At 49.5% G+C, this 140,408-nt stretch overlaps 5 protein-coding genes, 1 long non-coding RNA gene and 1 other non-coding gene across 15 annotated transcripts; 4 read left to right on the forward strand and 3 right to left on the reverse strand.

Annotated features, from left to right (window-relative positions):
- The first annotated feature begins 1,579 nt into the window (after positions 1-1,579).
- Positions 1,580-8,992, forward strand: PDRG1 (p53 and DNA damage regulated 1). The gene is made up of 5 exons (XM_032141879.2): positions 1,580-1,754; positions 3,264-3,339; positions 5,077-5,151; positions 7,381-7,461; positions 8,062-8,992. The coding sequence occupies exons 1-5, from the start codon at positions 1,599-1,601 to the stop codon at positions 8,142-8,144; spliced, it is 471 nt and encodes a 156-aa protein (XP_031997770.1). The 5' UTR covers positions 1,580-1,598; the 3' UTR covers positions 8,145-8,992.
- Positions 8,993-10,804: 1,812 nt separating this feature from the next.
- Positions 10,805-86,090, reverse strand: TTLL9 (tubulin tyrosine ligase like 9). 4 transcript variants are annotated; one of them, XM_058432954.1, is made up of 14 exons: positions 85,918-86,090; positions 69,190-69,233; positions 57,859-57,951; positions 47,743-47,854; positions 46,518-46,703; positions 35,673-35,741; positions 32,582-32,672; positions 30,581-30,621; positions 29,674-29,761; positions 20,151-20,209; positions 19,134-19,330; positions 16,523-16,636; positions 14,862-14,986; positions 10,805-11,190 (listed from the first exon to the last, which is right to left on the reverse strand). In XM_058432954.1, exons 3-14 carry the CDS (start codon positions 57,912-57,914, stop codon positions 11,114-11,116), a joined length of 1,215 nt encoding a protein of 404 aa, XP_058288937.1. In that variant the 5' UTR covers positions 57,915-57,951; positions 69,190-69,233; positions 85,918-86,090; the 3' UTR covers positions 10,805-11,113. The 4 variants fall into 4 exon arrangements, with proteins under 4 accessions (XP_058288937.1, XP_058288936.1, XP_058288935.1 ...); XM_058432953.1 differs by lacking the exon at positions 85,918-86,090 and adding an exon at positions 76,967-77,020; XM_058432952.1 differs by lacking the exon at positions 85,918-86,090 and adding an exon at positions 74,584-74,691 and having other exon boundaries at positions 47,743-47,818.
- LOC116461577 (U1 spliceosomal RNA) lies at positions 54,979-55,150 on the reverse strand. Its single transcript, XR_004246113.1, has one exon. It is a non-coding gene; the product is annotated as a U1 spliceosomal RNA (small nuclear RNA).
- LOC131382210 (uncharacterized) lies at positions 77,129-84,276 on the forward strand. Of its 3 annotated transcripts, none has more exons than XR_009211475.1 (4): positions 77,129-77,341; positions 81,116-81,181; positions 81,834-81,990; positions 83,239-84,276. It is a non-coding gene; the product is annotated as an uncharacterized LOC131382210 (long non-coding RNA). The 3 variants fall into 3 exon arrangements; XR_009211476.1 differs by having other exon boundaries at positions 77,129-77,329; XR_009211477.1 differs by lacking the exon at positions 81,116-81,181 and having other exon boundaries at positions 77,132-77,341.
- Positions 86,091-86,159: 69 nt separating the features above from the next.
- Positions 86,160-95,756, forward strand: DUSP15 (dual specificity phosphatase 15). Of its 4 annotated transcripts, none has more exons than XM_058432955.1 (7): positions 86,160-86,295; positions 87,274-87,307; positions 89,689-89,771; positions 91,827-91,876; positions 92,840-92,914; positions 94,075-94,246; positions 95,143-95,756. In XM_058432955.1, the coding sequence occupies exons 1-7, from the start codon at positions 86,284-86,286 to the stop codon at positions 95,413-95,415; spliced, it is 699 nt and encodes a 232-aa protein (XP_058288938.1). In that variant the 5' UTR covers positions 86,160-86,283; the 3' UTR covers positions 95,416-95,756. The 4 variants fall into 4 exon arrangements, with proteins under 4 accessions (XP_058288938.1, XP_031997774.1, XP_058288939.1 ...); XM_032141883.2 differs by lacking the exon at positions 86,160-86,295 and adding an exon at positions 86,330-86,554 and having other exon boundaries at positions 95,143-95,746; XM_058432956.1 differs by lacking the exon at positions 86,160-86,295 and adding an exon at positions 86,830-87,165 and having other exon boundaries at positions 95,143-95,696.
- Positions 95,757-111,322: 15,566 nt separating this feature from the next.
- Positions 111,323-112,625, forward strand: FOXS1 (forkhead box S1). The gene has a single exon (XM_032141886.2). It carries the CDS (start codon positions 111,386-111,388, stop codon positions 112,376-112,378), a length of 993 nt encoding a protein of 330 aa, XP_031997777.1. The 5' UTR covers positions 111,323-111,385; the 3' UTR covers positions 112,379-112,625.
- Positions 112,626-122,252: 9,627 nt separating this feature from the next.
- Positions 122,253-137,878, reverse strand: MYLK2 (myosin light chain kinase 2). The gene is made up of 13 exons (XM_032142304.2): positions 137,806-137,878; positions 137,602-137,701; positions 136,689-137,109; positions 135,498-135,796; positions 133,650-133,755; positions 132,880-132,973; positions 130,525-130,634; positions 130,301-130,442; positions 126,049-126,119; positions 125,797-125,925; positions 125,080-125,232; positions 124,799-124,931; positions 122,253-123,220 (listed from the first exon to the last, which is right to left on the reverse strand). The coding sequence occupies exons 2-13, from the start codon at positions 137,651-137,653 to the stop codon at positions 123,140-123,142; spliced, it is 1,791 nt and encodes a 596-aa protein (XP_031998195.1). The 5' UTR covers positions 137,654-137,701; positions 137,806-137,878; the 3' UTR covers positions 122,253-123,139.
- Between the last annotated feature and the right edge of the window lie 2,530 nt (positions 137,879-140,408).

Genomic DNA, 140,408 nt, shown 5'->3' on the forward strand with positions numbered 1-140,408 from the left:
TGCTGCTGGGGCTTCTGGGGCCACAATTTTTGGGATTGGATTTTTCAGGATCCAGAAATAGCATGGACACCAGGCACTCCTGGCTTGCTGTGTGATGAGGCACTGCCTTTCTCCTGGCCTCAGTCTGCAGCTGTGAAATGGGGCAGTAATAATCCCATCCATACAAAGGTTGCTTTGACACTCAAGTAAGGCAAGGGGTGTGAAGGGGCTTGGTTACAAGAGGTCAAAAGGAGAGAATAAAAAGCTGGAATCAGGGAGGCGAGAGATCAGAGTGATAATATCAGTTCCGCTCTTCAGACTTTCAAAGTCCTTTCTCAGCGCCTTTTACAGCCCTGTGGGTTCAATGCCTCCTTCCCCTCTGACCTCCTGCCTACTTCCCCCCGCCCATTCTGTTCCACATACACTGGCTGTTCCCTCTGCCTGGAACACTCTTCTCCTAGGCATCCACATGGCTCACCCCTCACCTTCTTTTCAAAGCCTTGCCTCTCGCTGAGGTTTGTTTTTTTCCAGCTATCCAATGAGGAGTTTGGGCGTGAAGACCTCGTGGGAACCCTCTGGTTCTGATGGTAACCATTTTCCACCTGCCTGACTTCTCTGGGAAGTCCTCCCAGTCCTACCACCCACATCCACCTGCTTTTCTGAGCTAGCATTTCATTGCTTACCGCCCGTAGTTTTCAAGTCCCTTCCTTATGTATAGGCCAGCTACTCTGGACATTGGGCCCAACACAGGGGCTCAAGTGAACTCTGGTTAAACGGAATTAAAAGTGATTACTGCTTCCTTTTTTTTTTTTTTGAGACAGAGTCTCATTTTGTCACCCAGGCTGGAGTGCAGTGGTGCCATCATAGCTCACTGCAGCCTCGACTCCCCAGGTGCAGGTGCTTCTCCTACCTCAGCCTCCTGAGTAGCTGGGACCAACAGGCGTGCCCCACCGCACCCAGCTAATTTTGTTTTTTTTTGTATTTTTAGTAGAAACGGAGGTTTTACTGTGTTGCCTAAGCTGGTCTCGAACTCCTGGGCTCAAGTGATCCCCCCGCTTTGGCCTTCCAAAGTACTGGGATTACAGGCATGAGCCATTGCACCCAGCCGATTCCTGCTTCCTTCCGATCCTGTGGAGAGACACTGAGGCGGATTTTTATTCACCCCCTTTTTATAAATTAGAAACTGAAAGTGTCAGAGATTAAACATAAGTCACACTGCCACATGGGCCTTCTTGGTGTTTCTTAGCCTGGGGAAGAATAATATTTCCCAGATACTAATCACTACCTGCCACAGTATATAAGTGTTTTGCCATTAATTGTCGATGTTTCCCACTAGGATGAAGTTCCATGAGGGCAGGGATTTTGTTGTGTTCACTGCTGCATTCTAAGCACGTAAAACTGCTTGGCACATAGTAAGTGCTCAAGAAGCATGAACCCAGGGAGTGACGGGTCAGAGGCAGCCCGAGCACTGAGCTCCCTGAGTCTGCAGAGGGCGCTCCAGCCCCGCCCCCAAAGCTAGGCCCCGCCTCTCGCAGCCGGCTGGCGCACGAGCGTTGGAGCCTGCGCACCACCGTTCTTTTAACTGCGCAGGCGCGCCGGAAGCACCTAGAGTGCGGCGCATGCGCAGCGGGAGTCGAAGCGGAGACCCCGGGGTTGTGCGAGAGCCGCAAGCGGAGTTGGTGGGCGCTATGCTATCACCCGAGGCAGAGCGAGTGCTGCGGTACCTTGTAGAGGTGGAGGAGCTCGCCGAGGAGGTGCTGGCGGACAAGCGGCAGGTGAGAGGCCCCCTACGCGGCGCTGGGGCCTGGCGGCCTGCGCCGTCGGAAAGCCCGCGGGGTCGCGGTGAGTTGACCTGGACAGGCGGTTAACGGCTCCGAGGCGACAGACGTGGGCCGATAAATATTCGGCCGCTACTAAGTGAGCGCCTGCGCTGTGCTGGACATTCCTCTCTCTTCATCCTTTCTCTGCCCCTTGCCATGCTCTCTGGATCTCGACCCATCATGCTCTGGGCCGTTTCCCTGAGCACCTGTTTCAAAATGCACTTCCCGGCCCCATGGTTGATCTAGGGGCACCGCCCTGTAAAGGCCCTCAGGGGAGAGCTGGAACCGAAAAGAAGCCTGAGGGGGCCTTGTGACCGGGCAGGGGTGGAGACGTGGGGGAAGGTGGCGCCCTGTTTATGGGGTGCCTTGTTTTAAGTGCCAAGTTTTTGAAGGGAGTTCCTGGGGGAAGGAGGGTGACGTAATTGGATTTAGGTTTTAAAAGGATCTCCCTGGCTGCTGTGTGGAATACAGAATATAGGCGGGCAAGGGTGGAGGCAGGGAGATGCGTGAGGGGCCACTGGTATGGTCCAGATCACAGATGGATTTGGACTAGGTATTGGTGGTGGAGAGAAGTTAAGGGGTCAGAAATGTATTTTGGAGACAGACTCAGTAGGCCGTGATAGTGGCTGTGTAAAGGCGTGAGGGAGCCGGGGGAGTCGTGACTCCCTCTCGTCTCCAGTTAGAAGGGTCAGGTATTTACTGAGAAGGGGAAAACTTGGACAAGATCCTGTCAAATTAAATACTGGATCAGGGTGTGCTGGATGAGAATAATAAGAGCAGTTAAAGTTTATCAGCTACTTACTATGTGCCAGGTACTGTGTTAAGTCATTTAATTGCTGGCTCAATAACCTGTGAGGTAGGTACTGTTCGTAGCTCCATTTTGCGGAGGAGTAAATAGGAAGGTGAAATTACACAGCTTGAGGCAGACAGCAGGATTCGAACCTGGGTATTCCAGCTCCAGAACCAGCACTCGTGCAGCATACTGTACTACTGCCTCACTTCCTTAGTAGCTATTGTGTTGTTACCACTGTCTCAGTGCCCCCAGTCCTGCTGTTCCAATCTAGTATTGTTGGGTTTCTCATATTACTAGTTCAGAATCAGCTGGAGAAGTTTGTCCAAAAATAAACATTAGGCCTGCTTAATCACAGTGTGTAGGGGAAGGGTTTCCACTCCCCTGGTGATTCTGATATGCCCTAAAGTTCGAGTGGATAATGCAGAATTTCCCATTTAGTCAGCACGTTTTCCCAGCATCTTCTCTGGGGAGAGGGCAGCTGCCCAAAAAGCATTGTCTTTAAGACCAGGAAACTGAGTGAGAGAAAAAATACATTCACACATCAATCCATTTTAGGCAGGACGTTGGATGTAACTAGGAATAATGCATTGTCTCTGCAGCCTTTGTCTGTCAAGAGGTGACAGCTTGGGGCAAGAGATAGCTGAGTTCCCTCCTGTCCCTGTGGTTTTCAGATTGTGGACCTGGACACTAGAAGGAATCAGAATCGAGAGGGCCTGAGGGCCCTGCAGAAGGATCTCAGCCTCTCTGGTAAGTTGAAATTTTCTCAGTGCAGCCCTGGAGGCCTGTTCCGTTTTCCTTTAAGGCTTTACCTTGTCCCTGATAGAGATCAGTTAGGAGGTCACAGCTGTATAACTCAGCCTTGTGGGAAATTGAAACAGTCCGAGGAGATGGGGGAGCAAATTTTGCAGTTCTGGCACAGACGGTGGTTCAGGATTTTGCCTGCTCACTTCAGTGACAGGTCGTTAGCTCCTGGCTTATTGACGATGGCAGACACTGAGAGAGTGCTGGGGGTGTATAAAACTGATGGTTCGTGCCCTTGAGCTTTACAGACAAGGAAAACAACGTAAAATGCATAATTGAAAATTGTAAGAAAGCCAAAGATGGAGGCCAGGCGCGGTGGCTCACGCTTGTAATCCCAGCACTTTGGGAGGCCGAGGCGGGCGGATCACGAGGTCAGGAGATCGAGATCATGGTGTAACCCTGTCTCTACTAAAAAATACAAAAAAATTAGCCGGGTGTGGTGGCGGGCGCCTGTAGTCCCAGCTACTCGGAGAGGCTGAGGCAGGAGAATGGCATGAACCCGGGAGGCGGAGCTTGCAGTGAGCCGAGATTGCGCCACTGCACTCCAGCCTGGGTGACAGAGCGAGACTCCAACTCAAAAAAAAAAAAAAAGCCAAAGATGGAATTGGACTTGGGGCGGGTGTTGAGAATATATATCCAAAAGAATGGGACCCTTTAGATGAGGCCAAGTGGCTGTGGCAGTGGAAGCAAATGGGGAGTAAGTGTGGCTGGAGAGAGGGGCAGAGACCAAGCCATAATGAAAGGTCTTGGGAGCTAAGGGAGGAAGTTTACATTTTGTTGAAAGTGCACTAGAATGTGCAGCATCTTCCAGTTGCTTCTCATCTCACCTGAGTAAAATCCAGAGGTCGTACAAGACTGAGTAATCCAGCCCCCATGAATCCATGAGTGTGCCAATATCATCTCTACTCCCCCCACCCCCCACCCCCCACATGACTCCACCTACACTGGTCTCCTTGCTGTTCTTTTATTTATTTATTTATTTATTTATTTGGAGACAGAGCCTTGCTCTGTCACCCAGGCTGGAGTGCAGTGGCATGATCTTGGCTCACTGCAACCTCCATCTCCCAGGTTCAAGTGATTCTCGTGCCTCAGCCTCCTGAGTAGCTGAGATTACAGGCGTGCGCCACCACACCCAGCTAATTTTTGTATTTTTAATAGATACAGGGTTTCGCCACGTTGGCCAGGCCGGTCTCGAGGTCCTGGCCTCAAGTGATCCACCTGCCTCGGCCTCCCAAAGTGCTGGGATTACCGGCGTGAGCCACTGCGCCCGGCCCCTTGCTGTTCCAAACACCCCAAGCACACTACTGATCTTTGCTGTTCCTGTTTCCTCTGTTTGGCTCACTCTTTCCCCAGATGTCTGCAGGGCTCACACTCTCACTTTCCTTAGGTCTCTATGTAGATATCATATAATCAGTAAGGCCTTCTCGGACTACTTGGTAGGAGTAACAAGGTCCTCCTCTGGCATTCCCTAGCCATCTTAGCTTGCTTTATTTTTCTCTACAACTCTTAATCAAGGTCTGACAAATCATATCTTTGTTTATTCTCTCTCCTCCACTATAATATAAGCTCCAAGAGGGCAGGAATTTTGTCTTGTTCTGCTCTGTTGTCTATCTAAAACAGTGCCTGGCAGATAGTAGGTACTCAAAAAAAAACTATTGAAGGAATTACCATTTGCTCTTTCAGAAGATGTGATGGTTTGCTTCGGGAACATGTTTATCAAGATGCCTCACCCTGAGACAAAGGAAATGATTGAAAAAGGTAAGGCCTCCTGGGGATGGGTCAGGGATGCGCTGCCTCTCCCACCAGCTTTGGTCTTAACCCAGAACAGGGAGTCAGGCTTCAGGCAGCTTAAGGAGAGACAGCTCTGTCACAGGGTTCAGACTGCTGTGGGTTTTAATTCTACCTCTGCCACTGTGGGTTATTTCCTCATCTCTAAGAGGGGGTTGCATCTATGTAGCATAGCTGTGAAGTTGAGGTAAAACAATATGTGTGCCTAGCATAGTGCTTTCTTATTAGTGAGGAATCAGTTGGGCTGCAAATAACAAAACCCAACAAATTGAGGCTTAAGGAAATATGCTTCTTTTACTCTTGCATAAGAAATTGTCCAGAGGTGTGTAGTCCAGGCCTGGCATAGCTGCCCAGCAGTGGCACCTTAGCATATTCTCCTGGTTGTTTTTTCATCGTTGCAGGCCTCATGTCAGGCTGAAGGAAAGACAGAAGGTTTCGCCACATAGAGCTTTGCGTTCTATTTTGGAAGTAAGGCCATCTCCTCAGGGACTTCCTGCCAACGTCTCATTGGCCAGAACTAAGTCACATGGTCACCTATAGCTGCAAGAGAGCCTGGGAGAGTGAGCTTTTCTTTTTCACGTGCCCTGCAGTAGAGACTGGGTTGAAAATGGAGGTTTGGGGAAAGTAAACCTCTAGGGTCTGCCATAGCCTAGGCACTCAGTGTACTCAGTTTCCACAACCATAATCTGGAAGCTCTTTGGAAAAGCATCTTAAAGCAACTCAGGCTGCAAATGGATTATTGGCTAGAAAAAGAACAGGCTACACATATTTTTTCTTCCATAACCTTGAAAATGGCCAAAAGGACAAGCAAGGTTTCTTCAGTCCCTGAAGACAGGGTGTCTTCATACCTCATGAAATAAAATTTCTTCTTTTTTTTTTTTTCCTTGAGACAGAGTCTTGCTCTTTCACCCAGGCTGGAGTGCAATGGCACTATCTCGACTCACTGCAACCTTTGCCTCCCAGGTTCAAGCAATTCTCCTCTCTCAGCCTCCTGATTAGCTGGAATTACAGGTACATGCCATCATGCCCGGCTAATTTTTGTATTTTTTTTAGTAAAGACAGGGTTTCACTATGTTGGCCAGGCTGGTCTCGAACTCCTGACCTCAGGTGATCCGCCCACGTCGGCCTCCCAAAGTGCTGGGATTATAGGTGTGAGCCACTGCTACTGGCCAGTGACATAAAACTGCTAACAGAGGAAGCTATATCCAGCCTGGAGAAGTTTCCAGCTGTTGTGTTGAAAAAATACACTAATATTATGGTTATAAAATTAAACTGCACTTGGTGGTGGGCTGGAGGCTAAGCTTTCAGAGGGTCCCTTGCCTGGGTTCAGGATCTTGTTGGCCCTTTTGGTCCCCAAATGTGGTCTTGTCACTGTACCTAGAGGGGTTCTGAGACATCATCAGATTTCTTGGGGATCAATACAGGCTAAACAAGCTCATGGACATTGGGGGGTAGTCATTCACCATGAGAAATAGAACTAGGCTGTAAGGCTTGGCCATTCAGGGTTTCTCCCCATCAGAAAGAATGAGTATGTGGGGAAGACAGACTAGCCAGAATGTCACTCTTGAGCAGGTGGAATTGGCTGGGTGACTTGAGTCGATTGGTCAATCAAGCTTTGATAGCCACCTCTGTCATCACACTGACTCTTCTCAGGGGCAGTCCATGACACTAGGAGACCCTTTTCTGTTCACAGTGGCTAATTAAGCGTGAGCATTAAGCTTGCGTGTTGATTGTTTACGTCACATGTTTACACAGTCATGTTTTTCTAAAACCCCCTCACCTTGATGGACTTGGGTTTGTAAAATTTCTTAGGCATCCATTTCCAGCCATCTAGGGGGGCTGAATCTAGAGATGCTTATTTTGTTTGTGCATTCAAATTTTCCATAATTTCATTGTGGGAGGGTGGCCTAAAGTCCTGATGTTGCCTTCTCCATCCAATGACCACCCCAAGGTACTTTGCATAATGCAAAAAAGGCCAGTGTAATGGGAGTTGGGACTGCTGTGTCCTGGGCTCTCTGAGTGGTCCTGAGCAGGTCATGTCCCTTCTAGCCTTTAATCCTTCCTCAGTTGGCCTCTGATGTCCCCTTTTCCTTCCTGAAAGCTACATGCCCTTGCTGGGGAGAGGCTGGCATCTCCACTCCTGGGGTCAAGTCTGTCTAGTACAATTTCATCCTCTGCCTGCCCCCCTCATTTTTTCAGATCAGGATCATCTGGATAAAGAAATAGAAAAACTCCGGAAGCAACTTAAAGTGAAGGTCAACCGCCTTTTTGAGGCCCAAGGTATTGGCTTAGGGACTGGAGATGAGGAGGGGAGAGAATCATCAGCATGGACTTTGAAGGGCAGGGGTGGGAAGCCTGACCCTCAGAGGTGGGCAGTGGCTGGGGCAGCCCGTGAGTGGCCCTGGAGGTGTGCACAGTGGTTGGTTGTAGCTGCCCAGGGACAGAATGGACAGGGGGATTTATACAGTCCTAGTCCTGTCACAACTTCTTTTCCAGGTCCCACAAACCACTTGGGGTGATCTCACATACGTCAGGGCATGGCATGGGGATCAGATAGCTCCGACTGAGGAAACTCAGAAGGCTTCAGTGAGTGATTGAGGTCAGAGCTGAAATTCTTGATAAATGCAAGCACTCTACGTTGGTCACAGGTCTTGGAAAAACCTGAGGCTCTTTGGGCAGCAGAGTCATGACTTTGCAGGCTCTTGGTGACACAGGAGCGGTGGTGATGCCCCATCCGGTGCATTGCAGAATTGGAGGCCCATCCCTGCCAGACCTCCAGGCCGAGTTTGGCAGCATTAGTGCAGCGTCAGCCCCTTTCCTGGGCCTGGCTCCAGAGCCAGCAGGAGGCCCAACACGCTGATGGATCATCTTCTCTCCTAGGCAAACCGGAGCTGAAGGGTTTTAACTTGAACCCCCTCAACCAGGATGAGCTTAAAGCTCTCAAGGTAATCTTGAAAGGATGAGACTCCAGAACCAAGATGGGGGACCAGCAACTCCCCAGGGTCATGGAGGACCCAGGACCCTCCAACCTTGACACCTGTAAGGACAGGATCTGCCCTGTAAGGGGACAGCCGCCAGGAGTCTGGCCATGAAAACCTCTTTGCAGTGCTTGGCTACTCTGTGATGGCAGGAGGGAACCTTCAGCCTGTCTGGCTGCTAGACCTGGACACCAGGGCTCCGTGGACACAAGATCTATTGACGGGCCCTGGTAGCCACCAGTGGGTGTGTGGGGCAGTGGCTGTGGGGGTGTAAGAATGACTGCAACAGGCACTTCACAACAATGGCCTGCTGTTCATATGGACCCTGAGCAAGGAAGGAAGGAGGGAGGGGCAGAGTGGAGTTTCATTCCAGCATTCCTCTCAGAAGGGAGAGAGGTTTTCAGGCAGGTGCCATGCGATTGGAATAAAGCAGGAGGCTCATGGGTGGTTGCTGAATGAAGAACAGAATCTTGGTGCTTTGTGGCTCACCACAGCCATCTGTGGGGCAGGCATATGCACCTCCTGCCAGCTCCATTTTTGTGCTTTTTCCCTGCTTGATTCCAAGAGTAGGTGCTGCCTAGCAGCCCTTGGTGGCCGCTCTTTACTCAGGAGGGCCTTGCAGAGTCCTGCACCAGGCCTGGGTGAGTGGGTGTGCCTCTTACCATATGACACGTGTCAAGAGTGCCCTTCCGCCCTCTCTGAAAGTGGGGCCTGGCCAGCACTGCTCGTTACTGTCTGCCTTCAGTAGTCTGAGGTCCCAGTATGAACTGCCGTGAAGTCAAAATTCTTAAGTGTTCCTTAAGGGCTCAATAAATGTCAGCTGAATGAATGAATAGCAGCAACTAGTCTTTATTTGCCTCATCTAGTCCTTCAGTGAGGGCACGCCGCTCCATTTAGAATACCACCTGTGAACATGGTTCTTGCCTTGAAATGAACCTGTGATTTGACAGGCAGGTGATAAGAAATGGCAGCATGGCAGGGGCACACCTCTCCTGGTCCCCCCGCTCCTTGGCTCTGGCTCATAGTTACATAGAAACACAGGCTGTCATGGCCAGTTCTTATGTTTTTCAAGAGAAGCTAGACATTTGGGTTGTGAAGTTGAATCTCCTGTCTTTTAGATATTTTTGACTAATGCAGAAACTGTTTTAAAACGTGAGTGTGGGTCACAGGTGTTTTACCCTACCCAAGGCAAACTTGGCCCAGACATACAGTTTTGAATCCTCTTGAGTTTTGCAGAAATTACTATGTGTTTTCCTTGTGATCTTTTAAGAAGTAGGCAGGTGGAATTGGAAACAAACTGTCCATCCACAGGGGACTAGTTAAAGGGATCAATAGCTCCAGATACTGCAATACCATTCAACTATAATCAAGAATAAGGAACAAGCTCCAAGATACATGAAGTAAGAAAAGCAAAGGGAAGGCAGGTGTCTTATAAGCTAATAATTTTTGTGCAAGCACAATGTGATTCCCTCAGAACAGCACCTGCAGGGTTGGGGCACACAGGTGGGAAGGAAGGAGATGTCACCCTATACCCTTTTGTAAACTTTGGATTTTAAATCATATGAATATATTGCTTATTTTAAAATGTAAATAAAGTAGGGAGTTGCAGAATTCACCTTGCTAGATGTTCTCCAGTGTGACTGCCTGATTCACAATTTCACCATTGGAAAATTGCCCCTTCCTCCTTGGCAGGGTGGGTGCTGGGCCAAAAAAAGCCAATCGCATTCCTTCTCCTGGAAATAGGGAACCTGGAGCCCATGCCTGGACCTGTCTGGGTTTGCCTCAGTTACAAGGATGAGTGGGAGAAGTCCTCATATTCTGAAGGCAGGAGGTCCACAGTAGCTTGGCTTCTGGCATTCCTAAAGTCGGCTGGTTCACTTCTTGGATTTGCCAGTATTTTCCTTCCAAAAGTCTTCCCTTCGGGCTTAACCTACGCAGTCAGATTCCACCATTTGCAGCCAAAGAAACTACTCCGAAGCAGGTAGAGTGGTAGAGGGAGTAAATCCCCCCGGAGCGGTTACCCCAGCAGCCCCGAGTCTTGTTGCAACCCCTCTTAAACCAAGAGGAGGCTTAGGAATGTAAGATGTGAAAATGCAGAGATTTTTACTCACACTCAACTCCCCAAGCTGTCCTGCCCATAAGCCCAAGGTTTTCCGGTTTCTGGCTCAGCTCCCAATCTCAAACACAAGGCCTAGAGAAGCACTTAAGTCACCCATCTGACTTAGATAAATGCACCTTTGCAGAGACCCTCATTAAGCTCTGCCTCCCTGGTCTGTCTTGTCCATCTGAGAAATGGGGATGCTCTGTCCCACTGGTTTTCAGATGATGGTCAGGGAGCCCCATGGGTTCCCCCGACATGCAAGGTCAGGGTATTGCAAGGAGAAGAGGATGTGTTTAGGGCTCAGTACTTCCCCAGACCCCCAATAAACACAATCGAATAACTGCTTGCTTCGTAAGCACAGCTTAAAGACGAGTTCCTTAGCCTCCAAACTCTTGCTCCTGAAGGACCTTTTCAGCACTGACTTGGGAGGCATCCAAGTGTCAAAGCCAGGAGGACTTGGCTGCAGCCAACAGTATCCCCGGAACCAGGCCTGGTGCCCAGTGACTCCAAGTAGGGCCTGTGCTCATTTATTAGATATGATCTCTTGGGGGTAGCAGAACTTGCTGTATTTGTTCTCTTTGGGCCTAATTGCCAAGTCAGTTTGTCAAGGTTAACCGCCCCCCACCCCAGTCCCAGGGATTGGCTGTCTCCTGGTGCAAAGATGCCTGGGGATGGGCTGGAGGTATCCAAGGGGCCCAATTCAGGGAGTAAGCTGCAGCTGCTAAGCTAGCAAAGCTGGTGCCAGGCTGGAGGTGGGGAGGCGAATGCTGTGAGGTGCTGTGCTGGGATCTGGGAGTCGGGGAGAGGCCTGGGTAGCACCTGCTAAGGCTGATTTCCTCCTGGCAGCTGGGGATCAACTGGAAGCTTTCTTCTGAAGTTGAAGGGAGCAGAAGAGCTGTCTCAGTTGTTTCTTCCGATCGTTGACGCAGCCTGGAAAGGAAGTGGGGTGTTGGCTGGGATGACCTATGCTTGGGAGGAGTGGAGGGGCCTGTGCCCCCACTCCCTGCTGGGAAGAGGGGACAGCGGGAGTCAGACAACCACACACAGCCTGTGGTTTATATCCTGGCTCCATTCCTAAACTGCCATGGCCCTTAAGCAGGTCAGTTGCCCTTTTCAGCATCAGTCTTCTCATCTGCAAACCAAGATACTACTGCCCACCTTATGGAGTGAACATGAGGACTGGGGGCTTACCTCAAGCCAGGAACTGCTACAGATGCTGAATGTGGATGGATTTGTTTGGCCCTCACAGGAATGATGTGTAGAAGGGAAAACAGGCTCAGAGAGGTCAAATCATTTGAACCTAGACTACCTGGTGCCAGAGCCACACTCTTAACCACTACCCCACACTGCCGCTCCTTCTGGCTTTGCTCAGTGAAAATGCATTTAAAGCAAGCACAGTGCCTGGCACCTCATAGCTGCCCAGTACTGTCAGCTTTCTTCCCTTACCCAACCCATGTGCCAGGCACAACTGGCTAAGAGATGAGTTTTCCGTACATATGGCCCCCAATCCCAGGCAGTTCGTGCTGAGGCTGCTGTGAGCTGCTGAGACATCTCTCCCAGGACGTTCATGGTGCTACATGTTGGCTGTTTGCTCTCAGAGCTGATCCTTGAGGTAACTCTATGGTCATTTAATCTCATGCCAAGCACATTGATGGCACTCAAAAATGCTGCTTGAATGACTGAATCTCTGTGGCCACTAGTTCTGACTTGGGGGTGTCTGCCATCTTCCACATCCCCCCAAACCCTGTCCCTGCTTCCCAGACACTCAGCCATTCACTGAGCTGAAAGCCTACAATGCACATCCTCAGGGTTTTCCAGAGTGAGTTCCATGCAGCCCTAACTTAAACTCTATTTGGCTCATTCATAACTCCCAAGTCTTCTTGTCCAGTGCAAACTTCTTGGAGTTCTAGACTCATCTCTGAGTTACCTGCTGACCCTTTCACCTGGATGCCCCTGAACACTTCCTTAACTCAGTTCATCAGTACTCTTCCTACCCTAACCAGCTACCCTTGTGTTTACCACCATAAACCCAAACACTTGAAACAGGAATAATTCTAGAGACTTCAAAAGCACTGGCTCTCCCAGCCTGGTCAACATAGTGAGATTTTGTCTCTACAGGAAAAACACACACACACACAAAATAAAATTAGCCAGGTGTGGTGTGTGCCTATAGGCCTAGCTACTTGGGAGGCTGAGGCAGGAGGACTGCTTGAGCCTGGGAGTTTGAGGTTAGTTACAGTGAGCTATGATTGCACCACTGCACTCCAGCCTGGGCAACAGAGCGAGACTCCGTCTCAAAAAAATAATAATAAAATAAAACAGTGGCTCTCAGCTTGGGCTGCATATTGAAATCACCTGGGAGCTGTAAACGCTACTGATGCCCACACCAACCATATCTTGATCTGGCAGGCATCAGTAGTCTTTAAAGCTCCCAGGTGATTCCAATGGGCAGCCAAGGTAGAGAACCGCCGCTTTCCATCTTTCCTACTCAAATGGGGGTCCAGAAAGTAACGCATCGATATCTGAGGTGCACTGTTAGCAAAGACGGCTGCAACAATGTTCCTATATGCACACCCCTGTGCAAGGTGACTTTGCTGCTTATCTCATCAAGAGGTGGGGTCTATTTTCTTTCTTTTCTTTTTGAGACGGAGTCTCGCTCTGTCACCCAGGCTGGATGGAGTGCAGTGGCGCAATCTCGGCTCACTGCAAGCTCTGCCTCCCGGGTTCACGCCATTCTCCTGCCTCAGCCTCCCGAGTAGCTGACTACAGGCGCCCGCCACCACGCCCGGCTAATTTTTTTTGTATTTTTTAGTAGAGACAGTGTTTCACCATGTTAGCCAGGATGGTTTCGCTCTCCTGACCTCATGATCCGCCCGCCTCCGCTTCCCAAAGTGTTGGGATTACAGGCGTGAACCACCGCGCCCGGCGAGGTAGAGTCTATTTTCTTACCCAGTGACTGGGCTAGACCAGCAAATGCTTTGATTGTAGCAGGATGACTTTATGGGACTTCTGAGTCTGGGCCGCAAAAGGCTTTGCAGTGTGTTTTCTCACCCTCTTGGAACCCCGAGTCTACCACGTGAAGAAGCCAGGGCCAGACTGTTGGAAGACGAGTGGCCACATGGAAAGAGAGGCCCAACTGACAGCCAGTATCAACCCCCACACCTATGAATGAGGCTGTTGTACGCCATCAAGTCTCCAGTAAATCTGCCAGGTGCCTGCAGCCCTATAAGTGACCCCAGGAGAGACCTGAGGAAGGATGAGCAAATAAAATAGTTGCTTTAAGCTGCTAGGTTTTGGGAGGGCTTGTTACACAGCAATGGTTAATCAATAGAGCATCACCCAGGAGCTTGTTAGAAATACAATCTTAGGCCCCACCCTAGACCTATGGAGTCACAATCTATAGTTTAACAAGATTTCCAGGTGATTGTATGCATATTAAATTAAGCTTGGAGAGTGTTATATAGTCATCTGAAGCCTTATACATTTAGAAAACTAAACAACCCATAGAAAAATGGATAGAGTATGGACAGCTTACAAAAGAAGAAATGCAAATTTAAAAAACGGAAACCTCACCAGTAATCAATGGAATGCACATAAAACAACAATGAGTCAGTATGTTTTACCTCGCCAGCTGGCACAGATTTTTTTTTTTCTAAAAATTCAAATCTGGCAAATTTGTATAAGCTTTCTGGAAAGCAATTTGGTTGTAATAATCCCATCCCTTTGGCCCAATAATTCCGCTTCTAGGAATCTGTCCTCAGGAAATGGCCAGAATTTCAGCCGAGCTTAATGTGCAAGGATGTTCATCATGGTATTATTTATAAAAGTAAAAAAAAAAATAAAATGCAATTGTGCCAAATGTCCAATTATAAGAAATTGGTTTAGTAAATTTTGGCATATGTACAAACTGAAATATTTTGCAGCCATACGGTAATTTTTTAAAACTCTGCCAAGAGGCAGGAGAGTCTAGCAGACAAGCACTCAGGTTTTGGAGCCAGGCAGATGGGAGTGTGAGTCTTGGCTTACCACTTATGGCCAAAACCTTCATTCAGCAAGTTACATAGCACCTGGATATCATTTCCTCATCTGTAAAATGACAATAAAAACTCCTTAAAGATAAAATGAGATAATGTATGTAAAAGATTTCATCCGGACTGGACCAAAAAGTGCATTCAAGAGGGAGGCTCTTAATATGCTTGAATGAAAAATGCCAAGGGGAAAAGTGGGATTCAAAACTCTAGCCCAATGCCAATTTCATAAAAGAAAAAGTATGAATATATGCATTTTTTAAGAACTGGAAGGAAATACACCAGATTGTTAAAGATGGTTATGTCTGGATGTTTTTTATTTTTTTCTCTAATTTTCAAATATTCTACAATGAGTGTGAATCCTTATTTTATAATCAGGGAAAGTTTTCACTTTTTAGAAACCAAGTTTAAAAACGAGGAACAGAGGTTAAGTCCCTTGCCCAAGGTCACACAGCTGGTAAGTTGCAGATTGAATTCCAACAATCTAACCACTATCCCAAGCTGCCTCCTAGACTACCTGGTACCTCCCATGACCCCATCCCTTGTGCCCACTCCCCACCTGGCCCTACATACCGAGGTGTGTGTTGGTCACAAAGTTTCCCATTCCCGACAGGTCAGGAGCCCCCTCTTCTCTGCTAACAGGGCCATCATTCCACATGAGGTCAAAGCCCCCAACTCGCTTCTCCCTTCCTGTGAGCCTGGAAAGGAAGGAGGCCCACAGGGTTAATGAAGGTGCACCTGGCAGGGCCCTAAGACCCAACCAAGGTCCCTGATCCCTCCCTGAGCCTGACTGATGTCCGTCCCTCAGAAGTCCTTTTTCCCAACTATTCATTGGCTGTTTCCCAGGTGCCTATGTAGGTCTCTGAGGGGTTGTTCCCATTTTTCCCCCAAGGCTCCTCCTACTTGCTCTTGGTAACATGCCCCTATTTGGTTTTTTTGTTTGTTTTTGTTCTTGTTTTGAGACAGAGTCTCTCTCTGTCACCCAGGCTGGAGTGCAATGGCACGATCTTGGCTCACTGCAACTTCTGCCTCCTGACGCAGCCTTCCGAGTAGCTGGGACTACAGACGCACACCACCACACCCGGCTAATTTTTGTATTGTTAGTAGACATGGGGTTTCACCGTGTCGGCCAGGATGGTCTCAAACGCCTGACCTCAAGTGATCTGCCTGCCTCGGCCTCCCAAAGTGCTGGGATTACAGGGGTGAGCCACCACCCCGGGGCACTATTTGTGATTTCTGGTTTAAAGTCTCCTTTCCTCCTCAGACCTTAAACTCCATAAAGGCAGGGACTAGTTCTGTTGTGTTCCTTACTGTGTCCGCAGGGTATGGCACAGGGCCTGGTACAGAGCAGGGCTCAGATGTTTGTTGAATGAATAGGTGATGGTAGGAATAGTGGATACCTGAGGTTTCTGCCTGCTCAGCATCCATTTCACCTTTCAGTCCAAGAGTACCTTGGGTTTTCCTTTGAGAACCACTCCTCCCTCCCTCACCCCATGGCTCATGTGGGGTTGACCCCACTCCCTAGGAGGTGGGCACAAGAACTATGCCTGGCCAAGCAGAGTCACAATGAGTGGTTTAGGAATGGGAATATGTCCCAGTTCCCAGCAAGGAGAATCAGCCTTCAAACTTCTGCTGGAATAATTGGGGAAAAGCTAATACAGAGGAAAGAGGAGGGAGGGAGAGAGAGAGACAGAGAGAGAGAGAGAAAGAGAGAGAGAATAGAACAGCCAACATTGAGCACCTGGATTCACCCATTCCTAAAAGTAGCTCTGGGTTTTGTTTTTTTTTTTCTGCGATTGCACATTGTTAAAACAATAGCTTTGTATTGAGCACTTACTGTTAGCTAGGCGCTAGATAGTAAATTATCTTTGTAAATTAATCTAACAACTCTGAGAGGTAGACATGGCATTTCCTATTTTACAGATGAGGAAGCTGAGGCTCAGAAAGGTGATGTGACTAGTCCAGAGCCCCACAGTCTGGAGGTTTTGAGGAAATCCTGCTGGACTGTCTCAGAAAGCTGTAGTTGGCCCTGCTCTGCCCTGGAGAGGTCAAGTCCTTGGGTCAGGACCCCATCCTCTGTGGACATCTCAGCTTCTCCATCTATAAAGTGGTGGGGCAGGCCAGAGCCATCGCTGAGGGCCACTCAGGCCCCAAGGTTCTAAGCTCCCCCCTTCCTTGGTGGGAGCCTCAGTTGTCATGTACGAGGACATGTGATCAAGGCTGCCCTCCCTCACCTCGCTTCCATGTCCACGACATGCAGGGTGTCTTCCAGGAGGCAGGTCTTGAGCTCATAGTCTTCCTGGCTGCTGGCTGTCAGTGATGGGGACGCATTGACCTCCAGGAGCCACCTGGGAATGGAGGGGAGTAGAGAGTCTTAGGGTTACTCGGTCCCTGGGGCCCCTAGGATTTCACTGAGAGTCTAGATGGATGCATGGACCCCACCGTCAATTCAATCCAGGCTACTCCCTCTACCTTTCTATTTTTTAAAATTATTTTTATAGAGATAGGGTCTTGCTAGGTTGCCCAGGCTAGTCTCAAACTCCTGGCCTCAAGTCATCCTCCTGCCTCAGCCTCCCAAAGTCCTGGGATTACAGATGGGAGCCACTGTGCCCAGCCCCCTCCCCCATTTTTTTTTTTTTTTTTTTTGGAGAGGGAGTTTTGCTCTTGTTGCCCAGGCTGGAGTGCAATGGCATAATCTCAGCTCACTGCAACCTCTGCCTCCCAGGTTCAAGCGATTCTCCTGCCTCAGCCTCCTGAATAGCTGGGATTACAGGTGCCTGCCACCACACCCAGCTAATTTCTTTGTATTTTTAGTAGAGTTGGGGTTTCACCATATTGGTCGAGCTGGTCTCAAACTCCTGACCTCAGGTGATCGACCCGCCTCAGCCTCCCAAAGTGCTGGAATTACAGGCGTGAGCCACCTTTCCACTTTGAAGAAAGGTAACTCAAATGTAGAAAGCTGGCATAGGAATGATTATGGTGCTTTCGTGGTGTTACTGTTTTCCCTTCTTCCAATAGAGATGTGAATGCAAGAAAAACTTCCCTTTCTTAGTGAAAATTTGCACACTGTAGGTGGCACCCAACCTGCTGTGTCAGGGGTTGGGAAGCAGTGGGGAGGGGTAGAGACTGTGGTGAGCTGGAGAGGGCATTCCAAGTCTAAAGGGGTGGCTGTGGCCAGCCCCAGGAGAGTGCTGCCCTGTGGGAATGTGAGTCCAGAATTGCGAGATCACCTGATTTTTCCAGAAAAGCCAAAAATTGACATTTTTTTTTTAAAGAGTCAGAATCTGGCTCTGTCACTCAGGCTAGAGAGCAGTGGTGCAATCTTAGCTCTCTGCAGCCTTGAACCCCTGGCCTCAAGTCATCCTCCTGCCTCAGCCTCCTGAGTAGTTGGTATTATTATTATAGGTGCTTGAGTCACTGTACTTGGTAATTCTGATTTTTATGTAAACATCTTCCAAATTTTAGAGCTTGTCAATAAATTAAAATTAAAAACAAAAACAGTCTAAAGGCCAAATTCAAAGTATCTGCAGGCCAAAAGCAGCTCAAAGTCCTCCCACCAGCCAGCTCTTATCTTGTTCAACCCCATCCTTTTACAGAGAGGAAGCTGGGGCCCAGAGAGGGAAGGGCTCACCCAGCAGGTCTTTGGGAGACCAAGCCCCTTTCCACTATACAGCAAAAATTACTCTAACAACTTGGAGAGGTAGACATGGTGTTTCCCATTTTACAAATGAGGAAACTGAAGCTCTGAGGGGTGACATAGCCACCTGGGGTCCTGTGCAGCCAGTCCTCTTGGACCTGCAGAATTTTTGCCCACACAGAGGGCACAGCCGGAGTCATCGTAATCACAACACTCAGGGCTGGACCCCTCTTGTCCAGGCCTAAGGGCAGTGCTGAGGGCAGTTGTTTAGGGGTCTCAGCAGGCTGGGTGGCGATTAACTGAGGTCCCTCCCCCAGCCTGACTACCCAGGCCCCAGGGCTGCAAGTGGATGCTCCAGTGCTTCCTGCAGTAGCTGGTGTCCAAGCACGGGCCAGGGCTTATTCCCCCACCAGGTCCACCTTAATGCCAGCAGTTACATCCTGCTGCAGGGGACAAAGGAGAGAGACCTGCTGGTCCCGGGACCCTGTTTCCCTTGAGCGAGGGCCTGACTTAGGTCTTGCTCTAGGGCTCCTCCTCCTGGCTTAGAAAGCCCCTCAACACTTACATGGTGACCCTGAATAGGGGGTTGGCTCCTGGAGCTGGCAGTGCTGGTGGGGAGCAGCTCAGCCCAGGTCCTTGGGCCCTGGGCCTGGCTTTGCCCTTGACCTGCTACATGACCTCAAGCTCCCTGACACTCATTGGGCTTCTGTGTCCTGTTGCATCATGTGTGGCCATCATGGTGGTCCCTGCCAGGTCCAGCTTGTTCTATTCGTCAGCTCAACCTCATCCACAGGCATCTTGGGAGTGGATTAAAGTCTTGGCAGAGATCGACATTGTAACAATATTCCATTATATGGCGCTTTGCATCTTCAAAGCTCCAAGACTTACAGAGGGGAAGTTTCTTGCTTGGTATAGGGGAGAATTCCTGACTCAGCAGATGATCAGGAAAGGCCTCCCAGTGCCAGGCTCGGTCCTCAGTGCTCTACAGACTATATCTCACTTCTTCCTCATAACCATCCTATAATGACCTATGGATAGATCCTGTCATGACCAACCCCATTTACAAATGGGCAAACTGAGGCACAGAAAATGTAAGTGTGCACAAGGTTATACAATTAGGAATTGGCAGAGCTGGGATTCAAACCTGGGCAGTCTGGGTGCCGAGTATGCAAACTATGACCTCCTGGCTCTCCCACCCACCCACTTACGGCTTGAGGTCCTGGTCGATGAGTATGTCATAGCCGTACAGCTCGAAGCAGTGCTTGTCACTGATGATCACCTTCTGCACACTCTGCAGGCTTTTGACAAAGATGTTGTCGATGTCCCTGAAGAGCGTCTCCACTGCCTCGGGCCCGTGTTTGGATGCCAGGTACTGCCGGAAGTGCTGCAGCATCCACTTGCAGCCCTGGGCCCCGGGCAGCCGGGTCAAGAGAGGAGCCTCAGTTAGTCAAGACCTGGCCTGCTAGGATCCCTACAAAATTGCTCTCAGTGTTTCCCTTAGACCTGGGCAAGAGGGGCCCAGCCCTGAGCCCTATAATTAAGATGACCCCAGGTGTGCCCCTCTTTGAGGGGCAAAAATTCTTCATGTCTAAGAGGACTGGCTATGCAGGACCCCAGAAGTCCCTGCCCACATGGCCTGTGTAGGCCCCTTTCCTGAGGCTGACTTGCTGAGGACAGACCACACTGACCATGTGTGCATCCCAAGGCCAAGGAGTGACCAACAGGCTGCCATTTTCAGGGATGTGTATGCACAAGGGCCCCACTGTGTGGGATGGAGCTGGGGAGGGAAGAGAAGGGAACAGGTGTGAGCTGGGGACCTGCTCTCCTGTGTCCCCTTGATCTGGCCCTTGACTCTGAGAATTCTGTATTTGAACCTGGCCTTGCAGGTTATTTTACATAGATAGAAAGATAAAATATATCTGTATAATACATTACATTAATCGATTAATCCATTGACCAATAGAAGATATCTGTCAAGGTAGGAGGATAGGACATATTTTGTTTAGGTGTGTGTTAGTGTGATTTGCAACTTTTAAATACTGAGACACATGATATGTGGGCCTCCATTTGTGCCCTGAGCCCTGCAAGTGGGATGGGCAGGCCTGCCTCACTGGTGAACACAGGCTCAGACAGGCCTGTCCTGGGCTCCTTGCCACTCCACCCTCCCCACCCCGACCTGGCCCCGGAGGGCTGTACCCGTGCAGAGCCGAGCCCGGCTTCCTCACCTTCTTTGGGTGGTAGTCGGGAGATGTTTTTTGCACAGCCACGTTGGTGAGGTGAACATCTGGGAGAGGGTGGTGGTCAAGGGTCAGTGTGAACAAAAAGGGTGAGCCCTGCACCACGAAGTCCCCAGGACTGAACTGAGACCTTGCTTGGGAATTGATGGGGAAGGCTACGAAATAGCTCCATGGTTGTGTGTGTGTGAGCTTTGGAGTCAGATGGGCCTGGATTCAAATCCTGCCTGCATCTTTCCTGGCTGTGGGCTCCTGAAAAGCCATTTCACTTCCCTGGGCCTATTTCCCCACCTTGTAATGGGGGTACATAGCAGTATATTGACCTCAGAGGATTCTTCAAAAGGTTAAATACTGTGCCTCTTCCAGTGCCTGGCATAGCTGCTATTATACTACGGTTTTTCTTTTCTTTTCTTTTTTAACCTTTGTGTTATATTATGATTTTTTTTTAATTCAAGAGGAGTGGTTCTAACAAGTAAAGAACCAAATACAGAACAACCATCTCAGGACACACTAGGCTGTCCGTCACTAGAGGGGTCCAGGCTGGGCGGCCACTTTGTAGGAATATTGGCAAAGGGATCCAGCACTGGGATAGGGTCAGGGTGGCCTTGGAAGGCCCAGCCCTGAGATTTGGCCTCTCAGTACCATCACCATCACCACCACCAGTGACATCAGCAGCACTTTGCAGCTTACAGAGCATGTTTACACACATTATCTCATTTGTTCCCCAAATTATTCCCATCTCACAGATGAGACCATGGAGGCTCAGAGAAGTCAAGTGACCACCATTCAGAATACCCCTTCCTCAACATCTTCACCCCACAGCTAAGCAGGATGGCTTCCCCAAACCTTGTTGTTTGTTTGTTTGTTTTGAGACATAGTCTTTTGCCCAGACTGGAGTGCAGTGGCGCAATCTCAGCTCACTGCAACCTCTGCCTCCTGAGCTCAAGCAATTCTCCTCCCTCAGCATCCTAAGTAGTGGGGATTACAGGTGCCCGACACCATGCCCAGCTGATTTTTGTATTTTTAGTAGAGATGGGGTTTCACCATGTTGGCCAGGCCAATCTCAAACTCCTGACCTCAAGTAATCCACCCGCCTAGGCCTCCAGAGTGCTGGGAGTACAGGTGTGAGCCACCACACCCAGTACCAAACCTCATGAAATGACCATAAGACCTGACTTTCTCCAGGACTTACTTGGGGCATTTCTCAGATGGGTAGGTAGAGGTTCTAGGTCTCTGACTCCAAGTCTAATTCCCCTAAATGTATGGTTCTTCCAGTTTGTGGTGTATTGAACAGAGTAGGGTGGTTTCAGCCTCTCTGGAGAAGGTGAGTATCCTCTTTAGCATCTTTTTCCTAGATGTCTATCTTTAGAGCTTTTTTTTTTTTTTTTTTTTGAGACAGGGTCTTGCTCTGTCACCCAGGCTGGAGTGCAGTGGTGCCATCTCATCTCACTGCAACCTCTGCCTCCCGGATTCAAACGATTCTCCTGCCTAAGCCTCCCGAGTAGCTGGGACTACAGGCAAGCACCACCACGCCCGGCTAGTTTTTGTATTTTTAGTAGAAACAGGGTCTCACCATGTTGGCCAGGCTGGTCTGGAACTCCTGACCTCAGGTGATCCACCTGCCTCAGCCTCCCAAAGTACTGGGATTACAGGCATAATGCCTGGCCCAAATTTTTTATGTATTTTTCGCAGAGACAGGGTTTCAACATGTTGCCCAGGCTGGTCTCAAACTCCTGACCTCAAGCAATCCACCTGCCTTGGCCTCCCAAAGTGCTGGGATTACAGGCATGAGCCACTGCGCCCAGCCCAAAAATTAATTTTGAATGGACCACAGACCTAAATATAAGAGGCAAAACTATGAAATTCGTAGAGAAAAATAGAGGAATAAGTCACTGTGACCTTGAGTAGGCAAATCTTCTTAGATATAGCACCAAAAGCACAGGTGGCAAAAGAAAAAATAGATAAATTCAACTTTATTGAAATTAAAAACTTCTGTGCTTCAACGGAAATTATCAAAAAGTAAAAGAAAACCCACAGAATGAGAAAAAATATTTGTAAATAATGTATCTAATAATGGACTAGTATCCAGAATACATACAGGATTCTTATAACTCAACAATAAGAAGATAATCCAATTTAAGAATGGGCAAAGGATTTGAAGAGATTTATAAGTGGCCACAAGCACATAAAAGGTGCTCAGTATAATTAGTCATCAGGGAAATGCCAATCAAAACCACTGCACATCCACTAGGATGGCTATAATGAAAAAGACAGATAATAGCAAGTATTGGCCAGGCATGGTGGCCACGCCTGTAATCCTAGCACTTTGGGAGGTCAAGGCAGGCAGGTCACTTGAGTCCAGGAGTTCAAGACCAGCCTGGGCAACAGGGTGAAACCCTGTATGTACACAAAATACGAAAATTAGCCAGGTGAGGAAGCAAGCATCTATAGTCCCAGCTACTTGAGGGACTGAGGTGGGAGGATCATTTGAGCCCGGGGAAGTCGAGGCTGCAGTGAGCCGAGATCACACCACTGCACTCCAGCCTGGGCAACAGAGCAAGAACTTGTCTCAAAAAATACAAAATAACAAGTGTTGACGAGGATATAAAGAAATTGGAACCCTCAAACAATACTAGTGGAAATGTAAAATCATGCAGCACCTTGGAAAACAGTTTACAGGTTCCTCGAAAAGTTAAACATAGAATTATTATGTGACCAGCAAATCCACTCCTAGATATATACTCAAGAGAAATGGAAACAGGCTGGGCACGGTGGCTCATGCCTGTAATCCCAGCACTTTGGGAGGCCGAGGCAGGTGGATCACTTGAGGTCAGGAGTTTGCGACCAGCCTGGCCAACATGGCAAAACCTCATCTCTACTAAAAATACAAAAATTAGGTGTGGTGGCGCATGCCTGTAGTCTCAGCTACTCAGGAGGCTGAGGCATGAGAATCACTTGAACCTGGGAGGCAGAGGTTGCAGTGAGCCAAGACTGCACCACTGCACTCCAGCCTGGGGGACTAAGCGAGACTCTGTCTCAAAAAAGAAAAAGAAAAAGAAATGAAAACATATGTCCACACAAAAACTTGTACATGAAATTATTATAGCAGCATTTTTCATAATAGCCAAAAAGTAGAAACAACTCCAATGCCATCAATGGATAAAATGGTATACCCATTTTACTAAGTGTGATATATCTATACAAGGAATATTATTTGGCAATAAAGAAATATGAAAGGCCAGGCACAGTGGCTCATGCCCGTAATCCCAGCACTTTGGGGGGCTGAGACGGGCGGATCACCCGAGGTCAGGAGTTCAAGACCAGCCTGGCCAACATGATGAAACCCCATCTCTACTAAAAATACAAAAAAATTAGCTGGGCATGGTGGCAGGCACCTGTAATCCCAGCTACTTGGGAGGCTGAGGCAGGAGAATCATTTAAACCCAGGAGGCACAGTTTGCAGTGAGCCAAGATGGTGCCACTGCACTCCAGCCTGGGCAACAAGAGCAAAACTTGGTCTCAAAAAAACAAACAAAAAGAAATATGAAGTACTGATCCATGCTACAACATAGAAGAACCTTAGAAACAAGCCAAGTGAAAGAAGTCAGACGCAAAAGACTGCGTAGTATATGATTCCATTTATATGAAATGTCCAAAATAGGCAAATCCACAGAGACAGTAAGTGGCTGCAAAGGCCTGGGAGAGGAGTCTAGGGAGGAATAGGGGATGACGGGTAATGGGTATGGAATTTCTTTGGGGAGATGACAAAAATGTTCTAAAATAGCTGGGCATGGTGGCTCACGCCTATAGTATCCACTACTCAGGAGGCTGAAGTGGGAGGATCATTTGAGCCCATGAGTTCGAGACCAGCATAAACAACATAGGGAGACCCTGTTTCAAAAAAAAGAAATTTTCTAAAACTGATTGTGGTAATGGTTGTGTGGATACGATAAAAGCCATTTCATTGCATGCTTTAACTGGGTAAATTGTATGATACGTGAATTATATCTCAGTAAAGCTCAACATATATCTCAATATATGAAGATATTATGGCCAAATAAACCTGCTATAAAAAATAGGAGAAGAGAAGGCCAGGTGCAGTGGCTCATGCCTGTAATCCAAGCACTTTGGAAGGGCAAGGCAGGAGGATTGCTTGAGCCCAGGAGTTTGAGACCAGCCTGGGCAACATAGTGAGACCAGTCTCTACAAAAAATTTAAAAATTAGGTGGGCATGGTGGTGCGTGCCTGTGGTCCCAGCTACAAGGGAGGCTGAGGTAGGAAGATCGCTTCAGCCCAGGAGATGGAGGCTGTAGTGAACTGTGACTGTGCCACTGCACTCCAGCCTGGGCAACAGAGCAAGACTCTGTCTCGAAAAAAAAAAAGGAAAAGAGGATGCTGGGGCAAAGTAAGTTACTGGCTGAAGAGGGGGAATAGCTCTCTTCAGATGAAGGAAGCACGGCTCCCAGAACTTCACACTTCACACACTGCTCCTGCCTGCTGTGGAGGAGACAGCAGGCCTCCTTAGGAGCAGAGGAGAAGCAGAGGCTAAAAGAAAGGCGTGAGAGATGGGTCAGCCAACCTCAGAGCCTCCCATCTCTAGAGAGGAACCTAAAACCAGGTCTCAATGGACCAATGGTCAAGTAGCAGAGTAAACATACAATCAAAGTAAATCCACAGAGAAACAGAACTGATTCACTGTGAAATCTTTAGGAGAAAAAGACTTCTTAGTTTAGAAATGATGGTAAAAATCACAGAGGAAACCAATGGACAAGTAAGCCGTCAAGCATCTGAAAATAAAAATGAACAGATGTCAATACAAAAATTAAAAAATCAGTGACCACAGAAAGGATGTGTAGCAAATGCAATAGTCTGTTTCTGTCACATGAAAATCCCACATGAATTAACAATAAAAAGTATGACTGTTTATTTACTAAGTAAAGGATATGGACAAACATAAAAGAGAAAATAAAGCTAGTAGGACCCCATCTGGGAAAAAGCTCAAAGTTCCTAGTAATAGAAGATACATAATTTCAAAGGCATGCAAATGGGAGAAAATGAAAATTGGAAGAAATGCTAATTCTAAGGCAAAACTCTGCTTCCTCATCAAGTCAGTGGCATTTTAAAAATCTTTTCATTTTGAAAACTTCAAAACTCACAGAATATTTGCAAGAATCATATAATGAATGCCCCTATCTGCTTCACCTAGATGTGCCCAGTCATTTCAGAAATGGCTGTTTAAAACAATTGTCCCCAGGACTGGGGAGTTGGGATGAAATGGACCAGTCAATAGGAGCGTAAAAAATTTTATTTTTATTTATTTATTTATTTATTTTTATTTATTTATTTTTGAGACAGAGTCTTGCTCTGTTGCCCAGGCTGGAGTGCAGTGGCACAATCTCGGCTCACTGCAACCTCCACCTCCCGGGTTCAAGCGATTCTCCTGCCTCAGCCTCCCGAGTAGCTGGGATTACAGGTGCCTGCCACCACACCTGGCTAATTTTTGTATTTTTAGTAGAAATCAGGTTTCACCATGTTGGCCAGGCTGGTCTCGAACTCCTGACCTCAAGTGATCTGACTGCCTCAGCCTCCCAAAGTGCTAGGATTACAGGCGTGAGCCACCATGCCCAGCGAGGGTAAAAAGATAAAAGGACTCTTCTGGGAAGCAATCTGGCCAGATGGGCTTGACTCAGTATTTACACCTTTGTGACACCATCCAAAGGAAAAATCTCAAATGCTGTAAAAGGTTTATGAAGAAATATGTTCCTTTGCAGCATTATGTGTCACTATAGCAAGAAATTGAATACTTCCCAAATGCCTGCAGCGTGGGGGATTAGAAAACCAGGAAACCTACTCAGTGGAATATTTTTGTTAATGAAAAAAAAAAAGTCTACAAGGAAAATACTGCTGATAATGTTTAGTGCAAGAAAAGATTATATTTATACAGTGGGATCATTTATATATAAAAGGTGAATGACAACAAAATTCCCTACAAATGAGCCTGGGAGGAAATACACAAAAATAGTAAGAAGTTTTTGCTAGAAAATATGCCTAGAGAAGGTTTCTCTTCCTTTTTGTACTGTTCTGAATTTTCTGATTTGATTTTCATGAGCTATACCACTTTTACTATAAAACTATATCCTTTCAATGTTTTATTATTTTATTATTAAAGGCCTATCCATTGTAGAAACAATTCATAATAGACATGTATAAAGTTTAAAATAAATGTTTCCTGACCTGATTCTAATTCTCTGCAGTTTTCAGAGTTAATAGATTAGTGAGGCTGGGCACGGTGGCTCATGCCTGTAATCCCAGCACCTTGGAAGATCAAGGTGGGAGGATTCAAACTGTTGAATCAAGGTCACACTCTTGAGCCTAGGAGTTTGAGACCAGCCTGGGCAACATAGCGAGAACTCATTGCTACAAGAAACAAGTTAGCCAGGCATAGTGGCATGTGCCTGTGGTCTCAGCTACACAGGAGGCTGAGGTGGGAGGTTCACTTGAGCCCAGGAGTTCAAGGCTGCAAAGAGCTGTGATCCCGCCACTGTACTCAATCGGGGGCAACAGAGAGGGAAACTGTCAATCAATCAATCAGTAAGATAGATTAGTGAATCATGAACATCCTTTCATACTTTTTCTTAAACAGAAACATTCTTCCTTAAAGGCAAAAATGGGAACATGAATATACCAGGTTCTCCATCTTACATTTTGTTTTTCACTTAATCATCTGTTTTAGATACCCTTCTATGTCATGATATTTCGACCTAGCTCATTGCTTTCAACAGATGCACAATATCACATAGATGCTTTATCATTCATTTCACCATCCCTCAAGGGAGATTTAAGGGATCAAGGGTGATGACTGTATACTATTATATACAGTGTTTCAATGAATATTTTTGTATTGTGTATGTATAGATATACTATATGCAAATATATATTTGAATAATTACGTATAAACTATATATATTATATATAATAAAGTCAGGTTAAAAATGTTTATTATTTTGTGATCCAAAATTATTTTAAAAGTTGGTATGTAATATCTGATGCGAATATGATAAAATATTAATCTGTTAAATCTGGATGGTAAATGCATGGGTTGTTATAGTCTTTCCTGAGGTTTTCTATTTATAGAAAATTATTTTCTATTAATATTTCAAGATTAAAAATTTAAAACAATATAAAAGAAGGGGTGGAAAATGTGTATTTACTCACTGTGAAAACAGCAAAGCCTCATTAACTAGAAACTAGCCCCGGGAGAGGGCTTGATTTGTTTAAAAAGTCCCCATGATGCCCAGAGCTGTGCAAACATTTTTAAGTGGGAGAGGAGGACCACTAACATTTACTGAGAGGCCACTCTGGGCCAGCCACTGTTCTAAGTGCTTTACACGTATTATTTAACTTTAGTTAAAAAAAAAAAAAGTAGGTGGCAATTAAACTAAACTCGATGACTCGCATATGATAAATGCTTGTTAGAATTACGAAATAAAATGAACGTACTGGAAGTGCTGACGTTGGCAAAATAGAAAAAAACAAATTGCAAAAAATACTCAGAAAGGTCTAATCGCAGTTTCACACGCAGGCAATGCACATGCATCACCTTGGACACATACTCAACTGAATGGGGGAAATTAACGCAGAGAGATGCAAATGGGCTAAAAGCATTGGCTGGGTTGTCCACACCCGAAGCTGAGGAGCGTCACCCCCATTTCCATCTTTCCCATGTGCAAGTCATCTGGTCCTGCCCATTTGCCTCCTAAATATTGCTGGATTGTCTACCTCTTTTCTTCTGAGGCTCAGGCCTAAAGATCTTTAAAACTTCTTTTGATGTGTCTATTTTGACCAGATAATACATTCACATGGCTCAAAAGTTAAAATGCACAAAATGTATGTAAGGAAACATCTCCTTTCTACCTCTGTATCCACTCACATTTCTCTTCCCAAAGGCAACACTATTTCCAGATTTCCAGCTTCTTTTCTTTTTTTTTTTTTTTTTTGAGACAAGAGTCTTGCTCTGTCACCCAGGCTGGAGTGCAATGGTGTGATCTTGGTTCACTGCAAACTCTGCCTCCCAGGTTCAAGGGATTCTCATGCCTCAGCCTCCCTAGTAGCTAGGATTACAGGCAAGTGCCACAATGCCCAACTAATTTTATATTTTTAGTGGAAATGGGGTTTCACCATGTTGGTCAGGCTGGTCTCCAACTTTTGACCTCAGGTGATCCACCTGCCTTGGCCTCCCAAAGTGCTGGGATTACAGGTGTGAGCCGCTGCACCCAGCTTCTTGTCTGTTCTTCCAGAGATGTCTATGTACAGATAAGCAAACATATATATATAGACAGAGAGAGATATATAATTTTTTTTTGAGATACAGTCTTGCTCTGTCACCCAGACTGGCATACAGGGGCAAAATCACAGCTCACTGCAGCCTGGAACTCCTGGGCTCAAGTGATCCTCCCACCTCAGCCTCCTGAGTAGCTGGGAGTACAGGCATGTGACACCACATCTGGCTAATTTATTTTTATTTTTATTTTTTTCAGAGACAGGCGCTCACTATGTTGCCCAGGCTGGTCTTGAACTCCTGGCCTCAAGTGATCCTTCTGCCTCAGCCTCCAAAGTGCTGGAATTACAGGTGTGAGCCACCACATCTGACCAAGATATAATTTTTAACATGAAGGAGAACATACTTTCAAACACTCTTCTAGATATACTTTGTTTTTTCCCAATTAACAATGTATCTCGGAAATTGTTTCCTATCAGTACCTAAAGCACTTTCCCCATTCCTTTTTAACAGCTTCATAGTATTCCACTGTATAAAGGAGCCATTCATTTCAATGTTCCCTATTTTTTTTCTCTCACAAACAAGGCTGTGCAGTGAATGACCTTGAAGCTTGTCTTGTCCTATACTGCAGATATACTTGTAAGATGATAAAATCCCAGAAGGGGAATTGCTGGGTCACAGGGCATGTGCATTTGTCTTTTAACAGATCTTTGCCAGATTGTCTTCAAAGGAGTCATACCAATCAATTTACAATCCCGCCAGCAACACATGTATTCTCCCAGCCTCGCCAGGACAGTGTGTTATCAAATTTTTGGTTTCTGCCAATCGGATGGGTGAAAATAGCATTGTACTTGAATGAATGAGTGAGCCAATGACTAGGCACTGAAGAAAGAGGCACATAAAAGGATGCAAATGTTCTCCAAAGGGGCTAAAACTGTCCGACCCTAGGAATATAAGTAAATGTGAATGTTAGGCCTAGCACCAAAACTATCGTCAGGAAGAGCAGTTTGCGGTGAGCTGCTCTGAGCAGAGTTGGCCTCTCCCATGGAATCACCCCCACAAAACTGGAAGCTCCCAGAGGGAAGGGACCAGACCTATCTCATACACTGTCTCCCACGCCCAGACCACAGCAGGCATTCAGCAAACACCTGTGGGACAAAGGAGTTCACTTGGGACTGGCCAGAGTGTGGGAAGGGGTAGGTGTGTCGGGGGTGGTTAGGCAGGATCGCAGGATACACTGGTCATCAATGCTGTTCAGCGTGAAGCGGGTGTTGGAGAATCGGGCAAAGCCATCCCGGTAGAGCCAGGCCCGCAGTGGGATGTACTAAGGCAGAGGTGGGAACAGAGAGAGAGAAGGGAAAGGGAATATATATAAGCACTCTCACACCGCCTAGCTCTTGCACCTATCATTTCCTCCACCCGGAGTGCCCTTATGTCTTTCCCAAATAATCCTTCAGGCACCTGCTTTTACACCAGGCTTCTTTGATTCTATCCCCTCCTTTCCCCAGGTGGAGGGGGATACAGAAGGAAATAAAATGAAGGTGAAGTCCAGGAGGACAGGGGTGGAGTCTGTCTTGGACACCCCCGAATCCTGTGCCCAGCAAAAAGATTTGAACATTGGCTGGATGAAGGAATGAATGGGTGGAGGGAATATAGCCACTCCCTGGTTAAGAGAGTCGGCTCTGAGGCCAGGCTGCCTGGATTTGAATGCCAGCTCTGCTGCTCACCAACTGTGTGACCTTGGGCAAGGTTCACAACCTCTGTATCTGTTCTCTCATTGTAAAGGGAGGATAATAATAGAATCTGCCTCTCTGGGTTGTTAGGAGGCCTGAATGAGATAAAACCTGCTAAGTGCCAGGGCTTGGTACTTAGTAGGTGCTCAATAAATGTCTGCTGTGGATGACCGAATGAATAAGGAAGGGCAGAGAGAGGGCAAATCTAGATTTTGGGGCATCTAAGATGGTAAACCTCAGATAAGTCTCCCTGCCCCCACTCTATCCCTAGATGACCCTCGGGGATCTGCCAGGGAGAGATAAAAGCAGACAAGCTCACACAAGCTGCCCCCAGGCCTCTTCCCCCCATCTCCCTAGTCTAGCCACCCTTTAACCCCTGCTGGAGGAGGGCCCCCACCTTCGTTACTCACCGACATCACCAGCACATAGACACGCAGGTCAAACTTGCGGCCTGTCAGGCAAGGAAAGAATTAATTTGTGCAACAAATATTGATCGTCAGACATCGTGCTAGGTTTTCGGAAAATAGCAGTAGATAGAGAGGAAACCCCGCCTTCACGAAGCTCCTGCTGAAACTACACAAGCGGCTAGGCGCAGTGCCTCATGCCTGTGATCCCAACACTTTGGGATGCTGAAGCAGGAGGATCGCTTGAGGCCAGGAATCCAAGACCAGCCTAAGCAACATAGTGAGACTCTGTGCCTACAAAAAAATTAGCCTCGCAGGGTGGTGCACATCTGTAGTCTCGGCTACTCTGGAGATTGAGGCAGGAGGATCGCTTGAGCCCAGGAGATGGAGGCTGCATGAGCTATGATCGTGACACTGCACTCCAGCCTGGGTGACAGAGCAAGACATAGTCTCAAAAAAACATAACAAAAAAACTGCACAAGGTATAAAGAGAGAATAATGGGAGGTGGGGGAGGGGTGCGTGGGGGTCAACTTGGGGGAAAGTCTTGAAACTCAGTGGCCAAAGACCCCCATGGGGAGTGGTGACCTTCATGGAGAGAAGGTGCCTGCCCAGCCCAGAGTGGTGCAGGACCTTGGGCAAAAGGAACTGCAAGAACAGTCTGGAGGGGGAAAGAGCTTGGGCCAAGGGCAGAGTGGAAGGAGATGAGGTCAGTTAGGCTGGCAGAGGTCAGGTCCCATGCAGTTTTGGGGTTTTGTCTCACAATCCATGGGAAGCCACGGAAGGGTGTCTCCTCCCTCTGGCTGCCACATTGGGGTGGAGTGAAGTGGGCAGAGCAGCGGCAGGCACCAGTGAGGGGGCGGGCGTGGTTGTCTCGGAGGAAGAGGATGGTGGCCAGGCCCGGGGTGGAGGTGAGAGGAGTGGCCAGACAGATTAAAGAGCTTGTGGGAGCTTGGTGAGAACCAGATGTGGCGGGGGAAGGGAGACACACCCAGAATGGCTCCTGGCTTCTAGCTGTGTCCTCGATGGAGAAGCTGAGGCATGGTGGAGGGATGGGAGGGCAGAATTTGGGATGTGTTGGGTTTGAGTGGTTGGCAGATGCCCAAGACAGATGTCACAGGCTGCTGGACATAAGGATCTGGGGTTCAGGGGCAAGGTCTCGGCTGGGGACAGAGAGCTGGGAGTCACTGGCCTTTGGGTGGTGTTTAAGCCACAGACAGGATGGGGTCACTATGGGGGAGAGAGAAGAGGCCTGGGGCTGCCCCCTGGGGAAGGTAATTGCCAGAGGACAGTGGGAGGAGACAACTGGCATTAACACTATTGCAGTGATGTCAGGCATGCCTGATGTGCCTGTAGTTCCCAGAGCCCGAGTGAGAAAAGCAGATGTTGGCCCGCCTGGGGAAATGCGCCAAGGTTGCGGGGAGGAGGCTGGGTTCCACCTCAGGGCCTTTTGCCCTTGCGATTCCTCCTCCCTGCATTCCTCTCCCTCCAAATCTACCCACAGTGACTCCCAGTTGTCACTCAGGTCTCAGCTCACACGTCCACCTCCTGGCCCCCATGTCACTCTCTGTCCCATTACCCTGCTTGACTGACTTCATAGCACCCAGCACTGCATGGGACCGTCCTGTGGTTTGTATTCTGGTTTATTGCAGCCTGCTCATCGCGGGTGTAAGCTCCAGGAGAGCAGGGTGGGGGGCAGCCAGTATTCAGGGCAGTACTGCCACCAAGTAGGTGCTTTATAATATTTGTTGGATAAATGCATGAATAAGTTGGTTTTTAAAGGAGGAGAATTTTCCTGAACCAAGAAGGGAGTGGAATGGACATGCCGGGCAGAGGGAACTGTACAGGCAACGGCTAGGAGGTGGGAGACTGCAGAACCCATCTCTTTCCATGCATCCCTTCATGCCTGGTGTCAGGCTGGGCCCTTGGCAGGCTGCTGGTCAAAGCTTGTTGACTGACTGTTTGATGACCATGCAATGGAAGAGCAGGAGCAGAGACAGCCATCTCACCTCCTATCAGGTAGGGATTTTCAATGTAACGCTGAGCCACATAGTTCTCCACGGGAATATCATCTTTCTGGTTGTCAGAGCTTCTTGTGTCCTAGTTGTAATAATAATAATAATTGAACATTTATTTATGGAACATTTCCTGTGTACTAGGTATTGTGTTAGACACTACTTTGGGTAGCTCATTGGATCTTTAAATCAACCCTATCAGGTAAGTACTAATGTTATTCCCATTTCACAGATTAGAAGCTGAAGCACAGAGAGGGAGAGTAACTTGTCCAAGGTCACACAGCCAGTCAGTGGTGTTGCTGGGATGTGAACCTACATGGTCTAGGCCCGGAGCCTGTGTTTAACCTCTAGACTGGTGCTGCCCAGTAGGGCAGTCACTGGCCGCAAGACGCCATTTACATTTACCTTGATGAAAAGTCAATGAAATTACATGCTACAACATGGATGAAATTCGAAGACATAAGCCTAAGTGAAATAAGCCAAACACAAAAGGACAAATATTGTCTGATTCCACTTAGATGAGTACCTGGAGTAGTCAAGTTCCTAGAGATAGAAGGTAGATGGGCTTTGCCAGGGGCTGGGGAGAGGAGGGAATGGGGAGCTTGTGTTTAACAGTTACAGAGTTTCAGTTTGGGAAGATGAAGCATTCTGGAGATGGACGGCGGTGGTGGTGGTGGTTGCACAACAATGTGAAGGCACGTAATGTGACAAAGCCACACACTTAAAAGAGGTTACAATGGTACATTTCATGTTACATATTTTACCACAATTTTTTTTTTGAGAATGAGTCTTGCTCTGTTGTCCAGGCTGGAGTGCAGTGGCATCATCTCGGCTCACTGCAACCTCCACCTCTCGGGTTCAAGCAACTCTTGTGCCTCAGCCTCCTAAGTAGCTGGGATTACAGGTGAGAGCCACCACGGTTAATTTTTGTATTTTTAGTAGAGACGGGGTTTCACCATGCTGGCCAGGCTGGTCTCGAACTACTGACCTCAAATGATCCGCCCACCTCAGCCTCCCAAAGTGCTGGGATTACAGGTGTGAGCCACCATGCCCAGCCCACAATTTTTTGTAAAATTATACTTTAAGTTCTAGGGTACATGTGCACAACATGGAGATTTGTTACATATGTATACATGTGCCATGTGGGTGTGCTGCACCTATTAACGCGTCATTTACATTAGGTATATCACCTAATGCTATCCCTCCCCCCTCCCCCCACCCCACAACAGGCCCCAGTGTGTGATGTTCCCCTTCCTGTGTCCAAATGTTCTCATTGTTCAGTTCCCACCTATGAGTGAGAACATGCAGTGTTTGGTTTTCTGTCCTTGCGATAGTTTGCTGAGAATGATGGTTTTCATCTTCATCCATGTCGCTACAAATGACATGAACTCATCCTTTTTTTATGGCTGCATAGTATTCCATGGTGTATATGTGCCACATTTTCTTAATCCAGTCTATCATTGATGGGCATTTGGGTTGGTTCCATGTCTTTGCTATTGTGAATAGTGCCTCAATAAACATACGTGTGCATGTGTCTTTATAGCAGCATGATTTATAATCCTTTGGGTATATATCCAGTAATGGGATGGCTGGGTCAAATGGTATTTCTAGTTCTAGATCCTTCAGGAATCACCACAATGTCTTCCACAATGGTTGAACTAGTTTACAGTCCCACCAACAGTGTAAAAGCGTTCCTATTTCTCCACATCCTCTCCAGCACCTGCTGTTTCCTGACTTTTTAATGATCGCCATTCTAACTGGTGTGAGATGGTATCTCATTGTGGTTTTGATTTGCATTTCTCTGATGGCCAGTGATGATGAGCATTTTTTCATGTGTCTGTTACCAGCCCACAATTTTTAAAAAGGATATGAAATTATAAATCCAGTCCTCAGTCACACCAGCCACGTGGCAAGTGCTCAACATCCTGCATGTGGCTAGTGGTCACCGCATTGGAGAGCACAGATATCCACCATTTTCATCCCTCTAGGAAGTTCTGTTGGACAGTGCCCCCGAGGACATTGCTCCTTCTTCTCTACCTGCCAGCCCAGCTCTGGAAGACAGCAATGCTCTCATGCATCTGCACAGCACCTCGCAGGCTGCAAACGCCTCTCCCACCTATTGTCCCCTTCACTCAAAGACAAGGGTCACACACTTGATGGGGTGACACAACAGCCCCAATAATGGCAGGCAGCACTGGCTCTCAGGGTAGACCTGCTTCACCCACCATTGTTCCCCATTCAGCTGTGTCAAGACAGAAGCAGCCAGGTCTTGCCTTCCTGGGACCCGGGCCCAGCCCTACCTCCACTCACGTGGCTGCCAGAGGGACTGACAGTGCTCCAGGCAGGCTGGGCCTCCAGGCTGCTTAGCTCTTCCCTGCAGTGCCCTGACAGTTTCATGGGAGGAGTCAAGACATTGAGCACTGCTGTGCGCCTCCTGGTACAGCAGGGGCTGGTCCTATAGGATTTTAGCCATCCTGCTCCTCCCACCCACCCTGCACCATCGTCACCGCTCAGGTTTAGAGGGCTTCGGTCATTTTCCCAAGATCACACAGCTGCTGAGTGGGAGAGGCAGGATTTGAACCAGGATTTCTACTGTACTGTGTCTTGGGACAAGAATGGATTGGGGTTGGGAGGGAGCTGCCCCCGAGGCTCAGTCTAGGCCCTGAGGAAGAATCAGCCAAACTCTCCCCAGCCACATGAGCAGGAGGCCCAGATAAAGAATGTGCATCGAGCGCTGAGTGCCAGGCACTGTACTGGGTGTGTGGGTGTGTGTGTGAATGTGTGTGTGTGTGTGTTTGCTTATTAGCTCACTGCATCCTCAGCAGGTACAATTACCATCCCCATTTACTGGGGCACTGACAGATGAAGTAACTTGCCCAAGGGCACACAGCTATTGAGTGATTGAGTGGCAAAGTCAGGATTTGAACCTGGACAATCTGGCTCTGGAGACCCTGCTCCAATGGGCAGACCTGTGGGCAGAGTTTCTCCACCAGCCCTCTGAGCTTTGATGGCAGGAAGGAGTGGCCCCTCCTGCTGGCAAGGTCAGAGGAGGGTTCAGGGAGGAAGGGGGAAGAGGCAGGCTCACCTTCCTCCAGTCCATGATGTCCTTCAGCCTGCGGAAGAGGAAGATGCCTTTCCCCTGCGACCGGGCTACCTGGGATGGGACGGGGGCAGAAAGCCAGCTCTTAGCTCTGCGTGGTTCCTTGTTGGCCCCTGTGGCTGGGGGCTCTCGCCAGCATATCTGTCTCTTTTTCCTTATGAGCCCCCAGCTCTCCCCAGAGGAAGGCTAGCTGAAGGGGCTGGAACAGAGAAGGTGCTAACCCTGGCAGAGGGAGAGAGGGAAGGGAAGGGAAGACGGAGACTGACTTAGCTCACAAAGATGTACATTTGCATGAATAATGCAAAAGAACAGACAATTAAAAAGCCATTTCTAACAGTCCTGGGAACATATCATCCAAATCTTTTTTTGGAAATCAATTTGCCTTCCTAATTAGGGTTTGCTTCGGCTAATACTGAAATCAGCCAGCCTTTACTGAACCCCAGCATGGATAATTCATAGCTCCACAGAGTCTAGGGGCTGAGAGAATCTTTGATCTCATATGGAGTGGTCCTCAACAAAGGCATTACTCCCCTTCTACCATTGTAGAAGGACAACAGTCCTCCTACCTGGCCTTGCACACTCACGGTGCCTAGCAGCTCATTACCTCCCCCCACCCATGCCAAACACAGCCCATTTTGTTACAGGATAGCCTTGTTAAGTAGTCATCCAAAAGGTATATATGAAGTGCATACTGTATGTCGAGCATTAAGGAATAACCCAGACCTCATGGAACATTCACAGCCTAACCTGTGTTGAGCTAAAACTGGCCAGTCTGGCTTTGGCTTCTAGGACCTCCTAGAACAAAGCTGATTCCTGGGTGCCAGAGGAGTCCTTTAGGTATTTGCAACCACTAAGCAGATCCCCCAAGTCATCCTACCTCCAGCATAACTGCAAACTCTCATTTCCTTCTGTTCTCCTCTGAGCATGGCCCACCTGGCCCACTCGAGGCTCTCTGTACAAGATAGGGGCATGCAGGGCTGTCAGGTGTGGTTGTACAGGTTGTCTACTGCACAAAGGGCCCCTGCTCCACCTGCCATGCTGTGCACCCTGGTTCAGGGTTGTGTGTGCCCAGAAGACTGGGTGCCAAAAACTCTATGGAGCACTGGTGGTGGCTCAGGGGCAGCCAAATGTGCACAGCAATTTTAGAAAGCAACTAATCAGTGTGCATCAGGAGCTTCCAACAGTTCACGGCCTTGCAAAAGACTTGAACAGGCATTTTATGAAAGAAGATTACCAGTGTAAACATACAATAGGTTGGGCACAGTGACTCACATCTGTAATCCCAGCACTCTGGAAGGCCGAAGTAGGAGGATTATTTAAGCTCAGGAGTTCGAGACAAGCCTAGGCAACGCAGTAAGACCTTGAGACCTCATCGCTACTAAAAATAGCTTTAAAAATTAGCTGGGTATGAGAGTGCACCCCTGTAGTACCAGCTATTTGGGAGGCAGAGGTGGAAGGATGACTTGAGCCCAGGAGATCAGGGCTGCAGTGGGCAGGGATTGCACCACTGCACAGCCTGGGCAATAGTGTGAGACCCGTCTTTAAAAAAAAAAAAAAGAAAGAAAAGAACAGGCACTCAACTTCATCAGAGGGTTCACCAACAGAGAAGTGCTAATTGACAGAACAAGAGCACCGTCATCTCGTCATCTTGGACAAATGTGGCCACTTTAAGTTCCAGCTCTCTTTCTAGCCTCATGGAAATCACTTCTCTTCTAACTACAAGCAGACAGAAAGAGCAGACAGTAAAACACAGATAAGAGCTCGGGCACAGAGGGAGGTGGGGGGAAGTCTCTTGGGTAACTGCCAAACTTCACCCTCATACAATGGGCCCCAGTAAAACAATGGATCTTAATAAGCACATTCCTTTCCCTTCAGGTGCACTAAGATAGGAAAGCTAAAAGCAAATCAGGGGATATGCCTGCAGCTGCAGAAAGATGCATGGGAATAGACACACAATTCTCCCTCCCAGATAAGCACAACAAAGAGACACAGAAGCAGTCCAAGCCTCTGATAAATTCTCCCACCCTGAATCCTTAAAAACTCTTAGTATGTAAGAGAGTGTGGCTCTGACCTAACTCAGCCAAAAGGCTCCTCTCAGGTTTGTTTTCTCTAAAATAAACCTGTCTTGACTGGCGAGCCACCTTTTGTGTTTCTCTCCTTTTTCTTTAATTCTTACACTAATGAAAATCACAATATGATACTACTACATACTACCTGAGAATGGTTAAATTAAAGACAGACAATACCAACTATTGTTGAGGATGTGGAGAAACTGGAACTTGCACACACTGCTGGTGCGAGAGTACGTTGTTTGGAAACTGGCAGCATCTGCTAAAGCTGAACATAGGCATCCTCTATCCTATGTCCCAGCAATTCCTCTCCTAGGGACCCACATGACAGAAATGTCTGCACATGTCACCATGGACACGGCCCCAGACACCCACAGCAGCACTATCATAATAGCTCCACCCTGAGACTCCCCAATGGATGAATACTTAATCAATGGAATAGTATACAACAATGACAGTTAATAATGTACAATTACCCACATCAGCAGAATGAACTGCAAAACATGCCAAGGGAGAGAAACCAGACACAAGGTAGTCACCCTATAAGATTCCAATTATATAAAGTCCAAAAGCAGACAAAGCAAACCTATGCTGTTTAGTGCCTTGGGGGGTTGTGAGTGAGTGGAAGGGGGCCTGAGAGGGCTGCTGAGGGGTCGGGAACGCTCTGTTTATGACCTGGGTGCTGGTTATTTGAGTGGATCCACTTTGTGAAAATTCATACTGTGCCCCTATAATTTGGCTACTTTTCTATATTTTATTAAGTTTCAATTAAAAGGTATCTTTTGAGGTTTATATGCTTTGATCTAGGAACCCCTATCCCCAACCCTATTGGCTGCCTTCCCTATGGCCACTTTCCTTCCTCTTCTTCCTTGCTAGCAAAGCCCACCTCTCATGAGGGAGGCTGGAAAGGCCAGATGTAGGTTTTCCCAGCTTTTCTTGCAGTTGGTGGAAACCACATGACCAGTTTTGGCCAATCAGACCTAAGGAGACATTTGCTCAGAGATTCCAGGAAAGATGTTTCTCCTTGTTAAAAATATTAGAGAAGGAGCTGGGGAGAAAGGGGATCAGGAAGAAATGTCCTGGCCTCCTTCCTTCCTTCTTTGAATGCCACAGTCTGTGGAGATGATGCCTGTGACAGCAGCAGCCATGTCACATCCTTGAGGTGACAAGTCTGATGACAAAAAGCCAGCACACAGGATGCAGGGTGGATGGAGAGAAGGAGCCTGGGCCTCTAGTGGCATCATCGAGCACATCCCCAAACCTGGATCTGCCTACCCTCAGCCTTCTTGTTCTGTGAGACAACAAAATGCCTTTATTGTTCAGGCCATTGTCAGTAACTTGACACGACTGTTCCAGGAGGTGCCTTCCTAGGGGACTAGCCCCAAAGAATGAAAGATGAACCGCCTGCATGGTGTTACATCGGGGTTGGTGAGATGGAAATCACCTAATACCTAGCTCCAGCAGATGGAAGTTTCCAAAAACAATCATGACAATATTTCCAGTCCCATATATTCTCCAGAACCCTGTAAAGAGGTAAAGTCAATGTCCCCTCCCTTGAATCTGGAAGCGTCTCTACTAATTGCCTATGGCAGAAGTGATTTGTGAATTCCAATGCCAGGTCATAAAAGGCAATATAGCTTCCGCCTGGCTCTCTCTTTGAGGATGTTCGCCCTCAGAACCCAGCAGCCATCCCGTGAGGAAGCCCAGGTCACAGGGAGAGGCCCACCTGGAAGGCAACTGAGTCTTCCAGCCCTCAAGCCTGGCTGAATTCCCAGCCAACAGCCGGCACCTACTTGCTAGCCCAGCCAGTGAGCCAGCTAGGAAGGGGATCCTCCAGCCCTCAGTGGATGCTAGAGCATAGATGAGCCTTCCTTGTCAAGCGCTGCCCAAGCTGGGGGCTCATGAATTAAATAAGGCATGATTGTTGTTCCAAGTCACTATGTTTGGGAGTGGTTTGCTACTCTGAAATAGATAACCGGAATACGTTCATAACAACGGCAATACCAGCAGCTAATACTTACCAGGTGTTTACTCTGTGCCAGACGCCATGATTTATACACGTTACCTCATTAAAGCTTGAAAAAACACACACACCCTTTGACATAAACGTTAATGTTATCCCCATTTTGCAGCCGAGAGAACCAGTGAACAGAGAGCAAACACATTGCTCAAGGTCACCCAGCTAACAGGTGACAAATCTGAGATAGTTAAATCTGTGCTACACAAACCTGGGGCTCATATACCTCTTGAACAGTGCCGGGGATACACAGAATCACATGATAAAACCCTGCTACTTCTGGGGGCAGCTCTATTACTTGGTGGTTTGGGAGAGAAATATTTTAATATTATGCTTTTTTCTTTGAGACAGGGTCTTGCTTTGTCACCCAGGCTGGAGTGCAGTGGTGCCATCTCAGCCCACCACAACCTCTGCCTTCCGGGCTCAAGCACTCCTCCCACCTCAGCCTCCTGAGTAGCTGGGACTGCAGGTGGGAACCACCACACCTGGCTAATGTTTATATTTTTTGTAGAGACGGGGTTTCTTCATGTTGCCCAGGCTGGTCTCGAACTCATGGCCTCATGTGATCCACCCGCCTCAGCATCCCAAAGTGCTGGGATTACAGGCATGAGCCACGGTGCCCAGCCATATTATGCTTTTTATAAAAAGATATATTTTTTATTGGAAAACACTATTTGAATGGGTTATCAGAATGAGCCATAACTTTTTGTGCCAGCTGTAGCCACCCAAAGTCCTTGTCCCCTTGTCACCCCGTACCCTGTTGCTGGGTGCTGCATTCCTCACGCAGCATTCATCAGGTGTGGAATACAGCCAGTGGTCTCCCATGCAGCCATGCCCTCCTCTCCTCTGCCAAAAGAACCCATTTGGATCAACTCCTCCCGGTGGCCCTGCCCTCTGGGGCGGTCTGAGCCCTCATGGTGATTGCCATGTGATTGGTTCAGGCAGGGGCCAGCAGGATGCTAGGGGAAGCCTGCTGCAGGGACTTCTGGGAAAAATGTGTCTTCTTCAAAAAGGACATGAGGCCAGGGCATTCCTTTATTCCCAAGGCAGGGGAGGTGTGAAGAGGGAACCAGGAGAAGCGGCCAGCCTGCTGGGCTGGGAATTGGTGGGGCTGTTAAGCCACCCAATAAACCATCCCTGGAGTCAGCTTTTCTTCGTTAAAAAAATTCCCTAGCGTCTGTAAACTTAAATGAAAAAAAATTTTTTTTCATCTTTATTTTCACTAACCCCTAACCAGATTTTCACATTTCTTTTCTTTTTTTTTGAGACGGAGTCTCGCTTTGTCACTCAGGCTGGAGTGCAGTGGTGGGATCTTGGCTCACTGCAAGTTTGGCCTCCCGGGTTCACATCATTCTCCTGCCTCAGCCTCCCAAGTAGCTGGGACTACAGGTGACTGCCACCATGCCCGGCCAACTTTTTGTATTTTTAGTAGAGACAGGGTTTCACCGTGTCAGCTAGGACGGTCTCGATCTCCTGACCTCGTGATCTGCCCGCCTCAGCCTCCCAAAGTGCTGGGATTACAGGCGTGCGCCACCGCGCCCAGCCAATTTTCACGTTTCTTTCTATTAGGAATGCAACAAATCATAGGAGTGTTAGCCATGCCCATGACTTTGCCATCAAAAGAGATCACAGTGATTTCGACATCACATTACAATTGTTGCAGATATCTCAAAATATTGTTTATGCTCCTCCTGACTTTGAAATTATGGTAGCTGTGGGGCCTGCTGTTAGATCCTCTTTAATTGTTAATGAAAAGCACACGTATTTCTATAGCACAAATAATTTTGTAATAGCTTGTGTGGTGGCCATGACAATGCACCTTGCAGGACTCCAACAGAGTAACTGACTGAGAGTGCCAGTGGCTTCCAGTTGAGGTCTAGCTGTGTTTGCCAGGGTGTCTTGCTAGGGCTGCCCCCAGTCAGTGCCTGAGCCCCAGGGGATATGAAGACCGGCCATTCCTGAGAGACAGGGGACTCCTGACAGCCAACTTTGGCTGAGGCCTCCCAGGGGCCTTGATGAACTTTCCAAAGGCTGCTCAGCAATAGAAACTTCCAACCTTCCTCCCTCCCTCCCTCCCTCTCTTCTTTCTTTGCTTCCTTGGAGGCCTGACTTCTCTCCCAGCCTCACCTGCTAGCTCCCTCCCCATTTTTTCTCACCAGCCAAACTGTTTACTTTTGTCTTAGCATCCGTTCCTTGGGGAACCCAGACTAACACAGTTTGATAATGGGTTTTCAGTATAGTTGCCTTCTTTTATAATGGAATGTACTGTATTTTATGTTTTTAAAACCACAATTCTTTCATGGGTACATACTTATCTCCAAACTCATTAAGCTGTCTACATTAAATACGCACAGCTTTTTGTATGCCAATTACGTTTCAATGAAGTGGTTAAAAAAATACCACTATTATGTGATAGGTTCCACACATTTCACCAGATGTCAAAGAGGCCCATGGCATAAAAACAGTACAGAAGTCTTACCCTCTTGTTTAAGCTACTGTTATTTGGATTTTCTATTATTTACTGAGCAAAGCACCCCGACTCTTAGAGTTTCAGTGAAAAATTCTGAGAAGCTCTGGTTGGGGTAAACTACTGTGATGGAATGTTAAAATGTGGCTCTTCCTGGCTTGCAGTTTGGAAATAGGCCCCCAAGGCTGAGAACAGCCCCCTGGTTGCCAAGAATGCGTGCTGCCGTGTGTGAAGTGTTAGACCAGCTTGGTGGACACAGGGTGAGCAGATAGATAGGCCCTGTCCCTAAGCAGCTTGGGGGGCACACAGAGAGACTGACAGGCCCTGTCCCTGACAGCCAAGCGGTCGCCTCCCCGCACCACGAGGCGGGCTGGAGCCACAGTGGTCCCATGACCTGTGTCAGTGTCCTGCCCACCTCCCCACCAACCCTGACAGCCTGAACTGCTGGCAGGGGAGAATGCCTCCATAGGAAGAAAGTTAAGAGCGATGCAATGTTTACACTGGACTTTTAAATGCCAGACCCAAGAGCCTGTTCTTATATTCCCCTAAAAGCTCCAAGATGGGCTGGGGCTCTGGCCTGGTGGGAAGAGGGTCCCCACAGGGTGGTGTAGAGGGGATGATGCTGCCTGCTCCCTTCTGAGTCCTGGGCTGCTCTGCTGCCACTGATGAGGAAGATGAAGGCTCGGCAGACACCAGGAAAACAATGCAGAGGAGATGCCCGAGGGCTGCCCTGTAACTGGCTAGGCCACACCAACTATGCAAAAACTTTTGCCTGTGGGTGGGCAAAGATCAACCATGTCACAAAGACAGGCCTTGTGGGAAGAGTGGAGGGATTCAGGGGACTCTTCTCCCTCGATTCTCCAAATTTAGGGCAATGTTCTGTTTTTAACACTCTCTCCTCCTGAAAGGAATCCAAATAACATCCGGGAATTAATACTCAAACCCAGTGGTTCTCAGAAACTGTGGTACTCAGACCAGTAACACCCTCAGAACCTGGCGTGATGGTTAATTTTATGTGTCAACTTGATTAGGCTATGGTGCCCAGTTGCTTGGTCAAATACTAGTCTAGATGTTTCTCTGAAGGTATTCTGTAGACGTGATTAACATCTACAATTATTAATTTTTTTTTTAGATAGGGTCTCACTCTGTCACCCAGGCTGGAGTACAGTAGAATGATCTCGGCTCACTGCAGCCTCAACCTCCTAGGCCCAAGCAGTCCTCCCATCTCAGCCCCCAAAGTAGCTGGCAGTACAGGCACATGCCACCACACTCAGCTAATATTTTTGTATTTTTTGCAGAGACTAAGTCTTGCTATGTTGCCCAGGCTGGTCTCAAGCTCCTGGGATCAAGCGATCCTCCCACCTTGGCCTCCCAAAGTGCTGAGATTACAGGCATGAGAGACTCACCTGGCCTGCAATCATTAATTTTAAGTTATCACCCTTGATAGCATGGGGCGGGGCTTCATTTAATCAGTTGAGGGCTTAAGAGTAAAAACTGAGTTTTCCTGAAAAAGAAGCAATTCTGCCTCAAAACTGTAACATAGAAATCCTGCCTGAAGTTCCATCCTGCTGGCCTGCCCTGCAGATTTCAGACTTGCCAACCCCCACAATATTGTATGAGCCAATTCCTTAAACACACACACACACACACACTCTAATGCTTTCCTTTCTCTGGAGAACCCTGACTGCTATACCTGGGAACTTGCTAGAAATGCAAATTCTCAGGCCCCCACCAGGCTGACTGAATCAGATACTCTGGGGTGGGCGGGATGCTTGAACAAGCTCTTCAGGAGATTCTGCTGCACCCTCAAGTTTGAGAACCGCTGCTCCACAATCTCGATACTCAAAGTGTATGCACAGACCAGCAGCACTGGCATGTCCTGGGAGCTGGTAGAAATGCAGGTTCCCAGGCCCCACCCAGACCTGTGAATCAGGCTCTGCATTGCACCAGGTCCCTGGATGCTGCACGGGCACTGTAGGGTTTGAGAAACACTGATCTAGTGCTTTCCCAGGGACAGAGCAAAGGGATGGTGTTTCCTGGACTCTTGGAAATAACAATGAAAATGGTCAATTATCAGGCACCTAATGCCAAGCCCTTGATATAATTTGTAAATTCATGTGTCGAATGTGTGTAACTTCACTGTATTCTCTCACAACCCTGTAAGGTAGACACACTCATTAATTCCATTTCACAGATGAAGAAATGAGCCCAGAGGGACTTAAGGGGGTCGAGTGACCTGCTCAGGGTCATACAGCTTGTAAGCAGTGGACACAGAATTAGAACCCGCACCAGAAATGACTAGAAGCACAGAAGCACCCACTCTCCACCCCTGAGACAGGGTGCCTCGCAATTTGGGAGAGAGGACACAGACGCACAGACACACAGAGCCAAGATGCCTCCTCTTAATTACAGCTGTAGATGCCGTTGTGTCTGCTGCTAACAAAGGCTGTGGGCTGGGAATGGAATCAATTTAATATGCAAGTGCTGTTCCCAATTAGCACAAATTACCATTTGTCTGAGAGGATAATGCTGGGAGCTGGAATCCGCCCTGGTAGGTCACAGCACTCCATGCTCATCAGCCTAATCCCTACTGCTCCAGCCACGGCCTTCCTCACTGCGCCTTCCCTGGACACCAGAGAGGCAGGATGGGCCAGGGGAAGAACCTGGGAGGCCTGGGTACACCCTGGCTTCGTGCCCATTGGGAGCATCCATTGTTTTTGTCAGCCCCATGTCAGTTCCCCCTCCAAGCACCTGTGTTATTGGCTAAATCTGCATCAGCCAACACCAGACACCAGTCTTCAGCTCCACAGGAAAGGGCTGCTCCCTCCGCCCTCCCACTCCCTCCCGGGGGCCTGGAACATTCCCAGGCCTGGAAAACAGAAGACGGCTTTGATGATGCCATTCAAGGGTACAGTGGCATGTGGCTTTGTGGTGAGTGACAGTTGTGGCACCAGAAAGGGCTGAGTGATTGGTAGGTGGGCCGTTGCCCTCACCTTTCTTCAGTTTCTTTTTCTTTTTTTTTTTTTTTTGAGATGGAGTCTTGCTCTGTCGCCCAGGCTGGAGTGCAGTGGGGCAATCTCGGCTCACTGCAACCTCCACCTCCCAGATTCAAGCAATTCTCCTGCCTCTGCCTCCCAAGGAGCTGGGATTACAGGCACCCACCACCACGCCCAGCTAATTTTTGTATTTTTAGTAAAGATGGGGTTTCACCATGTTGGCCAGGCTGGTCTCGAACTCCTGACCTCAGGTGATCCACCTGCCTCGGCCTCTCAAAAGTGCTGGGATTATAAGCATGAGCCACCATGCTCGGCCCCACTCAGATTTTTGAGCCCCAATAGGCTGCCTCCTCCAAGCCTTTGCACATGCAGTTCCCTCAGCCTAGGATGCTCTTCCTTATCTCTACTTTTTTCCAGGCAGCCTTGTATGCATCCTTCGGGTTGCAGCTCAATACTAATCCTGATTATTATAACAATTCCCATTTATTGAGTACTTACTATGTGCTTTACCTGTGTTAACTCATTTAGTTCCCTAACACTAGGTGATAGGTATTATAGTAATCCCACTTTGCAGATGGGAAAACTGGAGCACAGAGAAGGTGCGTAAGCTGCCTGAGGCCACACAGCTAGTAAGTGTATCAGTAGTATTTGAACAAGGGGGTAGGCCTCAGAGTCCAATCTCCCACTTCTTCAGAGAAGCCTGCCCAGCCAGGAAGAGCCTCCTGTGGATCCCTCTCCCGACACCATTCTCCTTAATAACAGCACAATTCCAACTGCATAGGTCTCCTTTGTTTGCTTATTGTCTGCCTGCAAAAAGGGCACAGACCCAGGCTGACTTGCTGAGGGCTGTGTCTTCAGCACCTAGGTCTGTGCCTGGCACATGGTACATGCTCAGTAAGTATTTGTGGAATGCTTGAATAAGCAAGCCTCAAGTTCTTCATTGCTAAAATGGGGCTGTTGATCCCTCCCCCGAGGGTCACTATGAGGATTGGGGTAACACAGGTAAAGCACTTGGCATGTCAGGAAGACAGGTTCCAAATTCCCTGCCCTGGCATCCTAAACATCACTTGTGCATTCAATAAACACTCATTGAGCACCTACTGTATGCCGGCAGTCATAGCTGCTGGGTCCACACACTGCAGAGAAGAGGAGCTAAAGCAGGCCCTTCGGGAAGGCAGACTGCATCTAAGGCTGAATTCCCAGGCAGTGTCTGCACCTGATCCCTGCCCTGGCCCCTGGGACTCATTCCCTCCCACCCAGCCCCTGGCACTGGGCACTCACAGGCTTCATGATCCAGGTGATTCCTGGGTTTTTGCGAAACTCCTCCACAAACAGGTGGTACTCGCAAGGCATCTCAAAGGTTTTGGGGAAGAAGTCACACTTGGCTGCCTCCAGCTTTCCTGCCTCACGCTCCAGCTGCTTCCGGAACCGCTTCAGGTTCTTCACCATGTAGTTCTTCCGGGTCAGCTGGGTGGTGGGAAGGACAGGCGGCCATTAGCTCCTGCTCACAGCCCCACTCCCCTCCCAGCCCCACACATCCACCAGCCACCCTGCAGCCTCCATGCTTTGGCCCACAAAATAGCAACAGTAAGAGTAACTCTGACCCAGAAAGAGCTTGCTAGTCAAGAATTATCCCTGCTTCACAGATGAGGAAACTGGGACTTAGAAAGATTAAGTCAATTGCTCAGAACTATCCAACGAAGGTGCTGCACTGCCCCAGGATTTGACCAGGGCCTGTCTTGACTCCAAAATTCATGCTTTTGGCCGGGCGCAGTGGCTCACGCCTGTAATCCCAGCACTTTGGGAGGCCGAGGCGGGTGGATCACAAGGTCAGAAGTTCGAGACCATCCTGGCCAACATGATGAAACCCTGTCTCTAACAAAAATACAAAAATTAGCCGGGTGTGGTGGTGAGCACCTGTAATCTCAGCTACTCAGCTACTGGGGAGGCTGAGGCAGAAGAATCGCTTGAACCCAGGAGGCAGAGGTTGTGATGAGCCGAGATTGTGCCATTGCACTCCAGCCTGAGGGACAAGAGCAAGACTCTGTCTCCAAAAAAAAAAAAAAAAATTCATGCTTTCAACCACTTAAGCTACACCTTTAAAAATCTCCCACCACTGCCTCCTCCAGTTCTGTCCCTTCTAAACCTCCTTCCCATGTTTAGACCCCAACTTCTCAACTTGGCTCCACCCTGAAATCACCATAATCATTCATGCATCCTCTCCCTTCAGACCCTGCACCCTCAAACCATCTTGCTCCTCAAATTTTGGTGCTGAAACTCCAACCAGCCTGTGACCTCCAATCCTCAGGCCTTGGATCCCTATACCCCGAAACCATTTGGCTCTCCATAGGGCTAGCCCGCAGACTTCCCACTTGGCATTGCATCCCACTTCTAATACACTTTTCCAATACACTTTCCGTTCTGATCCTTGTACCAGCTCCAGCTCATGGCCACACCCAGTGACATGAGTTGGTTGGCACAGTCCCCTCCCGCCTGCCCAGCTCACCTCATAGTGGTTCCGGAAGTGACTGATCCGCACATGTTCGTCCATGTAGGTGTGGTCGAAGTTCTCCCGGAGCCAGCTGACGTCACACCAGTAGAAATCCCACTCCCCTTCACTGGGGGTGGAGTGGGGGCGGGGACAAAGGTCATGATCTGAGGACCTTGGCACTGCAGGGCCCAGGGAGGTGCTGCCTAGGGGGCTTGAGGAAGGGTACGCAGCAGTTTGTCCCTCTGGAGTCTCTTGGAGGTGGCCATGGGTGCCACTGGCCTACATGTGCTTTGTCAGACCAGAGCAAAAGCCAGGGAAATGATCCCACAAAAATCCAAGTGGCTGGCTTCCCTTGAGCTATCACTGAGCCCAGAGTGCCTCCTGGCACCTATTAGCTGGGCTGGGAGCAGCCACCCCTTCAGACAGGGCACGCCCTCCTCAAACCACAGTCCCCACGACTCTCTGTGGTGTGACAGCCACTCGGCCTCGCTTGTTCTTGCCAGTTGCCATGCCTGCAGCCCGCAGTGGAATGAGCTAACCTTTGCAAGCCCCTCCCAGTTCACAAAACTCTCCACTCACTAAATCCTCAGAGCAGCCCCCAAAGGTGATCTTGGATCATCCCCAGAACTCTAAGGCAAGATGGCCTTGCTCACTGAGGACATGGCAGCAGCAGGACCCACACCCAGCTCTGCTGGCTCCAAATTCTGATCCCATTCTCCACCACCATGCCAGGGAGAGGAAACCGGGCCAATCTACCAAATCTGGGTGCCAGAGCTGGGGTGCGGGGAGGAGGTGTTTGAAAAAGATGCCACAGGAAATAAAACACCATCATGATTGTTCACAATTATTTTTAAGTAAAAAAGTACAGATAAAACTGAAGCCCTCTGTCTATCCCTGCCTGATTGTATCTCCTTCTCTTCTGCCGCAAAGGAAACCATCAGCCTGAGTCTGGTGTGTTATCATTTCCATGCAGTGGTTTTTTTTTTTTTTTTTTTTTTTTTGAGACGGAGTATCACTTTGTTACCCAGGCTGGAGTGCAGTGGCGTGATCTCGGTTCACTGCAACATCCGCCTCCCGGGTTCAAGCGATTCTCCTGCCTCACCTCCTGAGTAGCTGAGATTACAGGTGCCCGCCACCACAACTGGCTAACTTTTTATTTTTAATAGAGATGGGGTTTCACCATGTTGGCCAGGCTGGCCTCGAACTCCTGACCTCAGGTGATCCACCCACCTCGGCCTCCCAAAGTGCTGGGATTACAGGTGTGAGCCACTGTGCTCGGCCTGCAGTGGCTTTATAGTTTCATCATGTATATATGTGTGTATCCATGCATCATGGCACATGGCATTGTTTGTCATGATTTTAAACCTAACGCTAATACTTATTGCTTACCATGTACCAGGCACTGCTCTAAGTACTTCACAAATATTCATTCACAGATCCTCAGTGCAACCTGAAGTGTTAGGTTCTGTTATTATGCCCATTTTACAGATGAGAAAATGGAGGCAGACACACAGAGAAACTCACCTAGTTCATGCAGTTAGTAAGTGGCAGAGCAGGATTTGAACTCAGGCCTCAGGCTCCAGAGTCCAAGCTCTGTGGTTAGAACCCTTCCTGTCTGTTCCTTTTCACAACATGCTTTTTTCCCACCAAACTTTTGTTTTGGAGATCGATCCTTTTGATACATAGGAGTCGAGTCGTTCTAACTGCCATTTCCCATTCCACTGGGTGAACACACCACAGTATATCCATTTTCCTATTAAAAGGTGTTCGGGGCTGGGTGTGCTGGCTCACACCTGTAATCCTAGCATTTTGGGAGGCCAAGGTGGATGGATTGTTTGAGTTTAGGAGTTTGAGACCAGCCTGGCCAACATGGTAAAACCCCATTTCTACCAAAAATACAAAAAATTAGCCAGGAGTGGTGGCATGCACCTGTAGTCCCAGCTACTCAGGAGGCTGAGGTGGGAGAATCACTTGAGCAGGGGGGTGGAGGTTGTGGTGAGCCAAGATCATGCCACTGCACTCCAGCCTGGGTGACAGAGTGAGACCCCATCTCAAAAAAAAAAAAAAAAAAGGTGCTTGGTTTGTCTCCCTTTCCCCCCACCCCTTCTCTCTAATACAGACAAGTAGGCTGAGTTTTAAAGACATCTGGAGGAGGTCTGAGGCAGAAATGGAGGAAAATGAAGAGACATCACCATCACCTTGGGATGATGAATGAAGAGGCCCTGAACAAGACCAATGGGGAGGATGCAGGGGCAGACTGTAGTTCCAAAAGATTCCTACACTATATCCCTCATCCAGAGGCTGCAGGGCCATGAGGCCACAAGGAGAACCCATGAGAACCTTCTTTGACTGTCTGCTCTAATGAGATCCCCACAGACAGCCAGCATCGACTGCTACATGTGTGAGTCAGATGCCCTCAGACAATTCCCGCCACCAAGTGACCTCCAGATCTGGACTCTTCCCAGCTGATGCCCCCAATGTCACAGAGACAAGCTAGTCCCACTGTGTCCTGTAAGAGTCCCTGACTCAGGAGCCCCGCGCCTAATGCAATGCTGTCTTAAGCAGCTAAGTTTTGGGATTTGTTACACAGCCATAGCAACTGGAACAATGGTCAAGCAGTTGGGCCTCGTGTTGTAAATGGAGCTCCCTTTGAAATTTTCTTTCCTTTTTTTTTTTGAGACGAAATTTCGCTCTTGTTGCCCAGGCTGGAGTGCAATGGCACGATCTCGACTCACCGCAACCTCTGCCTCTCGGGTTCAAGCGATTCTCCTCCGTCAGCCTCCAGAGTAGCTGAGATTAGAGGCGTGCACCACCATGCTTGGCTAACTTTGTATTTTCAGCAGAGACGGGGTTTCTTCATGTTGGTCAGACTGGTCTCGAACTCCTGACCTCAGGTGATCCGCCTGCCTTGGCCTCCCAAAGCGCTGGGATTATAGGCGTGAGCCACCGCGCCCAGCCTGAAATTTTCAAAGAACTAAAGATTTAAATTGCTTCTCCTTGTGGCTGCTGGGTTGGTGTTTCTCCTGATTGTCACACCATGTGCAGAGGGGCTTTAAGGCAGGCAGACAGGCCCAGCCTTTCACTGAGCTCAGAGATGTCCAGAGATGGACATCTGTGCACACACCATGCACAGATGTGGTGACGTGAAGCACATGGTAATGGAATGACACTGGAACCAGAAATCTATGGTTTCCAAATTTTGTCCCAAGTTACTCATAAAAATCTGGGGCCTGGTCCTTCTCCAAACCTCCCTTGTGGCTGTGCCCCAGGCACAGTGGTTCAGAAGAACGGTTTCAAGAACTGATGGAAACCCACTGGAGAAGTGGCCATGTGCTGGTTGGGCACGGTGGCTTATGAGTGTAATCCTAGCACTTTGGGAGGCTGAGGCGTGTGGATCACCTGAGGTCAGGAGTTTGAGACCAGCCTGGCCAACATGGTGAAACCCTGTCTCTGCTAAAAAAAAAAAAAATACAAAAACTAGCCCAGCGTGGTGGCAGTTTCCTGTAATCCCAGTTACTCGGGAGGCTGAGGCGGGAGAATCACTTGAACGCAGAAGGCAGAGGCTGTAGTGAGCCGAGATTGCACCATTGCACTCCAGCCTGGGCAACAGAGTGAGACTCCATCTCAAAAAAAAAGAAATTACCGTGTGTTCTATAAACTCTCAGACACCATAGAGCCACAGATTCCCGGCTGGCTGGCTGGGGCTTCATCTAGATGCCCAGTCCTGCCTTTTCTCCACCCTGATGTTTGTACCAAGCCATGTCATGCAGTGCAAGGAGCACTGGACCAGGAGTCAACATAGGCACTGGCACTTACGTGACCTTGCCCTCTTCTCTGGGCCTCAGCTTCCTATTGGGAAAATCTAGGTGTGGTAACCCCTAGGCAAGATGATAGACTGCAATGAGCCAAACTGATACTAAATAATTAAATAAGGGACAGGAAGAGAAAAACTTTCTCCACAGAAGAATGCCACCTAATACATGTAGAAGGAATGACAGAGAGTAACTATTTTGCAATTACTGTAATAGTAATAGATTTAGGCAAGAATCCTCAAAAAAGGCCAGGCATGGTGGCTCAAGCCAGTGATCCCAGCACATTGGGAGGTCAAGGCAGGAGGATCACTTGAGCCCAGGAGTTCAAGATCAGCCTGGTCAACATGGTTAAACCTCATCTCTACAAAAAATACAAAAATTAGCCAAGCATGGTGGCATGGGCTTGTAGTCCCAACTACTCACGGGGCCAAGGTGGCAGGATCACTTGAGCCCAGAGGGTCAAGGCTGCAGTGACCTATGATTGTCCCACTGCACTCCAGCCTAGGTGACACAGTGAGACCATGTCTCAAAAAAAAAAAAAAAGAATTATCAAAAGATGCTAAAACCATTGCGTGAAAGTTTGTTGGGAACAAGATATTTGCATAGTCTCAGAGTATCTGCCCACAAGATACTTATTAATTATTTTTTAAAAAGTTAATTTACACTAGAGAAACCTGGCAGACACCACCTTAATCTAATGGTCAATCAAGGTACTGTCACCAGTGATAAGACACATTGGCATCACAAACCCCCTGATGAGTTCCACTGGAAAGGGCACAGCATCACTTCTGTGGTATTCTTGCCAAAATGCATAACCTCATGATGAGAAAACATCAGACAAATCCAATTCAAGGGACATTCTACAAAATGTACTCTTCAAAAGTGTCAAGGGCATGAAAGACAAATAAAGACCAAGGAACTGAAATATATTTGAGGTAAAAAAGGTCAACTAAATGCAAAGTGGGATCCTGGATTGGATTCTGGAACAGAAAAAGGATGTTAGTGGAAAAAAACTGGTGAAATTCAAATGATGTCTGCAGCTTATTTAACAGTAATATATCAATGTTAATGTCCTGACTTTGACAAATGTACTGTGATTACATAAGCTGCTAACAGGGAAAGGTGGTGAAACTGCTAAAAGAGGAAGCTATGTACAATTTTTGAAACTTTTCTGTAGGTCTAAAGTTATTTCAAAATAAAAAAGTTTAAAAATAAGTATTTTAAAATATTAAAGTTGGACCCCTACCTCACACCATATAAAAAATTAAATTGAAGATCTAGATGTAAGAGCTAAAACTAGAAAACTCTTAGAAGAAGACATAGGAGTAAATCTTTGTGACCTTGGATTAGGCAATGGTTTCTTAGATATGATACCAAAAGCACAAGCAACAAAAGAAAAAATAGATAAATTGGACTTTATCAAAACGAAAAAGTTTTTACCTCAAAAGGCACAGTCAAGAAAGAGGAAAGATAATTCACAAAATGGAAGAAAATATTTGCAAATCATATATAGGAATACTCTTATAAGATAGAATTCTTATAACTCAAATATAAAGAGACAACTAAATTTAAACATGGGCAATAGATATTTCTTCGAGGAAAATTTATAAATTGCTAATAAGCACATGAAAAGATGCTAAAAATCGTTAGCCATCAGGGAAATGCAAATCAAAACCACAATGGTACCACTTCATACCCATTAGGATGGCCATAATAAATGTGAGGGTGGGTACGGTGGCTCACACCTATAATCTCAACACTTTGGGAGGCAGAGGCAGGAGGATCACTCAATTCCAGAAGTTCAAGATGAGCCTAGGTAACATAATGAGACCCCATCTATACAAAAAAAAAACTTAAAACATTTAGCAAGGTATGGTGGTGTGTGCTTGTAGTCCCAGCCATTCAGGAGGCTGAGGTGCGTGGATTACTTGAGCGCAGGAGGTCAAGGTTGTAGTTGGCTGTGATTGTACCACTGCACTCCAGCCTAGGTGACAGAGAGAGACCCTTTCTCTAAATGAATAAATAAATAAATGGATGAATAATAACGAGAGTTGGTGAGGATGTGGAAAAATCACCCTCATACACTCCTGGTGGGAATGTAAAATGGCACAGCCACTTCAGAAAAGTCTAGCAGTTCCTTAAAAAGTTAAACACAGAGTTATCATATCACCCAGTCACTCCACTCCTATGTATACACCCACGAAATGTGAAAACATATGTCCATTCAAACTCATACATGAATGTTCACAGCAGCATCATGTATAACAGCCCAAAGGTGGAAATAACCTAAACACCTATCAATTAATGAGTAGATAAATAAATGTGGTACTCCTACACAGCAGAATACTGTTCAGTCATAAAAGGGAATGAAGTCCCAGCTACTCAGGAGGCTGAGGCAGGAGAATGGCATGAAACTGGGAGGCAGAGCTTGCAGTGAGCCGAGATCAAGCCACTGGACTCCAGCCTGGGTGAAAAAAAAGGAATGAAGTACTGATACATACTGCTACATGGATAAGCCTTGAAAACATTACGTTAAGTGAAAGAAGACAGGCAAAAGGTTACATATTGTATAATTCCACTTACATGATGTCCAGAATAGATAAATAGAGACAAGGCCCAAGACAGAGGCTGGAGGGAGGGAGAAATGGGAATGACTGCTAGTGGGTATGGGGTTTCTTCCTGGGATGATGAGAATGTTCTGGAATTAGATAGTGGTTTTGACACAGCAGGTATGTGGGAAAAAAAAAAGTGGTGATGATTACACAACTTTGTGAATATGCTAAAAGACACAAAATTGTATATATATATATATACATTTTTTGGACTTAATTCAAAATTAAAAAGATTTTATATATTTTTTCTTCCAACATGTATGTGTTGAGGTTATCTCTGTGTCAGAGACCATTTGGATGCCAGTGATACAGGAGGAAACAGAATACCTTGCCAGGTGGTGCACACAGTCTTGTGGGGAAGATTAACAATAAACAAGGAAACAACTCTATAATGAAGAATTGTGAAGTGAGCCGCCACGTGACCCAGTAGAGGCCATGAGGCGGGGTAGTTGAGGGACCTACGCTGGGTGGAGTCACCCTGTGGAAGGGACCTTTCAGCTGAGAGCTGAAGGATAAGGAGGAGCAGCCTAGTCAAAAGCAATGGGGAAGGTTCTAGCAGGGGGAAGAGCAGGGACTGGGGCCCTGAGGTTGGGAAGAGCATGTTCAAGAACACTAAGAAAAGCCAGGGTGGAAGGAAAGAAGTCAGAGATGAAACTGAAGAGTTGGGCAGGGCCCAATCAAGCAGGGCATTGTAGACCACAGTGTGGATTTCGTATTCTATTCTGATACCAAAAGTTCATTCATTTGCACACCATTTTCATGATTGTCACAATCAAGTTGCTCTTAAATCACCCAGGAAGACATCAAATTGCTTCTTAACAAGGTCAGTGGAGATCCAGGTTCTTTCCACTTCCCAGTCTCCGACCATCATAAATTATGCAATCGAGTTTCCCACATTGGAGAAAATCGCAGGGGTCAGCACATCTGGAGAGCAATACATGAGCCTTGCCCTGAGAAAACCTCCTTCCAATCATGGCATTTCTCCTGCCAGGTAAGTATCCATTCTGCCATCCTTAACGTGTCCTCATGCTCATCACGTCGGGGTCACAGGATGGTTGCTGCAGTTCCAAGGCTTCATGTATCTTTCTCAGGGGGAAGCAAGGGAAGGGACAGCTCTGGCTACATCTGTTCTAAACTGACCTGACGGGTTGGCAGTCTGAACTGAGACCTGATTCTGTCTGGAAATTCCAGACCCAGCTTAGGTCCTAAAGGATGAGGCCTTGGATTCACAGAGCTGTGTTGAAGGAAAAGGCCCTGGCCTCTGGGCCCCTCCTGATTTAAGGATTCTTGAGACAATCTGGGACCAGCCATGGAGCATCCTGCTTCCTGGGCTCCCACACTGTTAGCACCAGACAAATCCTCAGACTCTCTTCCTCTGCCCATTGAGCAGAGGCAGGAGAGGGGCTGGGAGTGGACAGAGGTCACACAGCACGTGGGGACATTGCTGTCTCTCCCCTACACCACCCCCACCTGCCAGTCACCTCACTCTCCTCTAACTCTCCTCCCAACTCCCCCCAAGCACCTTTCATGACAACGGTTCCTCTGGATCCAGGGAAGAAAACCCTGTGCAGATATTAGCATGATCACAAGAGAATCAAGAAGGCGAATCCACAGAGGCTGCCGTCACCATGTTTTCAACATCACCGCCATCATTGTAATATTTCCCAAAGCCCTAAAGAGAGGATGCCGGTGTCTTGGGTTACCTGCACCACAGCCAACTCCTAATTTGTCATGGGATGATTTAATAAAGCCTTCCCAAGCAGTGGGAATCACAGATTCATAACATCTGCTCATTTGTTGCTTCAATCCACTGAGAAGCCACTATAAGATGAGGCTGTGGCTCTGCAGACAGCAGACTCGACGCAAATCCCAGCTCAAGCCCTCACAAGCTGAGTGACCTCAAACATGGCATTTTCAATACTTTGTGCCCAGTTTTCTCATTAGTAAAATGGGGATGATGATAACACCTACCTGAAAGATTTGTTGGGATGATTAAAAGATCATGCATGCGAAATGCTACAGAGTGTCCAGCAGGCTTAGCTAATGGTAAGCAGCAAATATTTCCTGAGGACCACGCAGCAGGGCAGCTACCCCTCCTATCCCTTCTCCCCTTTCTCTACAGTAAAAGAATTTTCAGCATTTACTTGGGAAAATGTAGCCTATATTTCCCTGAATAAAAACTACATTTTCCAAATTCAGCCAGGCGCAGTGGCTCACGCCTGTAATCCCAGCACTTTGGGAGGCCGAGGAGGGCGGATCACGAGGTCAGGAGATCGAGACCATCCTGGCTAACACAAGGTGAAACCCCCTCTCTACTAAAAATACAAAAAATTAGCCGGGCGTGGTGGCGGGCACCTGTAGTCCTACTCGGGAGGCTGAGGCAGGAGAATGGCGTGAACCTGGGAGGTGGAGCTTGCAGTGAGCTGAGATTGCGCCACTGCACTCCAGCCTGGGTGACAGAGCAAGACTCCATAATAATAATAAATAAAAAACTACATTTTCCAGATTCCTTTGTAGCTGGGTGTGGCCACATGGTTAAGGTCTGGCCAGTAAGCTGTGAGAGACTCCTGAGTTGTGTCCTTCAAGGGATGGGCTTGCCTTTTCTTTCTCTCTCTCTCTTTTTTTTTTTTTTTTTTTTTGAGACAGGGTCTCACTCTGTCACCCAGGCTGGAGTGCTATGCTGTGATCACAGCTCACTGCAGCCTCGACCTCCCGGGCTCAAGCAATTTTCCCATCTCAGCCTCCCAAGTAGCTGGGACTACAGGAACATACCACCATGTCTGGCTAACTTTTTAAAAAATTTTTTGTAGAGACAGGGTTTTGCCATGTTGCCCAGGTTGGTCTTGAACTCCTGGACTCAAGCGATCCTCCCGCCTTGGCCTCCCAAAGTGCTGGAATTATAGGTGTGAGCCACTGCACCTGGCCTATGCCTTTTATTGCCTCCTGCCTACCTCTTGCTGTTTGGAATGTGAAAGCAAGGCTTGAGCTCCACCTTGGACTATGAAAAACAAGGACCTCACCTAAGGGATAGTAGAGTGGAAAGACAGAAGCAGATGGATTCCACATTTCTGTGGGGGCCCCTTACCATCTCTGAACTTCCTACATATGGACTTCAATGGGACAGATAAACTTCTAGCATGTTGAAGCCTCTTTTACTTTGGGTTCCCATTGCATACATCCAAACCTTAGCCCTAACTAATAGCACCTACTCTGTGCCAGACATCACATGCTGGTTTGTCTCAATCAGTATCCCCAGAGGCCAGCATGAAAGAAGAAAGGTAGGCTTACAGGCCAAAGTCACAGAACTAGCAAGTGGCCAGGGGAGAGCAGTCCTTGATCTGGACCCGTCACTGGAGGATCCAGGCCACAGGTCTGTGGTAGCTGCATTCCTAGTTTCTACCGAAAGCCATAGGACACAAATGTGCCTGGGTTTGAATCCTGCTCTGATGCTTACAATACTGTGTGACCTTAAGCAATTGGTTTCATAATTCTGAACATAATCTTATCTTATGGTTTAGTTGGAAGGCTTCAATAAGACAGAGATGATAGCGATAATGTGCCTGGCACATTGTGGGTGCTAAATAAATGTCACAGCCACTTTGGGACAAGTCCCAGTGGTCACCCAGGGGAACTTGGAGAAAAACAAAGGAAGACAAGTTCCTGTGAGACAAAGGGAAGGAGGGACAAGGCTCGGGGGAGTATCTTACTCCTTCACTTCCACCCATCCTGGCCTGTGGCGAAGGACGTCCATGAGTGTGTTCATGAGGGTGGTCTTGAACCGGATGGATGCTCTCTGCTCTCTGCAAGACAAGGCAATGAACATTTGTTCAGGATCAATGATTTTCCCAGGATGGCGCAAGGAGAGGAAAAAAGTAGGAGGAAGAGAAGTCAAGTTCCATACCTGGAAAGTTCCACACTGTATTTCAGAATTTAGCATTAGAGCATGATAACACTTAGCACAATCAGACTGAGAATTATAGAATCTTCAAATCATTGAAAAATAACGATCATTGTATCCAAGCCTACTATGTGCCAGGCACGGTCTGGTTGCTTTCCATGTGCTATGACTAATCCTTACATGAAATGATAAGTATTTGCAAAGCCCTCTCCTGGCAATCATCTGGGAAGATGAAGCAGATGTACTTTTTCCTATTCCTCCTACTGATACAACTGAAAACTCAAGATACTATCTATAAAACAAATATAAGACCGAAAGATAGAGAAGAAGGCAGACTGGCTGGGGATTTCAGGACCACAGGAACTACATGGTGGTGAATTCTCTGGGTTTCCTTTTTGTCTCATATAGTTCAGATATGGAGATGAAAAGCCACCAACCCAGAAATGCCAATGGGCACAGACAACAAAAGCTTCAACAAAAGCACCCAGTCCTAGCCAAAGGACCAAGAAAGGAGCAGCCTAGCCAGACAGAAGACTTGGGCTATCACTGCTCTACTCCAGCCGGACCCCCAAGAACACATCTGTGGCCCACTCCCAGTGATGCCAGCAAAGGCCGAGTAGGGAGTCTAGACTTCCCCTGAGTTTGCAGCAGGGCACCCAACACCCCTGCTTGGTGCTGTCAGAGAAGGCCACAGACAGAGCCAGGCTTTCATCCCTGCCAGGCGGTAATGAGCCTCCCACCCCCAGTGCAGCAGTGGAGACCACGTGTGGAGCCTGGACTTCCTCCCCAACCTGGCCGTAATGAGGTGCCCCTCCCACTCTGGGGTGATGTTAAAGGGGGCCTAGAGGAGAGCTGGAAATCAATAAAATCGAAAACAGAAAAACATTATAGCAAATCAGTAAAATAAAAGGCAAGTTCTCTGGAAAGATCAATAAAATCTACAAACCTATTTGTCAGCAAGACTGACAAAGGAAAGACCCAACTACCCAGTATGAGGACTGAAACAGAGGCTACCACTATGGAGCCCGCAGGTATCACAGCCACAATAAGGAAATGCTACCAACAGCTCTACACACCTACATTTGACAGCTTAGATGAAATGGAACAATTCCTCAAAAAGCACAATTACAACAACTCATCCAATGTGAAACAGGTAATTTGAATAGCTCTATAGCTATTAAGGAAATTGAATTCATAATTCAAAACTTCCCAAAAAAGAAATCTCCAGGCTCAGTGGTTTCACTGGAGAATTTCCCCAAATATTTGAAGAAGGATTAACACCAATCCTACACAATCTCTTCCAGAAAATAGAAGAGGAGGGAGAATTTCCAAATTCATTTTGCCAAACTAGTATTAACCTGATATCAAAACCAAAGACAGTACACAAGAAGTAAACCACAGACCAATATCCCTTATGAATATAGATGGAAAAAGCCTTAACAAAATGCAATCAAATAGAATTCAGCAATATATAAAAAGGATTATACACCATAACCAAGCGGAGTTTATTCCAGTAGGCAAGGCTGGTTCAGTATTCAAAAATTAATCAATGAGCCAGGCATGGTGTCTCACGCCTGTAATCCCAACCCTTTGGGAGGCTGAGACAGGCAGATTACTTGAGGTCAGTAGTTCAAGACCAGCCTGGCCAACATGGTGAAATCCCATCTCTACTAAAAATACAAAAATTAGTCAGGCATGGTGGTGGGCACCTGTAGTCCCAGCTACTCAGGAGGCTGAGGCAGGAGAATCGCTTGAATTGGGGAGACAGGGGTTGCAGTGGGCCGAGATAGCACCACTGCACTCCAGTGTGGGCGACAGAGAGAGACTGTCTCAAAAAACAAAACAAAACAAAACAAAACAACAACAACAACAAAAAAAAAACCAAGGTAATCAGTCATATTAACAGACTAAAATGGAGAAATCACATGATTATATCAATTGATGCAGAAAAGGCATTTGATCAAAATTAAACACTCATTCATTTAAAAACTCTGAGAGGAACTTCGTCAACTTGATAAAAGCATCTTAAAAAAACTCGAGCTAACATTATAATTAGTGGTGTGTGAAAGTTGTCAAATTCAAAATGGAATCACTTGTGTCAAACCCTGGCAAAATAGGGTCAGGGGGCCCGGCGAGGTGGCTCATGCCTATAATCTCAGCTCTTTGGGAGGCCGAGGCGGGCGGATCATTTGAGGTCAGGAGTTTGAGACCAGCCTGACCAACATGGTGAAACCACGTCTCTACTAAAAATACAAAAAAATTAGGCCGGGCGCAGTGGCTCATGCCTGTAATCATAGCACTCTGGGAGGCTGAGGCAGGCAGATCACCTGAGGTCAGGAGTTCCAGACCAGCCTGGCCAACATGGTGAAACCCCATCTCTACTAAAAATACAAACATCAGCTGGTCACGGTGGCTGGCGCCTGTAATCCCAGCTACTGGGGAGTCTGAGGCAGGAGAATCGCTTGAACCCAGAAGATGGAAGTTGAGGTGTGCCGAGATTGTGCCACTGCACTCCAGCCTAGGCAAGAGAGAGAGACCCTGTCTCAATAAATAAATTAAATAAATAAATAAATAAATAACCTTACTGTTGCAGTGTGCCGAGATTGTGCCACTGCACTCCAGCCTGGGCAAGAGAGAGAGACCCTGTCTCAATAAATAAATAAATAAATAAATAAATAAATAAATAAATAAATAAATAACCTTACTGTTCCAGAAGTCAGAGGGACTGAAATTGGTTGGCAGGGCTGCATTCCTTTTGGAGGCTCTAAGGGAGAATTTGTTTCCTTGTCTTTGCCAGCTTCTAGCCGGGCATGGTGGCATGTGCCTGTAATCCCAGCTACCCGGGAGGCTGAGGCAGGAGAATCACTGGAACCTGGGAGGCAGAGCCTGAAGTGAGCCGAGATCATGCCACTGCTCTCCAGCCTGGGTGATAGAACAAGACTCCATCTCAAAAAAAAAAAAAAAAAAAAAAAATTAGCCGGGCATGGGGGTGTGCACCTGTAGTCCCAGCTACTCAGAAGGCTGAGGCAGGAGAATCACATGAACTTGGGAGGCAAAGGTTGCAGTCAGCCGAGATCCCGCCACTGCACTCCAGCCTGGGCAACAGAGTGAGACTCCATCTCAAAAAATAAAAAGTAAAAAAATAAAAAAACAGAGCCAGGAAAGTTCATGAAGGGAGGATTCTCATGCATGATTTGCCAGATAATAAGAACTTTCACAAGAACATTTTCCAAACCACAGCTTACCACATGAGACAAGAGTACTGCTAACAGCACAAGGGCAGCTAGCAGCTAACACAAGAACACTAGCCTGACACTGTTTCTCAGGCCCAATCCAAAACTGCAAGGGCCTAACAAGATCTCCGAGACTCCAAGTCCTACCTAGCAACTACTGACACTCACCAATCTGCTACTGAACTCACCAGCTCTCATAAAAAACGCTGCTAGCGCCAATGAACTTTCTTTTGAAACAACTTACATAAATCTCCTCTTTCCCCAAGAGAACCCTAACCTTTTCCTTTGTTCTCAGACATGCTGGGGGCCACTCTAGTCTATATGGACATCCTGGACTGCAGTTCTACTTCTTGTATATTATTCCCAAATAAAACCTTTTTACTTGGAGATTTGTCTCTATTTTTTTATGTTGACAGATGAAAAACTGGAGTTGGAGACCAGACTGAGCAACATAGTGGGACATTGTCTCTAAAAATAAAAATAAATTAAACAATAATCAGCACTGCAGCCCGACCTAGCTCAAATACTAACAAGCTCAAAATGGCAGTGAAGGAGATTGGATTGGAGTGCACACAATTTAATTAAAGCTGCAGCCCAACCCATGTTCAACTCAGCTTTAGGAGGAATCTGAATGATCAGCCCCTAAACCTAACTGCTAGTCAGAGGAAGGAGCTCGCATACTCTATAAAGTGTGTGTACGTATGTGTGTGTGTATATATATATACATGTATATATATATAAAGTGTGTGTATGTATGTGTATATATGTATATGAAGACTAAAAAATTATTATATATAATTGTTTTTCATACACAATATCCAGAGTGCAGTTCTAAAAATATAACACATGCAATAGCAAAGCAGGGAAATGTAATACATAATCAAGAGGAAAAACAGCCAATTGAAATAAACCCCATAAATGACCCAATTATCAGAATCATTAGAGAAGGAATTTAAAAATTATTATAAATATGTTACAGGATTTATGGGAAAAGATGGATACAATGTGTGAATAGATGAGTTATTGCAGAAAAGAACCAAATGGCCAAGGGGCTCACACCTGTAATCCCAATACCTTGGGAGGCTGAGGTGGCAGGATCACCCAGGAGTTCAAGACCAGCCAATGCAACACAGTGAGACCCTATTTCTACACAAAGTTTTAAAATTAGCCAGGCATGGTGGCATGTGCCTGTAGTCCCAGCTACCTGGGGAGCTGAGGTGGGAGGATCACTTGAGCCCAGGAGGTTGAAAGCTGCAGTGAGCCATGATCGCACCACTGCACTCCAGCCTATGTGACAGAGCAAGACCCTGTCTCAAAAAAAAAAAAAAAAAAGAACCAAATGGAAAGTCTAGAAGGGAAAACTATAATATCTGAAATTAAAAGTTCAGTGGATGTGCTTAACAAGAGACTAGGCATTGAGAAGGAAAAACCGTACATTTGAAAACAGTCCAATTGAAATTGTTCAAACTGAATTAGATAAACAATTTTTACATGAACAGAACCTCAGTGACTCGTGAGATAATATCAAGCAGTCTAACATACGTATAACTGAAGTTCAAGAAAGAGATGGGGAAGAGATAGGACAGAAAATATTTTTTGAAGAAATGATGGCTAAAAAATTTTCCAAATTTGATTAAATTATCAACTCACAGATTCAAGACGCTTAATTAACCCCAAGCAAGATAGACACAATATAAACTACACCCAGGTAAACCACAGTCAAATTGCTGAAAAACAGAACAGTCTTAAAAAAAAAAGTCTGAGAAAAAAAGACACATCACATAGTGGGGTGAGGGTGGTGGAGAGTGGGAGTGGAAGACAAGAACAGCTGACTTTGGCCAGGCGCAGTGGCTCACACCTGTAATCCCAGCACTTTGGGAGGCTGAGGCAAGCAGATCACCTGAGGCCAGGAATTCGAGACCAGCCTAACCAACATGGAGAAATCTGGTCCTTACTGAAAATACAAAAATTAGCCAGGCGTAGTGGCGGGTACCTGTAATCCCAGCTACTCAGGAGGCTGAGGCAGGAGAATCCCTTGAACCTAGGAGGTGGAGGTTGCAGTGAGCCGAGATTGCACCATTGCACTCCAGCCTAGGCGACAGAGCAAGACTCCGTCTCAAAAAAAAAAAAGAACAGCTGACTTCACATCAGAAACAACATAAGCCTGAAGACAAAGAAATATCATCTTTCAAGTGCTTAAAGAAAAAAGATCAACCTCGAATTCTATATCCAGTAAAACTTTACTTAAAATATGACAGTGAAATAAAGACATTTTCAAATAAATAAAAGCTGAGAGAATTTATTGCCAACAGATCCACACTATAAGAAACACTAAAGAACGTTCCTCGGGCTGAAGGAAAATTATACCAGATGGAAATTCAGAAAGAATGAATAGTGGGGTAAATATGGAATACTTTCTTTCATGTCTTAATTTAAAAAAAATACAAGTAGCTATTTAAAGCAAATATAGTGAGAATGTAATGAAGGGTTTATAACATATTTACAAGTAAATATATGACAAAAATAGCAGCACAAAGGATCAGAGGGGAGCAAACAGAAGTGTGTTGCTATAGGGTTCTTAGTTGTGCATGAAGTGGTGTAATTATGCTTCAAGGTAGACTGTGATAAGGTAAGGATGCATATTGTAATCCCCTAGAGCCATAGGTTGTGAAGTGTGGTCTCAAGTATTCCTCAGGGTCCCCAACTCTTTTTCAGGGGTACACAAAGTCTTCCCTTTTCCAAATACTATCTTTGTGAGGCTAGATTTTCTTCCTATCCTTCGACCAAAACAATCTATCACAACAGATTGAACACAGAAAATCTGGAAAGTCAAATGTTTTCTAATAAGCCAGACGTTAAAGAGATTCACAAAAATTTAAAACGACTACTACTCATCTCAGTACATTTTGGTGGGGAAATTATAACTATAACTCACAAAAATGTTGGGCCGAACACAGTGGCTCACACCTGTAAACCCAGCGCTTTGGGAGGCCAAAGCAGGCGGATCACTTGAGGTCAGGAGTTCGAGACCAGCCTGGCCAACATGGTGGCCGTCTCTACTAAAAATACAGAAATTAGCCAGGCATGATGACCTGTAATCCCAGCTACTTGGGAGGCTGAGGTACGAGAATCACTTGAACCCGGGAGGCAGAGTTTGCAGTGAGCCGAGATCACACCATTGCACTCCAGCCTGGGTGACGACAGAGTGAGACCCTGTGTCAAAAAAAAAAAAAAAAAGTTTATGCTACCATGTAATGAGTTTTTTTTTTTTGCTTTTTAAATGAATTAATAAGTATTTTAAAAATTTATCAGCTTAGGCCAGGCATGGTGGCTCATGCCTGTAATCCCAGCACTTTGGGAGGCCAAGATGCGTGGATCACCTGAGGTCAGGAGTTCAAAACCAGCCTGGCCAACATGGTGAAACCCCATTTTGTACTAAAAATACAAAAATTAGCTAGATGTGGTGGCGCATGCCTGTAATCCCAGCTACTCGGGAGGCTGAGGCAGGAGAATTGCTTGAACCCCGGAGACGGAGATTGCAGTGAGCCAAGATCGCACCACTGCACTCCAGCTTGGGCGACAGAGTGAGACTCCATCTCAAAAATAAAATAAAATAAAATTCATCAGCTTAAATTTTTAATATGGTACACATTGTTAGATGTATGCCACATATACAAAAGTCAGTTGGGCTCACAATTATTTTTAAGTTGTAAAGGGACCCACCCTGAGCTTAAACTTTTAGAACCACTGCTCTAAAGCAACCATTTAAAAGATCAAATAGGCTGGGCACGATGGCTCATGCCTGTAATCCCAGCACTTTGGGAGGCCAAGGTGGGAGGATCACTTGAGCCCTGGAATTTGAGACCAGCCTGAGCAACATGGCAAGACCTCATCTCTACAAATAATATGAAAAAAAAAAAAGATAAAATAAGGAGGTTTAGCTAAAAGTCAGTAGAGGAGACAACATGGACTACTAAAAATACATGCAATAGACCTGAAACGACAGAGATACAATTTCAAAATCCATCAGCTTACAGAAAATATTAAAAATCAGACAAATACCAAATGTTCACAAGAATGTGGAGAAATGACAATTATCTTACAATGCTGATGGGGTGCACGTTGGGCATACCTTTGGAGAGCAATCTGGCATATTACAACGATCAAGGACTATGTCACACACATCAGACTGGCAAGAATCTAAAGGTCCAAGTTTTGGCAACAATGGGATAAAATGGAAACTCCTCCTCTGCTGGTAGAACACACTTTGCAGGGTCACCAGGCAGTTTTTAGTAAAGTCGAATATGCACGTACTCTAAACTCAGCAACCTGTCCTAGCTCTATACCCTGGGTTTGTACTCTGCATTTCTACCAGGAAACACGTGTGCAAGGATGCTTATATGTAATTGTTAATATTTTTTATAGAAATAACCTGTGGCACACACTGTTGGTGGTCCACCCATACACCTTTGGCATTCACCACTCCTGTGCATGCAAACCAAAGAGCTTCCCACTGCCAGCACCTTCGATGCCACCTGAGGGTTTTCCCTGGCCCCCGGAGTCTGCTCAGCCAGCATGTGGAGCAGATTGGAAGCACCAGAGTGAACTGACCCTCTGCCAACAGCATACAACCAGTGATGACTGGAGTTGGTGGATAAATCTGCTAAGTCTCTCATCTCTCACTTAGGATAAGTCTGCAGTGCATTCTACCTTCTCCCAGGAATTCCCCGGGGGATTGAGCCCACTTGTCCACAGCAATTACCTGTCAATGATGCACCTTTTACTAGTTTCTCTCCTTAGCTGTCTTACTTCCCCACTTCCCTGTCAGTGCTCACTGGAATTACCTTCCAAATAAACCACTTGCTCTCACATCCTTCCCTCAGGGTCAGTTTCTAGTGAAACCAATACTTCATAACTGCCTTTCCACAGGCAGATGGGTAAATAATGTGTGATACACAATGAAACAGAGATAGCAGTTACAATGCATTCAGAGCTACATGTGCCAACATGGATAAACACCAAACATATCATTTTGTGTGATAAAAGCAGGGTGCAGAATGGTAATAACAGTACAACGACACTTACATAACTTGTATTCCTAGCTACTCATGCAGTTGGGGTGGCCATGTGACACAATTCTAGTCAATAAGAGAAACATAAGACTGCTAGAAAGGGTAAGTTCCTGGGAAAGTTTTGCTCTTTTGATGAAAGAAAGAAAGAAAGGAAAGAAGGAAGGAAGGAAGAGAGAGAAAGAGAGAGAGAGAGAGAAAGACAGAAAGAAAAGAAAGAAGAAAAAAAGAAAGAAAGAAAGAGAGAGAAGGAAGGAAAGAAAGAAAGAAGGAAAGAAAGAAAGGATAGATGTGGCTTGAGTCTTTCCTCCCCTCTTCTTCCTGTCCTGATCATGACATGAAGGCTGGAGCTGTAGTGGCCATTTGGTCTCCATGAGGAAGAGGTCAAGACAATCATGAAGGCTCATGCCTGTAATCCCAACACTTTGGGAGGCCGAGGTGGGATGATCACTTGAGGCCAGGTGTTGGAGACCAGCCTGGGCAACATAGTGAGACCTCATAACTACAAAAAAAAAAAAATTAAAAAAATTAGCTAGGCCGGGCGCAGTGGCTCACACCTGTAACCCCAGCATTTGGGAGGCCAAGGCGGGTGGATCACAAGGTCAAGAGTTCAAGACCAGTCTGGCCAATATGGTGAAACTCCGTCTCTACTAAAAATACAAGAATTAGCCAGGTGCACTGGCATGAGCCTGTAGTCCCAGCTACTCAGAAGGCTGAGATGGGAGGATTGCATGAGCCTGGGAGGTCAAGGCTGCAGTTAGCCATGATCGCACCACTGCACTCCAGCCAACAGAGTAAGACTCCGTCTCAAAAAAAGAAAAAAAAAGGCAATCATGAAGACGCTGGCTCTGACATTATTGAACCACTGTACCAGCACTCCAGACTCTTTTCTTCACTCTTTGTGAATAAAATAAATACAATTTGTTTAAGCTACTATTATGAGTTTTCTCTCACTGGTAGTGGAACACATATCTATATGTGCCCTCAATAAGGCACATAAATAAAAAATATTTTGTGGTAAATGTGTGTGTGTGTGTGTGTGTGTGTGTGTGTGCCTTTATAAAATAAGTAGATGGGGCCTTGATATGGTTTGGATGTTTGTCCCCTCCAAATCTCAAGTTAAAATGTGATTCTCAATGTTGAAGGTGGGGCCTGGTGGGAGGTGGTTGGATCCTGAAAATGGATCCCTCATGAATGGTTTGGCAACATCCCCTTGGTGATAAGTGAGTTTTCATTCAGTTCATGGGAGATCTGGTTGTTTAAAAGAGCCTGGGACCTCTCCCTTGTTCCCACTCTTGCCATGTGACACGCCTGCTCCCCCTTTGCCTTCCATCATGATTGTAAGCTCCCTGAGGCCTCACCAGAAGCTGAGCAGATGTTGGTGCCATGCTTGTATAGCCTGTAGAAACATGAGCCAATTACACCTCTTTTCTTTATAAATTACTCAGTCTCAATTAGCCAGGTGTGGTGGCGGACACCTGTAATTCCAGGCTGAGGCAGCAGAATCGCTTGAACCCAGGAGGCGGAGGTTGCAGTGAGCCGAGATCAGGCCATTGCACTCCAGCCTGGGCAACAAGAGCGAAACTCTGTCTCAAAATAAATAAATAAATAAAAAACCTCAGGTATTCCTTTATAGCAATGCAAAAACAGCCTAACACAGGTCTGTTAAGTGCTCTTTGTTTTGTTGGGATGGGGGTCAGGTGGACATGTATGTTTAGGGCCAGGATCCGGAACATTGCTGAGTTGCACTACATAAGAGAGTGAGAGATTTGAAGTTGGTGAGATAGTCAGAATGGAGAGAAAGAAGGCAAAGAAGATGGGCATTGCATGAGAGAAGCATCCCAAATCACCCTCCTCAGTGGTAGTATAGCCAGGAGGGACTTTAGAAAGAACAAAAATATCTGGCTGGGCGCGGTGGCTCATTCCTGTAATCCCAGCACTTTGGGAGGCCGAGGCAGGCAGATCACCTGAGGTCAGGAGTTCGAGACCAGCCTGACCAACAAGGAGAAATCCTGTCTCTACTAAAAATACAAAATTAGCTGGTCATGGTGGCGCATGCCTGTAATCCCAGCTACTCGGGAGGCTGAGGCAGGAGAATCGCTTGAACCCAAGAGGCAGGGTTTGCCGTCAGCTGAGATCGTGCCATTGCACTCCAGTCTGGGTAACAAGAGTGAAACTCGAGAAGAGAAGAGAAGAGAAGAGAAGAGAAGAGAAGAGAAGAGAAGAGAAGAGATCTAATGGATCAGAGAATAGACTATCTAAAACATTTGCTATGTAAACTACCTCCTCTAACTCCCCACAAAAATCTTCAATAAAGTCTACGTTGCTCACTCCCGCTTTGTGCAAGTGGATTCTTTTTAGGAGATCCAAAGGGGTGCTGGGTTTGGCATGCAGGTTGTTGATGCAGAGTGAAGCAGAAGATCAGAGCATAGCTGACCTGCAAGTTATCAAGTCATCACAGGGTTGTTGAAGGAGGCAGGAGAGACCAAAGTTAGACAGTGGGCCCTGGAGTCCAACAAGCTCTGCCCCTAACTGATCGTGTGATCTTGAGCAAGTCACTTAGCCTTTTTGAGCTTCAGTTTCTCCATCTGTAAAATGGACACAATAGTAGTATCTACTTCAGATGGTCGTGGTCAGGATTCAATGAGCTAATACAGGTAAAGTGACAGGCCCAGAGCCTGGCACATGGTAAGTGCTCAATAATGGTTTAGCATTACTCCTTCTACTATCATTTTCATTATAATTGTTGAAGTAGAAAAGGGAGAGAGGGATTGAAAAGGGGAGGGAAGGAGAGAGGTTGGTTGCTCTGTGATTGTTGGATTGGATGGGACCACTCACCGCTCTTTTCCCTTTGACAATCCATGGCCCTTGTAATTTTGGTTCTGCAATGAGGAAAGGAAAAGGATGTAACTGGTTTTGTATATCTGCCCTGTTTTTCCAGGTTAACTTACTGCAGATATTAAAATGCCCAAACCATCTGACTCAACAATGCCTAGGTTCTGAGACACGAAGGTCCAGCCTGATCAAGTTCCCACTGGCAACCACGTCCCCAGCAAATGGACCAGAATTTATCTGCTGTGAATGAACTCCCAAGTATCCAAGGTACCACCTTACTGCAGGTTTGCTCCACAGGTATGACCAGTATAGCAAATGCCTGGTTTTCAGTACTCCAAAGGTCAGCCCTGAACCCCAGTTTTGAAAGCTCAGCTCAATACACTCTGTGAGAAGGATCTGAACTTTTTTTGTTTGTTTGTTTGTTTGTTTGTTTGTTTGTTTTGAGATGGAGTCTCGCTCTGTCGCCCAGGCTGGAGTGCAGTGGTATAATCTCAGCTCTCTGCAACTTCCACCTTCCGGGTTCAAGTGATTCTCCTGCCTCAGCCTCCCTAGTATCTGGAATTACAGGCACCCACCACCACACCCAGCCAATTTTGTATTTTTAATAGAGATGGGGTTTCGCCATGTCGGCCAGGCTTGTCTGGAACTCCTGACCTCAGGTGATCCACCCGCCTCGGCCTCCCAAAGTGCTGGAATTACAGGTATGAGCCACCGTACCCAGCCGATCTGGACTTTCTACTCTTAACTTGGAATGTTTGATTAAATTGAGGATCCCAGAAGGGGCTAAGTCAAAGACTCAGAGCAATGTTAATTCCTTTCACCCCAAATGAACCTTTCAAATCCTCAATGGGTGGTGGGTATTATTTCACTTCAACCATGTCCAAAACAGCTTGGCCCTCTGTCCTGGGAAGATTGATTCCTAAAGGCACGTATGAAGAGAGAAATCAAAATTGGTCCTGTGCAGGATGACATTTGCAGCTGGGACAGACCTGCCATCTGCATTCATTTTCTATTGCTGGGTAACAAATTACCACAAAATCAGTGGCTTAAAATGATGGGAATCCATTATCTCAGTTTCCGTGGGCCAGGAGCGTGGGCATGACTTAGCTGCATCATCGGCTCAGCTCTCACAAGGCCACAGTCAAGGTGATGGCTGGGGTTATGGCTCTCATCTAGGGCATGGGATCCCCTTCCAAGCTCATTCAGGTTGTTGGCAGAATTCAGTTGCCTAGGGTTGTAGGACGGAGGTCCCTGTTTACTTGCTAGCTGTCTGCTGGGGACTGCTCTCAGCTCCTAGAGGCTGCCTGCAGCTCCCTGTAGTGTGGCCCCCATAGGCACTTCACAACATGCACATTTGTTTTCTTCCAGGCCACATGGAGCACGTCCCTCTGATTTGCAATCCTCCCCTCTCCAAGTCACCTATGATGGAGTCTTAAGTAATGGAAGGTAATCACCATAGTAACCATACCATCAGATTCACACACTCCTCCATGCTCAAGGAGAGAGAATTGTACAAGGCATGTACACTAGGGGGTGGGTATCTTGGGGCCCATCTTAGAATTCTGCTTAGCATACCAGCCTACCTCTCAAAGAGTGGCGGAGAGGAGTGGAGGAAACTGCTTTACAAAACTGGCAGAAGCAAGCCCCACTGAAACACAGTGAAATCTTGTTTCATTCTTCCATTCAAGCCCTTCCAACTCCCCTAACACTAGTCAAGCTGTCCCCGTCTTTTTGTATTTTATCTTTAATCTTCTCTCATGCTTTCAATTCCATTTTCCATATGTTTATCCAGTTGCTACAGAGCCTTTGGTTAAAAAAATTTTCCTCTCCTCATTGCATTGCATTGGCACGTCTGTCACAATTCAACTGACCATGTGTATGTGGATCTATCTCAAGACTGTGTTTTGTTCTATTTACTTGTCTATCCTTATGTCACTTATCATATTGGCTTAATTACTGCTGTAGCTTTCTAGTAAATCTTGAAGTCAGGTAGAGTAAATTCTGATTTCAAGATTGTCTTTGCAATTAGGGGTCCTTTGCACTTCAACATAAATTTCAGAATTGGCTTGCCAATTTCTACAAAAAAACATGAGATTTTGACTGGGATTGCAATGAATCTACAGATATTTTCAGGAAGTGACACTATAAGGTACTGAGCCTTCCAATCCATGAATAATATGGTCTCTCCATTAATTTAAATCTTTTAAAAAATTGTTTCTATTTTCTAGTTTTCAGTATAGCAGCCTTGTACATTTTTAATTAAATTTATTCATAGGTATTTGATTTAATGATGCTATTGGATACAGTATTTTTAAATTTAATTTTCTAACTGATGATAGTAAATTGTAATAAGCAGAAAAAGGCCACCTTCAAAGATGTCCATGTCCTAATCCCTAGAACGTATCAATGTGTTACATTATATGGCAAGGGGGATTTAAAATTGCAGATGGAATTAAGGTTGCTAATAAAAGAACCTCAAAATAGAAAGATTATTTTGTATTTTTTGGGCAGGCCCAATGTAATCACAAGGATCCTTAAATGTGGAAGAAGGCAGAGTCAATGTCAGAGTGTCAGAGTCACGCAATGTGAGAAGAACTGCCTTTGAACATGAAAGGGGACCATGAGACAGCCTCCAGAAACTAGAAAAGGCAAAAAAACAGGGGTTCTCTCCTAGAGCCTCCAGATATGAAGGCAGCCCTGCTAACACCTTGATTTTAGCCCAGTGAGACCCCTTTCAGACTTCTGATCTCATGAACTGTAAGATAGGGACCAGGTGCAGTGGCTCACACCTGTAATCCCAGCACTTTGGGAGGCCAAAGCAGGCAGATCATTTGAGGTCAGGAGTTCAAGACCAGCCTGGCCAACATGGTGAAACCCCATCTCTACTAAAAATTACAAAAATTAGCCATGCATGGTGGCACACACCTATAGTCCCAGCTAATTAGGAGGCTGAGGCAGGAGAATCGCTTGAACCCAGGAGGCGGAGGTTGCAGTGAGCCAAGATTGCACCACTGCACTCCAGCCTGGGTGACAGAGACTCCATCTCAAAAAATAAATAAATAAATAAATAAATAAATAAATAAATAAATAAATAAATAAAAACTGTAAGGTAATAAGTTAGTGTTTTCAAAAGCCATTGAATTGGTGACAATTTGTTAAAGCAGACATTGGAAATTGATACATATATAGAAGTATAACTGATTTTGTACATTGACCTTGTATTTGATGCCCTTGCTGAATTATTAGTTTTGGTAGTTTGTAAATCCTTTGAGTTTTCTCTGGATACAATGATGTCATCTGTGAATAAAGGCAGACTTACTTACTTCTTTCTTTTCAATATTTATGCTTTTTATTTCCTTTTCTTGCTTTATTGCACTGGTGGAAACTCTAGTATGTACAAAGTTGACTAAAAGTGGTAAGAGTTGACATCTTTATCTTGCTCCTGATCATAAGAGGAATGCATTCTCTATTTCAGCTTTTAAGAATGATACTGGCTGTAGGTTCCTATAGTTTCCTGTACTATATTGAGTAAATTTCCTACTATTCTCTGGTTTTCGGAGGGTTTATCATGAACAGGCTTTTTTTTTTTTAACTTATTTAAAACATCTTTTCTTATGTAATTATGCAATTATATAATTCATTTAAAACATCTCTTATTATGTAATTATTATGTAATTTGACCATTATAGGAGTCAAAGATGTTTGACTCTGAGATGTTTAACATTTACATCTGCCTGGGCCCCCAAGAACAGTAAACTTTTTTATTTAGCATTTCTCAGATTAGCCTGAGGACTCATCTAAGATTAAGAATTCTTGCTGGGAACAGTGGCTCATGCCTGTAATCCCAGCACTTTGGGAGGCTGAGGCAGGTGGATCACGAGGTCAGGAGTTCAAGGCCAGCCTGGCCAACATGGTGAAATCCTGTCTCTACTAAAAATACAAAAATTAGCCAGGCATGGTGGCAAGAAACTGTAATCCCAGCTACTCGGGAGGCTGAGGCAGAAGAATCGCTTGAACCCAGGAGGCGGAGTTGCAGTAAGCTGAGATTGTGCCATTGCACTCTAGCCTGGGTGATGGCAAGACTCCGTCTCAAAAAAAAAAAAAAAAAAAAAAAAAAAAGAAAGAATTCTCAGGAGGAAGGTTTTTTCCCTATATTGAAGCTGACTGGCTTCCTAGTTGTCTCCCACTGCTGAAGGGTAAATTGGTTCTAATTACACCTTTACTAAGCGTGGGGGTCTCTGAAGGGTCCAGCTTTATGGTGCAGTCTCAGTTCCAACTCCTTGCCCAGTGGGCCCCATGACACTCTCCAACTCCTGTTTGTGAGACAATCAATGTCTTCCCCAAGGAAAATGACAAATGAAGAATCAGTTAGTGACAATTCTGTTTTTTTATTTTCCTTCTTTGTGTGTGTGTGTATTAGGGTGGGGGTCCCTTGGGGATTTTTCTTCTACCAATCCTTACCCCTCCACATAAACAGGTCAGCTATACAGTTCAAAGGATGTTTGTTATATATTGCCTAGCAGATTTAAGTGTGTTGTATTAATAAGCTTTTCAAGAAATCTCATCTGTCATATTGCCTGAGATAAAAGTCCTATTACTATCTTGACCCAAAAAACAGCCCAGGGATATAAATACTTTCCCCAAACCACTAAAATAATGCATTTAGAAAAGACAAGGCGGCCGGGCGTGGTGGCTCACGCTTGTAATCCCAGCACTTTGGGAGGCCGAGGCGGGCGGATCACGAGGTCAGGAGATCGAGACCACGGTGAAACCCCGTCTCTACTAAAAATACAAAAAAATTAGCCTGGCATGGTGGCGGGCGCCTGTAGTCCCAGCTACTCAGGAGGCTGAGGCAGGAGAATGGCGTGAACCTGGGAGGCGGAGCTTGCAGTGAGCTGAGATTGCGCCACTGCACTCCAGCCTGGACGACAGAGCAAGACTCCGTCTCAAAAAAAAAAAAAGAAAAAAAGAAAAGACAAGGCTACAAGACTTTTAAAAAAAAATGATCTTATTGAGAAAATGATTCAAAAGTTGCTTATTTGCTTGTATGGGCTACAAACAGAGAACTTTAATTTTATTTCTCGTTGGTGCCATTCATAGAAGGTAGCATGAATGGCGCCAGTTGGTGTTGAGTCAAAAAGAGCATAGGCTCGTGACATTGCCACCTGCCTTCATTCCCGTCTCTATTCCTGGAGTCCTGCTCTGAGCTCCCTGGTACTACCTACCAGGTGGAGACAGCCATGCTGAAACCAGTTTGCCACACCAGCTTACCCAAGACTTTGATTATCTAACCAGAGATCAGCTTCATTGCTTAGCTGGTTCCACTAATCCCAGCTTCATTCCTGCCTTATCCAATTCCTCATTTCCCCTTAGCCCTCTGGAGAGTTCCCAACATACCTCAGAGCTGAGGTCTTGGCGACCATAACCTTGAGGAGATGAGGTCAAAGGTTGGAACACGTGGTATTCTGACCTCTGGCATTCTCTAGGCATATTTTTGTGAGGGTATACAAAGTATATCCTGGCATGTTCTCTTAAGGCTGACATGAACGTTCCTGCTCAAATAAGTTCATACTCCTATTTCCCCTGGGTCATTTGAAAGAAACCGCAAAGTCCTAAGTCAATATACAGGAGATCTTTCTTTCCCTTTCCAACAACAAAAACAAAATTCATAGTGTCACAAAGAACTAGTCCACTATTTTTTTCCTTCATCCAACGTGGTCTGCTACACCCATGTCTATACTATATTCACAGTGTAGACTGCTATGAGTTTGTGCATTCTTCAGCAACCTGCGGTTCATCCTTCCTTTCAAAGGAATCAGTCGGGTTCAAGGGAAGGGACTATTTCAGTAGACGTTTGTTTTCTTTTTTTCTAATACTTTTATAAAGTGATATGCAGAAAGCCAAGGCAGGAGGATCACTCAAGCCCAAGAGGTTGAAGCTTCAGTGAGCCGTGTTCGTGCCACTGCACTCCAGCCTGAGCAACAAAATGAGACACTGTCTCAAAAAAAAAAAAAAAAAGAAGTTATATGTGTCCCAATCTGTGTATTTAAAGAGTATTAATTTTTAAAATTTGAGAGTTTGGTCATGATTAGCATAGTGGTAGTTGAGGTAGAGGAAAAAATAAATTCAAGACATATTTAGAAAGCTAAAGGAAGGAGGCTTTTATTGGATGTGGCATGTGAGGAAGATGGAGGAGTCAACAGTCCCAGTTTTTTAGCTGAGCATCTAGACAGGTAGTTCAACAGTCATTCAACATGTATCAACTGTAGTCAGCTCTGCTGAGGACCGGGAATGCAGGGAAGAACAAGTCAGATTAGATCCAAGAGCAGCAGGGAAGACAGATGTTAAACAAATAGTCACATGAATAATGAATTGTAGTAAAAAGGCAAAGTTCAAGGCACTCCGAGAGCAGATAAACTCATTTTTTGTTGTGAGAGGGAATTAAAGAAATAAGAGGCTACCCAGGTACAGTGGTTCATGCCTGTAATCCCAGCACTTTAAGAGGCCAAGGCGGGAGATGGGTTTGAGGCCAAGTGTTCCAGACAAGCCTGGGCAACATAGCAACGTAACATAGAGACTCCTCTGTCTCTACACAAACTAAAAAAGAATTAGCTGAGCATGGTGGCACACACAAGTAATCCCGGCTACTTGGGAAGCAGAGGCAGGAGAATCGCTTGAGCCCAGGAAGTCAACTGAGCCACGACCACACCACTGCACTCCCTCCTGAGCAACAAAGTGAGACCTTGTCTCAAAAAAAAAAAAAAAAAAAAAGGAAAGAAAGAAATGAAGGTGCCATTCATGAATGAGAGCTGGGATTAAGAAGTAAGATGGAGGCTGGGCGCAGTGGCTCACGCCGGTAATCCTAGTACTTTGGCAGGCCGAGGCGGACAGATCACGAGGTCAAGAGATCGAGACCTGGCCAACATGGTGAAACCCTGTCTCTACTAAAAATACAAAAATTAGCTGGGCGTGGTGGCAGGCGCCTGTAGTCCCAGCTACTCAGGAGGCTGAGGCAGGAGAATCGCTTGAACCCGGGAGGCAGAGGCTGCAGTGAGCTGAGATCGCGCCACTGCACTCCAACCTGGCGACACAGTGAGACTCCGTCTCAAAAAAAAAAAAAAAAAAAGTAGGTTGGGGTGGGGAGAGCTGGATTTTACTGTCACTCATTTTCCCTCTTTGACTTTCATTTTTCCCATTCTTAAAATGGGAAATGCCCTCTTTGGAAATCAGAATAAAAAATGCCCTCTTGGAGGGCAGAGGTTTGTCTGATTCACCTGTGTCCCTTGGCCGGCACTGAGCTTGGCTAGGAAAAGACATTAATTAGCGTCGTTTTGAATGGATGAATAAACGGATGGATGGATGGATGGATGGATGGATGGATGGACGGATGGACGGGCAGGCGGGTTTCGCCAAGTCAGGAAATCTGAAATTCTGAGGTTCAACTTCCCCGGGGGTCACGGAGCTTAGAATCCCACTGTTGTGTAAATTTCCCGCCAGCTGGCCGAGCTCGCGGGACGTGCACAGCAGCTTGGGTGGCGCGGTGCATGCCGGGACTTGTAGTCTTTCCTCTGAGTCCGTTGGATTTTTTTTTTTTTTTTTCTTCCTCTTTCCGGAATTCCTCCGCGAGAACAACCCACCCCGCCCCCCCGCCCCACCCCCCTACCCACCCCCCTACCCATTCCGCGAGGAACACCCATCCCCAACCGATTTTGAATCCCTCTGCGGCTTTCCTCCCTTTTTCTAGGGACGATAAAAGCATCTGGGGCAGGTCGACTCCTACCTTCGGTCGCGACATAACGCGATTCCCCAGGGGCCAGATCCAAACCGCCACAGCGCGCCGCGCGTGCTTATGCGTCCCGTTGCCAAGGCGACGGAGAGGCTCCTGGATCCGCCGCTCTGATTGGATGAGCCAAGGGCATGCTCTCGGCGGAGTGCGCAGGCTCTGGTCCACCAGAACTTCTGGAGGCTCTTGGGCGTCCTGGCAGCCTAGGTCCCCCGACTTCCTCAACCTTTCTTTCCCAGCCCCACGTCTCCGCGACCCTGGGGCAGTTCGTTCAGAGGCTGGCTCCCTCTGCCCCACGCCGCCTCCAGCTGCACTTTCCTTAAACTGAGAGCGCTGCATCTGAAAAGTTGTCAGCTTTCGGTAAATGTAATGGTACTGAGTTTCCTTACTTAACGAAGTTACTCACTAAGTCACCTGGTCAGTTGGTCAGTCGGTAACGCGGCCAGTCTGCTATCCCAGCCGCTTTCTAATCTTAAGGTCTATAGCCTCACCAACATTTGATGTTGTCCATCTTTTTCATTTTAGTGATTACAGTGATAGCTCATTGTAGTTTTTTTGTTCGTTTGAGACGGAGTCTCGCTGTGTCGCCCAGGTTGCAGTGCATTGGCGCGATCTCAGCTCCCTGCAGCCTCTGCCTCCTGGGCTTAAGTGATCCTCCTGCTTCAGCCTCCCGAGTAGCTGGGATTACAGGTGCATGCCACCATGCCAGGCTAATTTTTGTATTTTTAGTAGAGACAGGGTTTCACCATGTTGGCCAGGCTGGTCTCGAACTCCTGACCTCATGATCCACCTGCCTCGACCTCCAAAAGTGCTGGGATTACAGGCGTGAGCCACTGCACCCGGCCAGTTCATTGAAGTTTTAAAAGTACTGAGGTTGGGTTGACTGGGAAGGACATGAAGGAACTTTCTGGAGTGATGGGGATTTCCATCTCTTAATAAAGATGTGGGTTACATGAGTATATGCATTTGTCAAAATTGACTAAATTGAAAACTTAAGATCTATGCATTTCATTATTTGAATGCATAGCTCTTATTAGATCTATAGATAATATATATAAGAAATATATAAGAAAGAGACAAAGTTATCATTTGCAGATAGCATGAGAGTTTAATTGTTCAGAGTTCTTGGTTACAAAAAATTATCTTTGATTAACTGAAATAGAAATGGAATTCATTGGTAGGATATTGAATGAGTCACAGAGTTGTTGGAAATCAGAATAAAAAAATGGGGAAGGAATTCAGGGAGTCTATCTGATCAAAATTATGGTCAAAATCAGAGTTTGCAGAAACTTTGATTGGGGTGCCATTTCTGATTATTACTGGACATCCCACACCACTACTGGCATGACTGCTGCAAATAGTACTGGATGCTGTTGCTGGTACTAGCACCTCTGCTCAATAGATACCACTACTAGTACTGGAATTGGCCAAATGAATACTCAACAGACACCTGCTTTGTTGTACTATTTGCTTCAGATTTAAAGTCCACAAACTACTTTAGTTGCCAGGACTAGAGTACCTGCCTCTTCTAGCTTCATGCAGTAGTAGTGTGGAAGATGCTGCTAGTTGCCTACACAATATCCATTCTTCCCTTCTGAAATAGATGTCCATCAGAACTGTCTGCATTTAAAAATCCAAGATAATCTACAGAGTATTAGAACAAATAAAAGGGTTTTTTAAAAATCAATCCAAAAATGACTCACTATATATTGAATTTCTATATACCAACCATAGCTGATTGGAAACTACAATAAAATATATAGCAACAGAAATACAAGATATGTAGAAACAAATCTAATAAAGTATATGAAAGACATTAAACAACAAATTCTTATTTCATTTTATTTTTTTTTTTATTTTTTTAAGACGGAGTCTCTCTCTGTCGCCCAGGCTGGAGTGCAGTGGCGCAATCTCGGCTCACTGCAAGCTCCGCCTCCCGGGTTCACACCATTCTCCTGCCTCAGCCTCTCCGAGTAGCTGGGACTACAGGCGCCTGCCACCACGCCTGGCTAATTTTTTGCATTTTTAATAGAGACGGGGTTTCACCATGTTAGCCAGGATGGTCTCGAGCTCCTGACCTCGTGATCCGCCTGCCTCGGCCTCCCAAAGTGCTGGGATTACAAGCATGAACCACCGCGCCTGGCCACAACAAATTCTTATGCTTCTACTCTGTGTCCTGCTCTGTTCTTGACTCTGAAAATACAGCAGAGAGGAAAACTGACAAAGCATTTTCCCTAATGGAGTTTATATTCTCATAGAGAAAATTATAAAATATTATTAAAGGACATCAAATAAATGCAATGACATACCATGTTCATGGATGGGAAGGCTCAATATCAGAAAGATGTGTATTTTCCCCAATCCAATCAGGATTTTTGAGAAATCTTGTCAAAATCAAAAGAGCAATGTGTATACATCGGGGCAAGGAGACACTTCTCTGCCTAGCAAGCCAATGAGGAGTAGAGCTTCAAAACAGACACGGGAGAGTGTGTGTGTGTGTGTGTGTGTGTATACTTGATGTATAATAGAGGTGGCATTATAAATCACTGGGGAAGAAATAGAGGACTCAGTAAATGGCACTGAGAATTTACTTTCCATAGGGTTGAAAAATAGATGCCTAATTAAATGGATTAAATAAATACAACAAATATTTAAGACATATACATGTTATATTTATTATCTTGGGGTGGGAAAGGACTTCTTAGATAAACAATAATAAAGCACTACTCATAAAGGAAAAAGATGATCTGTGACTACCTCAAAATTTAAACTGCCAGGCCGGGTGCGGTGTCTTACATCTGTAATCTCAGCTCTTTAGGAGGCCGAGGCAGGCAGATCACGAGGTCAACAGATTGAGACCTGGCCAACATGGTGAAACCCCGTCTCTACTAAGAATACAAAAATTAGCTGGGTATGGTGGCACATGCCTGTAATCCTAGCTACTCGGGAGGCTGAGGCAGGAGAATCACTTGAACCCAGGAGGCAGAGGTTGCAGTGAGCTGAGATCATGCCACTGCACAAAAGACATGGTAAATCTGATTAAAAGATAAGCTACAGACTGGGAGAAAACATCTACAACATATATAACAAAGGATTGGTGCTCAAGGAACTCCTTCAGACCATTAAGGAAAAGATATCCTCACCCTCACCCCTACAAAAGAAAAGAAAAATGGGCAAAGGATATAAATAGGGAATTTTCAGCAGAAGAAACTCAAATGGCCAGTAAGTCAATTGAGAAATGTAAATAAAAATAATCATATGATTTGAAATACATCAACTATACAAAAATAAAATATGTCAATGTTTTTTATGAGGTCAGATGTTAGTGAGGACGTGGGGAAATGGGAGCCTTTACGTGCTATTCACACCTTGGGAGGCAATTTGGCAATATCTCATAAAGTTGAAAATGCACACACCTTACAACCCAGATATTCCACTACTAGACAATATCCTATAGGCCCACATCTCCATGGAATACCTTTCATCTTGTAGTTAATGTGCAAGGTGACAACCTTCCTAAAGAAATTTTTACATCACTACATAGGTCATATGTATAAGGATGTTGTTTGCAATGTTCTTGATAACAGCAGAACATATTAGAAACAATCTAAATGTCCACTAGTAGAGTGATAGATGAATAAAATGGGATATATTCTTTTTTTTTTTTTTTTGAGACAGAGTTTTGCCCTTGTCACCCAGGCTGGAGTGCAATGGTGCGATCTTGGCTCACTGCAACCTCCACATCCCGGGTTCACGTGATTCTCCTGCCTCAGCCTCCCGAGTAGCTGGGATTACAGGGGCCCACCACCATGCCCAGCTAATTTTTGTATTTCTAGTAGAGACGGTTTTGCCATGTTGGCCAGGCTGGTCTCGAACTCCTGACCTCAGTCAATCCACTGGCCTCGGCCTTCCAAAGTGCTGGGATTACAGGTGTGAGCCACCACACCCAGCCAATATATTCTAATAATAAAATACCATACGGTGATAAGAATGATCCAGATTTATATCGGTATGTACATATCCCCAAAACCTATTGTTGAGTAAATAAAAGAAAGTTGTAGAATGAGAAATGTTTTTTTAAGGTTACAATTTGTGTTAATTATAAACACATATAAAAGTATATTTCATATTATTTTGTATGTATAGGTAGTAAGAGTTTAAAAATACAGACTCAAAAGATATGCACCATAGCCAGTCCTCGTGAGTATAGTGGTGAGTATCCCTGCCTGTCAAAAGATATGCACTAAATTTATGATACTAGTTGGGGAGAGAGTGAAGGAAGTGGGGAGAGAAACGGGAACTTAACTACTTCAAGTTTATTTAGAATGTTTTTGTTTTATTTAAACAACAAAATTGAAGCAAATAGGTCAAAATAGCCTTACCTGGATTTAAGATTTTTTCCCCAATGAAAAACACACAGGCCATAGCAATAATATGATAGAAGAAGCCTAGCATGCTTTGGGAATGCATAACAGTGGGATCTAAACAAGTCTAATAGGAGTCAGTAAAGACTTCCAGGAGGAAATGAGAATTAGCTTGGTAAGGAGGATGGGAAGAGCATTCCAGGCAGAAAGAACAGCATATGCTAAGTTGGAAGTCAGAGAGAGCAAAGCATGACACAGATCAGTAACTAGGAAAGAGTGGAGTAGAGGGGAGAGACGAGGTTTCCAAACCTGTTTGGTCTTGTTTCCTTTTTCACAGATGTGGAAACAGCCCTAATGAAGGGAGTAGAGACAAGGGTTCCTACTCTGTCAATTGTTCCATGATAATAGTAATGCCAATGGTAATAATAATAATAATGTACTATGTTCCAGTCTTTCTACTAGGTATTTGAAACATGTCCTCTCATTTATTCTTACTACAGACCTACGGAGGGGTTTTTTCCTCCCTATTTCATAGATGATGAAACTGAGGCCCAGAGAAGTTAAAAAACTTGCTCAAAGTCAGTGGCAGAAACCACATCTCACAAGGCCTCCTTGTGTGCCATGCTAAGCAGGTTGGACATTTTCCTAAAGGTGTTGGTGAGTGTTTGAATTTCCTGTTGCTGCTTGTAATCACAAGAAACATAGTGACTTAAAACAACACAAATGTAGTATCTTACGGTTCTTGAGGTCAGAGATGTGAAATGGGTCTCACTGGGCTAAAATGAAGGTGTCAGCAGGGTTGAGTTCCTTTCGTAAACTCCAGGATAATCTGTTTCCTTGCCTTTTCCACTTGCATCCCTTAGCTGTGGGCCCCCTTCGATCTGCAAACCCAGCAATTACACCACTCCAACTTCTGCTTCTGTCTTCTCATCCCCTCTGATTCCTACTCTCCTGCCTCCCTCTTTCACTAATAATGACCCTTGTGATTTTGTTGGGCCCCTCTGAATAATCCAGCATAATCTCCCCATCTCAAGATCAGCTGGCCAGGCACGGTGGCTCACACCTGTAATCCCAGCATTTTGGGGGGCCAAGGTGGGTGGATCACTTGAGGTCAGGAGTTCAGGACCAGCCTGGCCAACACGATGAAACCCCATCTCTACTAAAAATACAAAAATTAGCCAGGCATGGGTGGGCACCTGTAGCCCCAGCTACTTGTGAGGCTGAGGCAGGAGAATAGCTTGAACCTGGGAGGCTAAGGTTGCAGTGAGCCGAGATTGCACCATTGCACTCCAGCCTGGGCGACAGAGTGAGACTTCATCTCAAAAAAAAAAAAAAAAAAAAAAACGAAGATCAGCTAATTAGCGACTTTAATTCCATCTGCAGCCTTAATTCTACCCTTTGCCATGTAACATAACATTCACAGTTTCAAGGAAATAGAGTGTAAACACCTTTGGGGGGACCATTATTTTGTCTACCACAGTAATCCCCTAAAGGGCTTTAAGCAAGGGAATGACAGGGTGAGACCCACATTTTAGCATCTTCCTATTACTGGTTTTGTAAAATGGTCGTTTCATGATTTAAGACAGATTGGGCTTTGTAATAACTAGTACTTCCAAAGGCTGAACAGTACATAGATATTAAATATGTTAGGTCTAATAACACATATGGGCTTTTAACTTGAAAGAATTCTTTCCTACATGTAATTTGTGTCTTCCCCCTTAACACTCAGTGGGAGTACAAAGGACTGTTATAATTGCCCCTCTATGGGTAAATTAAGGGACATTGGCTCACCTGCCTAGGATCGCAGAGCTGCTAAGGCCAGGGCCATGGTAAGGAGCTAGTATTCAGGCTCGTTTAACAGTGTTTTCTTTCTTTTCTTTTCTTTTCTTTTTTTTTTTTTGACAGGATCTCGCTCTGTCGTCCAAGCTGAAGTACAGTGATGTGATCACAGGTCACTGCTGCCTCAACCTCAAGCAATCCTCCCACCTCGGCCTCCCAAGTAGCTGGGGCTACAGGTTCATGCCACCACACCCGGATAATTTTTTGTTTTAGTTTGCTTGTTTGTAGAGACGAAATTTCGCCATGTTGCCCAGGCTGGTCTCCAACTCCTGGGCTCAAGCGATTTTCCTGCTTCAGCCTCCCAAAGTGCTGGGATTACAGGCATGAGCCACCATACCCAGCTTCAGCATTTCTTTACAGCATCCATGGGTCGGGCATTTGGGGAAACTTAAGTCAGCACATCTTTGGCACAATTTTCTACATATAGCTCAGTGCCCAATAAACATGTGTTGAATTGGCAAACACCCCTGCTTTCATTTCTGTGACACAGATAGTGACTTTCAAGGCAGGAAGCCTGGGGGCCATCCTAAAATTCCTTCCTTCCCCCCACATCCAATCAATCTGCAAGTCCTTTCAGCTGCCCTGCCAAAATATTCATATATGCTGAGTCCATCCCCTTCTTTCCAGCTTCTCGGGTCCCACTCTGTCCCAGGGCACTGTCACCTCTTACCTGAGCTGCTGCAGTGGCCCCCATAAAGGAAAGGGTCAGTGAGGGGTCGAAGTCTTTGACTTAAATAAATCAGATGACCTGGCCTCCCAGGTTAAATTTTCCTGTTGGATTTTTATCAGACATAAGAGAAGAAAAACTTTAACTCCCAATCATGGCCATATGTGCTCCTGCATGCTCCGGCCCCGAACCGTCCTCTTAACACCTCCTGTAGCTCCCTCTACTCCAGTCCCACTGGCTTTTTACAGAGGCCAAGCTATTCCCATCATAGGGCTTTTGCCCATGCTCTTCCTTCTGCTGGAAATACTCTCTCCACTCTTTTTCTTTTTCGTGTGTGTAATTTTTTATTTTTTTGAGACAAGGCCTCACTCTGTCACCCAGGCTTGAGTGCAGTGGTGCGCTCATGACTCACTGCAGCCTCCACCGCCTGGGCTCAAGTGATCCTCCCACTTCAGCTTCATGAGTAGCTGGGACTACAGGTCCCGGCTAATTTTTTTTTTTTTTTTTTTTTTTGTAAAAACAGGGTCTCCCTATGTTTCCCAGGCTGGTCTCAAACTCCTGGGCTCACACAGTCCTCCTGCCTTGGCCTCCCAAAGTTCCGGGATTATGGACCTGAGCCATCATACCCAGCCAAATTTCTTTTAGAGATGGGGTTTTAGTATATTGCTTAAGCTGGTCTCAAACTCCTGGGCTCAATTGATCCTCCCGCCTCAGCATCCCCATGTGTTGGGATTACAGGCATGAGCCACCGCGCCTGGCTTTCCACTCTTTGGGTCCTTCTTATATATCACCTCTCAGCTCAAATGCCACTTATTCAGAGAGGCTCTCCCTGTCTGCTTTGTTTCCTTCATAGAAAATTGGGACCATTTGTAAATAATTTATTTATCTGTTTGCTTATTTTGTTTGCCTTCCCTCCTAGATCTCAGATGTCTAATATGTAGCTACTAGCTGCATATGGCTAGTAAGCATTTGGAATGTGACTTGTCTGAATTGAGATGTGCTGTAAATGTAAAAGACACCAGATTTTGAAGAGTTAATACAATTTAAAAATGATATAAAATATCTCATTTATAGTTTCAAAATACTGACTATATGTTGAAATGATATTTTGGATATATTGGGTCAAATAAAAATATTATCAACAATTAACTTGTTTCTACTTTTTAAATGTGGCTGCACATGTGGCTGGCATTATATTTCATTTGGACAATGCTGGTCTATACCGTTAGCTAATGAAGGTAGGAACAATCTCTACCCACTGCTGTGTCCCTAGTCTCTATCATATACTAGATGCTCAGTAAGTATTTACTGAATAATTTGGTATTTATGAGAACTCTGGGCTTTTATGAGAGCTGAGACAGGCAGCCCCATGTATGCTATGAACTTGAGGGAGGAAGAAACAGGAAAGAAACAGTTTTATTTTTCTCCAATCACTGTATTTCAAAGGGCTTTGTGGATTCTCTCTGTCCTGCTCTCTATCCACAATCCCCAGTCACCTACTACTATAGATTCAGAGGTGGGGATGACGGCTGAAGGAACAAAGCTGGTGCAGCTGCTTCTATTTCAGTCCTATAGGAAGTGTCGTGATTATTTTACATTCTCCAGCTTTGGTCCTAGAAGCCAGGAAGGGCTCACCTCAACATCCTCAGAAACACAGATAGAGTTAGCTGGGGCTCACGAGGACTTTCCCAGGGTCATCTAGCAGGTCAGAGGTGAACAGGGCCTCAAACCTTGGTCTCCAGACCCCTTCCAGTACCCTGACCTCTAGCTATTAATACGTCCTGATGTGGTCTCCTTCAGACTGGAACCCTCCCTCAAACCCCTCTCCCAACATTCACCTATAATTTCTTGGGGCACCTAATGGCAGTTGTGCCTGGTCCCAGCAGAGCTTCCCTGGATGGCACCATCCTTCCTAGGGGCCGAAATGGATGGAAGGAAGGAGCGAGAGGATGGTTGAATGGATGGGAAGATGGATGAGTGAATGAGTGAACAGGAGGGTAGGAGAATGGATGAGAAAGGAGGAAGGCTGGTTGTTAGGGTGCCTGCACGGGTGGAAAGGATGTATCGGAAGGAATTACCCTCTTATCCCGTTCCAAGCAGACTCTGAAGAGCAGAGAGCCCTGGGCGATCAAAGTCCAGCCCCGTCACGTTTCTGCTAGAAGCGGAGGAGGGAGAAGTTGGGTGCTTTGCCCCGGGGCCCACAGGGACGTCCAGGCAGAGCCGGAAGGGGGACGGGAGTTTGTGGGCCGGCCGGGGGGCTCTAGGCGACATCCCCCCATCCACCCGCGCCTGCCGGTGCCAGGGTGGGGTAGCGCCCCCGCCCCCACCTCCGGAGGTGGCGGCCCTACGCAGCCCCAACAAACTGCCGTTGTCCCGCGGGCCGTGGGCCCGGCACACTGGGGCTTTGTCCGGCCCCCCGCCGCGACCCGAGGCGGGGGCCCCACATGACCGAAGGGGTAGGAGGAGCCTGCGGCGGCGGCGGCGGCAGCGGCGGCTCCACCACCATTTCCCTCCCGGGCCGGGGGTCGGCGGGTGGTGGCGGTGGCTGGGCAGGGCTGGGCAGGGCCGCGGACGCCAGGCCCCCCGTTCCCCACCAGGCTGCAGGCGTCGGGCCTGGGCCGTCAGGGCAGCTGTGACCGGATCGCTTCCCGGGCGGCGAGCTGGGGGTGCGCCCGGACCGCCGCCCCCGGGATCATGGGCAATGGCATGACCAAGGTAGGGGGCGGGCCCCGAGCAGCCTCCCCGGCCCCCGCCCCGGCCGCCGCGGCCCGGCGCTGACCAGCTCGGTCCGCCCGCCTCTGACCTTCTGGTCTCGCCGGTCTCTGTGCGGCGGCATCTCCGTGTCCCTGTGACTCGAGACCGCGGCTGTCTGGTCTCCCCATCTCTGACCCTGCGTTTCTGTCCCCGCTGTGTCCGCCCTCTCTCCGTGACTCTGTGTCTCTCGCTGTGTCTTGCTGTGGCTGTCACTCCCAGGCTGTCTCCCAGTGAGTCTTGCTCTCCGTCTGCATGTGTCCCTCTGCCTTGTCGCTGACTCCTCGGCTCTCTCCGGGGCTGTTTCTCCATCCTTTCCCGCCTCTGCCTGTCCCTGCCTTTCTGCCTCCCCAGCCCCAGAATTTCCATCCCTGCACCCTGCAAGTCCACCTCTCTCCTCTCCTCTCCTCCTAAGACCTGCCTTCCTCCTCTCCCCTCTCATACCCAAGCTGGCCTCCCTTGATTCCCTCGATTGGTTAACTGGCCCCCTCGCCCACCCTCCCCAGAGCCCCAGACCCCTCTCACAGAGGACCCAGGGCCCACAAAAAGGAAGACAGTGCTTCCTGAGCCCTGAAGTGCGTACCCTTCACGGGACAGAGAGGGGCTGTGGGCCCCCCAGCTGCCCTGGGGGTGGAAGGGGGTGCAGCCCCTGCCCCACTGACCCTTGCCTGTCCTTCCTCTAGGTACTTCCTGGACTCTACCTCGGAAACTTCATTGGTGAGCACTGCCCACTCTGTCCGGAGGCCATGGCACTCTGCCTGTCTCAGGCCTGTGTCCACCATTCATGCTCTGGCCCACGCATCTCAGGAATGGGGTTGGGGGCAGGGAAGCGGCCCCAGGCTGGGAGGGGAAAAAGGCTGATGGAGGACAAGGGGTGCACGTGCAGGCGAGTGTCCCCAGGCTCGAAGGGACATGGAGGGAGCATGGGGGCCTGACACTGACATCCCTCCCCGCCATTCAGCCTTCCCCAGTGTTCTACCACGAGACCAAAGGGCCAGAGCAAAGGGCTCGGGGCCTGGGCTGTGGACCTGAGCAAGTCTTCACCTGCGCTAAGTCTCAGCCTCCTTCTCAGCACAAAAGGTCCACCAGCTGCTGAGGGCTCTTCTGGCCCTGAGGTTCTGGGTTGAGGTCTGTTTGCAGGTGCTGCTTCTAGTGGGGAAGCTAGGAACTCTTCCCTCCGTAGCTTCCTCCATGTCAGAGGAGAGGTCCCTGGAGATGGGCTGGACCTTCTTGTGAGCAGAGTCATGAGCACCAACCCTGTCACACCCCAGAGCCCTGGAGCAGTTGGGCAGCCTGGAGCTGGAAGTTGTTGGGGGCAGTGAGCTGGCAAGCTTTGCATTCCCCACTCTCTCATCCATTCCTTCCACAATCTTCAGTCAGGAGGAGGGGACACCCACGTATAGATACCTTGTTCTTCAGGGGCTTCCAGGCTGGTGGCAGGCAGGCAGAGCGGAACATAGACCTTGCGTAGAAAACATGCTGGGTAGAAACCATGCTAAGGGGGCTGGGCGCAGTGGCTCATGCCTTTAATCCGAGCACTTTGGGAGGCGGGGGCGGGCAGACCACCTGAGGTCAGGAGTTCAAGACCAGCCTGGCCAACATAGTGAAACCCCGTCTCTACTAAAAATACAAAAATCATCCAGGCACGGTGGCAGGCACCTGTAATCCCAGCTACTCGGGAGGCTCAGGCAGGAGAATCGCTTGAACCCAGGAGGCGAGGGTTAGAGTGAGCCGAGATCGTGCCACTGCACTCCAGCCTGGGCGACAGAGCGAGACTCTGTCTCAAAAAAAAAAAAAAAAAGAAAAGAAAACATGCTAAGGGGTAGACTGATCCAGGGTTGGGTGACCTAAGGTGGGAAAATCATTTCCATCTGCAGAGCCAGAGAAAGCTTCAGAGAGGGAGGGGCTCAGGCACTTCACCCTCGTAAATCCTGGTCCCTTCCTTCCTGGGAGCTCCCTCAGCCGCTCATGCCACCTTGATTTCTGTGAGTATTTGGCCAAGTAAGGTCTGAACCCTCTGTAAGTGTGCAGGCCCCACAAGGGCAGGAGCCACGAAGCTGGCCCCAGACCTCCAGTGCCCAGCCAAAGTATACACGTGGTTAGCACTCGGTAAATGCTCATCGAATGAGGAAGTGGAGATAGAGGGGACATGTGTTATTTATTCTGAATATAAAAGATCTGCATACGCTGGGTATGCAGCCCCTAGAGAGGGCCACTGTAGGGTACATCCTGGTTCATATATCTTTGTAGATAAAGACATAATATTTAAAACAAAAGTAGAAGCTTATTCTGTATCCTTAAAAATACATTGTGGGCATCGGCCGGGTGCGATGGCTCACGCCTGTAATCCCAGCACTTTGGGAGGCCGAGGTGGGCGGATCACCAGGTCAGGAGATCGAGACCATCCTGGCTAACACGGTGAAACCCCGTCTCTACTAAAAATGCAAAAAAATTAGCCGGGCATGGTGGCGGGCACCTGTAATCCCAGCCACTCCGGAGGCTGAGGCAGGAGAACGGCGTGAACCTGGGAGGCGGAGCTTGCAGTGAGCCGAGATTGCACCACTGCACTCCAGCCTGGGCGACAGAGCAAGACTCCATCTCAAAAAAAAAAAAAATTGTGGGCATCATTGCGCATCAGCATATAGAACTCTTTTTAATGGCGGCACACTGTGCCAAAGTATGCCTACACCATTAATCATCCAGTCCCTTTTTAATGAACACTAGGTTGTTCCCATGTTTAAACTATCTGTGATATAAGCAGGACTGCAGAGAACATCATCCTCCACACACCGCTTTCTGTGTGAGCAAGAGCTTCTGTAGACAAGATTCCTAGAAGTAGAATCGCTAGGTCAAAGAATATGCCTGGGAAGGGTGTTTTGGATGGAAAGAACAGCATGAGCAAGGATGGGGATATGCTGGACTGTTACTTGCATGTGCCCTGGAAGCAAGAGGATCAGGGAGCCGGCAGAGCGTGGGCCGAGGTGGAGTGGCGGGGTGAGGGGGAGAGCTGGGCAGGCAGTGAGCTCCCTCTGCCCTTGGCCATCAGGGACAATTAAGTCACACCAGCTAGATTGGCTCAAGCATCCTGTTTCTTTCAGATGCCAAAGACCTGGATCAGCTAGGCCGGAATAAGATCACACACATCATCTCTATCCATGAGTCACCCCAGCCTCTGCTGCAGGTACTTCTTACCCCATCCCAGGGCTATGCGGGGGTGGGAGGGTACAGACCCATTTATCAAATATCTACTATGTGCTAGGTGCTATGCTTCCTTCTTGACTCATGTTAACTCATTTGGTCTCCACCACTGGGCCATTTTACATTATCACCCCTATTTGGCAGCTGAGGCCCAGAGAGGTCACTTAACTCACCTAAGATCACATATCTAGGAAGCTGAGGAGTTGGGGTATGAACACAGGCCATCTAGCACCAGAAGTCTCACACTGAACCTTAAAATGGCCCCCATATGGGCTTCCCATGACCCAACTGGATGGATGAATCCAAACGGATGACTCTGGGCTCTGTATCTTGCTATGCAACCTTGGGCTGTGAATTCACCTCTCTAGGGCTTTGATCCCTCAGCTCTGTCTGCCCCCAGGAGGCTGCTGTGAGGATGCAAAGGGACTGCAGGATGGTGAAGATGCTTTGCACACTGTAAAGCGTGGTCCCCTCTAGAGTGGTTGGTGCTGGTATTATCAAGTCCTGGGAAAGGGGCATGAGGGTGTTAGGACCCAGCAGAGGAAAGTAATAAATCCAGACTACACGTGCTTATGTCAGGAACATCTTCACTGTTTATTCGCTTTATGACCTTGGGGACAGGACTTTGCCCCTTCTGAGCCTCAGTTGCCTGATCTGTAAAATGGGAACTTTATAACAGTACCCACTTCACTGAGTGGTTGGGAACCACATAAATAGATGCCCAACCAATCACAACTGATACTATAACAAAGTTAATCATATTCTTATCCCATAAACAGAGCCTCTTCCCCCTTATCTATTAGAGTCTGTATCATCCACTGGAGAGAAAGAACCATGGGTGGGAAAGGGTCCTGGAGATCTGAAACGAAGACCCGGTTCTGCCATAGACTTGCTGTGTGATCTTGGCCAAGGTCCTTCCCTTCTCTAGGCCTCGGTTTTCCCATATGTCAGATTTGATATTCTCTAACAGCAACCTCCAATAATCTATGATTTTCAATGTCATTCAGAGAAGAAATTTCCAGGCCACTGCAGTCTTATTTTGCCTCATAGGGCAGCCTCGTTTGGGAGTATTTGGAGTAAACAGTCACTAGATTGCACATTAGTATAGTCACTATTTACTAATGAAATGACAGCCTACACAATGAGTCTCTGCTCCTATGGCCCTTCCTGCTTCTCCCAAGCATCTCTCCCTCCCCGCTCCATCAGCGAATTTACCAGGCAGGGTTTGATAGTACCACACAAACCCAAGGCCAAATGTGTTGCAAAGTGAAATTGCAAACCTTGCCAAAGATGCAGGATGTCCTGACCTTGGGGAATGTGAGTGAGAGAAGGGCTGGAATCTCACAAAGCCATGGACAAATGAGAACCTGGCTGGTGGTCCCTTGGTTACTGCTAGTGGTGGGCCTGGCCCCTGAAAAGAGCCATTTGAACATCAAAATGTTAAGACAGTTTCTTGAGAAAAGCAAGGAGGTCCTCAGGGAGGCGGGCAAAAATAATCTTCATGATATTGTGTGGCTAATCAGGAAACAAAGGACATCACAGCAAGTTTGTTGGAAAAAATTCCTGGCAATTTATTCCTTGATTATTCTCATAATTAGCACATCATTTTATAACCATGATTCCTGAAATGTATACTTGTTTTCATGATTTTTGTTTCTTTTCAAGATAATCAAATCTGCTTTACCTTTTTTACGATGTAATTTTGTAATTCCCATTTGGAGTGGAGTCCCTTTAAGTAGCCCTTTCCTGGCTACTTGATAAAGGTTCCTGGGTCCCTGTTGGGAGGGATAGGTGATGTCATGCCCAAGTCGCTGATGGGGTTAGGAGACACCATCTGCTTAGAAGGTTCAGGAATCACAAGTGGTCACAGCTGGGAGGCCTCAGAGATGACAACTACTTTCTTTGGACAGAGAGGACCACGGTAGGCCAGAGAGGGGCAGGAACTGGACTGGGGCTATGCCCTGCCTGGGCAGCTCAGACCAGCATCAGGGAGGGTTGCAGCCAAGGTCCCCTGCCTGAGTGTATTTTGTACTTGTAGGATATCACCTACCTTCGCATCCCGGTGGCTGATACCCCTGAGGTACCCATGTAAGTTCCCCTGGATGGACCCACAGATGGACAGACAGCTGCCTCCTGTGGTGGGGGAGGGGAGGGGGTTTGAAGAAGGACAAAGTACTCAGGCCAGAAAGCCATCACAGGTGGACAACTCAAGCAGTCCTAGGTTTGACTCTGTCTCAACCATGCCCTTGTGATAGGCCCTTGGCCAAGACTCTCGACCTTCCCGAGCCTCAGTCTCATCAGCTATGAAATGGGAAAAGGACACTCTGTACCTTGGGACCAGCTACACCAGCTGATTTGAAAGGGTCACGTTCAGCCTGTTCCTGGCCTTGGGGTTAAGACATCTGGGTTCCAGCCAGGCTTTGCCATTTACTTGCTGTGTGACCTTGAACAAATCACTTCCCCGCTCTGAGCCTCACCTGTAAATCAGGAGAGCATGATCAGAGTCAAGGAGGCTTTCAAAGATCAGATGACACAGGTCAAGGATCTAGGATAGGGCCTGGAGTATAATCGAGCTCAGAAAATGGGATTTTTGTTTGTGGCATCAGCAGTAGTGCCTCCCGGCTTGGGATGGAGCCAAGCAGACAGTCCTGCCCCTTGAGAATCTTGCTCCCAGCCTGCTGCTGCCCATCATTGTGCCCAGGTGCTCTGATCGCAGACCCCAGAGGAGTGGGACCCCTGTATTTCCTCCCACCCATTTCTTTGAAAGGCCACAATAAACCCACCATGAAAACAGGGTCCACAGGAGGAGTGCTCCTGCTTAGATGGTGAGATTTGCCCTGACTGGTCTCTCTCACTGCCTGAAATACCACCATTCTTGCTTCACACACACACACACCTCCAGCTTATGCTAAGTACTGGCCCATATTCACTGCATGTGCTGGCTGACCTGGGGCTCTGTGTCCCTTGCTGTCCTGTAATTGGGGTGGGGGCAAAACAACTCCTGAGAGATCTGCCCCGCAGTGCTCTCTACCCTATTGCTTTCTCCTCTAGCAAAAAGCACTTCAAAGAATGTATCAACTTCATCCACTGCTGCCGCCTTAATGGGGGGAACTGCCTTGTGCACTGGTGAGTTAAGGGGAGGGGATAAGGTGGGGGAGGAAGGAAGTGGCTGTGCCCTCTGCTGAACACACACTCCTCCTATGGGAAGGTTGGACCTGTGAGGGATCTTCTCCAGCCTGTCACAGCGCCTGAGGGCCCACCATTCACTGGAGAGAGACAAACCCGGGACTCTATTCCTTATGAGCTGTGTGGCCATAGCCAAGTAGCTGTTTCTCTCTGAGACTCAATGTCCTCATCTGTAAAATGGGGAAAAGAAAGCTGACCTGACGGGACTGTTGGGAGGGATAGGTGAGGTCATGCAGGTAGCTCGTCACCCTCCAGTAGTTCTGGGCCTCCCTTCTCCCCTCCAGGCCTTGGAGGTGATGGTGCAGGGCAGTGGGGAACCCCGAGCTGGGAGACAGGAATTCTGGGTCTTCCCAGATGCCCCTCGCTCAGTTGATGTCATTCATTCCTTAACTTCTCACTGAGCGCCCATCCTATCCAGGCTCAGGCTGGCTCTGCTGGAGGCCCAGCAATGAGGCCGGTTTCCCAAGCCTCATCTCCCACCCTCTCCCTCGTTCCCCTTTCCAGCTGTACTAACCTCCTCCCCATCCTCCAAATCTACCAGGCTTATGCCTCATGGTCTTTGTACACACTGCCCAGAAGGTTCCTGACTAACCCTTATCCATCTTTCAAACTTCGTTGATGTCTATTCCTTGGGAACCCCTTCCCTAACCCCACCCCACTTATAGATTAATACCTCTTCCTATGTGGATCTCCTAGCCCCCAGACGCATCCTCAAAGCTATTATCACCACCTGGAATTGATTATCTGATCAATGTCTGTCCCCCCCAGCCATACTGTAAGCTCCAGGACAGCAAAGACCATGTCTGTTTTATACCCGCTACAACCCCAGTGCCTGAAAAAGAACAGATGCTCAGGACATATTTGTTGACTGAATGAATGGTGTTTCACTCAGGCCTTTGATGTGGGAGAACCCAGGGGATGCTCTAGACAGAGGGAACAGCATGGCAAAGGCCTGGAGGTGGGATGGCAAGTCCTGACAGGTCCCTTGTAGTTGGAGCTCAGGAGGCAAGGGTGGGAGAGTTGAAGCAGAGTGAGGTGCCTGGGGGGCACGGAGGACATTGGATCTTACTTGAAGCCTGAGGGGTTGTTGGGGATCCCAGCTTTGCAGGCATCTCTCGCAGCACCACGATTGTGACAGCGTATGTGATGACTGTGACGGGGCTAGGCTGGCGGGACGTGCTTGAAGCCATCAAGGCCACCCGGCCCATCGCCAACCCCAACCCAGGCTTTAGGCAGCAGCTTGAAGAGTTTGGCTGGGGCAGTTCCCGGAAGGTAGGGATGGGGTCAAGGGCTGGGTTGGGCCAGGGGTGGGAGATCCTTCTTCCCACTCGAATTGATCACTGATTGGAACATTTTTAGCCTGTGCCTCAGACCTAGATTTTTCTAGGGTCTCAAACTCATGGCCTTTGAGCTAATCCAGCTCCTAGGTCTATTTTGTTAGACAGCCAGGTGTTTTCTTTTTCAATTTAGAATTTGAATGCCTTTAGATCAGTGCAGGCCCTTCCATTTGACCAGGTCTTCCAGCACTCCCCACTGCCTGCCCTACCTGGCTGGAACCTGAAGGATTTGAGTGTTTGACCCCATCCGGGAGAATTGTCCATGTCCTACTCCACCCCTGTGTCCTTGATGAGACCACAGCAGTTTCCCTCTTATACCTCTTGGGCAGATGCTACGTAGAAATGTCAGGAACTAAGCCTCCCTGGGAACAAAGGATGAGAGGGGGAGGGCTCTCAGCAGGTTGAGGGCGGTACCCAGAGGCTCATCTGCAGCACGGCGTTGGGAAAGAGTCGGGCAAGGAAGAAATCTGTGCGAATGGGGTTGTGAGCACAGAGGTGCAAAGTGGGGGGAGTTACCCAGAAGTGCAAAGCGGGAGGAGTGATCCCCGCTGGGCGCCTGGGGGTCACTTTAGCAGGTCTGGAAGCTGGAGTGTCAAAGGGGGAAGAGGGGTCAGGGAGAAGGAAGGGCCTCCTAGAAGGGAAGGGGGACTCAGTGAGGGGATGGAAACCCCGGAGAAGGGAGGTAAAGAAGACGCTCAGGAAGGGAGGGGCTCAGCGAGATGTGGGACGCTCGGAGAAGGGCGAAGGTCGGGAGGGTGGGGGCGGGGCCGGCAGCCTTGACCCCGCCCCGCGGCCGGCCTTGACCCCGCCCACCTTACCCGCCCACCCCAGCTTCGCCGGCAGCTGGAGGAGCGCTTTGGCGAGAGCCCCTTCCGCGACGAGGAGGAGTTGCGCGCGCTGCTGCCGCTGTGCAAGCGCTGCCGGCAGGGCTCCGCAACCTCGGCCTCCTCCGCCGGGCCGCACTCCGCAGCCTCCGAGGGAACCCTGCAGCGCCTGGTGCCGCGCACGCCCCGGGAAGCCCACCGGCCGCTGCCGCTGCTGGCGCGCGTCAAGCAGACTTTCTCTTGCCTCCCGCGGTGTCTGTCCCGCAAGGGCGGCAAGTGAGGATGCAGTCCCGCCGTGGCTCCCCACTTCCTCCCGACTGGCTCCCTTTGGGGGCTGTCTGCGCCTTCCACGCCCCCCAGGACGGGCCCAGAGGCTGGGGGAGCCCCGCGGCGGCCTGAACCCTGCCTCCCGCGCCCACCCTGCTCGTCCGCGTCTGCAGGCAGCGTCCCCAACCCGTGCGTCTCTATGTCCGGGCCGGCCTGCTGCAGCCACCTGGTGCCTTAGTCCTTGGGCTGGGGGAGGGGGCCCACCCTTAAAGGCGGCGGGAGGGGAGGGAGGGTGAGTGGAGGGTTTGACGGGCCTGGAAGGTATTAAAGAGACACAGAAGAAGCTGCCTGTCCGAGTGCCTCCCAGTCATTCAACAAAGGCGGGGCTGCAGGATTCTGCCAGGAGCCAGCAGGACTGCCAGGGGCCAGCAGCCTGCAGAAAAGGGGATGCGAGGGAGCCTGCATCCCCTGGGGGCCTGAGGAGCCCACCACCCTCCCGCAACTGCAGTCTGCGGAGTTGCCTCCTGGGACCCCACCTCCTTTTCTAACATCTCCCCTCCCCCAAAGCCACGGTGTCCCGCCCGACAAGGCCCAAGTCTCTCCTTCTCTCGGAACCCCCTTCCACCTTTTGAACCCCTCTCCTCCACCCTGAGGGGCCCCTCCCCTCCCCTCCCCGACTCTCTTCCCTTCCCTGTGCACAGATAGTAGCTAGGAAGGTGAGGTAGCGCCTCCCTCATCCTGACCTTTTACTGCATGAGTTCACTGAATCCTCAGGGAGGAAACAGAGGCTCAGAGAGATCAGGCAGCTTGCCCGAGCACACACAGCCAGAGCAGGGAAAGCTGGACGCTCGCTTAGTCAGTCTGAGTCCCACGATGGTAGGCAGTTAGGAAGCAGCTCCTCTGGTTTGGGAGGTTCCTGACAAGGAGGCTCCACCCCCAGCTAGTGGGAATGACCCTTCCTGCCAAGACTTTAAAGGCCAGCGCTGCCCATCAAAGCGGCAGCTGGCTCTAAGGATGAGTAGAAGTCACTGCAGCTGATATTTCCAAAACTAAAGTTAATCCAAAGTTGAGAGGAATCGAAAATAGCTATAACCCAATAGCCACTTGTATGGGGTTCTTCATATGCACAAATCACCGTGCTTAGGGCTGTCGGGGAGGCATCGATTCCAGCACTGGAGTTGGAGGATGGACAAAATAACCTTCAGCTGCCACCCCAACTTCCTACTCTTCATTCATTCAACAAATGTCCATTGAGTACCTACTGTGTGCCAGCCATTGTGCTCGGCCCTGGGTATACAGCAATGAGCAAAACCTCTACCTTCATGTAGCTGACATTCTGGTCGGGAAGACAGCAGATTAAAAATATGCCAGATGGTGAGGGGGTGGACCGTTTGGTTATCTGGGGGAAACATTCCAGGCAGACAGAACATTAAGGCCATGAGTTAGTAACCTCCTGGCCAGTAACCTCCAAAATCAGAAGGAGCCGCTTCCTAACTACCTACCATCGTGAGTTAGGGTCTTTCCCTTCACAGCTCATGTGAAGAGCAAAGTGGCTGGACTCACCAGAGTGCAGGGAGCCTGCAGTCCTCCAGGCTGGTTAGTGGTGCTGCCAGACGCCCCATTTAAAACACCTTCTACCTCTCATGGTGTCTTCCCCTATTTAAAAGGCTCCATGGAGGCGGAGGCTGCAGTGAGCCAAGATAGCGCCACTGCACTCCAGCCTGGACGACAGAGCGAGACCCTGTTTGGAAAAAAAAAAAAAAAAAGCCTCCATGGCCCTCATCATCTATAGGACTGATCTGATGTTCCAGATCAATCCTTCAAGATGCTTCAAGAGCCAGGTGGCTACTGGAATATGGGGGCTGGAGGAAAAGAGGAGCAGGAAGAAAGCCCTCCCAGCAGGTACACATCAGGAACAATGCTTCCAGTCTCTGGTCAATGCTGGCTGGGTGCCCAGCTCTGTGCCACTGCTGTGCAAAGGTGCAGGGAGTGGGGGGCATTCTCTCTCAGAGCTTCAGTTCCATGAATACAGCAAGGAGTGGAGCAATCTGAGCAACTTCATCTCTTTCATATCCCACATCTCCTTTGACAATTTAATGAAAGATGCAACCCCCCCAAAAAATGCATAGACATGAAATTTACATTCACTTTTAGTGGGTCAGAGACCCCCGCCAAGAACCCACAAAGTGCAGGTGTAGCTGTCAGCAGGCAGTGTGGGGCACTGCTTAGGCTCCCGGGCTCTAGGGAGCAGAGAGACACATTTTGGCTCCTGGCTCCACCACCCACTAGCTCTGTGACCTTGTTAGAGGGCTTTAACCTCTCTGAGCTCAGTCTTAACATTAAAACAGGGCATTATACCAACCTCATAAGCTGTTGTGAGAACCAATTGAGACACTGCAGGAAAGTGTTTAGCCAGGCCCAGCACTGTGATTAGCAGTCAGTAAGTGGGAACTCCTAATATTTACAGAAATAAGTGTGACCCCTGGACTACCTGCATCAGAACCTCACGGAGGAACTCATTACAATGCAGGTTTCCTGGGCTTCCTGCCCAGAAAGTCTGATTCTGCAGGTCTGGGAGGAGGCCATGAGTGTGCATTTGAAACAAGTTGCTGCCTCTCAGTTCTGGCAGGAGTTAGTTTGAGAAGCCCTATGCCTTTCCAATCTCGACAGTCCGGGTCCTGAAAAGAGACTGACAAGTTTCCAGGTGGGCTGGGAAGAGCAGGTGACAGTTGCAGGATGGGGCAAAGCTGTGTCTCTGGATGCTCCTGGGGGCCCGCCTCCTGGGACCTGCAGAGCCCAGCCTACCCCACTTGGGTGGGTCTTGTGTCCCATAGCGCCTCCTGCCGCCCCATAAAAGAGGATCAACACCCTCCAGACTAGGCTACTATGGAGAGGAGCAAAAGGAAAGGGCCTCCCAAGAGAGGGGACAAAACAGAAAGTGAAACCTGCCTGCCCAGACTTTCACTTTCATAGCCTCCCAGCATCATCCAGATGGCCCGTAGTCCCCAGGCCCACGTGGGTCGAGCCACTGCAAGCCTAAGACCTGGCCCCTTGAGCAATGCATCCCTGATGGCCAGAAGGAAGGAAAGGTCCCCGACAGCTGGTGACCCATGGCAGAGCCAGAGGTTCCCTGTGCCTCTGGGACTGGGGGGGGGGCACAGATTGAGAGTGGGTGCTACGTGGGGTTACACTGGGAGGATGCGGGCAAGACCCTCTTTCGCATCCCCTGGAAGCATGTAGCGAAGCAGGGCTACCAGGTGCAGCAGGACTCAGCACTCTTCAGGGTAAGGGGACAGGGGACTGGAGATGCTCAGCACTGGGCAGGCTCTGGACACAAGTTGCCCCAGCACTGGGACTGATGGATAGCTGTGTGACCCTGGGCCACTTGCTGGCCTCTAGGGCTGAGGGTAATGTTCTCTACATATGAGGGACTCTCAGACACCTTCTTAAAACAATCAGCCAAGGCTGCCACGACCTGCACCACCCTCCCCTCTCAGAGGGCCTCTTCTCCCACTCCACCAATGCACTAACGGGAATTCCCTCAGCCTCTCACCCCCAAACCCACCAACCTCTGCAGCTCAGGAACCTTTTTGGTGCTGCCAACACCAGCCCTTCTCAGGGACCTCCTGCAGGAATGTCCTCCCTTTCCCCAGTCATCATTAACTTCTTCCAAACTGGCTGCTTTCTTGAGAAAGAGATGGTTAAGCTGAGGATGGTGGGAGCACGCCAGGTAAAGGTGAAGAGTAGAAGGTGTTGCAGGCAAAGGGAACTGAATGTGCAAAGGTCTAATGGAGATAAAGATAAGAAGCATTTAGAGATGAAAAGAACTAAAGTGGGGGAGGAGAGGGAGTGGAGGCAGATGTGGCCCGGGAGGGGCAGTTCATGCATGGCTTGGAGGCCATCATAAAGAGTTGGAACTCTTTCACAAGGACAATGGGGAGCTATGGTAGGGGAGGGTCAAAACCAGATTTGTGGCCAGGAGCTGTGCCAGAACTGTAATCCTACCACTTTGGGAGGTCAAGGCAGGAGGATCACTTGAGCCCAGGAGTTCGAGACCAGCCTGGGCAACAGAGTGAGAGCCTGTCTCTATAAAACGAAAAAAAAAAAAAAGATCAGATTTGCATTTAGAAAGATCCCCCTGGAGGACCTCCTGGCATTGTGGAGGGACAGTTGCCGTCATTTCAATTCTGAGCTCTCTTCCCTGAGCAATAAGCAACCAACCGCACATCACACACCACCACCCCAAACACCAAAGTCACCTCCAGCCCCTCCTTCTGTGGCCTCCCCCTCCTTCCACAGTGGGAAGCATCTGGAGAGTCTCCTCACACCAACTCCCTCCCTCTCAGCCTCCCAGTCCCCCATGACCAGTCTGGCTTCTGTCCCTCTTGATAATGCCTCTAGTTGCCAAATCCAAGCATATGTCTTCATCTTCTTTGGCTCCTGGATGGGTTTGGGTGGGTCTGCATCTTGTAGGCCCTCCCTCCTCCTTGAAACACTCTCATTTGGCTTCCAGAATCTCTGCTGCCTGCCCTGCAACCCCTCCCAGGCCTTCGCTTCTCAGCCTCCATCCTGTCCCCTCCTCTGCTGGGGCTCCCAGCACTCACTTCTGAACCTACTTCCTCATGTCCCACTGTCCCCTTCCATGGCCTCAGCATGGTGGCTCCGGGTCTTCCTCTGAACCCCAAGCCTGCTCATCAAGCTGCCTGCTGGGCGCTGTCTCCTGGATGGCCCCCGAGCACCTCAAACTCAACACACCCCAAACATCACACTCATCAGCTCTGCCCCACAGACTTCTGCCACCTGGGTACCTGAACCCTGGCCACTCCCCACCTTCCAGCCTCATTCTACTCCATTACCAAGGCCTGCTGGCTCTCCCTGCACAATGTCTTTTCAGTCCATCTGCTGGAACCCATTTCTGTCAGCTCTCACAGGACAACTGCAGTGACCTCCCTGGGCTTCCTGCTTCCCCCATCCCTCAGCAATCCCCGCAGTCCTTAAGAGGGATCTTTCTAAATGCAAATCTGGCCTCGACCCTCCCCTACTCAGAATCCTTCCACAGCTCCCCATTGCCCTTGTGAAGGAGTCTCAACTCCTCACTAGACCCTCAAAGCCATGCATGAACTGCCCCTCCCTGGCCTCATCTGTCTCCACTCCCTCCCCTCCCCAACTGTAGCTCCTTTCATTTCTAAATGTTTCATGTCTTTATCACCATTAAACCTTTGCACATGTGATTCCCTTTGCCTGCAATGCCTTCTGCTCTTCACTTTTACCTGGTCAGCTCCCACCATCCTCAGCTTAACCATCTCTTCCTCAAGAGAGCCTTCCCTGGGAGGTGAGGAATAAAAGACTACAAATTGGGTTCAGTGTATACTGCTTGGGTGAGGGTGAACCAAAACCTCACAAATCACCACTAAAGAACTTACTCATGTAACCAAATACCACCTGTTCCCCAAAACCTATAGAAATTTAAAAAAAATTTTAAAAAGAGAGAGCCTTCCCCGATGCATTCATTTATTTAATGCATTTATTAAGCTCCAACTCAGTGCTTCTTCCAAGTCATCACTGACTCCAAAGGTGAAGGCTCATTGAACAACTTTCCCTGTGAATTTTAAGTGTCTGGTGTGAGTTTGTCTTCTCCAGCAGACCATGAGCCGCTTGAGGGTGGCGTCATCAAGCACTGTGCCTGGCACATAGCAGGTGCCCAATAAGTGTTGAATGGGTGGTTGCATGGCCTGTCCCTTAAGACGTATATGCTGTTGTTCAGAGGCAAGAGATTCTGGGGGCTGGCCTCCCCATCTTTTTGGCTGCTCTGACCCATCCCTCAATCCACCACTGTCACACACATGTGACTCCTTAGCTTCAAACCCTTCTGGTGCCCAAAGCTCATGGAATAAAGCTTGTCCTTCAAGGACATTCATGATCTAGCTTCAGCTTATCTCTTCCTCCTTAATTTCTCTTGCTCTGTCCCCCACCACACACAGTCAACCCTCATTATTCATGGATCCCGTAGTTGCAAATTATCCTATTTGCTATAATTTATTTGTAATCCCCAAAGCAACACTTGCGTCAGTTTCATGGCCATTCATGGATGTACACAGAATGGCAAAAAAGGTAAGTCGCTCCCCTACCACCCAGGAACATTCGAAGCTCAGGTCAAACAAGGCAGTTCTCTGCCTTCTTATTTCAGCTCTCATACTGTAAAGAAATGTCCTTTTTACAGTTTGTTTAGTGCAACATTGTTTATGTTTTTGTGCTTTTTTGTTGGTGATTTCGAATGGTCCCCAAGCATAAAGCTGAAGTGTGGTCTAGTGTTCCTGAGTACAAGAAAGCTGTCATGTGCCTTCTGGGGAAAAAACAAGCTAGATAAGCTTCGTTCAGTCATGGGGTTTAGAGCTGTTGGTTGTGAGTTCAATTTTAATAAATCAGCATCATATTAAATAAAGTTCCTCAAACAGAAACACACAGAAAACAAGGTTATATGTTGGTTTGTTGATGAAAATGGTGTGACCAGAAGCTGGCAGGGACCTAGCCCTGTATTTCCCCTAGGAGCAATGGTTCCTTGGTCCCTAATTTAGTGTTTATGGGAACTTTATAGAACATAACTAAACTCCTTCAAATAACGAGAGTCGACTGTACCCTCAGACACACACATCCAGCAAGGGCAACACCAGGCTGCTCACTGACCCCTGAGTGCACCACGCCCTTCCACACCTCCAGGACTTTGCTCAAGCTCTTCCCTCTTCCAAAAATGTCACTCCATCTCTCCTCAACTTCCTACTCACCCTTCAAGGCCCAGCTCAATGCATTCAGCAAATACATACTGAGGGTCTCCTGTGTGCCAGGGACCATTCTAGTCACTTGGAGACCACAGCCATGAACAAAACCAATACTCCTCTAGTCATGGTGATAGCACCCTCTGCCCTGTGCCCACGTCATCTTCGTGTTATTCTTAATACAATAAGTGTCGCAATAAATTAGCACTGTGTGCCAGGCACTTATCTAAGCATTTTATATGCACCAGCTCATCTTATACCTACCCCAACCTCGCGAGGTTAGGTGGTATTGACACCTACAGACATTTACAGACAATAAAATCAAGCCTCAAAAAGTCTCACCCCTGGCACCCACAAGGAACTGTGGCTTTTCTGTTTTGGTGTCCATGTTTCCAACAAGACCTGGAGTCTCTGAGGACAATGATTGAGTGCAATTCATCAGTTAAATCTCCCTCAGCACTGAACGAGAGAAATGTAGCAATACATCTCCTGATGGCCTCCTCTTTGACCACACTGGCCTTGCCTGAATTATCCATCTCTTTTTCACTGCAGGCCCTTTGCCGTTTCTTTTACTGGAACACCTTTCCCCAGCTGTTCGTCAGGCTCCATCCAGGTTTTAGCACAAATGTTACCTCCTGAAAGAGGCCTTTTCTGACCGCACTCTTTAAAGTAGACTCCCAGGCTGGGCGCAGTAACTCACACCTGTAATCCCAGTGCTTTGGGAGGCCAAGGCAGGAGGATCACTTGAGCCCAAGAGTTCAAGACCAACCACCTGGGCAACATAGTGACACCCCCATCTCTACAAAAAATATTTTACTATTAGCCAGACATGGTGGTGTGCGCCTGTAGTCCCAGCTACTTGGCTGAGGTGGGAGGATCACTTGAACCCAGGAGGTCGAGGTTGCAGTGAGCCCTGATCACCAGGCTGGAGTGAAGTGGTGTGATCATGGCTTACTGCAATCTCGACCTCCTGGGCTCATGTGATCCTCCTGCCTCACTCTCCCAAGTAGCTAGGACTACAGGCACATACTACCACACCTGGCTAGTTTTTATTTTTTATTTTTTTTAGTAGAGACAGGATCTGACACCTTTTACATTTTAAGAAATGTTCTCTGACCCTAAAAGATTTTCTCCTACATTATTGCCCATTAATTTTTATCATTTTGTCTCTTACCTGTAGTTTTTAAAATCATCTGGAGTCCACTTTGTGTATGACAATAGGTAGGGATTTCGTTTTATGGCTCGGCAGATAGCAAACCACTGCCATGATTTTATATCCCATCACTCTATTTTTTCTTTTATTTATCACAAACCATAATTTGGAATATAGTTATTTCTGTTTAACTGATTACAGCTGTCTTCTCCCGTTAGGCTTGAGAGCAGGAACCATGTCTATCTTATTCCTCCTTCAATCCCCAGCCCTAGCTGGGGTCCTAGTAGGAGCTCAAATAATATATGTTGTGGGGAGGGAAGGAGGGAAAGGGAAGGGAAAAGGAGCGAGAGAAAGGGCAGTGGGCAGGGCAGATTCTCATCCCTCTGCACGGCCCAGTGCCCTAGCTATTCCTCCCCAAATGCCCCCCCAAGCCCCCCAATCCTCTAGGCCTGGGTGGTGCACAAGGGCAAGCATTTGGAGGGCACCAACAAAGAGGCCCCTCCACCTGGAAGAAACGACTCCACTCTGCCTTCAACAAGAGCGCCACCTTCCGGGCTGCGAGAGTGAGTGCCTCCAAGTTTTTTTTTTTTTTTCTTTTGAGACGGAGTTTCGCTCTTGTCACCCAGGCTGGAGTGCAATGGCGAGATCTCGGGTCACTGCAACCTCTGCCACCCAGGTTCAAGCGATTCCCCTGCCTCAGCCTCCCAAGTAGCTGGGATTACAGGCGCCTGCCACCAAGCCCAGCTAATTATTTTATATTTTTAGTAGAGATGGGGTTTCACCATGTTGGCCAGGAGTCTTGAACTCCTGACCTCAGGTGCTCCACTCACCTTGGCCTCCCAAAGTGCTGGGATTACAGGCATGAGCCACCGCGCCCGGCCAACATCTCCAACTTCTACAAGACCACATTGTGTCTGCCGCTGTGGCCCAGGTACCATCCTGCCCCTGGAGGTAATGGCCAACGATGGCTGTCTGGCAACAAGGATCTCTTTGCTCATCTATAAAGTGGGTCGTGGACTCACTGAGCTCAAACTCATGTGCTGGTCAATTTAGGAGGCCTAGACCGCACAGTTTATCTCCCCACTAGAAAAGGAGGAAACTGGCTGGGTGCAGTGGCTCACAACTGTAATCCCAGCACTTTGGGAGGCAGAGACAGGTGGATCACCTGAGATCAAGAGTTTGAGGCCAGCCTGGCCAACATGGTGAAACCCCATCTCTACTAAAAATACAAAAAATTAGCCAGGAGTGGTGGCGGGTGCCTGTAATCCCAGCTACTCAAGAGGCTGAGGCGGGAGAATCACTTGAACCCAGGAGGTGGAGGTTGCAGTAAGCCGAGATCGCACCACTGCACTCCAGCCTGGGCAACAACAGCAAAACTCCGTCTCAAAAAAAAAAAAAAAAAAGAAAGAAAGAAAGGAGGAAACTGAGGCCGAGAAACAGGTGGACCTTGCCTGAGGCCATACAATGAGCTGGGGTACCCGTCTGGGGTCATCTAAATTGAGGGGGTTCCTCCTGGGGCCCAGGGAATAGCAGGCTGTCTCTTGCTTGATGCAGTTACCAGGGCCTGGGCGCCCCCCGAAGAGGTAGGCATGCCCTTGAGTCCGCAGGAAGCTCCTGGGGAAGTGGCTGAGCCTGCCTGCAGGTCAGACCTGCTGAGTGTGTTCTTCCAGCCCCTGCAGCCTTGCCAGCTCAGTCACCTCTCAGCAAGCCACCCACTGACCCCACCCTCTCTGGCTATGACCTCCAGCACCATCATTTACCTCATCCCTCCACAGCACCAGCTCCAGCCCTGTCCCCATGCTCCCACCCCCTCCACCTTTTCCTACCTCTCCTGCAGCCCTCCCTCCATCTGCAGCGCCACCAGGCCATTCCCTTTACCTCCACCATCTTCAGTTTCATTGCCCTGTCTGCAGCCACCCCATCTTCTCCACACTCATTCCTCTGTCCTCCTTGGATCCATCACTCCATCCCCATGCACCTCATTGGGTCCAGCTCCATCACCTCTGACTCCCTCACTGTTCCCATCAGCTCTGTCTCCCTCATTCTCTCTGTATCACCCCTATTATCTCCACCCCATCACCTTTCCGCCATCGTTGATAGCTCATTGCTCTGTTCTCATCACCCCTACCCCCGCATCAGCATCCGGCTCTGTCCCGCATAGCTTTTATCTCCAGCTCCCTCACCTCCGCATTTACCCCCAGCACTTCTCTCCCTATCACAGTGACCCATCTCTGGCCCTAATACCTACATCTTCATCAACTTTCTCTTTACCTCCATTGGGGGCGGGGGAGTTGGAGCTCTGAAACTTCAAAGTTCTTTTCTCAACAGCCCAGTGCCATAATATTGACTTCTAACACATTGGAGAGCCAGCCCTTTTACTCAGTAACACTGTGAACCCCAGCTGGTCCTCAGTCCACCCAGACCTCTCTCTGCACTGATGGGGACAGTCTGGGAATTCCTGAGGAGTCACAGGCCTCCTCTCCCACCCTCACGGCCCCTTCTCCCAATGCTCAGGGTGACTCCGGATTTGCCACAGAGGATGAGGACAAGGAGTGGCCCCACAGGCTGGCCCAGCAGGGTTCCTTACTAATACCCATCCTCTTCCAGGCCCTTTGGTTGACCACAGTAAGGACTGGGTCTCCTCACCCAGCACTGCCTCCTCTCTGGCCTCCTCCTTATCTATGGGTCTGGGGTCAGGGTGAGGTAGTACCTGACTGCTTCCTCTCCTTCGCCAGGGTGCCAGGCATAGGACTCCAAAAACCCCTGGTGCCCAATGCCCTCCGATGACTTCAGCAACCTGGTAAGGAATCGAAACCGCCTCCCCTCCAACCAGTGTGCTGAACTGGGGACGGCCCCAGGTTGGGGCCAGCCCACCTCTGTCTCCCACCCAAAGCACCCAGCCCAGGCTCCCAATAACAGCCACAACAGTCAACATTTCCCGAGGGCTTAGTTTATGCCAGGCACCCTTCCAAGCTCCCCACAGCCCCCAGATGCTGCTATTATTCCCATTTTACATATGCCCAAACCAGGACACAGAGGTTAAGAACCTTGCCTGAGGTCACACAGCTAGTAACCCTGGGAAAGTTACTAACAGGTCACAGCTCCTAAGTGGCAGTGATAGACTAGAATCCAAGGGCCTGGCTGCAGAGCCCACAACCCTAACCATTGAGCAGAATTGCTGGTTTCTCATGAGACGCTGCTAGGTTGCTGTTATTGTCGCTGTTACGGTTATTTCTACCTGCATCAAAATCTTTGCTGGGAGGAGGCTCCTAGAATCCCAGACGATTTGCTGGGAGGGTCATGCCCTCACTGTACAGATGGCCCCAGCTTTTAACCACAGAGCTCGACTATCAGTTCGTTTATACAGGAAGCTATTATTTACTACTATTTATTACTAGAATTCTTATCATCATTGATAGGGAGAGAGCACCCAAAATTTCCGAGGTAGAGGCTGGGACGACCTCTGGGTCTGGCAGAGTTTGAAGGGGAGGGTAAGAAGGCGAGGGGAGCTGGCGCCGCCCACGCCCAGCCCGTGCACCCTCTCTCTCGCCCCACAGCCTGCTGGCTGCACGTGTGGCTCTTCTCTGGCGCAGCGCTGGTGCGCGAAGCCACCGGGTGCACAGCCCAGCGCTGTCGTCTGAGTCCGCGGGCCGCCGCCGAGCGCCTGCTGGGGCCGCCACCTCACGTTGCAGCAGGTTCGCTTCCCCGACCCACTGCCCAGCGCCCACGTGTTGCAGGGCCTGCTGCCTCACCTGGAGCGCGGTGTGCAGCTCTGGGTGGCTCCGGAGGGCGTGTTCACCAAGCGCCTGTGCCAGGGCCTGTACTGGCGCGGCCCGCTCACCCTGCACCTAGGGCAGCCCAACAAGGTGGAGCGCGGGCGCACCTGCCACCTGCTGAACACACGCGGCTTCCTCCAGGCGGTAGGACCGCTGGGGGAGTGGAACAGAGTGGCGTGGGCACGGGGGCATAAGGACGCGGTGGGCAAAGGAACATGAACAGATGAGAGTGGGCACATTAAATGCGGGCCCAGGGGGATGGGCCTAAGGGTGCTGGGCATGAGATGGACATTGACACAAAGAATATGGCACAAAAGCACCAGGGATGGGAAAGAATACGGGTACCAGGAGGGCTAGGCATAGATACGGATACAGGTGTATATGGGGTGCTGGCACAGGGCAGGCTTGAGGTGTTGGGTGTGCAGCATAAGAACAGGGCTTCAGTACATGTGTTGGCTTAGGGCATAAGGTGGATGTCAGGTGCACCAAGCACGAGATAGGTATAGGTGAGTGGCAGTGGGCATGGGTTGGGCATAAAGGCATGGGGTGGGCATAGGGGCCAAGGAAGAGACGTAAGCCCTGGAAGTGGGCACAGATGTGGGACCTGGGACCGGCATAGGGACGTGGAAGTGGGCCTAGGGCATGGGCACATAATGGGACGTAGGCTTACAGGACTTGGGCATGGGAAATAAGCACAAGGTGGGCACCAGTGGGTTGCCTAGTTCTTGCCCAGTCCCTACAGTCTCAGTACCATATAATTGTGTGCCCATCTGCAGGATGGTCACCTGGACCCAAAGTACCAGATCTGTTTGTGCTTTGGCGAGGAGGACCCACGCCCCACAGATCACCCCGAGGAGCAGCTCATCATGGCGCACGAGTCACTCCTTCTACTCCAGCCAAGAAGCACGCCCTCCAGTCCTCTCCAGACAGCCCTTCCCACACTCCCTCCAGTCCCAGCTCTGCCTCTGACCCTTCTAACACCTTCGGGTCTATAGGACCCTACGTGGAAAATGGGGGTAGGGATGGGGCTGTAACTAGGGCTGTGACCTCCCATGGGAACATCCGAGGAGGGAAATGGAGAGGGTCTGCTCATTGCCCCACCCGCCCCCCACAGGTGCAGGTGCAGCTTTGGCCTGGGAGCTCATCCTGCACTCTGCCTCAACCGAGTGCCCAGACGGGTCCTCAACCCCTGGCAACCCCGATGGCATCACTCACTTTCAACACAGCTGCCTCCATCCTAAGCCGGCCGCTTCCTCCCCTTGTACCCACTGAAGGCAGCCCCCAATGGGGGGTCCCTACTCCCACCCAACCCTGCCCACACTAAGCCCATGGACTTGGGGCCTCCCCTGGCGCATCACCCAGGTCCGCTGGACAGCAGAGGTGGATCGCGGCCTTCCACTCCTCTGCCACGGGGCCCTGGAACTCGAGAGTAGGCCACACCACCCCCCAGCTGGGCATGGGGCTTCGGCAGGAAACTGAACTCGATCTTGAGGCCCCAGAAAGGCAGCAACTGGGGCAGAAGCAAGACTTCGTCTCTTGCTGACAGCCCAACTTGTCAATAGCGCTTTCCTCAGAGCCAGCCTTAACCTGCCGTTGAGTCCATTAAGACGTTTGCTTAAAGCTTTTACCAATAATTAGATTATCAGGGTTGTTTAGTGTGGGATCAAGCCATAACAATACTGCCTAGCCTCTCAGGGGCCTTGAATTTACAGACCCTTCCTCTTCCCTGCAGCTGGGGGCTGGGAAGGATCCCAAAACAGGGAATTTGGCCGAACCCTGGGCTTTGGATGCTAACCACTGGAGTACCAGCACCTGCAGGGTGCTGTCTTTGAAGAAACTGCGGCTGACCTGCAAACGCAGCCCTAAGGCAGAAGTCAACATGGAAGACCAGCCCTTCTCCAAGCCCCACTGGTCTTTGCAAGCTGTACGTTGTAGGGAATCTGAGAACTGGAAAGGGGGACTACAACCAGAAGGTTGGTTCCCCTGTCATGGGAATAAAGTAGCTGTTTTCCACCCCACATGTCAGGCCTTTCATTCTTTTCTGAGTTCTGATTGTATTTATAGGAATCCTCTTACAGATGCCAACATTGTAAGTCTCTTTTAACGATACATTAATAATCCACGGGGGGAAAACGGTGATTCGATAAAGGACAGAAATCAATCCATTGCTGTTTGTTTAGTCATTTAGCAGACATTTCTTGAACACCTACTCTGTTCCAGGCCTCTGTTCCAGTGTCCAGTGTGTGACTCTGGGGGTACAGCAAAACAGCATGGTCTTTACTCTCTTGGAGTTCACATTCTGTTTTCTAGTGGGGACCCAGCAACTCTCCGCTACCCCTGCCCCTCACTGAAGAGGCAGTATTTTTTTTTTTTTTTTTTTTTTTGAGACAGAGTCTCGCTGTCGCCCAGGCTGGAGTGCAGTGGCGCGATCTCAGCTCACTGCAGGCTCCGCCCCCCGGGGTTCACACCATTCTCCTGCCTCAGCCTCCCGAGTAGCTGGGACTACAGGCGCCCGCCACCTCGCCTGGCTAATTTTTTGTATTTTTAGTAGAGACGGGGTTTCACCATGTTAGCCAGGATGGTCTCGATCTCCTGACCTCGTGATCCGCCCGCCTCGGCCTCCCAAAGTGCTGGGATTACAGGCGTGAGCCACCGCCCCCGGCCGAAGAGGCAGTATTTAGGAATTACAGAATCCTAGGCTCATATCCAGCTTTGTCACTCACTAGATGTGGGACATCAGGGAATTTACTTACCTTCTCTGAGCCTCAGAGCCCTCATCTATTCAAAAGAAGCAATGAAGCCCTCCAGAGCAGGGTTGGTTGGAGAAGTAAGTGTAGGGTTGGGGAGGTGAGCTGGCCTGGTACAGAGTGGGTGAGCAGTGACTTGGGAGTGGGAGAGCAGAGAGGATGCTGCCTCCTCCTCCAGAAGGCCTGACTGTTCTGGGCCTGACCTGTCTGGACCTCCTGACCCCAGGCTGCAGCTGGGGTAGCCTCAGTTCAGAGTGACAATCCACAGCCATGTTCATATCCCTACTCCATACTAGGCTCTTGATGAGGGTGCTGCATTCTGTGTAAGGGGAACCTGGTGCCTCCCCACTATGGCCTGGACAGCTGAGGAGTCACCAGCTCCATGTTAGAGATGGGGAAACTGAGGCTCAGCCAGGGTCTTGAGGTGCCTCTTGGGAGGGAGAATGTCTCTCCCCAGATAGCTGTCCTTCCCACACCAGTCACTAGGGGGCGACAGGGGCTCAGGAGAACTGAATTTCATGGGCTCTCCTTACCATCCTAGGTGCCCCTCCCTGCAGACACCCCAGAGCTAGGCGGACGGGGTAGGAGTGGTGTGGCCCCAAGGCCTCTGCACCGCAGGAGAAGGCAGTAGACCACAGGCCTGGGAAGGGAAGAGGGAAAAGCAGGAGTAGAGGTAGGGATTAGAGAGGCCCCTGGGGCTTCTCTCACTCTAGGGGGACTGTGCTCAGGCCCTGTCTCTCTCTCACTTCTCTCTCTCTATTCACTCCTTTCACTCCTTGTGTTTGCACCTGTGTCTCTCTGTATCTCCTTTCTCTCTGGCTTTGTGGATTTCCTTGTTTCTGCCTGCTCAGTGATTCTCACTTTCTCCTTATACTACGTGTGTGTGTGTGTGTGTGTGTGTGTCTCTGTGTGTGTCTGTGTGTCTGTGTCTCTGTGTGTCTGTGTGTTGCTTGTGTGTATGTCTCTGTGTGTGTATGTCTGTGTGTCTCTGTGTGTCTGTACGTGTATGTCTGTGTGTGTGTCTCTCTGTGTCTGAGAGGCTCTGTGTGTCTCTGTCCGTTGTGTCTGCCTCTGTCTTATCTTTGTCTCTCCCTCTTTCTCCCTCTTGTAATGTCTCTACCTCTCTCTGTCTCTGTCTCTCTTTTTTCCCTGTCTCTGTTTCATATGTTTCTGCCTCTGTCTCATTTTGTTTTTGTCTCTGTCCCGCTCGGTTTCACATCCTGTCCCTCCCCAGCCACCACCACCCAGCACACGTGGGCTGAGGGTCTCAGTCCCTTCCTTCCCACCTCCTCATCCCTGGCAGCTGCTCGGCTTCCCACTACTGGCCTCTCCTGCCCGCCTCTCTTGGGCCTTGTGGGAGTGGGGTGAGGGAGGAGGGGAAGATGGCTCAGCAGACCCACCCCTTTTTGCCTTTCCAGGCTGGGAGGCTGGGCCAGTGGACCTTTTAACCAGCCTGGGCAGGCTGTTCCGGACGCCAGCCCTGGACACTGAGCCTGACCCAGCAGGTCCCGGCAACCCGGCCAGCCCAGCCAGCATGCAGCAACAGCCTCTTCCCGGGCCCGGGGCCCCCACAACTGAGCCAACCAAGCCTCCCTACAGCTACATCGCCCTTATTGCTATGGCCATCCAGAGCTCGCCGGGGCAGCGGGCCACCCTCAGTGGCATCTACCGCTACATCATGGGCCGCTTCGCCTTCTACCGCCACAACCGGCCTGGCTGGCAGAACAGCATCCGCCACAACTTGTCACTCAACGAGTGCTTTGTCAAGGTGCCCCGCGATGACCGTAAGCCAGGCAAGGGCAGCTACTGGACGCTGGACCCTGACTGCCACGACATGTTTGAGCACGGCAGCTTCCTACGCCGCCGCCGCCGCTTCACCCGGCGGACAGGTGCTGAGGGCACCCGGGGCCCCGCCAAGGCACGCCGTGGACCCCTCAGGGCGACCAGCCAGGACCCAGGAGTCCCCAGCGCCACGACCGGCAGGCAGTGCTCATTCCCACCAGAGCTGCCAGACCCCAAGGGCCTAAGCTTTGGGGGTCTGGTGGGGGCCATGCCAGCCAGTATGTGCCCAGCAACCACTGATGGCAGGCCTCGGCCACCCACGGAGCCCAAAGAGATTTCCACGCCCAAGCCTGCATGCCCAGGGGAGCTCCCCGTGGCCACCTCATCTTCCTCATGCCCAGCGTTTGGCTTTCCTGCCAGCTTCTCGGAGGCTGAAAGTTTTAATAAGGCACCTACACCCGTCTTGTCCCCAGAAACAGGCATCGGGAGCAGCTACCAGTGTCGGCTGCAGGCACTGAATTTTTGCATGGGGGCTGACCCAGGCCTTGAGCACCTCTTGGCCTCAGCAGCCCCCTCCCCTGCACCACCGACCCCTCCAGCCTCACTCCGGGCCCCACTGCCCCTGCCAGCTGACCACAAGGAACCCTGGGTTGCAGGTGGCTTCCCTGTCCAGGGAGGCTCCGGCTACCCATTGGGGCTGACCCCCTGCCTATACCGGACGCCAGGAATGTTCTTCTTTGAGTAAAGGCAGCCTCGTCTCGGGCAGTCCCTGCAGGTCCCTCATGCTCCGGGCTGAGCCTGGCTCTAGGACCTGGAGAACTCTCGAAGGACCCAGCCCTGGAGAGCCAAGGACAACCACACAGAAAGCCAGGATTGAAACAGTGCTCAGCCAGGCCCCTGGGGCCTCCGGACAAACTTGGGGGTGAGGGGAAGCGGGGCCTCTTGGGATTTACTCTGTGGCTCTCAGGGCCAATAAAGTAATGTGATGATGAGGGTCAGCTTGCCTGATGGCTGGGGGCTGAGGGCCAGGGTGCCTGCTTGTATGTGGGGGTGGCTGTGGCTGTGGGGTTGTGCAGTGGGGGCAGAGACCCCGGGTGGGAATGTCTCACATGAGGTTTTCTCCTGCTGGGGACTTTCTCAGGGAGTTTCCTAGAAAGGGAGAGGAAGGGGAGGTAGGGAATGGGGAGCAGGGAGAGAAGGATACAGGCAAGGGAGAGACTGGGCAGGGGCAAGGCTGGGCTGGCCTGAGGGACTGATTCTCCAGTCTCAGATGCTGGGACTTAACAGCCCGCATAGGCGCAGTCGTCATAACCCTGATAATTTGTGACACTGATCCTGTGCCAGGCTTGTATATATCATCTCACCTGTGTGATTTGGAAGGTTGGCCCCGTTTACAGTGGTGGAAACAGGCTCACCAGCTCCAACTCCAGATGGCAAATGGGTGGCAGAGGGTAAATCAAAACCACATCTGTGTGGCTCAACCCTCCAGCCTCTGACCTGCAGCTTGAGTGAGGACACAGGGGTGGAGAAGAGGGTCAGGGCAGAGCTGGTGGTGGCCCCCAGAGGTGGGAGGGCTTTGCTGCAATCCTGGAAGGCCAGGGCTAGAAAGGCACCCCTTACCCATTGTGCAGACAGGGCACCCAGGGTTCAAAAGGCAGCACCTACCCCCTGTTTGGACTTCCCACATTAATGGGGGAGCTTCCCTGAGCCTCCAGCTCCCTGAGGTCCTCTGGTGACTCTTTAAGATGGCATTTCTTGGGGCCAGCAGCATGGTCTGTGACTGTCCTAGGTACCATTCAGAAGTGACTGAGTCCTGACCTTTGACCTTCTCGAACTACCCCTTCTCAAGGAAGTAGGAGAAATGGGGATATTCTGGGTCCTCGTTAGAGGAACAGAGAAGGAATCTGAAACATTGCTGTCCTCACAGACCCCAGCACTGGAGGAGCAGAGGCGAATGGCTTCCTCCCCAGAGCCTCAGTCCTCCTATCTGGATCATGGGCATAGGGAGAGGAGGGAGGGATGCTGGGGCACTCTCATTCTGGTTTTTGGTATGTGGTCTAGAGGGTCTTATGTCCCACGAGGTTACATCCAGGGGGCTGGAGACCCCTTCTTGGGCAGGCAGCCCTGTCCCCTCCAGAGGCCCTCCCTTGCCCAGGCAGCCCCGAGGACTCCAGCCTTTGCTGCTCCCTCCTCCCCCGACAGGTCCCCTGGGGCCTGGGAGGAAGCGAGCCCGGCTGGACAGCCCGAACTGTCTGGTTCCCACAGTCTCAGAGCTGGGGTGGAGGGGGACCTGCAGGGTGAGAGGGGCTGGGAAAACGCCTGGCCAGCTGTGGGGCCCCTCCCCACCATGCCTGCTGAACCCCAGCCCGGAACCCATCAAACAATAGGGAGAAGGAGCAAGGGTCTGTGAAGCCTCCTATGGGCAGCTTCACGGGGCAGAGGGGAGAGGAAAGGCCCTCTGTGTGCAGGGCATGGTGAGGAGGGGGAAGGAGGTTCTTGTGTGAGTCTGTACCACGGTGTGTGCCTGTGTGGATCAGTGTGTCTCAGGCTGTGTGTGTGTATATGACAGAGAAAGAGAGAGATACAGAAAGACAGACCCTGCAGAGGCAGAGACAGACAGATTCAAAGGGGTGAGAGTTCTTTCTCAGTTGGGTCAGGGAAGGAGGCCTCTGCTGGGCGCTGTTCCCGTTGCACATTCCTGTGGAGCCCTGGTGACCCCAGTCCCTTCCCAGCCTGGGTTCCGAGCTACTAGGAGGATGGGAAGCCAGCTGGGCTGGGGGAGCCCAGGCCTCTGCCGCCGCACTCCCCAGCATCCCCCTGAACCAAGGAGGTTTAGCTCTGCACTAGGGTGGGGACTTGTGGAGAAGGAGGCTGAGTCTCCTGCTCATCCCTTGCCCTGGGGGAATGTGCGAAAGGGTCGCCCACATGCAGGCTCAGAGTCCCCTCTGCACATCTCTCTCTGGCCTCCGACATAGTCATGAAGTGAAGACAGGCCCCCTCAGCCCCAACCCCCTAAGCAGGACCCCGGACTCAGCGCATGCCTTGGACTCACTATATGAGCCTGGACCAGCGCCCACCTCTCTGCGTTTCACTCCCTTTGCCCAGTGGTTGTGGGGAAGGGCAGCCTGACTCAGGGTCTGAGTCCCAGGAACAGATCTGACCTGGGGGATGGCCTGGAGGAGGTCCCTTCTCTGGAGGTGCTGGGCAAGGAGACACCATGATCTCATGCACCCTTGGCTAGCTGCCCAGCCCAGGGACCCCACCCATAGGGCCTCCTGCCTTCACATTCTTTCCATGACCAACATTCACCTCCGGCTCCCACCTGACCACCCTCATCTGGACAGGGGTTGCGGGCACAGTGAATGCCTCTGTCGATCCAGATAGAGCCCCTTGGCACAGATGGAGAGACCAAGGCCAGAGAAGATAGGTGACATGTCCAGGGTCACATGGCAAGAAAGGAGCAGAGCCGCTTCTCAACCCATCCATGGCACCCCCTCTGATGCCTTAATGTAGCTCTGGAGGGGAGGGATGGGGCCATCTCATTGGACCAAGGACCCTCCTCATAGGAAGCGTGTCCATCTCTAGGAGGGAATCCCAGTCCCCATTCCTCCTCTTTAGCAGGTGAGAGCAAAAAAGGGTATTGAGACGCTTACAGAGTTAGACAAATCAAATCCTAAAATGGGAGAATCAGAATCTAAAATGAGTATTTCAGAATCTTCCAGAGTTTTTAATCATAGCAACTCAGATTCCTGGAATATCAGAGCCGGAAGGGCATCTCCTGCCCGATTTCTGAATCCTCTCTACATTAAAATGGTCGACATCACATGGGGTTCCTGGAACCGGGAGCCCACTGCCTTTCCAGGTGGCCGGCCCCTTCCTGCAAAAGTGTGGCAGCTTTGAAAGACCGTTAGGAAGCTTCACCTGCTGGGCCTCGGCCTTTGTTCTCCCAAGAGAGGAGAGGACTCCTGGCCCCTGGGGAGGCCACCCTCACCCACCCACAAGGCTGGCCTTCTCAGCCAGCCCCTCCTCCCCGATGCCTTATCTCCAGCCTGCTCTCCGCCCGCCCCCTTCCTTCCCTGGTTTATGGCATTCCATGGCCCAGAGTTAGACACTCCTGCCCACACCCCAGACAGTGCCTTGGCTGAGGGGAAGGAGACCCTCTCCCTTGGAGGGCAGGGCCCTGCAAGGCTGCCACAGTGATGAGAAAAAGCCGGGAGGTTGTGTCGGCCAGCCTGGCATGCCGCCTGCTGGGAGAGTATGCAATCCAGGAATCCAGGCCTCAGCCAAAACATCCCTTCCACACCCAGACTTCCATCCACCCATAGACCAGGCGCCACATCCTAACTGTGTGACCTTGGGCAAGTTGCTTCCCCTTTCTGGGTTTCCCCCATCTGTAAAATGTGGACCCTAACAGTACCTACCCCCATGATATTATTGTGAGGATTACATGAGTTAATATTGGCAAAGTGCTTAGAACAGGGTCTGGCACATGGCAGCTACAATATCAGTATTTGTTGGCCGGGCACGGTGGTTCACGCCTGTAATCCCAGCACTTTGGGAGGCCAAGGCGGGAGGATCACTTGAGGTCAGGAGTTTAAGACCAGCCTGGCCAATAGGGTACAACCCTGTCTCTACAAAAAATACAAAAATTAGCCGGGTTTGGTGGCACATGCCTGTAGGCTCAGCTACTCGAGAGGCTGAAGCAGGAGGATCACTTGAACCTGGGAGGCAGAGGTTGCTGTGAGTTGAGATCACGCCACTGCACTCCAGCCTGAGTGACAGAGTGAGACTCTGTCTCTCAAAAAAAAAAAACAAAATGTTTGTTAAGTACAATAAATAGGTATTTGGGTACTGGACATGTCTCCCTTAACCTGATTTATGCCCCAGAGGAGTGTCTAGCTGCTGTGGAGGCAGGAGGACAGGATTTAGGGGGAGGAAGGACTGTTACACAGACAAGGCTTTTGACTCAGTTCCTGGCATCTTCACTTCCTTCCTGTGTGACCTTGAGCAAGTGGATTTACCTCTCTAAGTCTCAGTTTCCTCATCTGTAAAATGGGAGCAATGATTCCAGTCCCCAGGACTGGTGTGTGGGAAGCCTTGTCCTGCACACTACCTGTACAATTCAGTCAACAGGAACGAAATTAGAATTAATAAAACAACTCCATTGGAGGACCTCATGCCCTCAGCGTAGTCCTCTCCATCTCTCCCTTCACACAGGGCAAAACCCACATCTCCACAGGTCCAGAGGTGCCTAATCTCTTGTTCCCACCCTTCTGGTACTAGGTGATGACTCAGGGAGGCAGCTGGTGGGGCAGAAGGAAACAGTTCCATGGCTAAAAACAGGCCACTGTCAGCCAGAACCCAGCCTGGTGTCTCCGGAAAGACCAGGGCTGCCTCCTCTTGACCACAGCCCTCAGGGCCAGTTTTGAGGTTGCCCTGAGCATACAAACAAGAGAGGGCTGACCTTCCCACTCCCTTAGGACACTCGCCTCCCCGTGAGTTTCTTTTCCATCTCTAGGCCTTTGCAGCGGCTGTTCCCTTTGCCCCCACTGGCTGCCTCCCTACATCCACGACCCACATCACATCACCTTCTCCGAGAAGCCTTCCTGCACTTCCTTATCTAATTGGATGCCCCCAGATTATTCTCCCTCTGCATCCCATTTATGTTGCTGACATAGCATCTGCTGCAATGTAGAATTACGCATGTGCGCATGTACTCACGTTTTATTGTGTCTCTGCCTTAGAATGTAAACTTCAGGGGCCAAGGGTTGGGTCTGCCTTATGCGTTTTGTCATCTTCCCTAACTCGATGACTAGCACATAGTAGTAGTCTAAAAGGTTTAGGAGTGGATGGATGGAGTGATGGTCACCATTCATTAATTTGCCATGAATTAAATCTCAAGGCTGGGCACGGTGGCTCACGCCTATAATCCCAGCACTTTGGGAGGCCAAGGCTGGTGGATTACCTGAGGTCAGGAGTTTGAGATCAGCCTGGCCAACATAGTGAAACCCCGTCTCTACTAAAAACACAAAAAATTAGCTGGACATGGTGGCAGGCGCCTGTAATCCCAGCTACTCGGGAGGCTGAGGCAGGAGAATCACTTGAACCCAGGAGGCAGAGTTGCAGTGAGCTGAGATCACGCCACTGCACTCCAGCCTGGGCGATGGAGCAAGACTCTGTCTCAAAAAAAAAAAAATTCTCAAAGACCCCCCCAACAAGGCTCCCTGTTTTGTTAACAGGCGAGGGCCACTGTGGTCTGGCCCCAGCTCCTCCTTCCTTCCCCCTCACTCACTCTAAGCAGCCTGTACACTGGCTCTGCCTTATCTTCCATGAATGTCCACAGGCTTCACTCCCTCATATCCTCCAGTTTCTGTTCAAATATCCTCAGAGAAGCCCTGCCTGGACACATTCCCCATTTCCCCCACTACTAACACATTCTAAATTCATTATTGCCATTCAGTGTGTCTCCCCCACTGGCATGAAGCTTCACCAGGCCAGGAATTTTTGTCTATTCATTGCTTGTCTCCAGCACCTAGGGCAGTGTCTGGAACATAGCCGGGGCCGGAGAAATAGTTGTGAAACAAACATAAGCTCAGTAGCCTGTACCAGGCTCCACCTACAGATCCCATGTAACTTTCTCATTATTCTGGGAAGCAGGTATGATTCTTACCCCATTTTACAGACAGGAAACTGAGGCTCAGGGAGGGCAAATAAGTAGGTATGAACCCTGTTCTGTCTGACCTGGAACCCAATCTCTCTGTCATCAGCCTATCTCTCTAGAGGCATCTCCCCCATCTCCTCCCCACAGTTCTTAACAGCCTCTCAAGCAGACCACCCGCTCAGCCTCCACCGGCTGTCCCTGCCTCCAGCCTCTCTCCCCCATTCACTGACCTCCCTGGCTGCAGGGATCCTTTGTAAGCATGGATCTCTGACCTCTCTTCCACAGCTCCCCATTGTCCCAGGTCAGCCTGCCATTCGGGCTCCTGCTAACTTCTCCAGACCTATTTCCTGCTTCATCTGATGCAAAAGCCCTACTGGCCTGCTCCAACATGAGCTTATACTCAGCTCCAAGTCTCTGGACAGCAGTCCCCTCTGCCTGGAACACCCTCCTCACTCTCTGTCTGGAAAAGCCCTGCTCCTTGTGTGCCCTCAGCTTAGGTGTGACTCCCACTGAAGAGAAGAGAATAGGGGTTAGTGTCTCCTTCCTGTTCTCATGGTTTCATGAGATTCCTTCCAGCTTCACCCTGATCCCCATCCTCCCACTGGGGTTCCAGAGGCTGTGAGCTCCCCACGGGCAAGGGCCATGACTCATTCATCCCCAGGCTCTCGCTAGGGGCCAGGCCCAGAGCCGGGCTCAACAAACGGTTGTGAAGTGGTTGCTGTGTGGGAAGTCAGATGGCCTGCCTCACATCCTGATTCCCCTATTCATCAGCTGGGAGCCCATGGACTTGTCCATACACTCCTTGTGCCTCAGTTTCCTCATCTGTGAAATGTTGATAATGAAAATGCCTACTCATAGGGTGGGGACAAAATAAGTTAACTGATGGGAATCACTTGGTATAGTGCCTGGTGGCCAATAAATATTACCCATTAACATGAAGGAAGAAACAGGTGCATAGGCAGCTTCATAGGTAGGAGATGGTCCAGGTGGGCACATCCTTCAGGACAGCCCTGGCTCCTCCATGCCCTCAGCACAGCCCTATCACTGGCTGAATCTTTACCCACCGCTGCCTTGTTGGGTCCAAGGTGGCCAGCACAATTCAAGGCCACTGGACTCAGACAGGAAAAGGCAGCGTCACCAGCCCTGATGTAATTCAAACCAGATGTGGCCTTAGTGGCTTCCAGATCCATGGGGGGTGGTCACTGTGGGCCTGGCTAAGGCCCTAAGGCAGGAAATGGTCTTGGAGGACAGCTCTCTGGGCTGGGACCAACTGGGAGGAGCGCTCCCATTGACAGTGTTAACCCTTCTTAGCTCACAAAGAGGGCCCAGGACCCTGTTCAGGGGAAGCCCAGGCACAGAAGTGCCTTGCAGGGGAAGAACACAGCATCAGCGTTGAGATGGACACTGAGCAGGAGGGGCCCATGGCCCTGGTGCCTGTGGTGGGCACAGCAAACCATGCAAGGGGCAGGGAAGCTCAGCCTGACACCCAGAGAACTGATGCCCTGGGAACCTTTGCTCAGTCCTGGTCCAGCTTGGCAGTCCCAAACCAGCTATGGGCTCCCTCCCTCCATTAGGGCAGCTCCTAGCATGAAAAATCTTTCTTCCTTGTAGCTGCCAGGGATGGGAGTGTTCCTGAAAGCAATGGGGCTGGGGCCTAAGCCTGCAGAGAGGCAGACCCAGCTCTCCACAGGGACCGTGGCTGCAGCTTTGCCCTGAGTGTGCTCCGTGGCCCTCAGTGGAAACAAGGTCTCTCTGAACCCACATTTCCCCATCCATATTATCGAATCTATACTCTCTGTCTCTGGGGACCAGGGGAGGCCCAAAGGAAGCACCTGATGAACCATAAAGAGCTTTCTAAGGTGTGCTCCTGGGAAGGGGTGGAGCTGGGTTCTGAATGGGCTTCTTGCACAGGACATGTTAATTTGCTGTGTGGCCTTGGCCAAGTCACTTTCCCTCTCTGAACCTGTTTATTTCACCTGTAAAATATGGTGCATGAGCACCCCATCCCGTCTCTCAACTGTCACAATGGCCCTAGGAGTGGCAGAGGAGAAAAGAGCTGAGGTTACCAACTTCATATATTACAGAGGGGGAAACTGAGGCTTGCACTGGGAGTCAGGAGTCCTGGGTTCTAGTTCTAGCTGTTACTGTCTCTGATGAGGGACCTTCCCCATCTTGGCCTCGGTTTCCCCAGCTGGATCCAGGCCCTGGATCTCTGCTGTGGCTGGACTTCATTTCCTTCCCTCCCCCCACGGTGGTGACTCATCCCTCATCAACATGCTGTGTGGCCGAGGCTCAGCCTGGGTGGGGGCCAGCGAGGCCGAGAAAACCACTCAGAGGAAACCACAGGCCTGGCCCAGCTGGCAGGTGGCGGACGGGCAGGCAGGCAGGAATCCACAGCCCTAGGGGCCCTGCCCATAAGCACACCTCCCACCAAGAGCCCAACCCAGGTTCCCCAGGCCCCCCAAGCCCCAGACTAAGAGTCAGGCTCAGGCCTCAGAGTCACCCATTCACCACCCCAAGTGATACTGCTGCAACCGGACTCTGAACTCCCCAGCTCAAACAGAGTGGGGATCGCAGTGAGGACCAGTGTTCATGGAGGCAGGAGAGGGATGGGATGAACTGTCAAGGTTTCTGTCCGAGGGCAAGCCTAAGGTTTCCAGGGAGGCAGGCAGTGGTGAAGAGCAGGGGCTCTGGGCCCAGACCATCTGGGTACAAATCCTGGCTCTGCCACTGACTATGTGGCCCTCAGCAAGTGGCTGAACCTCTCTGAGGCTTGGCTCCCCACTCTGAGAAATGGACACAACACCTCGCAGAGTCACCGTGTGCAGCCGATGTGATCGTCGACACAATGCGGCGCCCAGGGCCAGCAGCTGGCAGGTGCTCGATGCATGTTAACTGCTGTCTCTGCTCTTCCTGCTGGAACCTCTCTGTTCCCATAGGCCAGTCCCACTTCTCAGTCATCCTCACAGCCAGAGAGGCTGCACTCTATCAGGGCTCAGCTCTCTTGCCCTCTGGGCTGCCCCCAGCTGGAGCCTCCCCTGCCCCTCACTGCTGGCCTGTGGTGAGGTGGCCGTGGCCACTGGGAAAAATCAGAGAACAGTCCTCTCCCCTGAGGCCCTCATTGTAGACCCAGCAAAGGCATCGCAGGCCTGCCAGACCTGCCTCCACCTAGAGACCGGACTCTCTGCTTACACCCTGTCCTGGTGAGAGGCAGAGTGAACGCATGGGCAGAGCCTTGCTCTGGGAGACAAAAAAGTTCCTTTCAAGCCCCGGTCCCTGACTTGTTGAGTGGCATTCAAGTTCCTTCTCTCCTCTGAGCCTCAGTTTCTTCATACGTGGAGTAAGGATAAGAACATTATCGTTCCCTGGGCCGAGCACAGCCCTAAGTGCCTTACCTCAGTCTGACTGATGCTGCAGCCACGGCCCCACCCTATGAGGTAGATCCTAGCGCTACCCACTCTCTCTGGCTCAGTTTCTCCCTCTGTAAAACAGGAATAATAATACCTGCCTCATGAGAATCACCTGAAGCCGGGAGGTGGAGGTTGCATGCAGTGAGCCAAGATCACACCACTGTACTCCAGCCTGGGCGACAGAGTGAGACTCCATCATAAATCAATCAGTCAATCAATCAATCCTGCCTCGTAACCTTGCTGTGAGGAGTGAATGAGTTAACACAGCACAGGTGCTTTAAGTAAAGCTGGGCACACAGAAATCACACACCCGGTGTAGGCTGTTGCTGTGACCTCCCTTTCACAGGTGAGGATACTGAGGCACAACGTGCAGAAGCCACCTGCCCACATCATGTGCTGGGCAGACTGGCACCTGAGCCTGCATGAACCACCAAACTGTGAGCTGATGGATATTGCTAAAGTGTCCGACACACAGTAGGTGCTCAGTGAACTGTGGTCATCAGCGACCTCACACCAGTGCAGGCATACACAGAGGGAAGGAGGCCACATCCAACCTGTACATTTATTTACAAGGCACAAGCTGAGAGCAGACTGGGGGCTGCCCCATGGCCTTCCTACTTCTCCTGGGCCTGCTGACCCCATCATCTGAGGCCATGGGTGACCCCCAAGATGGGGGCCCTGAGTGGTTGGGTTGGGCCGGCTTGGCCCTGAGGCAAGCTCGGGGGTGGTCTCCTGTGTCCCTTGGCTTCTCCCCTCCCCCTCCACCAGGCCTGGGCTGGGCGCCCTCTCTCTCACACAGAGTTCCTGTGTGTTGGTGGTCGCAAGGAAGGTGGGTGGGGGCCAGCCTGGGCCAGATGGTGTGGGCTCGGCCTTATCTGCTGGGAGTGGGGAGGCGGCGGGGGCATGGAGGTCCTCTCTCACAAAGCCTGCTCTGTCTCCCCTGGCAGCTGGGCCTTAGGAATCAGCGTTGCGGCCTTTCTGCCCTGCCAGGAGCCTCCCATCCACAATCACAGAAGCCCTACATGCTGAGACCCCCAGCCGTGGCACTCCAGCTAGGAGCAGGCCCAGGCTGAGGACGCTCTCAGTGGGGCAAAGCAGGGGTCACCACGGCGGCGGCAGTTCAAAGACGGGGAGCTGGGGAGGGAACCGGGAGCGGCTTCAACGGGGGCCTGGAGTCTGGGGTGTGGCTGACAGGCTGGAGCCCTGTCTGGGGAGGCGCTAGCAGGATGGATCCAGGCCACACTCCAAGGCGGCTCACATCGGGGAAGCGGTCACTGCATGGGGGCGTGGGGAGCCCCGAGCCTCCCAGCCTGGCACAGCCTTGTCCTGGCGAGGCTGCCCTGGGGATCTGGCTGCCTTCTCTGGCCTTCTGGGCTGTGTGGCCTCAGCCCCGGCCACTGTGTGGCTGCGTCCAGGCCTCAGCTGTGCCCAGGGCTCAGACCCCCAGAGCCATCAGTGCCCCCGAGCTGCTGATCTTCTTGAAGCGGTTGGCAGCGCTGACAGCAATGAAGTTTTTCTAGAGGGCAGAAGAGAGGGAGTCCCAGTCAACACCAGGGCAGGGGGGCAGCTGCAGGGTGTCTGAGCATCCTGTAAGTCCCCTTCAGTCCAGGAGGGTCACAGGCTAGGGAAGGTGCAGTGCCCAAAACGGCCACGGGAGGCGCCATGACACCGTATTGTCCAGGAGTCCCCTCACTCAACGGATAGGTCAGCCAGACCTGAACCGAGGACCGCTCTGCTCCAAACACTCCCATGGCTCCAGTTTTGCTCCAAGTAAAAGATAAACCCCTTGCCATGGCTGATGAGTCCCTCCACCTCCTGTCCCCCTCTTCCTCTCTGACTTCATTCCTTACCTCCTTGCTCACTCCACTTCATCCATACTGGCCTCCTACCTGTTCCTCAAACTCTCCAACCACACCTCTGCCTCAGGGCCTTTGCACTGGCTACTCCCTCTGCCTGGAATACTCTTCTCCCAGTATTGGCATGGCTCACCCCTCCCCACCTTCAGGTCTTTGTTCACATGCTTCTCAGTGAGCCCTTCCTGACCCCCCTATTTAGAAGTGCAGGCAGGGCACAGTGGCTCACACCTGTAATCCCAACACTTCGAGAGGCCAAGGCGGGAGGATTGCTTGCCTGAGCAACATGGCGAGACCTTATCTCCACAAAAATATTTTTAAAATATTAACTGGATGTGGTGGCATATGTCTGTGGTCCCAGCTATTCAGGAGGCCAAAGGAGAGGATCACTTGAGCCCAGAAGGTCAAGACTACAGTGAGCCATGATAGCGCCACTGCACTCCCGCTGGGGAGGCAGAGTGAGACCCTGTCTCTAAAAAAAATAAAAATAAAAGTACAACCTCTCCCTGGCAGAAGGCCCTTATTTTTTTTCTAAAGCCTTCTTTAACCCTGCCTATTTCCCCAGGGCTCTAGAAAATGCCCCACCTCAGCCAGGCACAGTGGCTCATGCCTGTAATCCCAGTACTTTGGGAGGCCAAGGCGGGTGGATCACGAGGTCAGGAGTTCAAGACCAGCCTGGCCAACATGGTGAAACCCCGTCTCCACTAAAAATACAAAAATTAGCCAGGTGTGGTGGCGGGCACCTGTAATCCCAGCTACTTGGAAGGCTGAGGCAGGAGAATTGCTTGAACCCGGGAGGCAGAGGTTGCAGTGGGCCGAGATCACGCCACTGTACCCCAGCCTGGGTGACAGAGCAAGACTGTATTGAAAGAGAAAATAAAGATAGAAAATACCCCACCTCTCACCAAAAGTAAGTCCACAAAGACTGAGATCTTTGTCTCTTTTGTCCGCTCCTATATTCCAATGCCTAGAAGTGGTAGATGCTCAAGAAATATTTGAAAAATGAAGGAGGGAAGCCAGAGCCCCAGATGGGTGGGGCTGGGTGGAAGGCCGGGTGGAGGTCTCCACTCTAGGACAGAAGACAGCCCAGGGCAAAAACAGAAAAGTCAACCCTGTCTTCCAGACAGGGCCCAGCCTGGTCAACAGAACCTGCCAAGGCAGGGACGGTGGAGGCTGGGATCTGGCACCAGGAGCTCTTCCCACTAGAAAGCCCTCCCTCCCCACCCCGAATCCAGCGGTACCTTCCAACGCCTCTTCATGAGGTATTTCTTAAGCAAGATCTGGGACTTAAGGCGTCGGTTACAGCGCTTGGCTTTCTCCGCCAGGTTGTTGAGCCAGGGGTGGGCGAGACACTGGGCAGCGCTCATCCGGGCCCTGGGGGAGAGGCAGCATGCTGACGGTGGGCTGCATGCTCGTGAGGCCCCAGGGGCTCAGCTGGCCTCTCTACCTGGCTTCCGCCCTGCCGGCACTCAGACACACTAAGTTTGCACACATACAGTTCAGGTCCTGGGGTGAGCCTCACCTCTGGTCCTTGACGATGAGGTTGGAGACAAAGTCTTTGGCCTCGTCTGATACGGCCTCAAAGGTCTCTTCGTCAAAGTACCAGTTGCCAGATAGAACGTTGTTTAGGGTCTCTGTGTCATCATCTCCCAGGAAGGGGGAGAGGCCGCTCAGCCTAAAGGGAGGGGATAGCAGGGGGCAGGGAGGTGAGATTGGAGGTGCTGAGTCACCTGCAGAGGGGTAGGGAACAGGGGCAGATCCTGGGAGGCGGCACCGTGTGCTGAAAAGACCCCCAGCCTCTCGTGGGACAGACCTGGGTTTGAATCTGGCTGGGTGACTTTGGGTAAGTCACCTCCCCTCTCTGAGCCTCACTCTTCTCATCTGTAAAATGGGCATAATCATCCCAGCTTCCCAGGTGACAGTGAAGATGAGGAATGATGAGTGCAAGGTATGTGGTGAGCACATAGGAAATGTCCACTGCCCCTCTGCCCGCCCCAGGTCATCCGAGATCTGCTGTCCAGATGCTATGCCTTTATAGGGACCTTGGTTTTTCCATCTATAAAATGGGCACCACGTTCCCCTTTCCTGTTCTCCCTAGCACTCCCAACCCCAGCAAACCCCTGACTGAGGGATAGGGGAGGTGGGACCACCTTACCAAGACCCTAGGGCCAATCTTGGCCTCGGCCGCTCGCCCCCATGCCCCACCAACCCCATAAACACGGCCCGCATCGGAGCTCACAGCATGTAGGTGATCACCCCCATACTCCACATGTCTGTCTTATCGGAGATTTGGTCATAATTCACCACCTCAGGTGACAGGAACTCTGGGGTCCCAAAGTTCACCTTCAGCTTCTCGTTGGGGTTATACCTGGGGGTGAGACCAAGGGCTCAGAGCACAGCTCCGGGCCTATACCCATGCCCCCTCCACCCCACTCCTGTCCCCTGCCAACTCAGAGGCTTGTCTTGCCCTCCCCACCCACCCGGGTGGTACCTCCGTGCCAGGCCGAAGTCAATGATCTTCACCAAATGCCCGGTGGTGTTGACACACAGGATGTTCTCTGGCTGAGGAGGAAGGGGGTGGCCTGGGTTGGCCTCTGACCAGCTCACCCTCCCTCTCCCACCAGGCCCATGTAAACCCCAGGCTCCCTGAGGCAGAGGCCCAAGCTGCCAGAGTGGGCAGCTGCCAGAGACCCTCCAGCCCTGCCTGCTCTGGGCACAGAGAGATCTTGAGGCAAGTCCCCCAAGAGGGGCTTATGCGAGGCCTTGAAGCACAGGACCTGCCGTGATGGGTTCAGGTGTGATTTCCCGCCATCTAAGCCCATGAAAGAACACCACATTCTAGCAGTTCTGAGGATGGGGAAACAGAAGCCTGTGGAGAGGAGGCATGACAGCCCGCTATCCCCACCCCCGGGCTGGGGGGCCAGTGCAGGACCACTACCAGATACATGAAGCTCCAGAGAGCAGAGAAAGAAGATGCCAGCTCAGTTCCTGAGAGGAAGCCTCTTGGGAACACGGGGCTTCACACCACTCCAGGGTGGCCGGAAGATGTGCTACTCTTGTCTCCCCAGTTAGTGAGGATGACGAGCTACAAAACGTCAGGCCTGGTCCACTCACTTTCTCACTTTAGCTCCCCAGTCCTTCCCAAAGATCTAGGAGGCACACACTGTTACCTTGAGATGAAACTGTGACATTGAGGTACTATTACCGTCCATTCCCATTTGGCAGCTGAGAAAGCTGAGGCTCAGACACAGAAGTGACTTGGCCACAGTCGCCCAGCAAGTAAGCGATGGAGCCAGGAAATGAACGCATGACTGACTCCAGCACTGGCCTTGTGATGTTCCGCTACCACCACTGATCCTGCACTCTGGGGTGAATATAACACTACGAGGTTGGCTCTTCCAGGCCAGGGATTGTCTCCTCCTGGCCTCCTGGGTCCCACCCTCAGGGTCTAACAAAGGCACCCAGTAGGGGCTCAGCCAAGTTAACACATGGATGACGCTACTGTAAGCCCAGTTCCTCTCCACTCTGGGCCTCCGTTTCCTCTTCCTATCACACAAGGACACAGGACTAATCTGAGGTTGCAGGGTATAAACATTTTTAAGTTAACAATGGTTCAGAGGCAGGAGATTTTGCACAAAAACCCTGAATTCCAGCACCTCCTGAAACACCGGAAGCCCTGGCCACATGGGCCATATGCCTTGGAGCAAGTTGCCACTGATGGCCTGAGATGAGACAAACGTCCTCCAACTCTCCCATGGTCGCCACCACCCCCCGATCCCTCCCATTCAACATGTATTTGTTATTTGTCTGGGCTCTGTGGACATTTGACTCAAGTCCTCTAATGAGACGCTTTCTGAAGGCACTTTTACAACTGATAGATCAGAGCAGATACTAATGATTTTAATAGCTTGGCCTGGTGTCCCACAAAATAGGAAAGAAAAGAAGGGTCCCAGGGTACAAGCATTTGGGGAAATGAAGCAGACTCAAATCTCCTTTCGGAGATTCTCCATCTACACACAGGAGGCCCTCAGAAGCCCTGCAGCCAAGAGACCCAGGACATGGCCTGTGGGCTGGGGTGCACTCAGCCTGCCTGACCGTGAAACACTTTTTTGATGAAAAACGTATCGTTATCCTGAAAAAAACACATTTTAGGATACAGAGGCTCACGACTGAGCTTCTTCCCAGAGCACTGCATTTTAATTGGGGGACCCTATTCTACCTCAAAGAAATTAGCCTTCACAAGGGAAAGGCAGGCTTCCAATGTCATCATGCAGGCACCAACTGCCCCCAGCTCAGTGAAGGGGCTACCATCTGTCCAGTAACTCAGGACTCACCCTTGATCCTTTCTTTTCCAAACCCTCACACATGCAAACCCTCAGCACATCAGATTGGCTCTATTTCCAAAATGTATCCTCCATCTGGCCCCTTTCCCTCCCCTCTCCCACTGCTACTCTGGCTCAAGCCCCTGGCATCTCTCTCCTGGCTTGCTTACTCCATCAGCCTCTAAATTCCCTGCATCCACTCTGGCCCCACTGAAACCCACCTCCTCACCCTGTTTGTGTCCTCCTCTGTCAGTGGCAGTGATATTAACACACCTAACCCAGGGGGCTGTTGGGCAGATGGCACCCTCACTCAGTGTTGGGCACAGAGCAAGACTGGGACAGGTGTTAGAGGCAGCAACAGCATCTCCCTGCCTGCTTCAGACCCGTGCTGACTTCAATTTCACCCAGTGCAATTCCTCATTACTCTCGTGTATTTTCTCGTACACTTTTCATTGCTTAAAATGACCTATTTAGCTAGTAATTGTTTTATGAATGTCTGTTTCCCCTGGAGGCTCCATGAGACAGGGACCATTTCCTTCATAGTCCCTATGCCTAGCACAGGGTCTTCCAGGAGCAGGTACCCAGCACGTGCTTATCGAATGAATTAAGGAAAGTACCCAGCATATGCTTATGGAATGAATGAATGAAAATACCATCCACTTTGCTGATGGGTGCTCACGCGCCTCCACATTAAGAGTCCATGTCCTGCCACTTAACCCACAGCATTAACACCTGCCATGAGGACTGCCAACACCCTGCACTCCTGCTGCCCTTGCCTGCTCCACACCCAGAGCTCCACACTGAGCTCCGGACAGCTACTGACAACTGACTGGAGTTGCTGCAATGTATACACCTATCTGTGGCCAGGCACGGTGGCTCACACCTGTAATCCCAGCACTTTGGGAGGCTGAGGCAGGCAGATCACCTGAGGTCAGGAGTTCAAGACCAGCCTGGCCAGCATGGCGAAACCCTGTCTCTACTAAAAATACAAAAATTAGCTGGGCGTGGCTGGGCGCGGCGGCTCACGCTTGTAATCCCAGCACTTTGGGAGGCCGAGGTGGGCGGATCCCGAGGTCAGGAGATCAAGACCACGGTGAAACCCCATCTCTACTAAAAATACAAAAAAATTAGCCGGGTGTGGTGGTGGGCGCCTGTAGTCCCAGCTACTCCGGGGGCTGAGGCAGGAGAATGGCGTGAACCCAGGAGGCGGAGCTTGCAGTGAGCAGAGATTGCACCACTGCACTCCAGCCTGGGCGACACAGCAAGACTTCATCTCAAAAAAAAAAAAAAAAAATTAGCCGGGCGTGGTGGCACACGCCTGTAATCCCAGCTACTTGGGAGGCTGAGACAAAAGAATTGCTTGAGCCCAGGAGACAGAGGTTGCAGTAAGCCAAGATCATACCACTGCACTCCAGCCTGGCCAACAGACCAAGACTCTCTGTCTCCTCAAAAAAAAAAAAAAAAAAAAAAAAGCATATCTACTCTTCCTGACCTACTATGTGCATGGTACTGAGCAAGGTCAGAAGAGGGATATCAGGCTGGGCACAGTGGCTCATGTCTGTAATCTCAGCACTTTGGGAGGCTGAGGTGGGTGGATCACTTGAGGTCTGGAGTTCAAGATCAGCCTGGCCAACATGGTGAAATCCCATCTCTACTAAAACTACAAAAATTAGCCGGGCATGGTGGCGGGTGCCTGTAATCCCAGCTACTCAGGAGGCTGAAGCAGGAGAATTGCTTGAACCCAGGAGGCGGAGGTTGCAGTGAGCCAAGATCACGCCATTGCACTCCAGTCTGGGCAACAGAGTGAGACTCTATCTCAAAAAAAAGAAGAAGGGTATCAATATTCTTTCGTGAAACATTTTTGTTAGCGCCTACCTCATGCACATTACCACACTGACACTATACTTACTTGAGAGCTCCAAGAATGCAGGGATTTTTATCTGTTTGGTTCACCACAGGATCTCCACCACCTAGAGCAATGCCTGGCATAAAGTAGGCCCTCAAGAAATATTTGTTGATTTTGAATAAATGATCAGACATTCATAGTACCTATCACGGGCCAACGCTGAGGCAGGTGCTATTGCAACACCTATTAGCCACTTGTCTGTGTGACACACTGAGCTTGGGGCTCACAGGACTGCAAAAGGCCCTTTCAACAAATACTTAGTACTAGATTAGAAGTTCCATGAAAGCTGGTACCATGTCTTTTTTTTTTTTTTTTTTTTCCCTCTCTCTCTTTGCTGTGCCCCTGGCTCCTGGCACTTGGTAAGTATTCCATAAACCCTTTCTGAATCTATGAAGGGAAGGATGGATGAAGGAAGAGAGGGAGGGATGGGAGGGCAGAGGGATGGCTGGTGACAGCACTGATCTCGGGGGTCGGACACTGCCCCTGACCCTTCCCAGGAGGCCCCAGTCTGGTACCTTGAGGTCCAGGTGCAAAACCCTCATCTTGTGCATGAAGAGGATCCCATCACAGATCTGCCTGACAAATACCATGGTGTCCACCTCGGTCAGATGGTAGTCCTCATCCACAATCCTCTCGAAGAGCTCTCCGCCCTCGATGCTGTGTGCACAGACACCTCCACGGCTTGCTCCGCACCTGCTGGTACCCCCACCCGGCCCCTACCACTACTTCGGGCACTCACTACTCCATGAACAGGACGATCTCATGTGGAGTCTCGATGGCTGCATAGAGTTGGATCAGATTGCGGTGGTTCAGCTGGTTCATGACCTCAATCTCCAGCAACACCATTTCCTGGGGACCAGGGAAGTCAAGAGTACCAGCTGGGCACCATCACTCCCTACCACCCACCCTCCATACCCACACCCTTGACCAGGCCTGCTAGCCTTGCCTGGATCACTACTCAGCCTCTTCCTTGCCTCTCCTCTCTCCCCCACCCCCACATCTGTGGTCCTCACCACTCCAAGTCATGCCTGCTGGGACATCTTCCTTCTGCCGGCTCTTCTCCTGAGTACTGGCATGCCGAGGGCTCCATCTTCCCCCCTCACTGCTTCCCTCTCTCTGCTCTCTCCCTGGGCATCCGCATAAAGTCTCATGACTTTACATTTTATCCAAAGTCATCAATTTCCAAATATACATCTCAACCTCTGAGCACTCCATTGAATTCTAGACTCCAATATCTCCAACTGTCTACTTGCCTTAGTTGTCTAATAGACATCTCAAATCTATCATGTCCAAAATTAGACCCTAGACATCATCCCTTCCCCACAAGTGAGTTGTTCTCGGCTTGCCTGGCAGCAAAAGTACCCCCACGCTTTGCCCAAGGGTGCAGGACAAAAAGTTACGAGCCATCCTAAGTTCTTCCCTTACTCTCGCACCCTCACACCCCCCCTCCGACCCAACTCTTCAGCATCGTCTACCCTCAAGCTAGATTATACATCCAATCATTCGCACCTCCTCCACCACTGCCTTCCTAGTTTAAGACACCATTATTTGTCACTTTCAGAAAGTCGCAAGCCAGCTGTCACATCAGTAGGCTGATATATCGGCTATAATAGGAATACTTACGCCATGAGAAATGGCAAATGCTGTAAATCAGGCCTCTCTCCACACCTGCCCTACCCAGATCCAGTGGTTAAACACTAACCCTTGTTTCACTGCCAGAATGGCTCCCCTTCTGCCTTTACCCACCCCTTCATTCAGGTCTCACCTCACATACCTCTTTCTCAGAGAGGACTGATCTCACCTCCCTATCTAAAAGGGCCCCCATCAGCCCTGTGCCCCCTCTACCTTACCTGGCTTTATTTTCCCTCCTAGCACTTCTCAGTACCTGATGCCATGCCTTCTTTTCTTTTTTCTTTTTTTTTTTTTTTGCTTTATGTTTTAGTTGTCTCTCCCTCAACTCTAGCATGTCAGCCCATGAGGGCAGGGGTGTTTTTAGTTCACTGACATTTCCCCAGCCCCTGACCCAGTGAATGACAGAGGAGAAGTGCTCAATAATTATCAACTGATAACTGGCTCCAGTTAATTGAGCCACAGGTAGGTACTGAACATCTATGCTGAGCCAGAGCCTATGATAGAGGCCTGGGACCTAGAAGACAATAATACGGACCCAGGCCCTGTAAGTGGAAGAGACGAAAAAGGACGTTGTCACATAGAAAATGCACTCCTTCCAGTGTGCTTAGAGCCATAATGGGGACCCAGGGCTGCAGCGACTAGAACTGCTTCTCACGCTTTCACTGGGATCGGGCCTGTGCCCACACTGCGGTTTCTGCCTAGGATGCCCAGAACCTCACTCCACAGCACCTTCTGCTATCTCTGGCCCTCGAGCCTTTCATCCCATAGTCCCCTCTGCCTGAAACTCTGCCCCTGCCTTCTCCACTGGAACGTCTCCTCAAAGCCCTCACTCAAAAGGCAGCTGGTCCAGGAAGCTTCCCTGACCCCTCGGCCTGAGTCAGAAGCTCTCTTGAACCCCCACATGCTACCCCGCAGTTTCCCTGAGTGACAGCTGTGGTCACACGAGGTTGCTATTACCTCCTCACACAGCAGACTCCCTCACTCTACCTGCCTGCATCCTTTCTTTCCTTCAACAAACACTGCTCGTGGCCTCCTCTGAACCCAGCCCAGGCTGTGGGTGCTAGAGGCAAAGCTCTAGGCCAGGATTGTTTACCTTGGCGTCAGCTCCCTGAGGGTGGGGACCACACCCACTTCACTCTCAGACCCCCAGTGCCCAGCACAGGGCCTGGCCCAGAGCCCACACTCATCAGTGTTTGTTGAATTGAACCAGAGGGCATGAATATCCCATGCCTAAAAGGGGAAGTCCCCAGATAAGTTCACTAACTGAAGTATCTGGTTATGGGTAAAGTCCTCAGGCCCCTGCTGCAGGGCTGTCCATCCATCTATCTGTGTAGTATTTTCACTGCAACAAACTCCCATACCAGGCCCCAGGTTCAGCAGCGCTGGTGGAGGGAGGCGAGAGGTGCCCACTCCAAGGATCCCCTCCCCGTCCTGGGCAGCAACCACCCCCCCAACTCACTACCTTGTCTTTGGGAGTCTGTTTCTTGATGACTTTGGCTGCCAGCTTGAGGCCTGTGGCTTTCTCCATGCAGGTACAGACTGCCCCAAACTTGCCACTGGAAAGAGAAGAGGCTGTAAATGAGGGGACCCCAGAGCCCACCAGGGTCAGTGGCATCCTCTGCTCTGTTCCTAACTTGGTCCCAGACCCAGTGGTGCCTCTGGATCCCCTTTGGTGAGACAGGAGCACTCACCCCAGCCAGCCCTGACTCCCTCCTGAAGCTGTGAGCTGTTCTGCCAGGACAATGGCTGAAGCAGGTGCTTTGAACCACACAGACCACGTGCACAGGAAGGGCAGGCGTGTAGGGAGGATGGCCCTGGGATGCGACCCTTAGAGGTTTAGGGCAGGCAGGCCCTGGGCCCCGGGGGGGAGGGCACCTTCAGGCAGAGGGAGGATCTGCAGAGGTATAAGACTGAGTCAGGGCTTTTTACAAAGCAGGAATCACCATGAGGGGGTCAGTGTGGTGCCTGGAGCTGAGACAGACAGAAAAATGCTGTGTATTTCCTACGGAAGCACTGAATGGCTGACGGTGCGTCTGAGTAAGTGACAGCAACACTGAGTGCACATCAGCATGTGACAGCTGCACACAGTGTGTCCTACACAGAGGTGAATGTGTCCACGTGGCCATGTCTCAGCGGGGTGTGTGTCTGGGCCTTGCACAGGGAAAATGTGAAGCCACAGGAGCCTGGTGGGCTCTCTGTCCATGAGTGCCCAGCTGGGGTCCCAGATCTCACCCTCCGAGTGCCTCCTTGGAGTTCATACTGAATTCACTGCTGACATTCCCGGTCCTCAGCTCCACCATGCGGTGAGGGAAGGGGGCCGGGGGTGGCGGGCAATCATCTGGGGGACAGAGCACAGCCCTCATGGTCAGTGCCAGGGGCTGCTGAGGATTCCCCTTGGCACCACCCCCTCCTTCTGGCCTGGGCCCCATCTAGGGAAGTTAAGTTCACCAAGTGATACCTGGGGGACACCTGGCTCCAGGATAGGGGCTATGGGGACCAGTTTCCAATGTCGGCTCTGCCACCAACACAACACTCCTATCAGGGAGGACCAGTTTCTCCTGGCAGAACAAACGGGATGGGAGCTTGGACTTTTTGGACCCTCTGCATTATAAGACACAAGGACTCCATCCCAAGCTATCTGCATTTCCACCAAAAACAATCAAACACAGCAGCTATAAAGCGGAATGCCAGGCAGTGGGGTTGCTATGTCTGAATAATGGGATAGGTGGTGGGACCTGTCCACCCGCCATCCTAATAACACCGCAATCTGGCCAGACAGCCCATGGCGGGGCGGGACCGGAGACCGGGCTGTTTGGTGGGGAGAGGTCGCCACCTAGCGGCAAGTGTGGGGAACCGCTCGCCCTGAAGGCTGGCAGGCCGGCAGGCTGTCACCAGGAATGGAAACCGCTTTATAAATAGTAAGAGGCGGCAGGGAAGCCGGGCTGGTAATAAATCAGACGGCCTTTGGAGGTGGTTCAGATCCTGTCACCCTAGGATGCGATTTCGGGGCGGGACGGAGGTCTCTGCGGCTGCTAGGGGCGGAGGCAGGGCTCCTGGCTGCCGCCCAGCCGCCAGGTCCTCCCACCCTGTCTGGGTGGCACGGTGCCGCTCACCAGGCAGGTTGGCGGGTCTCCCAGGGCACTTCAGCCTGGAGGCAAGGGGGTGTCAGGACACTCTGGGTTCTCCTGACCCCATCTCACCCCACCCCCAGCCCTGCCGCACCCCTGCCCAGGCCCTTTCCCTATTCACCTGCTGGCCAAGCTCACTCACACTCAGTGCTCTCTGCAGCCCACGAACAAGCCACGGGCTGCTTGTCTAATCATCAGTGAAGGCCACTCCACAGTCCTGCCCCATTGCACATGCCCAGCTTCCTTGGTCACTGCTCCCACACACACAGGCACCTGTGCTCCTCAGCTCATGAGCTCTCTATAGCTCCCATGACCCCACTGCACTATACAGTTTAGCTACTAAGCCTGGCATTTGAGCCCTTCTACAGATTGACTCCAAATTCCATTGCCCAGCGAGTTTGTGTTGCTCCAATAATCTGCCTGATTTTTCTTTTTTTTAACCTCATTTTAGTCAAAGTAGAAAAAAGTCAAAAGTGAGTTCTGGAGTCTGGGTGGCCTGACAGGTTCAAATCCTGTCTTCACTGGATATTTTTGGGCACTTCATTTTCCCTTTTCTGAGCCTTCTTTTTCCCATCTATCAAAAGGGAATACTAAACTTAAAAATAAAAATACATTTTAAAAAATAAGATTGAAAAAAGCCAGGTATGGTTGTACACGCCTGTAGTCCCAGCTACTCGGGAGGCCAAGGCGGGAGGATCACTTGAGGCTGGGAGTTTGAAGCCAGCCTGGGCAACATAGCAAGACCCTATCTTTTAAAACAAACAAACAAATGAATAAATATACGTTAAAAAAGGAATACTTTCTGGAGTTGTGTGACCCTTAGATGAATGGGCCTGGGTAAGGCTTGGCTCAGGGCAGTTCAGACCTCCGAATAGGGAGACTTGGGACTGACAGCCCCCTTCCCTCCCCCTGGCCCCAGGGCAGCCCCAGCCCCCACCTGCCCCTGGCCTACCCAAAATCTGGAAGCAGTCCTCCTCCCTGGCTGTGAGACAGAGGGCCTGCTCCACCTCGGATTTCTCTGAGGGAACAGCCTGGAACTCGATCCCCCTCGAGGTGTCCCCTTGCACCTTAGCCTGGCCAGCCTGGCCTGGGGTTTTCTCTCCCACTTCCTTCTGGCTCTCTGCCAGGATGTTCTTTCCCTCTTCTGCCTTGGCTGGCCTGGGATCCGTGGGGCCGTGGGTCATGGGCACCCCTTCAAAGGTGAGCTCTGATGCCTCACTTGGGGGCTTCTTGGCCAGCAGCTTCTCAGAACTAGAAGGTGAGAACACAGAGGTGAAGCCCTCAGCAGCCACAGCCTGTGGCGTCAGACAAGTCTCAATGCAATCTGTAGAGGTAATCCAACCCCACCCCAAATGCAGGGTGTAATACAGCCAAATTCACTTGGTACAAAATTGAGGGATGTTCATGGCTGTGGTCATTATCTTGACTACCAACACACTAATACATCATTAATAACTATTAATAGGATTGTTGATATGGTTCATCATCATGTGGATACAACTAGGGAGTTATGTAGCTCTTGATTCATAAAATCTGTTGTGATATAATTAACACATAATTAGCAAAGTAATATGGTAAATGTTATTATTGTGGTTTACAATATATCATTAGTGACCTCATTAGCATTCAGGTAAGTATAACTGATTGCATCACACATGTGCTATATTATGGTTATGAAAATATTATCAATGATCCTCCCATCTGGTTATTAGTCATCTTTTCATATCTTAACAATAATTATATTAAGAAGAACAGGAAAACGCTGGATGTCCCAGGAAATACACAGCCTTTTGCCTGACACCTTTAGCCTTTCTGCCTGACATCTCAATCCTGCCCTTGGCTAGACCCAAGCCCATGGAGTAAGGGGAACTCCAGACCCCAGAAGCCTAGAGAAGATATGTTCAACCTAGGCAGTCTTTGAGGGTCTCTCTTATTCCAGCCTTGTATGAATTATGGCAGGGTTCTGGTTTCTGCAGGGGACAAGGCGGTAGAGGCAATTCGCAGGACAGAGGAAACTGAATGTCAGAACTACCCTCCCCAGCACTGAATGTGATGACAACCATGCCTAAGACAAGAGAATTAAGCAGGACCCCTAGGGATAGAGCCACAGGACCCCTCCCCACTCCCAGGAGGGGATATTCACCTGGAGATGATGGCAGGACAGCTGGGGCTATGCAGAAAGGCAGGTGAGCCCCTCCTGGCTGCTGCTTGGCCCTCTGCTGCCTTCTTGCCCACCCTGGGCTCTCCAGGATCCCGGCTGCCTGAGGCTCCCTGCTCAGCCTTGGGCTTCTTGACACTGGTCTGGGGCGTCGCAGTCTGCTGGGGCAGGGCTGCTGGGGGCCCAGCACTGCCCTCCGCGGGCCCCCCACCCCTGTCACCCTCTCCTTTGGGGCCTTGGCTGCTAGTTGAGGGTTGGGCCAGGGTACCATCCCCTTTCTCTGAGGCAGGGGCTTTGGCATCTTTCTTCAGGGTGGGTGGATCATGAGCTTTCTTTGGGTCTAGGGGGCCAGGGTCTTTCCCTGCACCCAGGGGTCTTTCATCTGCGGGACCTTTAGGTGCCTTGTCTGCAAAGGAGGTGAGACACCCATCAGGATCCACCCTCCTTTCCTTCCCTCCCACCCAGGCTGGGCAGAGACCAGCTCTGGGCCCAGGTTCCCACCCAGGCAACAACTTGCAAATGCTTGTCCCACTGAGTCTCCAGGGCCACTTGATGGCCCCTAGAGATGAGCTGCCACGACCTTGGAGGGCCTTTGTGGGAGGCTTCCAGCCCTTTGGGTGGGCCTTGGTGGCCCCCATCATCCTTGCCCTGTTTAGGTGCATCCCCAGCAGCCATCCCTGGTGGCTTCACATTTTCCTGGTCTCTCCAGGAAGGGCTTCATACAGGCCCTGGACCCAGCAGCCCAACCCTAGCCAGAGATTCCTCTGATTTCTGGGTCCCCCATGCACCATGCAAAGAAGGCTGGGGCACAGAACTCCCACTGAGGAACCTGCCCAGCCCTGGATTCAAAACCCCCCTTCCCAAGCTCCTCCCTCCATCTCCTGCCCCAGCTTGGCACCTGTTGACGGGTTCTGAATTCCCAGCTCAACTGCTCCATTTTCTGTCGCCATGAGGTAAGGAGGCGTGTGCTGCTGCTTGTCTAACTCAAGTCTTTCTAGCTGCAGAAACAAGAGCGGGGTGTGTCAGGCTGTCCAATTTCCCCTCTTGTCTGGCTGCAGTGAGACAGGAAGCCGAGGCCTGCTAACTGAGGGGAGAGAGGTACCTGGAGCAGAGAAGGGCAACCCGGTGGCCGTCTGTCTCCCAGCGGCTGCTCAGGAGCAGTCCTGGGCAGTTGTAAAGGATTGGGCTGGGTGGGCAGAGGCGGAGGCAGGGGTGTGGGCAGTGGAGGCGGGGATGGAGGAGAGGATCTCTTACACCAGGGGCCATGCAGCTAGGACTGCCACCACCTGTCACTCTTGGCCCCCGTTCAGAGGACACGGCATTCTTCCCATGGCCCGACTGGGGGGAGAATGATGTTGGAACAAGAGAGAAAAGGGAGGGGTATCTGGGGCGCTGGGGGAGCAGCCCTTTCCCCAGGCCTTGCTCAGTATCCCTGACTTGGACAGGATCAGAGGGGGCCTGGAAGAAGGGGAGTACTCAGGCAGGCCTGAAGGGCAAGAGTATGCCCAGGCTGAGCCCTGGTCTGCCCACCTGTGTGCCACATCTCCTGGGGCTCCCCAGAACCTGGCTAAAGCCACAAAGTCCCAGGGATAATCTCCCTGACCCTAGTGCCCAGCTCTGTGCCTCGACATCTGGACCTGCTTGCGTCACCTTTGGGTAAGAAATTGTCTCAGCGGCACTTGCTCAACATGTCCATAGGCCTGGAAGCTTTTTCTTTTGAAACTGTCCTTTTCTTGGGCTCCTGGGGACACGGAAGCTGCCCTGAGTAGCCATGGGAGATGGAGAGTGCTCTGTGCCCCTCCCCCGAGCTCATCCAGTTCTCACCCATGACCCACGTGGAAGAAGAGGGCTGGCAGAGAGTCTTTTCAAGGATGCTCCACTACAGTGGTGGCCCGAGGGGCACTCTAGCCTGAGGTGTTCGAGATGGGATGGGGACAGCTATGATCCAAGGAGCCTTCCATCACCCAGAGCCTTTCTCAGAGGGGGCCCTTGAGAACTGGCCAGACCTGGGTGCATTAGAAGTAGCTGTAGAGGCAGATGCAGTGGTTCACACCCGGAATCCCAACACTTTGGGAAGCTGAGGCAGGAGGATCACTCGAGGCCAGGAGTTGCAGGCTGGCCTGGGCAACATAACAAGACCCCGTCTTTATATTTTAAAAAGTAAAATAAAATGAAGTAGCTGTAGAGTGGTTATCCAGGTTCAGGTCCTGACTGCAGCAAACCAGTCACTTCACTCCATGGCCTCGGCTCCTCTATCAAATGGGAAGCCAATGGAAAAACGCTTGATGAGAGAAAGGAGGGAGAATGCAGCCCCTCTAAGCAGTGGGGAAATAGGAACCTGTAAAAAAAGATTGAGGAAGCTGTTAATGAACTGACAAAAAGTGACCACCAAAGTGGGGGGAATAAAAAAAGCAAGGTGCAAAGTAGCATGTAGAGTGTGCTATCCATTTGTGCAAAAAAAAAAAAAAAGGGGGAGAATAATATATAATATTTCACTTTATACACGTAAGAATTTATTTGGTAGGATAAGCAAGGAACGGGGGCCCAAGGGTGGGAAGGAGACATCACTGTATATACTTTGACTTTTCTGTTTGAACCATGAACTATGTGAACAGGCTACTATTCAAAATGAGTGGGATGTTTTGTTTTGTGAGCAAATGTCAAGGGTTTTTGGTATAAGCTGGTAAAAACCATAGTTGGAGCTCCTTCCCCACTCTTGACTACTTTTTTTTTTTTTTTTTTTTGAGACAGAGTCTGGCTCTGTCCCCCAGGCTGGAGTGCAGTGGCACCATCTCGGCTCACTGCAAGCTCCACCTCCCGGGTTCACGCCATTCTCCTGCCTCAGCCTCCCGAGTAGCTGGGACTACAGGCGCCCGCCACCAGTCTTGACTACTTTTGCTCTGCCTGGCCCTCCTCTCCAGGCCCGGTCCTCCTCTCCTCCATTTCTCTTCTTTAAGGTCCAGTTAACAGTCTGCCTCTTCCAGGAAGCTAAAGTAACAGCTGATGCCTATACGGTACTGACCACGTGCCTGGCGTCGCTCTGCATGCTCTCATGTTGATCCACCCAAGTGGTCTTCAGAAGAACCCAGTGCGGTAGGTACTAGAGAGATGGGGAAACCAAGGCATGGAGAGGTTATGTAATTTACTCAGTCACACAGCTTGGAAGGGGCTGAACTGAGCTCTGAACCCAGGTCCCCTGCAGAAAGGGAGCTCCCACTTGCTGAGCACCTGTCATTCGTTTTAGCCATCTTGCCTTTAAGCATCATCTTGATGATAACTCTGTGGGGAGCACTCATCTCATTTTCTGCATGAGGACAAGGAGAGTTAAAGGAATCAGTAGCTTGCCCAAAGTCACTCAGCAAGGAAGGGAGTTGAGCTTGGAATGTCGTTCTTCAAACTCCAAAGCCCTCTTCCCTTCCTAAAATGTCCCAGCCTGTGCCTCGCCCCCGTCTCCCTGCTGAGTAACCCCTTTATGGATCTTGCAGCATTCAAAAGGTTGAAATGTTTCCTGTCCTGGTGCCGATCATTAGGACCTCCTGGCCCTCTATCTGGCCCAGAGCATGTTCTAGTTTAATTTGGAATGTTGGGTCCCCTGCTTCTGGCCTCCCCCCAGTGCCCCAGCTGATCCCACCATTGGTTGACATTGTCTGGGAGCCCCCTCAAGGCCAGGGGCTAAACACGTCCCCAGCACAGAGTGGACTTGCC

This window comes from Hylobates moloch, unplaced genomic scaffold, assembly GCF_009828535.3.
Source record: "Hylobates moloch isolate HMO894 unplaced genomic scaffold, HMol_V3 SCAFFOLD_21, whole genome shotgun sequence".
NCBI lineage: Eukaryota > Metazoa > Chordata > Mammalia > Primates > Hylobatidae > Hylobates > Hylobates moloch.

What these genes read in the sequence shown, in the direction of transcription:
- PDRG1 (XM_032141879.2), top strand. Translation starts at nt 1,599, where the DNA reads ATGCGCAGCGGGAGTCGAAGCGGAGACCCCGGGGTTGTGCGAGAGCCG. An exon ending in AAAGGAAATGATTGAAAAAG is followed by an intron (nt 5,152 to 7,380) that starts GTAAGGCCTCCT and finishes TCATTTTTTCAG; the next exon opens with ATCAGGATCATCTGGATAAA. An exon ending in CCGCCTTTTTGAGGCCCAAG is followed by an intron (nt 7,462 to 8,061) that starts GTATTGGCTTAG and finishes CTTCTCTCCTAG; the next exon opens with GCAAACCGGAGCTGAAGGGT.
- TTLL9 (XM_058432951.1), bottom strand. Translation starts at nt 74,676, where the DNA reads ATGCCTAGAGAATGCCAGAGGTCAGAATACCACGTGTTCCAACCTTTG. An exon ending in AAATCCCTACCTGATAGGAG is followed by an intron (nt 30,622 to 32,581) that starts GTGAGATGGCTG and finishes CTTGCCTGACAG; the next exon opens with GCCGCAAGTTTGACCTGCGT. An exon ending in TGTGACCAACACACACCTCG is followed by an intron (nt 11,191 to 14,861) that starts GTATGTAGGGCC and finishes CTTCCTTTCCAG; the next exon opens with GCTGCGTCAACGATCGGAAG.
- DUSP15 (XM_032141883.2), top strand. Translation starts at nt 86,534, where the DNA reads ATGGGCAATGGCATGACCAAG. An exon ending in CACCCCAGCCTCTGCTGCAG is followed by an intron (nt 89,772 to 91,826) that starts GTACTTCTTACC and finishes TTGTACTTGTAG; the next exon opens with GATATCACCTACCTTCGCAT. An exon ending in GGGAACTGCCTTGTGCACTG is followed by an intron (nt 92,915 to 94,074) that starts GTGAGTTAAGGG and finishes TGGGGATCCCAG; the next exon opens with CTTTGCAGGCATCTCTCGCA.
- FOXS1 (XM_032141886.2), top strand. Translation starts at nt 111,386, where the DNA reads ATGCAGCAACAGCCTCTTCCCGGGCCCGGGGCCCCCACAACTGAGCCA.
- MYLK2 (XM_032142304.2), bottom strand. Translation starts at nt 137,653, where the DNA reads ATGGCGACAGAAAATGGAGCAGTTGAGCTGGGAATTCAGAACCCGTCA. An exon ending in TGTCCTGCCATCATCTCCAG is followed by an intron (nt 135,797 to 136,688) that starts GTGAATATCCCC and finishes CTCACCTTCTAG; the next exon opens with TTCTGAGAAGCTGCTGGCCA. An exon ending in TCCAAGGAGGCACTCGGAGG is followed by an intron (nt 132,974 to 133,649) that starts GTGAGATCTGGG and finishes TTCTCTTTCCAG; the next exon opens with TGGCAAGTTTGGGGCAGTCT.